Raw genomic sequence first — 143,753 nt, forward strand, 5'->3', positions numbered from 1 at the left:
CTGGAACTGAAGTTTGGATTGTGGACAGCCTGTGTGGACTGGAACTCGAGTTTGGATTGTGGACAACCTGTGTGGACTGGAACTGGAGTTTGGATTATGGACAGGATGTGTGGAGTGGAGGTTGGATTGTGGACAGGATGTGTGGACAGGAGTTTGGATTATGGACAGGATGTGTGGAGTGAAGTTTGGATTGTGGACAGGATGTGTGGACTGGAGTTTGGATTGTGGACAGCCTGTGTGGACTGGAACTGGAGTTTGGATTGTGGACAGGATGTGTGGAGTGGAGTTTGGATTGTGGACAGGATGTGTGGAGAGGAGTTTGTATTGTGGACAGGATTTGTGGAATGAATTTTGGATTGTGGACAGGATGTGTGAAATAGAGTTTGGACTGTGGACGGAATGCGCGGACGGGAGTTTGGATTGAGAACAGAATGTGTGGAGTGGAGTTTGGATTGTGGACAGGATGTGTGGAGTGGAGTTTGGATTGTGGACAGGATGTGTGGAGTGGAGTTTGTATTGTGGACAGGATTTGTGGAATGAATTTTGGATTGTGGAGAGGATGTTTGAAATAGAGTTTGGACTGTGGACGGGATGTGCGGACGGGAGTTTGGATTGAGAACAGAATGTGTGGAGTGGAGTTTGGATTGTGAACAGGACGTGTGGAGAGGAGTTTGGATTGTGGACAGCCTGTGTGGACTGGAACTGGAGTTTGGATTGTGGACAGGATGTGTGGACTGGAGTTTGGATTATGGACGGAATGTGTGGACTGGAGTTTGGATTGCTGACAGGATGTGTGGACTGGAGTTTGGATTGTGGACAGGATGTGTGGAGTGGAGTTTGGATTGTGGACGGGATGTGTGGAGTGGAGTTTGGATTGGGGACAGAATGTGTGGAGTGGAGTTTGGATTATGGACAGGATGTGTGGATTGGAGTTTGGAATGTGGACAGGATATGTGCAGTCGAGCTGGAGTTTGGATTGTGGAAAGAATGTGTGGAGTGCAGTTTAGATTGTGGACAGGATGTGTGGAGTCAAGCTGGAGTTTGGATTGTGGACAGGATTTGTGGACTGAAGTTTGGATTGTGGACAGGATGACTGGACTGGAGTTTGGAATGTGGACAGCCTGTGTGGACTGGAACAGGAGTTCGGATTGTGGACAGGATGTGTGGAGTGGGATTTAGATTGTGGACAGGATGTGTGGACAGGATGTGTGGAATGGATTTTGGACTGTGGACAGGATGTGTGGACTGGAGTTTGGATTGTGGACAGGTTGTGTGGACTGGAGTTTGGAATGTGGACAGCCTGTATGGACTGGAACTGGAGTTTGGATAGTGGACAGGATGCGTGGACAGCAGTTTGGATTATGGACAGGATGTGTGGAGTGGAGGTTGGATTGTGGACAGGATGTGTGGAATGGAGTTTGGATTGTGGACAGGATTGGTGGACTGGTGTTTGGATTGTGGACAGGATGTGTGGACTGGAGTTTGGATTGTGGACAGGATGTGTGGAGTGGAGTGTGGATTGTGGACAAGATGTGTGGACTGGAGTTTGGATTGTGGACAGAATGTGTGGACTGGAGTTTGGATTGTGGACAGCATGTGTGGACTGGAACTGGAGTTTGGATTATGGACAGGATGTGTGGAGTGGAATTGGATTATGGACAGGATGGATGGACTGCAGTTTGGATTGTGGGCAGGATTTGTTGAATGGAGTTTGGTTTGTGGACAGGATGTGTGTAATGGAGTTTGGACTGTGGACAGGATGTGTGGACTCGAGTTTGGATTGTGGACAGGATGTGTGGACTGGAGTTTGGATTGTGGACAGGATGTGTGGACTGTAACTGAAGTTTGGATTGTTGACATGATGTGTGGAGTGGAGGTTGTATTGTGGGCAGGATGTGTGGACTGGAAGACAAGTTTGGATTGCGGACATGATGTGTGAAGTGGAGTTTGGATTATGGACAAGCTGTTTGGAATGGAGTTTGGATTTTGGACAGGATTTGTGGAGTGGAGTTTGGCTTGCCGAAAGGATGTGTGGAATGGAGCTTGGACTGTGGACAGGATGTGTGGATTGGAGATTGGATTGTGGACAGCATGTGTGGACTGGAGTTTGGATTGTGGCAGGTTGTGTGGACTGGAGTTTGTACTGTGGACAGGATATCTGGACTGGAACTGAAGTTTGGATTGTGGACAGCCTGTGTGGACTGGAACTCGAGTTTGGATTGTGGACAGCCTGTGTGGACTGGAACTGGAGTTTGGATTGTGGACAGGATGTGTGGACAGGAGTTTGGATTATGGACAGGATGTGTGGAGTGAAGTTTGGATTCTGGGCAGGATGTGTGGAGTGGAGGTTGGATTGTGGACAGGATGTGTGGACTGGAGTTTGGATTGTGGACAGGATGTGTGGACTGTAACTGAAGTTTGGATTGTTGACATGATGTGTGGAGTGGAGGTTGTATTGTGGGCAGGATGTGTGGACTGGAACAGAAGTTTGGATTGCGGACATGATGTGTGAAGTGGAGTTTGGATTATGGACAAGCTGTTTGGAATGGAGTTTGGATTTTGGACAGGATTTGTGGAGTGGAGTTTGGCTTGCCGAAAGGATGTGTGGAATGGAGCTTGGACTGTGGACAGGATGTGTGGATTGGAGATTGGATTGTGGACAGCATGTGTGGACTGGAGTTTGGATTGTGGCAGGTTGTGTGGATTGGGGTTTGTACTGTGGACAGGATGTCTGGACTGGAACTGAAGTTTGTATTGTGGACAGCCTGTGTGGACTGGAACTGGAGTTTGGATTGTGGACAGGATGTGTGGAGTGGAGTTTGGATTGTGGACAGGATGTGTGGAGAGGAGTTTGTATTGTGGACAGGATTTGTGGAATGAATTTTGGATTGTGGACAGGATGTGTGAAATAGAGTTTGGACTGTGGACGGAATGCGCGGACGGGAGTTTGGATTGAGAACAGAATGTGTGGAGTGGAGTTTGGATTGTGGACAGGATGTGTGGAGTGGAGTTTGGATTGTGGACAGGATGTGTGGAGTGGAGTTTGTATTGTGGACAGGATTTGTGGAATGAATTTTGGATTGTGGAGAGGATGTTTGAAATAGAGTTTGGACTGTGGACGGGATGTGCGGACGGGAGTTTGGATTGAGAACAGAATGTGTGGAGTGGAGTTTGGATTGTGAACAGGACGTGTGGAGAGGAGTTTGGATTGTGGACAGCCTGTGTGGACTGGAACTGGAGTTTGGATTGTGGACAGGATGTGTGGACTGGAGTTTGGATTATGGACGGAATGTGTGGACTGGAGTTTGGATTGCTGACAGGATGTGTGGACTGGAGTTTGGATTGTGGACAGGATGTGTGGAGTGGAGTTTGGATTGTGGACGGGATGTGTGGAGTGGAGTTTGGATTGGGGACAGAATGTGTGGAGTGGAGTTTGGATTATGGACAGGATGTGTGGATTGGAGTTTGGAATGTGGACAGGATATGTGCAGTCGAGCTGGAGTTTGGATTGTGGAAAGAATGTGTGGAGTGCAGTTTAGATTGTGGACAGGATGTGTGGAGTCAAGCTGGAGTTTGGATTGTGGACAGGATTTGTGGACTGAAGTTTGGATTGTGGACAGGATGACTGGACTGGAGTTTGGAATGTGGACAGCCTGTGTGGACTGGAACAGGAGTTCGGATTGTGGACAGGATGTGTGGAGTGGGATTTAGATTGTGGACAGGATGTGTGGACAGGATGTGTGGAATGGATTTTGGACTGTGGACAGGATGTGTGGACTGGAGTTTGGATTGTGGACAGGATGTGTGGAGTGGAGGTTGGATTGTGGACAGGATGTGTGGAATGGAGTTTGGATTGTGGACAGGATTGGTGGACTGGTGTTTGGATTGTGGACAGGATGTGTGGACTGGAGTTTGGATTGTGGACAGGATGTGTGGAGTGGAGTGTGGATTGTGGACAAGATGTGTGGACTGGAGTTTGGATTGTGGACAGAATGTGTGGACTGGAGTTTGGATTGTGGACAGCATGTGTGGACTGGAACTGGAGTTTGGATTATGGACAGGATGTGTGGAGTGGAATTGGATTATGGACAGGATGGATGGACTGCAGTTTGGATTGTGGGCAGGATTTGTTGAATGGAGTTTGGTTTGTGGACAGGATGTGTGTAATGGAGTTTGGACTGTGGACAGGATGTGTGGACTCGAGTTTGGATTGTGGACAGGATGTGTGGACTGGAGTTTGGATTGTGGACAGGATGTGTGGACTGTAACTGAAGTTTGGATTGTTGACATGATGTGTGGAGTGGAGGTTGTATTGTGGGCAGGATGTGTGGACTGGAAGACAAGTTTGGATTGCGGACATGATGTGTGAAGTGGAGTTTGGATTATGGACAAGCTGTTTGGAATGGAGTTTGGATTTTGGACAGGATTTGTGGAGTGGAGTTTGGCTTGCCGAAAGGATGTGTGGAATGGAGCTTGGACTGTGGACAGGATGTGTGGATTGGAGATTGGATTGTGGACAGCATGTGTGGACTGGAGTTTGGATTGTGGCAGGTTGTGTGGACTGGAGTTTGTACTGTGGACAGGATATCTGGACTGGAACTGAAGTTTGGATTGTGGACAGCCTGTGTGGACTGGAACTCGAGTTTGGATTGTGGACAGCCTGTGTGGACTGGAACTGGAGTTTGGATTGTGGACAGGATGTGTGGACAGGAGTTTGGATTATGGACAGGATATGTGGAGTGAAGTTTGGATTCTGGGCAGGATGTGTGGAGTGGAGGTTGGATTGTGGACAGGATGTGTGGACTGGAGTTTGGATTGTGGACAGGATGTGTGGACTGTAACTGAAGTTTGGATTGTTGACATGATGTGTGGAGTGGAGGTTGTATTGTGGGCAGGATGTGTGGACTGGAACAGAAGTTTGGATTGCGGACATGATGTGTGAAGTGGAGTTTGGATTATGGACAAGCTGTTTGGAATGGAGTTTGGATTTTGGACAGGATTTGTGGAGTGGAGTTTGGCTTGCCGAAAGGATGTGTGGAATGGAGCTTGGACTGTGGACAGGATGTGTGGATTGGAGATTGGATTGTGGACAGCATGTGTGGACTGGAGTTTGGATTGTGGCAGGTTGTGTGGATTGGAGTTTGTACTGTGGACAGGATGTCTGGACTGGAACTGAAGTTTGGATTGTGGACAGCCTGTGTGGACTGGAACTCGAGTTTGGATTGTGGACAGCCTGTGTGGACTGGAACTGGAGTTTGGATTGTGGACAGGATGTGTGGACAGGAGTTTGGATTATGGACGGGATGTGTGGAGTGAAGTTTGGATTCTGGGCAGGATGTGTGGAGTGGAGGTTGGATTGTGGACAGGATGTGTGGAACGGAGTTTGGATTGTGGTCAGGATGTGTGGACTGGAGTTTGGATTGTGGACAGCCTGTGTGGACTGGAACTGGAGTTTGGATTGTGGACAGGATGTGTGGAGTGGAGTTTGTATTGTGGACAGGATTTGTGGAATGAATTTTGGACTGTGGAGAGGATGTGTGAAATAGAGTTTGGAATGTGGACGGGATGTGCGGACGGGAGTTTGGATTGAGAACAGAATGTGTGGAGTGGAGTTTGGATTGTGAACAGGACGGGTGGAGAGGAGTTTGGATTGTGGACAGCCTGTGTGGACTGGAACTGGAGTTTGGATTGTGGACAGGATGTGTGGAGTGGAGTTTGGATTGTGGACAGGATGTGTGGAGAGGAGTATGTATTCTGGACAGGATTTGTGGAGTGGAGTTTGGATTATGGACAAGCTGTTTGGAATGGAGTTTGGATTTTGGACAGGATTTGTGGAGTGGAGTTTGGCTTGCCGAAAGGATGTGTGGAATGGAGCTTGGACTGTGGACAGGATGTGTGGATTGGAGATTGGATTGTGGACAGCATGTGTGGACTGGAGTTTGGATTGTGGCAGGTTGTGTGGATTGGAGTTTGTACTGTGGACAGGATGTCTGGACTGGAACTGAAGTTTGGATTGTGGACAGCCTGTGTGGACTGGAACTCGAGTTTGGATTGTGGACAGCCTGTGTGGACTGGAACTGGAGTTTGGATTGTGGACAGGATGTGTGGACAGGAGTTTGGATTATGGACGGGATGTGTGGAGTGAAGTTTGGATTCTGGGCAGGATGTGTGGAGTGGAGGTTGGATTGTGGACAGGATGTGTGGAACGGAGTTTGGATTGTGGTCAGGATGTGTGGACTGGAGTTTGGATTGTGGACAGCCTGTGTGGACTGGAACTGGAGTTTGGATTGTGGACAGGATGTGTGGAGTGGAGTTTGTATTGTGGACAGGATTTGTGGAATGAATTTTGGACTGTGGAGAGGATGTGTGAAATAGAGTTTGGAATGTGGACGGGATGTGCGGACGGGAGTTTGGATTGAGAACAGAATGTGTGGAGTGGAGTTTGGATTGTGAACAGGACGGGTGGAGAGGAGTTTGGATTGTGGACAGCCTGTGTGGACTGGAACTGGAGTTTGGATTGTGGACAGGATGTGTGGAGTGGAGTTTGGATTGTGGACAGGATGTGTGGAGAGGAGTATGTATTCTGGACAGGATTTGTGGAGTGGAGTTTGGAGTGTGGACAGGACGTGTGGAGTGGAATTTGAATTGTGGACAGGATGTGTGGACTAGAGTTTAGATTTTGGACAGAATGTGTGGACTGGAACAGGAGTTTGGATTGTGGACAGGATGTGTGGACTGTAGTTTGGATTGTGGACCGGATGTGTGGAGTGAAGTTTGGATTGTGGACAGGATGTGTGGAGTGGAGTTTGGATTGTGCACAGGATGTGCGGAATGGAGTTTGGATTGTGGACAGGATGTGTGGAGTCAAGCTGGAGTTTGGATTGTGGACAGGATTTGTGAAGTGGAGTTTGCCTTGTGGACAGGATGTGTGGAATGGAGTTTGGATTGTGGACAGGATGTATGGACTGGAGTTTGGATTATGGACAGAATGTGTGGACTGGAGTTTGGATTGCTGACAGGATGTGTGGACTGGAGTTTGGATTGTGGACAGGATGTGTGGAGTGGAGTTTGGATTGTGGACGGGATGTGTGGAGTGGAGTTTTGATTGTGGACAGGATGTGTGGAGTGGAGTTTGGATTGGGGACAGGATGTGTGGAGTGGAGTTTGGTTTATGGACAGGATGTGTGGACTGGAGTTTGGAATGTGGACAGGATATGTGCAGTCGAGCTGGAGTTTGGATTGTGGAAAGAATGTGTGGAGTGCAGTTTAGATTGTGGACAGGCTGTGTGGAGTCAAGCTGGAGTTTGGATTGTGGACAGGATTTGTGGACTGAAGTTTGGATTGTGGACAGGATGTCTGGACTGGAGTTTGGAATGTGGACAGCCTGTGTGGACTGGAACAGGAGTTCGGATTGTGGACAGGATGTGTGGAGTGGGATTTAGATTCTGGACAGGATGTGTGGAATGGAGTTTGGACTGTGGTCAGGATGTGTGGACTGGAGTTTGGATTGTGGACAGGTTGTGTGGACTGGAGTTTGTAGTGTGGACAGGATGTCTGGACTGGAACTGAAGTTTGGATTGTGGACAGCCTGTGTGGACTGGAACTCGAGTTTGGATTGTGGACAGCCTGTGGGGACTGTCACTGGAGTTTGGATAGTGGACAGGATGTGTGGACAGCAGTTTGGATTATGGACAGGATGTGTGGAGTGAAGTTTGGATTCTGGGCAGGATGTGTGGTGTGGAGGTTGGATTGTGGACAGGATGTGTGGAATGGAGTTTGGATTGTGGACAGGATTTGTGGACTGGAGTTTGGATTGTGGACAGGATGTGTGGACTGGAGTTTGGATTGTGGACAGGATGTGTGGACTGGAGTTTGGATTGTGGACAGCCTGTGTGGACTGGAACTGGAGTTTGGATTGTGGACAGGATGTGTGGAGTGGAGTTTGTATTGTGGACAGGATTTGTGGAATGAATTTTGGATTGTGGACAGGATGTGTGAAATAGAGTTCGGACTGTGGACTGGATGTGCGGACGGGAGTTTGGATTGAGAACAGAATGTGTGGAGTGGAGTTTGGATTGTGAACAGGACGTGTGGAGAGGAGTTTGGATTGTGGACAGCCTGTGTGGACTGGAACTGGAGTTTGGATTGTGGACAGGTTGTTTGGAGTGGAGTTTGGATTGTGGACAGGATGTGTGGAGAGGAGTATGTATTTTGGACAAGATTTGTGGAGTGGAGTTTGTATTGTGGACAGGACGTGTGGAGTGGAATTTGAATTGTGGACAGGAAGTGTGGACTAGAGTTTAAATTGTGGACAGGATGTGTGGACTGGAACTGGAGTTTGGATTGTGGACAGGATGTGTGGACAGGGTTTTGGATTGTGGACCGGATGTGTGGAGTGAAGTTTGGATTGTGGACAGGATGTGTGGAGTGGAGTTTGGATTGTGCACAGGATGTGCGGAATGCAGTTTGGATTGTGGACAGGATGTGTGGAGTCAAGCTGGAGTTTGGATTGTGGACAGGATTTGTGAAGTGGAGTTTGCCTTGTGGACAGGATGTGTGGAATGGAGTTTGGATTGTGGACAGGATGTGTGGACTGGAGTTTGGATTATGGACAGAATGTGTGGACTGGAGTTTGGATTGCTGACAGGATGTGTGGACTGGAGTTTGGATTGTGGACAGGATGTGTGGAGTGGAGTTTGGATTGTGGACGGGATGTGAGGAGTGGAGTTTTGATTGTGGACAGGATGTGTGGAGTGGAGTTTGGATTGTGGACAGGATGTGTGGAGTGGAGTTTGGATTGTGGACAGGATGTGTGGAGTGGAGTTTGGATTGTGGACGGGATGTGAGGAGTGGAGTTTTGATTGTGGACAGGATGTGTGGAGTGGAGTTTGGATTGTGGACAGGATGTGTGGAGTGGAGTTTGGATTATGGATAGGATGTGTGGACTGGAGTTTGGAATGTGGACAGGATATGTGCAGTCGAGCTGGAGTTTGGATTGTGGAAAGGATGTGTGGAGTGCAGTTCAGATTGTGGACAGGATGTGTGGAGTCAAGCTGGAGTTTAGATTGTGGACAGGATTTGTGGACTGACGTTTGGATTGTGGACAGGATGTGTGGACTGGAGTTTGGAATGTGGATAGCCTGTGTGTACTGGAACTGGAGTTCGGATTGTGGACAGGATGTGTGGAGTGGGATTTAGATTGTGGACAGGATGTGTGCACAGGATGTGTGGAATTGAGCTTGAACTGTGGACAGGATGTGTGGACTGGAGTTTGGATTGTGGACAGGATGTGTGGAGTGGAGTGTGGACTGTGGACAAGATGTGTGGACTGGAGTTTGGATTGAGAACAGAATGTGTGGAGTGGAGTTTGGATTGTGAGCAGGACGTGTGGAGAGGAGTTTGGATTGTGGACAGCCTGTGTGGACTGGAACTGGAGTTTGGATTGTGGACAGGATGTTTGGAGTGGAGTTTGGATTGTGGACAGGATGTGTGGAGAGGAGTATGTATTTTGGACAAGATTTGTGGAGTGGAGTTTGGATTGTGGACAGGACGTGTGGAGTGGAATTTGAATTGTGGACAGGAAGTGTGGACTAGAGTTTAAATTGTGGACAGGATGTGTGGACTGGAACTGGAGTTTGGATTGTGGACAGGATGTGTGGACAGGGTTTTGGATTGTGGACCGGATGTGTGGAGTGAAGTTTGGATTGTGGACAGGATGTGTGGACTGGAATTTGGATTGTGGACAGCATGTGTGGACTGGAACTGGAGTTTGGATTATGGACAGGATGTGTGGAGTGGAATTGGATTATGGACAGGATGGATGGACTGCAGTTTGGATTGTGGGCAGGATTTGTTGAATGGAGTTTGGCTTGTGGACAGGATGTGTGTAATGGAGTTTGGACTGTGGACAGGATGTGTGGACTGGAGTTTGGATTGTGGACAGGATGTGTGGAGTAAAGCTGGAGTTTGGATTGTGGACAGGATGTGTGGAGTGGAGTTTGGATTGTGGACAGGATGTGTGGAATGGAGTTTGGACTGTGGACAGGATGTGTGGAGTAGTGTGTGGATTGTGGACAGGATGTGTGGACTGGAGTTTGGATTGTGGACTGGATATGTGGAGTGGAGTTTGGATTGAGGACAGGATGTGTGGAGTGGAGGTTGGATTCTGGACAGGATATGTCGAGTGGAGTTTGGATTGTGGACAGGATGTGTCGAGTGGAGTTGATTGTGCGCAGGATTTGTGGAGTGATGTTTGGATTGTGGACAGGATGTGTGGACTGGAACTGCAGTTTGGATTGTGGACAGGATGTGTGACCTGGAACTGGAGTTTGGAGTGTGGACAGGATGTGTGGACTGGAGTTTGGATTGTGGACAGGATGTGTGGAGTGGAATTTGGTTTGTGGAAACGATGTATGGAGTCGAGCTGGAGTTTTTGATTGTGGACAGGATTTGTGGAGTGGAGTTTGGACTGTGGACTGCATGTGCGGAATGTAGTTTGGATTGTGGACAGGATGTGTGGACTGAAGTTTAGATTGTGGACAGGATGTTTGGAGTGGAGTTTGGATTTTGGACAGGATGGGTGGAGTAAAGCTGGAGTTTGGATTGTGGACAGGATGAGCGGAATGGAGTTTGGACCGTGGACAGTATATGTGGAGTCGAGCTGGAGTTTGGAATGTGGACAGGATGTGTGGAGTGGAGTTTGGATTGTGGACAGGATGTGTGGAATGGAGTTTGGACTGTGGACAGGATGTGTGGAGTAGTGTGTGGATTGTGGACAGGATGTGTGGACTGGAGTTTGGATTGTTGTCAGGATATGTGGAGTGGAGTTTGGATTGTGGACAGGATGTGTGGAGTAGAGTTTGGATTGTGGACTGGATATGTGGAGTGGAGTTTGGATTGAGGACAGGATGTGTGGAGTGGAGTTTGGATTGTGGACAGGATATGTGGAGTGGAGTTTGGATTGTGGACAGGATGTGTCGAGTGGAGTTGATTGTGCACAGGATTTGTGGAGTGAAGTTTGGATTGTGGACAGGATGTGCGGAATGGGGTTTGGAATGTGGACAAGATAAGTGGAGTCAAGCTGGAGTTTGGATTGTGGACAGGATGTGTGGAGTGGTGTTTGGATTGTGGACAGGATGTGTGGAATGGAGTTTGGACTGTGGACAGGATGTGTGGAGTAGTGTGTGGATTGTGGACAGGATGTGTGGACTGGAGTTTGGATTGTTGTCAGCATATGTGGAGTGGAGTTTGGATTGTGGACAGGATGTGTGGAGTAGAGTTTGGATTGTGGACTGGATATGTGGAGTGGAGTTTGGATTGAGGACAGGATGTGTGGAGTGGAGTTTGGATTGTGGACAGGATATGTGGAGTGGAGTTTGGATTTTTTGACAGGATGTGTCGAGTGGAGTTGATCGTGCGCAGGATTTGTGGAGTGAAGTTTGGATTGTGGACAGGATGTGTGGACTGGAACTGCAGTTTGGATTGTGGACAGGATGTGTGACCTGGAACTGGAGTTTGGAGTGTGGACAGGATGTGTGGACTGGAGTTTGGATTGTGGACAGGATGTGTGGAGTGGAATTTGGTTTCTGAAACGATGTATGGAGTCGAGCTGGAGTGTTTGATTGTGGACAGGATTTGTGGAGTGGAGTTTGGACTGTGGACTGCATGTGCGGAATGTAGTTTGGATTGTGGACAGGATGTGTGGACTGAAGTTTAGATTGTGGACAGGATGTTTGGAGTGGAGTTTGGATTTTGGACAGGATGGGTGGAGTAAAGCTGGAGTTTGGATTGTGGACAGGACATGTGGAATGGAGTTTGGATTGTGGACAGGATGTGTGGAGTGAAGGTTGGATTGTGGACAGGATGTGTGGAGTAGAATTTAGATTGTGGACAGGATGTGTGGAGTAGAATTTAGATTGTGGACAGGATGTGTGGAGTGGAGTTTGGATTGTGGACAGGATGCGTGGAATGCAGTTTGGAATGTGGACAGGATGTGTGGAGTATTGTGTGGATTGTGGACAGGATGTGTGGACTGGAGTTTGGATTGTTGTCAGGATATGTGGAGTGGAGTTTGGATTGTGGACAGGATGTGTGGAGTAGAGTTGGATTGTGGAGTGGAGTTTGGATCGAGGACAGGATGTGTGGAGTGGAGTTTGGATTGTGTAGAGGATATGTGGAGTAGAGTTTGGATTGTGGACAGGATGTGTCGAGTGGAGTTGATTATGCACAGGATTTCTGGAGTGAAGTTTGGATTGTGGACAGGATGTGTGGAATGGAGTTTGGAATGTGGACAGGATTAGTGGAGTTGAGCTGGAGTTTAGATTGTGGACAGGATGTGTTGAGTGGAGTTTGGATTGTGGAGAGGACATGTGGAAAGGAGTTTGGATTGTGGACAGGATGTGTGGAGTGAAGTTTGGTTTGTGGACAGGATGTGTGGAGTGGAGTTTGGATTGTGGACAGGATGTGTGGAGTAAATCTGGAGTTTGAATTGTGGACAGGATGTGCGGAATGGAGTTTGGAATGTGGACAGGATAAGTGGAGTCGAGCTGGAGTTTGGATTGTTGACAGGATGTGTGGAATGGAGTTTGGACTGTGGACAGGATGTGTGGAGTAGTGTGTGGATTGTGGACAGGATGTGTGGACTGGAGTTTGGATTGTGGACTGGATATGTGGAGTGGAATTTGGATTGTGGACAGGATGTATGGAGTGGAGTTTGGATTGTGGACAGGATGTGTGGAGTGGAGTCTGGATTATGGGCAGGATGTGTGGACTGGAACTGAAGTTTGGATTGTGGACAGGATGTGTGGAGTGGAGTTTGGATTGTGGACAGGATGTGTGGAATGGAGTTTGGACTGTGGACAGGATGTGTGGAGTAGTGTGTGGATTGTGGACAGGATGTGTGGACTGGAGATTGGATTGTGGACTGGATGTGTCGACTGGAGCTTGTACTATGGACAAGATTTATGGAGTGAAGTTTGGATTGTGGACAGGATGTCTGGACTGTAACTGGAGTTTGGATTGTGGACAGGATGTGTGGACTGGAACTGGAGTTTGGATTGTCGACAGGATGTGTGGAGTAAAGCTAGAGTTTGGATTGTGGACAGGATGTGCGGAATGGAGTTTGGACTGTGGACAGTATATGTGGAGTCAAGCTGGAGTTTGGATTGTGGACATAACGTGTGGACTGGAGTTTGGATTGTGGACATAATGTGTGGACTGGAGTTTGGATTGTGGACAGGATGTGCGGAGTTGAGCTGCAGTTTGGATTGTGGACAGGATGTGTAGAATGGAGTTTGGACTGTGGACAGGATGTGTGTAGTAGAGTTTGGATTCTGGACAGGATGTGTGGAGTAGAATTTAGATTGTGGACAGGATATGTGAATTGGAGTTTGCATTGTGGACAGGATGTGTGGAGAGGAGTTTGGATTGTGTACAGAATGTGTGGAATGGAGTTTGGATTGTGGGCAGGATTCGTGGAGTGGAGTTTGGCCTGTGGACTGTGTGTGTGTAATGGACTTTGGATTGTGGACAGCATGTGTGGACTGGAGTTTGGATTCTGGACCGGATGTGTGGAGTAGAATTTAGATTGTGGACAGGATGTGTGGAGTGGAGTTTGGATTGTGGACAGGATGTGTGGAATGCAGTTTGGACTGTGGACAGGATGTGTGGAGTAGTGTGTGGATTGTGGACAGGATGTGTGGACTGGAGTTTGGATTGTTGTCAGCATATGTGGAGTGGAGTTTGGATTGTGGACAGGATGTGTGGAGTAGAGTTTGGATTGTGGACTGGATATGTGGAGTGGAGTTTGGATTGAGGACAGGATGTGTGGAGTGGAATTTGGTTTGTGGAAACGATGTATGGAGTCGAGCTGGAGTTTTTGATTGTGGACAGGATTTGTGGAGTGGAGTTTGGACTGTGGACTGCATGTGCGGAATGTAGTTTGGATTGTGGACAGGATGTGTGGACTGAAGTTTAGATTGTGGACAGGATGTTTGGAGTGGAGTTTGGATTTTGGACAGGATGGGTGGAGTAAAGCTGGAGTTTGGATTGTGGACAGGACATGTGGAATGGAGTTTGGATTGTGGACAGGATGTGTGGAGTGAAGGTTGGATTGTGGACAGGATGTGTGGAGTAGAATTTATATTGTGGACAGGATGTGTGGAGTAGAATTTAGATTGTGGACAGGATGTGTGGAGTGGAGTTTGGATTGTGGACAGGATGTGTGGAATGCAGTTTGGACTGTGGACAGGATGTGTGGAGTAGTGTGTGGATTGTGGACAGTATTTGTGGACTGGAGTTTGGATTGTTGTCAGCATATGTGGAGTGGAGTTTGGATTGTGGACAGGATGTGTGGAGTAGAGTTTGGATTGTGGACTGGATATGTGGAGTGGAGTTTGGATTGAGGACAGGATGTGTGGAGTGGAATTTGGTTTGTGGAAACGATGTATGGAGTCGAGGTGGAGTTTTTGATTGTGGACAGGATTTGTGGAGTGGAGTTTGGACTGTGGACTGCATGTGCGGAATGTAGTTTGGATTGTGGACAGGATGTGTGGACTGAAGTTTAGATTGTGGACAGGATGTTTGGAGTGGAGTTTGGATTTTGGACAGGATGGGTGGAGTAAAGCTGGAGTTTGGATTGTGGACAGGACATGTGGAATGGAGTTTGGATTGTGGACAGGATGTGTGGAGTGAAGGTTGGATTGTGGACAGGATGTGTGGAGTAGAATTTATATTGTGGACAGGATGTGTGGAGTAGAATTTAGATTGTGGACAGGATGTGTGGAGTGGAGTTTGGATTGTGGACAGGATGTGTGGAATGCAGTTTGGACTGTGGACAGGATGTGTGGAGTAGTGTGTGGATTGTGGACAGGATGTGTGGAGTGGAGTTTGGATTGTGGACAGGATGTGTGGACTGGAGTTTGGATTGTTGTCAGCATATGTGGAGTGGAGTTTGGATTGTGGACAGGATGTGTGGAGTAGAGTTTGGATTGTGGACTGGATATGTGGAGTGGAGTTTGGATTGAGGACAGGATGTGTGGAGTGGAGTTTGGATTGTGGACAGGATATGTGGAGTGGAGTTTGGATTGTGGACAGGATGTGTCGAGTGGAGTTGATCGTGCGCAGGATTTGTGGAGTGAAGTTTGGATTGTGGACAGGATGTGTGGACTGGAACTGCAGTTTGGATTGTGGACAGGATGTGTGACCTGGAACTGGAGTTTGGAATGTGGACAGGATAAGTGGAGTCGAGCTGGAGTTTGGATTGTGGACAGGATGTGTGGAGTGGAGTTTGGATTGTGGACAGGATGTGTGGAATGGAGTTTGGACTGTGGACAGGATGTGTGGAGTAGTGTGTGGATTGTGGACAGGATGTGTGGACTGGAGTTTGGATTGTTGTCAGCATATGTGGAGTGGAGTTTGGATTGTGGACAGGATGTGTGGAGTAGAGTTTGGATTGTGGACTGGATATGTGGAGTGGAGTTTGGATTGAGGACATGATGTGTGGAGTGGAGTTTGGATTGTGGACAGGATATGTGGAGTGGAGTTTGGATTGTGGACAGGATGTGTCGAGTGGAGTTGATCGTGCGCAGGATTTGTGGAGTGAAGTTTGGATTGTGGACAGGATGTGTGGACTGGAACTGCAGTTTGGATTGTGGACAGGATGTGTGACCTGGAACTGGAGTTTGGAGTGTGGACAGGATGTGTGGACTGGAGTTTGGAATGTGGACAGGATGTGTGGAGTGGAATTTGGTTTCTGAAACGATGTATGGAGTCGAGCTGGAGTGTTTGATTGTGGACAGGATTTGTGGAGTGGAGTTTGGACTGTGGACTGCATGTGCGGAATGTAGTTTGGATTGTGGACAGGATGTGTGGACTGAAGTTTAGATTGTGGACAGGATGTTTGGAGTGGAGTTTGGATTTTGGACAGGATGGGTGGAGTAAAGCTGGAGTTTGGATTGTGGACAGGACATGTGGAATGGAGTTTGGATTGTGGACAGGATGTGTGGAGTAGAATTTAGATTGTGGACAGGATGTGTGGAGTAGAATTTAGATTGTGGACAGGATGTGTGGAGTGGAGTTTGGATTGTGGACAGGATGCGTGGAATGCAGTTTGGACTGTGGACAGGATGTGTGGAGTAGTGTGTGGATTGTGGACAGGATGTGTGGACTGGAGTTTGGATTGTTGTCAGGATATGTGGAGTGGAGTTTGGATTGTGGACAGGATGTGTGGAGTAGAGTTGGATTGTGGACTGGATATGTGGAGTGGAGTTTGGATCGAGGACAGGATGTGTGGAGTGGAGTTTGGATTGTGTACAGGATATGTGGAGTAGAGTTTGGATTGTGGACAGGATGTGTCGAGTGGAGTTGATTATGCACAGGATTTCTGGAGTGAAGTTTGGATTGTGGACAGGATGTGTGGAATGGAGTTTGGAATGTGGACAGGATTAGTGGAGTTGAGCTGGAGTTTAGATTGTGGACAGGATGTGTTGAGTGGAGTTTGGATTGTGGAGAGGACATGTGGAAAGGAGTTTGGATTGTGGACAGGATGTGTGGAGTGAAGTTTGGTTTGTGGACAGGATGTGTGGAGTGGAGTTTGGATTGTGGACAGGATGTGTGGAGTAAATCTGGAGTTTGAATTGTGGACAGGATGTGCGGAATGGAGTTTGGAATGTGGACAGGATAAGTGGAGTCGAGCTGGAGTTTGGATTGTTGACAGGATGTGTGGAATGGAGTTTGGACTGTGGACAGGATGTGTGGAGTAGTGTGTGGATTGTGGACAGGATGTGTGGTCTGGAGTTTGGATTGTGGACTGGATATGTGGAGTGGAATTTGGATTGTGGACAGGATGTATGGAGTGGAGTTTGGATTGTGGACAGGATGTGTGGAGTGGAGTTTGGATTGTGGACAGGATGTGTCGAGTGGAGTTGATCGTGCGCAGGATTTGTGGAGTGAAGTTTGGATTGTGGACAGGATGTGTGGACTGGAACTGCAGTTTGGATTGTGGACAGGATGTGTGACCTGGAACTGGAGTTTGGAATGTGGACAGGATAAGTGGAGTCGAGCTGGAGTTTGGATTGTGGACAGGATGTGTGGAGTGGAGTTTGGATTGTGGACAGGATGTGTGGAATGGAGTTTGGACTGTGGACAGGATGTGTGGAGTAGTGTGTGGATTGTGGACAGGATGTGTGGACTGGAGTTTGGATTGTTGTCAGCATATGTGGAGTGGAGTTTGGATTGTGGACAGGATGTGTGGAGTAGAGTTTGGATTGTGGACTGGATATGTGGAGTGGAGTTTGGATTGAGGACATGATGTGTGGAGTGGAGTTTGGATTGTGGACAGGATATGTGGAGTGGAGTTTGGATTGTGGACAGGATGTGTCGAGTGGAGTTGATCGTGCGCAGGATTTGTGGAGTGAAGTTTGGATTGTGGACAGGATGTGTGGACTGGAACTGCAGTTTGGATTGTGGACAGGATGTGTGACCTGGAACTGGAGTTTGGAGTGTGGACAGGATGTGTGGACTGGAGTTTGGAATGTGGACAGGATGTGTGGAGTGGAATTTGGTTTCTGAAACGATGTATGGAGTCGAGCTGGAGTGTTTGATTGTGGACAGGATTTGTGGAGTGGAGTTTGGACTGTGGACTGCATGTGCGGAATGTAGTTTGGATTGTGGACAGGATGTGTGGACTGAAGTTTAGATTGTGGACAGGATGTTTGGAGTGGAGTTTGGATTTTGGACAGGATGGGTGGAGTAAAGCTGGAGTTTGGATTGTGGACAGGACATGTGGAATGGAGTTTGGATTGTGGACAGGATGTGTGGAGTAGAATTTAGATTGTGGACAGGATGTGTGGAGTAGAATTTAGATTGTGGACAGGATGTGTGGAGTGGAGTTTGGATTGTGGACCGGATGCGTGGAATGCAGTTTGGACTGTGGACAGGATGTGTGGAGTAGTGTGTGGATTGTGGACAGGATGTGTGGACTGGAGTTTGGATTGTTGTCAGGATATGTGGAGTGGAGTTTGGATTGTGGACAGGATGTGTGGAGTAGAGTTGGATTGTGGACTGGATATGTGGAGTGGAGTTTGGATCGAGGACAGGATGTGTGGAGTGGAGTTTGGATTGTGTACAGGATATGTGGAGTAGAGTTTGGATTGTGGACAGGATGTGTCGAGTGGAGTTGATTATGCACAGGATTTCTGGAGTGAAGTTTGGATTGTGGACAGGATGTATGGAATGGAGTTTGGAATGTGGACAGGATTAGTGGAGTTGAGCTGGAGTTTAGATTGTGGACAGGATGTGTTGAGTGGAGTTTGGATTGTGGAGAGGACATGTGGAAAGGAGTTTGGATTGTGGACAGGATGTGTGGAGTGAAGTTTGGTTTGTGGACAGGATGTGTGGAGTGGAGTTTGGATTGTGGACAGGATGTGTGGAGTAAATCTGGAGTTTGAATTGTGGACAGGATGTGCGGAATGGAGTTTGGAATGTGGACAGGATAAGTGGAGTCGAGCTGGAGTTTGGATTGTTGACAGGATGTGTGGAATGGAGTTTGGACTGTGGACAGGATGTGTGGAGTAGTGTGTGGATTGTGGACAGGATGTGTGGTCTGGAGTTTGGATTGTGGACTGGATATGTGGAGTGGAATTTGGATTGTGGACAGGATGTATGGAGTGGAGTTTGGATTGTGGACAGGATGTGTGGAGTGGAGTCTGGATTATGGGCAGGATGTGTGGACTGGAACTGAAGTTTGGATTGTGGACAGGATGTGTGGAGTGGAGTTTGGATTGTGGACAGGTTGTGTGGAATGGAGTTTGGACTGTGGACAGGATGTGTGGAGTAGTGTGTGGATTGTGGACAGGATGTGTGGACTGGAGATTGGATTGTGGACTGGATGTGTCGACTGGAGCTTGTACTATGGACAAGATTTATGGAGTGAAGTTTGGATTGTGGACAGGATGTCTGGACTGTAACTGGAGTTTGGATTGTGGACAGGATGTGTGGACTGGAACTGGAGTTTGGATTGTCGACAGGATGTGTGGAGTAAAGCTAGAGTTTGGATTGTGGACAGGATGTGCGGAATGGAGTTTGGACTGTGGACAGTATATGTGGAGTCGAGCTGGAGTTTGGATTGTGGACATAACGTGTGGACTGGAGTTTGGATTGTGGACATAATGTGTGGACTGGAGTTTGGATTGTGGACAGGATGTGCGGAGTTGAGCTGCAGTTTGGATTGTGGACAGGATGTGTAGAATGGAGTTTGGACTGTGGACAGGATGTGCGTAGTAGAGTTTGGATTCTGGACAGGATGTGTGGAGTAGAATTTAGATTGTGGACAGGATATGTGAATTGGAGTTTGCATTGTGGACAGGATGTGTGGAGAGGAGTTTGGATTGTGTACAGAATGTGTGGAATGGAGTTTGGATTGTGGGCAGGATTCGTGGAGTGGAGTTTGGCCTGTGGACTGTGTGTGTGTAATGGAGTTTGGATTGTGGACAGCATGTGTGGACTGGAGTTTGGATTCTGGACCGGATGTGTGGAGTAGAATTTAGATTGTGGACAGGATGTGTGGAGTGGAGTTTGGATTGTGGACAGGAGGTGTGGAATGCAGTTTGGACTGTGGACAGGATGTGTGGAGTAGTGTGTGGATTGTGGACAGGATGTGTGGACTGGAGTTTGGATTGTTGTCAGCATATGTGGAGTGGAGTTTGGATTGTGGACAGGATGTGTGGAGTAGAGTTTGGATTGTGGACTGGATATGTGGAGTGGAGTTTGGATTGAGGACAGGATGTGTGGAGTGGAATTTGGTTTGTGGAAACGATGTATGGAGTCGAGCTGGAGTTTTTGATTGTGGACAGGATTTGTGGAGTGGAGTTTGGACTGTGGACTGCATGTGCGGAATGTAGTTTGGATTGTGGACAGGATGTGTGGACTGAAGTTTAGATTGTGGACAGGATGTTTGGAGTGGAGTTTGGATTTTGGACAGGATGGGTGGAGTAAAGCTGGAGTTTGGATTGTGGACAGGACATGTGGAATGGAGTTTGGATTGTGGACAGGATGTGTGGAGTGAAGGTTGGATTGTGGACAGGATGTGTGGAGTAGAATTTAGATTGTGGACAGGATGTGTGGAGTAGAATTTAGATTGTGGACAGGATGTGTGGAGTGGAGTTTGGATTGTGGACAGGATGTGTGGAATGCAGTTTGGACTGTGGACAGGATGTGTGGAGTAGTGTGTGGATTGTGGACAGGATGTGTGGAGTGGAGTTTGGATTGTGGACAGGATGTGTGGAGTGGAGTTTGGATTGTGGACAGGATGTGTCGAGTGGAGTTGATTATGCACAGGATTTGTGGAGTGAAGTTTGGATTGTGGACAGGATGTGCGGAATGGAGTTTGGAATGTGGACAGGATAAGTGGAGTCGAGCTGGAGTTTGGATTGTGGACAGGATGTGTGGAGTGGAGTTTGGATTGTGGACAGGATGTGTGGAATGGAGTTTGGACTGTGGACAGGATGTGTGGAGTAGTGTGTGGATTGTGGACAGGATGTGTGGACTGGAGTTTGGATTGTGGACTGGATATGTGGAGTGGAGTTTGGATTGAGGACAGGATGTGTGGAGTGGAGGTTGGATTGTGGACAGGATATGTGGAGTGGAGTTTGGATTGTGGACAGGATGTGTCGAGTGGAGTTGATTGTGCGCAGGATTTGTGGAGTGATGTTTGGATTGTGGACAGGATGTGTGGACTGGAACTGCAGTTTGGATTGTGGACAGGTTGTGTGACCTGGAACTGGAGTTTGGAGTGTGGACAGGATGTGTGGACTGGAGTTTGGATTGTGGACAGGATGTGTGGAGTGGAATTTGGTTTGTGGAAACGATGTATGGAGTCGAGCTGGAGTTTTTGATTGTGGACAGGATTTGTGGAGTGGAGTTTGGACTGTGGACTGCATGTGCGGAATGTAGTTTGGATTGTGGACAGGATGTGTGGACTGAAGTTTAGATTGTGGACAGGATGTTTGGAGTGGAGTTTGGATTTTGGACAGGATGGGTGGAGTAAAGCTGGAGTTTGGATTGTGGACAGGATGAGCGGAATGGAGTTTGGACCGTGGACAGTATATGTGGAGTCGAGCTGGAGTTTGGATTGTGGACAGGATGTGTGGAGTGGAGTTTGGATTGTGGACAGGATGTGTGGAATGGAGTTTGGACTGTGGACAGGATGTGTGGAGTAGTGTGTGGATTGTGGACAGTATTTGTGGACTGGAGTTTGGATTGTTGTCAGGATATGTGGAGTGGAGTTTGGATTGTGGACAGGATGTGTGGAGTAGAGTTTGGATTGTGGACTGGATATGTGGAGTGGAGTTTGGATTGAGGACAGGATGTGTGGAGTGGAGTTTGGATTGTGGACAGGATATGTGGAGTGGAGTTTGGATTGTGGACAGGATGTGTCGAGTGGAGTTGATTGTGCACAGGATTTGTGGAGTGAAGTTTGGATTGTGGACAGGATGTGCGGAATGGGGTTTGGAATGTGGACAGGATTAGTGGAGTCGAGCTGGAGTTTAGATTGTGGACAGGATGTGTGGAGTGGAGTTTGGATTGTAGACAGGACATGTGGAATGGAGTTTGGGTTGTGCACAGGATGTGTGGAGTGAAGTTTGGGTTGTGGACAGGATGTGTGGAGTGAAGTTTGGATTGTGGACAGGATGTGTGGAGTGAAGTTTGGATTGTGGACAGGATGAGTGGAGTAAAGCTGGAGTTTGAATTGTGGACAGGATGTGCGGAATGGAGTTTGGAATGTGGACAGGATAAGTGGAGTCGAGCTGGAGTTTGGATTGTGGACAGGATGTGTGGAGTGGAGTTTGGATTGTGGACAGGATGTGTGGAGTGGAGTTTGGATTGTGGACAGGATGTGTGGAATGGATTTTGGACTGTGGACAGGATGTGTGGAGTAGTGTGTGGATTGTGGACAGGATGTGTGGACTGGAATTTGGATTGTTGTCAGCATATGTGGAGTGGAGTTTGGATTGTGGACAGGATGTGTGGAGTAGAGTTTGGATTGTGGGCTGGATATGTGGAGTAGAGTTTGGATTGAGTACAGGATGTGTGGAGTGGAGTTTGGATTGTGGACAGGATATGTGGAGTGGAGTTTGGATTGTGGACAGTATGTGTCGAGTGGAGTTGATTGTGCACAGGATTTCTGGATTGAAGTTTGGATTGTGGACAGGATGTGTGGACTGGAGATTGGATTGTGGACAGCATGTCTGGACTGGAACTGAAGTTTGGATTGTGGACAGGATGTTGGGACTGGAGTTTCTATTGTGGACAGGATGTCTGGACTGGAACTGAAGTTTGGATTGTCGACATGATGTGTGGAGTGGAGTTTGGATTGTGTACAGGTTGTGTGGAGTGGAGTTTAGCTTGTGCAAAGAACGTAATGGAATGGAGTTTTGACTGTGGACAGGATGTGTGGACTGGAGATTGGATTGTGGACAGGATTTGTGGAGTGAAGTTTGGACTGTGGACAGGATGTGTGGACTGGAATTGGAGTTTGGATTGTGGACAGGATTTGTGGACTGAAGTTTGGATTGTGGACAGGATGTGTGGAGTGGAATTTGGTTTGTGGAAACGATGTATGGAGTCGAGCTGGAGTTTGGATTGTGGACAGGATTTGTGGAGTGGAGTTTGGCCTGTGGACTGCATGTGCGGAATGTAGTTTGGATTGTGGACAGGATGTGTGGACTGGAGTTTGGATTGTGGACAGGATGTGTGGAGTGAAGTTTGGATTGTGGACAGGATGTGTGGACTGGAGTTTGGATTGAGCACATGATGTTTGGACTGGAATTTGGATTGTGGACAGGCTGTTTGGAATGGAGTTTGGATTGTGGACAGGAGTTGTGGAGTGGAGTTTGGCTTGAGGATAGGATGTTTGGAATGGAGTTTGGACTGTGGACGGGATGTGTGGACTGGAGATTGGATTGTGGACAGCATGTCTTGACTGGAACTGAAGTTTGGATTGTCGACATGATGTGTGGAGTGGAGTTTGGATTGTGGACAGGATGTCTGGACTGGAACTGAAGTTTGGATTGTGGACAGGATGTGGGGACTCGAGTTTGTATTGTGGACAGGATGTCTGGACTGGAACTGAAGTTTGGATTGTGGACAGGATGTGTGGACTGGAACTGGAGTTTGGATTGTGGACAGGATGTGTGATCTGGAACTGGAGTTTGGATTGTGGACGGGATTTGTGGACTGGAGTTTGGATTGTGGACAGGATGTGTGGAGTGGAATTTGGTTTGTGGAAACGATGTATGGAGTCGAGCTGGAGTTTGGATTGTGGACAGGATTTGTGGAGTGGAGTTTGGCCTGTGGACTGCATGTGCGGAATTTAGTTTGGATTGTGGACAGGATGTGTGGACTGGAGTTTGGATTGTGGACAGGATGTGTGGAGTGAAGTGTGGATTGTGGACAGGATGTGTGGAGTGGAATTTGGATTGTGGACAGGATGTGTGGAGTACAGCTATAGTTTGGATTGTGGACAGGATGTGCGGAATGGAGTTTGGAATGTGGACAGGATAAGTGGAGTCGAGCTGGAGTTTGGATTGTTGACAGGATGTGTGGAATGGAGTTTGGACTGTGGACAGGATGTGTGGAGTAGTGTGTGGATTGTGGACAGGATGTGTGGACTGGAGTTTGGATTGTGGACTGGATATGTGGAGTGGAATTTGGATTGTGGACAGGATGTATGGAGTGGAGTTTGGATTGTGGACAGGATGTGTGGAGTGGAGTCTGGATTATGGGCAGGATGTGTGGACTGGAACTGAAGTTTGGATTGTGGACAGGATGTGTGGAGTGGAGTTTGGATTGTGGACAGGATGTGTGGAATGGAGTTTGGACTGTGGACAGGATGTGTGGAGTAGTGTGTGGATTGTGGACAGGATGTGTGGACTGGAGATTGGATTGTGGACTGGATGTGTCGACTGGAGCTTGTACTATGGACAGGATTTATGGAGTGAAGTTTGGATTGTGGACAGGATGTCTGGACTGTAACTGGAGTTTGGATTGTGGACAGGATGTGTGGACTGGAACTGGAGTTTGGATTGTCGACAGGATGTGTGGAGTAAAGCTAGAGTTTGGATTGTGGACAGGATGTGCGGAATGGAGTTTGGACTGTGGACAGTATATGTGGAGTCGAGCTGGAGTTTGGATTGTGGACATAACGTGTGGACTGGAGTTTGGATTGTGGACATAATGTGTGGACTGGAGTTTGGATTGTGGACAGGATGTGCGGAGTTGAGCTGCAGTTTGGATTGTGTGCAGGATGTGTAGAATGGAGTTTGGACTGTGGACAGGATGTGTGTAGTAGAGTTTGGATTCTGGACAGGATGTGTGGAGTAGAATTTAGATTGTGGACAGGATATGTGAATTGGAGTTTGCATTGTGGACAGGATGTGTGGAGAGGAGTTTGGATTGTGTACAGAATGTGTGGAATGGAGTTTGGATTGTGGGCAGGATTCGTGGAGTGGAGTTTGGCCTGTGGACTGTGTGTGCGTAATGGAGTTTGGATTGTGGACAGCATGTGTGGACTGGAGTTTGGATTCTGGACCGGATGTGTGGAGTAGAATTTAGATTGTGGACAGGATGTGTGGAGTGGAGTTTGGATTGTGGACAGGATGTGTGGAATGCAGTTTGGACTGTGGACAGGATGTGTGGAGTAGTGTGTAGATTGTGGACAGGATGTGTGGACTGGAGTTTGGATTGTTGTCAGCATATGTGGAGTGGAGTTTGGATTGTGGACAGGATGTGTGGAGTAGAGTTTGGATTGTGGACTGGATATGTGGAGTGGAGTTTGAATTGAGGACAGGATGTGTGGAGTGGAGTTTGGATTGTGCACAGGATATGTGGAGTGGAGTTTGGATTGTGGACAGGATGTGTGGAGTGGAATTTGGTTTGTGGAAACGATGTATGGAGTCGAGCTGGAGTTTTTGATTGTGGACAGGATTTGTGGAGTGGAGTTTGGACTGTGGACTGCATGTGCGGAATGTAGTTTGGATTGTGGACAGGATGTGTGGACTGAAGTTTAGATTGTGGACAGGATGTTTGGAGTGGGGTTTGGATTTTGGACAGGATGGGTGGAGTAAAGCTGGAGTTTGGATTGTGGACAGGACATGTGGAATGGAGTTTGGATTGTGGACAGGATGTGTGGAGTGAAGGTTGGATTGTGGACAGGATGTGTGGAGTAGAATTTAGATTGTGGACAGGATGTGTGGAGTAGAATTTAGATTGTGGACAGGATGTGTGGAGTGGAGTTTGGATTGTGGACAGGATGTGTGGAATGCAGTTTGGACTGTGGACAGGATGTGTGGAGTAGTGTGTGGATTGTGGACAGGATGTGTGGAGTGGAGTTTGGATTGTGGACAGGATATGTGGAGTGGAGTTTGGATTGTGGACAGGATGTGTCGAGTGGAGTTGATTATGCACAGGATTTGTGGAGTGAAGTTTGGATTGTGGACAGGATGTGCGGAATGGAGTTTGGAATGTGGACAGGATAAGTGGAGTCGAGCTGGAGTTTGGATTGTGGACAGGATGTGTGGAGTGGAGTTTGGATTGTGGACAGGATGTGTGGAATGGAGTTTGGACTGTGGACAGGATGTGTGGAGTAGTGTGTGGATTGTGGACAGGATGTGTGGACTGGAGTTTGGATTGTGGACTGGATATGTGGAGTGGAGTTTGGATTGAGGACAGGATGTGTGGAGTGGAGGTTGGATTGTGGACAGGATATGTGGAGTGGAGTTTGGATTGTGGACAGGATGTGTCGAGTGGAGTTGATTGTGCGCAGGATTTGTGGAGTGATGTTTGGATTGTGGACAGGATGTGTGGACTGGAACTGCAGTTTGGATTGTGGACAGGATGTGTGACCTGGAACTGGAGTTTGGAGTGTGGACAGGATGTGTGGTCTGGAGTTTGGATTGTGGACAGGATGTGTGGAGTGGAATTTGGTTTGTGGAAACGATGTATGGAGTCGAGCTGGAGTTTTTGATTGTGGACAGGATTTGTGGAGTGGAGTTTGGACTGTGGACTGCATGTGCGGAATGTAGTTTGGATTGTGGACAGGATGTGTGGACTGAAGTTTAGATTGTGGACAGGATGTTTGGAGTGGAGTTTGGATTTTGGACAGGATGGGTGGAGTAAAGTTGGAGTTTGGATTGTGGACAGGATGAGCGGAATGGAGTTTGGACCGTGGACAGTATATGTGGAGTCGAGCTGGAGTTTGGATTGTGGACAGGATGTGTGGAGTGGAGTTTGGATTGTGGACAGGATGTGTGGAATGGAGTTTGGACTGTGGACAGGATGTGTGGAGTAGTGTGTGGATTGTGGACAGTATTTGTGGACTGGAGTTTGGATTGTTGTCAGGATATGTGGAGTGGAGTTTGGATTGTGGACAGGATGTGTGGAGTAGAGTTTGGATTGTGGACTGGATATGTGGAGTGGAGTTTGGATTGAGGACAGGATGTGTGGAGTGGAACTGAAGTTTGGATTGTGGACAGGATGTGGGGACTCGAGTTTGTATTGTGGACAGGATGTCTGGACTGGAACTGAAGTTTGGATTGTGGACAGGATGTGTGGACTGGAACTGGAGTTTGGATTGTGGACAGGATGTGTGATCTGGAACTGGAGTTTGGATTGTGGACGGGATTTGTGGACTGGAGTTTGGATTGTGGACAGGATGTGTGGAGTGGAATTTGGTTTGTGGAAACGATGTATGGAGTCGAGCTGGAGTTTGGATTGTGGACAGGATTTGTGGAGTGGAGTTTGGCCTGTGGACTGCATGTGCGGAATGTAGTTTGGATTGTGGACAGGATGTGTGGACTGGAGTTTGGATTGTGGACAGGATGTGTGGAGTGAAGTGTGGATTGTGGACAGGATGTGTGGAGTGGAATTTGGATTGTGGACAGGATGTGTGGAGTACAGCTATAGTTTGGATTGTGGACAGGATGTGCGGAATGGAGTTTGGAATGTGGACAGGATAAGTGGAGTCGAGCTGGAGTTTGGATTGTTGACAGGATGTGTGGAATGGAGTTTGGACTGTGGACAGGATGTGTGGAGTAGTGTGTGGATTGTGGACAGGATGTGTGGACTGGAGTTTGGATTGTGGACTGGATATGTGGAGTGGAATTTGGATTGTGGACAGGATGTATGGAGTGGAGTTTGGATTGTGGGCAGGATTCGTGGAGTGGAGTTTGGCCTGTGGACTGTGTGTGCGTAATGGAGTTTGGATTGTGGACAGCATGTGTGGACTGGAGTTTGGATTCTGGACCGGATGTGTGGAGTAGAATTTAGATTGTGGACAGGATGTGTGGAGTGGAGTTTGGATTGTGGACAGGATGTGTGGAATGCAGTTTGGACTGTGGACAGGATGTGTGGAGTAGTGTGTAGATTGTGGACAGGATGTGTGGACTGGAGTTTGGATTGTTGTCAGCATATGTGGAGTGGAGTTTGGATTGTGGACAGGATGTGTGGAGTAGAGTTTGGATTGTGGACTGGATATGTGGAGTGGAGTTTGGATTGAGGACAGGATGTGTGGAGTGGAGTTTGGATTGTGCACAGGATATGTGGAGTGGAGTTTGGATTGTGGACAGGATGTGTGGAGTGGAATTTGGTTTGTGGAAACGATGTATGGAGTCGAGCTGGAGTTTTTGATTGTGGACAGGATTTGTGGAGTGGAGTTTGGACTGTGGACTGCATGTGCGGAATGTAGTTTGGATTGTGGACAGGATGTGTGGACTGAAGTTTAGATTGTGGACAGGATGTTTGGAGTGGGGTTTGGATTTTGGACAGGATGGGTGGAGTAAAGCTGGAGTTTGGATTGTGGACAGGACATGTGGAATGGAGTTTGGATTGTGGACAGGATGTGTGGAGTGAAGGTTGGATTGTGGACAGGATGTGTGGAGTAGAATTTAGATTGTGGACAGGATGTGTGGAGTAGAATTTAGATTGTGGACAGGATGTGTGGAGTGGAGTTTGGATTGTGGACAGGATGTGTGGAATGCAGTTTGGACTGTGGACAGGATGTGTGGAGTAGTGTGTGGATTGTGGACAGGATGTGTGGACTGGAGTTTGGATTGTGGACAGGATATGTGGAGTGGAGTTTGGATTGTGGACAGGATGTGTCGAGTGGAGTTGATTATGCACAGGATTTGTGGAGTGAAGTTTGGATTGTGGACAGGATGTGCGGAATGGAGTTTGGAATGTGGACAGGATAAGTGGAGTCGAGCTGGAGTTTGGATTGTGGACAGGATGTGTGGAGTGGAGTTTGGATTGTGGACAGGATGTGTGGAATGGAGTTTGGACTGTGGACAGGATGTGTGGAGTAGTGTGTGGATTGTGGACAGGATGTGTGGACTGGAGTTTGGATTGTGGACTGGATATGTGGAGTGGAGTTTGGATTGAGGACAGGATGTGTGGAGTGGAGGTTGGATTGTGGACAGGATATGTGGAGTGGAGTTTGGATTGTGGACAGGATGTGTCGAGTGGAGTTGATTGTGCGCAGGATTTGTGGAGTGATGTTTGGATTGTGGACAGGATGTGTGGACTGGAACTGCAGTTTGGATTGTGGACAGGATGTGTGACCTGGAACTGGAGTTTGGAGTGTGGACAGGATGTGTGGTCTGGAGTTTGGATTGTGGACAGGATGTGTGGAGTGGAATTTGGTTTGTGGAAACGATGTATGGAGTCGAGCTGGAGTTTTTGATTGTGGACAGGATTTGTGGAGTGGAGTTTGGACTGTGGACTGCATGTGCGGAATGTAGTTTGGATTGTGGACAGGATGTGTGGACTGAAGTTTAGATTGTGGACAGGATGTTTGGAGTGGAGTTTGGATTTTGGACAGGATGGGTGGAGTAAAGTTGGAGTTTGGATTGTGGACAGGATGAGCGGAATGGAGTTTGGACCGTGGACAGTATATGTGGAGTCGAGCTGGAGTTTGGATTGTGGACAGGATGTGTGGAGTGGAGTTTGGATTGTGGACAGGATGTGTGGAATGGAGTTTGGACTGTGGACAGGATGTGTGGAGTAGTGTGTGGATTGTGGACAGTATTTGTGGACTGGAGTTTGGATTGTTGTCAGGATATGTGGAGTGGAGTTTGGATTGTGGACAGGATGTGTGGAGTAGAGTTTGGATTGTGGACTGGATATGTGGAGTGGAGTTTGGATTGAGGACAGGATGTGTGGAGTGGAGTTTGGATTGTGGACAGGATATGTGGAGTGGAGTTTGGATTGTGGACAGGATGTGTCGAGTGGAGTTGATTGTGCACAGGATTTGTGGAGTGAAGTTTGGATTGTGGACAGGATGTGCGAAATGGGGTTTGGAATGTGGACAGGATTAGTGGAGTCGAGCTGGAGTTTAGATTGTGGACAGGATGTGTGGAGTGGAGTTTGGATTGTGGACAGGACATGTGGAATGGAGTTTGGGTTGTGCACAGGATGTGTGGAGTGTAGTTTGGGTTGTGGACAGGATGTGTGGAGTGAAGTTTGGATTGTGGACAGGATGTGTGGAGTGAAGTTTGGATTGTGGACAGGATGAGTGGAGTAAAGCTGGAGTTTGAATTGTGGACAGGATGTGTGGAGTGGAGTTTGGATTGTGGACAGGATGTGTGGAGTGGAGTTTGGATTGTGGACAGGATGTGTGGAATGGATTTTGGACTGTGGACAGGATGTGTGGAGTAGTGTGTGGATTGTGGACAGGATGTGTGGACTGGAATTTGGATTGTTGTCAGCATATGTGGAGTGGAGTTTGGATTGTGGACAGGATGTGTGGAGTAGAGTTTGGATTGTGGGCTGGATATGTGGAGTAGAGTTTGGATTGAGTACAGGATGTGTGGAGTGGAGTTTGGATTGTGGACAGGATATGTGGAGTGGAGTTTGGATTGTGGACAGTATGTGTCGAGTGGAGTTGATTGTGCACAGGATTTCTGGAGTGAAGTTTGGATTGTGGACAGGATGTGTGGACTGGAGATTGGATTGTGGACAGCATGTCTGGACTGGAACTGAAGTTTGGATTGTCGACATGATGTGTGGAGTGGAGTTTGGATTGTGTACAGGTTGTGTGGAGTGGAGTTTAGCTTGTGCAAAGGACGTAATGGAATGGAGTTTGGACTGTGGACAGGATGTGTGGACTGGAGATTGGATTGTGGACAGGATTTGTGGAGTGAAGTTTGGACTGTGGACAGGATGTGTGGACTGGAATTGGAGTTTGGATTGTGGACAGGATTTGTGGACTGAAGTTTGGATTGTGGACAGGATGTGTGGAGTGGAATTTGGTTTGTGGAAACGATGTATGGAGTCGAGCTGGAGTTTGGATTGTGGACAGGATTTGTGGAGTGGAGTTTGGCCTGTGGACTGCATGTGCGGAATGTAGTTTGGATTGTGGACAGGATGTGTGGACTGGAGTTTGGATTGTGGACAGGATGTGTGGAGTGAAGTTTGGATTGTGGACAGGATGTGTGGACTGGAGTTTGGATTGAGCACATGATGTTTGGACTGGAATTTGGATTGTGGACTGGCTGTTTGGAATGGAGTTTGGATTGTGGACAGGAGTTGTGGAGTGGAGTTTGGCTTGAGGATAGGATGTTTGGACTGGAGATTGGATTGTGGACAGCATGTCTTGACTGGAACTGAAGTTTGGATTGTGGACAGGATGTTGGGACTGGAGTTTCTATTGTGGACAGGATGTCTGGACTGGAACTGAAGTTTGGATTGTCGACATGATGTGTGGAGTGGAGTTTGGATTGTGGACAGGATGTCTGGACTGGAACTGAAGTTTGGATTGTGGACAGGATGTGGGGACTCGAGTTTGTATTGTGGACAGGATGTCTGGACTGGAACTGCAGTTTGGATTGTGGACAGGATGTGTGGACTGGAACTGGAGTTTGGATTGTGGACAGGATGTGTGATCTGGAACTGGAGTTTGGATTGTGGACGGGATTTGTGGACTGGAGTTTGGATTGTGGACAGGATGTGTGGAGTGGAATTTGGTTTGTGGAAACGATGTATGGAGTCGAGCTGGAGTTTGGATTGTGGACAGGATTTGTGGAGTGGAGTTTGGCCTGTGGACTGCATGTGCGGAATGTAGTTTGGATTGTGGACAGGATGTGTGGACTGGAGTTTGGATTGTGGACAGGATGTGTGGAGTGAAGTGTGGATTGTGGACAGGATGTGTGGAGTGGAATTTGGATTGTGGACAGGATGTGTGGAGTAAAGCTATAGTTTGGATTGTGGACAGGATGTGCGGAATGGAGTTTGGACTGTGGACAGTATATGTGGAATCGAGCTGGAGTTTGGATTGTGGACAGGATGTGTGGAGTGAAGTTTGGATTGTGGACAGGATGTGCGGAGTTAAACTGCAGTTTGGATTGTGGACAGGATGTGTGGAATGGAGTTTGGACTGTGGACAGGATGCGTGTAGTAGAGTTTGGATTGTGGACAGGATGTGTGGACTGAAGTTTGGATTGTGGACAGGATATGTGGAGTGGAGTTTGGATTGTGGACAGGATGTGTGGAATGGATTTTGGACTGTGGACAGGATGTGTGGAGTAGTGTGTGGATTGTGGACAGGATGTGTGGACTGGAATTTGGATTGTTGTCAGCATATGTGGAGTGGAGTTTGGATTGTGGACAGGATGTGTGGAATGGAGTCTGGACTCTGGACAGGATGTGTGGAGTGGAGTTTGGATTGTGGACAGTACGCTTGCAATGGAGTTTGGATTGTGCACAGTATGTGTGGACTGGAGTTTGGATTGTGGACAGGATGTGTGGACTTGAGTTTCGATTGTGGACAGGATGTGTGGATTGGAGTTTGGATTGTGGACAGGACGTGTGGAGTGGAGTTTGCCTTGTGGACAGGATGTGTGGAATGGAGTCTGGACTCTGGACAGGATGTGTGGAGTGGAGTTTGGATTGTGGACAGTACGTTTGCAATGGAGTTTGGATTGTGCACAGTGTGTGTGGACTGGAGTTTGGATTGTGGACAGGATGTGTGGACTGGAGATTGGATTATGGATAGGATGTGTGGACTGGAGTTTGGACTGTGGACAGGATGTGTGGAATGCTGTTGGATTGTGAACAGTATGTGTGGAATGGAGTTGGAATGCGGACAGGATGTGTGGAGTGGAGTTGGAATTGTGTACAGTATGCGTGTAGTGGACTTTGGCTTGTGGACAGGATGTGTGGACTGGAGTTTGGATTGTGGACGGGATGTGTGGAGTGGAGTTTGGATTGTAGACTGGATGTGCGGAGTTGAGCTGCAGTTTGGATTGTGGACTGGATGTGTGGAGTGGAGTTTGGATTATGGACAGGATATGTGAAGTGGAGTTTGGATTGAGGACAGGATGTGTGGAGTGGAGTTTGGCTTGTGGACAGGCTGTTTGGAATGGAGTTTGGATTGTGGAGAGGATGTGTGGAGAGGAGTTTGGATTGTGGACAGAACGTGTGGAATGGAGTTTGGATTGTGGGCAGGATTTGTGGAATGGAATTTGGACTGTGGACAGGATGTGTGGAGTGGAGTTTGCCTTGTGGACAGGCTGTGTGGAGTGGAGTTTGCCTTGTGGACAGGATGTGTGGAGTGGAGTTTGGATTGTGGACAGTACGTTTGGAATGGAGATGGAGTTTGGATTGTGGTCAGGATATACATGACAGACGTGCAGGGTAACTGTATCTCAGCATGTTATGACACACTGAACCACACAATTCAGACCAACATAGAAGTTCTAATTAGTAATTAATTCCTGTATAGAAATGCAATTCTAGCATTACGGTACTAGTTTTTTTCTGATTTCTGTGTCTCAGCGTACCACCCCTTCTACAGAATAACGTCCCTGTGTCTATCAATTGCTGTAAAGTAGTGTGGTATATGCTCAGACCATGAAAGGCTGAGCTTAAATGCAGCAATTTTTTTTCTTATATCTGAATTCACCAAGTTTAAACTCAAACAATTTTCACAGGTGAAATTTATGATATTCGATTATGCTTTACTGATGTGCTTTACAGGCAAGGAGGATTCATATTTAACAGTACAACACAGGATAAACTGAGTTAAACATTGATAGAGTCTGACAACCCCGGGGACTACATGAATTTTGTTTTCTTGTAGGATTAACATGAGGGTTCTATCTGATGCACATCTTTCACGAAGATGAAAGATTGGATAGCCTTTGCTAATTCTCTGTATCTTATCGTGTTGAAGTAGGGAGCCTGGGCTTTTGGTGCCATCATTATTACATTAGACAGGGCCCAAGTGATGAATGTTCCCTTCTCGAACTTAATCATGCCACAATAATATAAAATCCTTTTAATTATAATCAGGAGCATTGAACCAAAGTAAAAAAACGAAGACAAGAGAGTGCATTAGAAAGGTGAGTCTCGCCGTGGAGGTAAACCCTCTCCATATCCTGGAATTCCTCGTCTTCCAGTACAACATGAAGTAACAGCCCAGCAGCAAGCATACACATGACAGCAACAGGGTAATGAACATCCCATAAAAATGGTGAGCAAGCACAGCACAGTTTGGAACAATTAGGAAAATATAGTCCAGCTGACACATTCCCAGCTTGCAAAATGGAGACTGTTGTGTAGCTAACATTAGTACGGTGATGGTAAACTGCGGCAAAGTAACCAAGATCCATATGAAGATCACCAGTTTGATCGTCCTGGAGGGAGGGAGCAGTATGATATAATGCAGAGGCCAGTTGATAGCTAAGTAGGTGTCTATTACCATGGCTATGATTGTCATAATCCCACCACAACATGAAGACGCTAGAGTGAAAAGCAACAACTCACAAACCACCTTGGGTAAGCTCAGATGGAAAGCGTTACAAAGCTGGACGCAGAAGTTTATCACCATGTAAATCAAGTCATTGAGCAAAGTGTTGCTAAGCAGCAGGTATCTGGATTCTTGGCGGAGGCTGCTTTTGGTGAAAATGGTCAGTAAGGTTAGTGGGCTGGCTAGCAAAGATGCAAAGAAGCAGATTCCTCCTGGGATGATGATAAGCCCGCTCTGACCCCATAACAAAGCTTCAGCCCATCGTAGGTTAATTTCAGCAATGGTACTGGAGGTGAATGTGGAGGTTGGGATCTCTATTGATGACTCATTGGAGTAGAAAATAAAAGTACACTCGGCACCAAGTGAAGCTATCTTGCTGCATTTAGTGAAGATTCACAAACCATTTATCTTTATAATCCTCTGGTAAGAGGGGAAGTGATCTCAAACAGTTAGAATCTCTTCTTTTCCTTCCTGAATTTCATTCAGTTCCAGTATTCTTCCTAGATAGTTTTAACCCACTGGAAGGAATTAATTGAGAACCAAATCCTTTAGCAGTCAGAGCAAATCACAGGGAACACTGCAGCCCCTATCCTCCTATATGCGTCCAAAATCCAGATCTCTCACTTCCTGAGCACTCGCGCTTTGACCTCTCAATAAAACAGCACGGTCCCCCACCTCTACATCAGGGTTAATTAGCTCTGGAGCAGCATTCATCTCTGCCTCCCTCTGAGACTTCAGAGCAAATGTTAGCTCTTGAAATCAGCCACAACTGAATCCTTTCCCTTCAGGTGTGTGGTGGTGAACAGATGGAACAGTCAAAGTCAAATCACTGGATTACTGCTAATGCAAACATTCCACTTTCCCTAATGGGCTACTTAGGGCAGCAGGAGAAGCCTGACAACAACAAGTTATCCGTTCGGATAACAATGATTTATTACCTGTTAGCTTATCTGACCCTTTTTCTCAGAATGACTAAAATATCCTTTGTAGCCTTTCTTTCACACCTTCTAGATTTGAGGCAATTGACCGAACGAAGAGAGGAGTTTCATTTACAAATTTAACCCTGACTGCAATAGACAACCGAGGTTGAGAGACTACTAATATAATGAGTTAGTTAGCAGCTGTGCAAAGAGAAACAGATTTACATCACTGGCCCACTACTCTTTGGGACTTTTTTTTTCCATCGACGTTACCTGACCCACAGAATGTTTCCGGCATTTTCTTTTTTTTGTGTGTCGGATTTCTAGCATCTGCAGTTTTGTTTTGTCATAATTTCATCAGTTTAGCTTTCAAGTATTAAATATCTGTACATGACATTCTCCATTTACCGCTTTAGTTGGTGTATTTGCCAGGTCACTGTAGGATCTGTAGGGTCACGCTCAGGCAAAGAAACAGATCTTGAATTTCCATTCAAAACAGCCCAAGTATTTATCTACCAAAATCAATCAGCTCAATTTTCAATTGACTAACATCATAGTCACTGGTGATATGGGCCCAAAATTTCCTTTTGCACATGTTTCTCAGTCAATATAACTTTTCTGTGTGTCAGCCTGAAACACCAGTGTCTCTTTTTTGGAAATACTAACCTTTTTTATATCAAAATAAAAACTATTCATAAAAGTATTTATAAGAATAAATGGTGCAATGCCTTTTCATTCTTAGATTGCCGGTCAATGTTTTAAGTAGTGTTTAATACCAATAGGATTGTTGCCACTCATATGGCTCCTTGGGGAGGTTCGCCACAGTAACTGAGGTGCTTCCTCACCCAACCTGTCCAGTACTAGAAGGACCCTATATTGCGGTCCTTCCCCGCTGAGTTCTTGCAATGACTGCACCAAGCTTCTGTGCATCCCTCAGTACGTACCCCTGCAGCTTGGAATGTGCCAACTAGCAGCGTTCCTCTATGGACCTCTTGACGTGTTGGCAATCCAACAGATTTTGGGCCGACCGAAGGGCGTCTTTCTCTGAGTTGATGATCTGCCAGCATTACTTGATGGCCATCTGTGTGTCCGTCCCTGAGTACAGCCTGTAGATCAGAGTCCTCTGTCATGTTACCCGTAACACAGGCCCTCACATCTTTCTCTGCAGGTGTGGTGTTGGAGCAAGAGCGGCCGCAGGGGATTTTTGGGTCGAGCAGGAGCTCTGCCAGACACCTTACATATGCGGTGTTATTGGGCTGGAAGCAACCTTACTCTTGTATTTTCAGAAGTAGCATTTCATCAAATAAAGCCAATCTTTCACCCCAGTGGTAAAACTGAGTCTCTGTAGCATAGTCTTTATAGATAAGATTGGGTTTAAATTTTAAAAATATCCCACACCGATTTGCAATTCAGTGAGGAGCTAGAGAGATTGGACATCAGTGGGATTCTGCGTTGCCTTGCATCTTCCTTATGTTCATGTTGGGGCCTTAATTACAGCCATAAGTACCTCCCCACCAATCAGGCAGAATTAGAGAGAGCACTAGTTTGAGAAAAAGGAAGGAATTTGCAGTAGATTCCAGAATGCGGTGGTCAACATCTTTTTTTTGGGGGAGGAAATGTATTTTGGACTGCTGATGTTGGGATCAAAGTAATTGCTGACAAGTATTAGCTACATATATTAATAAATAGAAGGAGGAGAAGATGGTTGCGCGACGGCAGCGTGTGCGGCCTCTTTGGTGATGAATATCTGTTACCTGTCAAGTAGGGTACCGTGCACAATTCTGATTTGATGGAGACAGACGTGAAGGTACAGAGGAACATCTGGAAAACTTCTGAAATGCCCGCTTTGCTGCCGCTGCTGCTGTATGGTAACCAGAATCTCCGGAGCAGAAGGCCCCGAATCCTCAGCTTTGCTTGTTTCAGCGGCTGGGGCTAGGTCAAAGGCGCTCGGCAGAGGATGGGGCTCGGGAGGCTATACCGGAGGGGTTGGTCGGACGGATAGGCTCAGTGTCGGCTGTGGTCGGCTGCTTCCAAGGCATCGGCAAGTAGACGGTGCCTGGAGGTTTATGGCAGGGAGTTTCTCCCTTTTGCCGCCTGCTATCAGGGACTCAGGAATCGATCGACTCAGGGACTTCTGAGACTTTATTTACCGTGCCCATGGTTTGTTCTTCATCAAATTATGGTATTGCTTTGCACTGCTGTAACTATATGTTATAATTATGCGGTTCTGTCAGTGTTAGTCTTTGGTTTGTCCTGTTTTCTGTGATATCACTCCGGAGAAATATTGTATCATTTCTTAATGTATGTATGACAATAAAAGAGGACTGAGTGTTCTCATAATCTAAATACTATGGTGCCTCATGGGTTAAAAGGGCGGCACACTAACGTAGTGGTTAGCTACATAGTGGTTTACAGTACAACTGGCGCTGGTTCGGTTCCCACCACTGCCTGTCGGGAGTTTGTACATTCTCCCCATGACCGTGTGGGTTTCCTCTGGGTTCTCCAGTTTCCTCCCACGGTCCAAAGACGTATCAGTTGGTTGGTTCATCGGTCTTTGTAGATTGTCCTGTGATTAGGCTAGGATTAAATCGGGGGGTTACTGGGTGGTGTGGCTTGAAAGGCCAGAAGGGCCTATTCCGTGCTGTATCTCAATAAATAAATAAGTAAAATGATATTGTTTTAATTCAGCTTTCATCGTTCATTTTTTGGGAGCTAGTCAATGCCAAGGCAGAGGAGGGAAGCAGATGTCTTGCTTGAAGGGTATTAGTGAACCAGATAGATTCTTTTTAATGACAATCGAATAGTCTGTGGTCATTATTACTAACTTTGGTTGTTATTCCAAATCACCACTGGATCCAAATTCCACCATTACCATGGCAGGATTTGAATTCAGATCTGGTGACAGAGTCCAGTAACTTAAACTCATTGCCGCCGTCGCTATTCTGAGATTGCGTTGCTACAGTAATTACTTCCGCTTCTGAAGGGGGCACTTTATAAACAAAGTTACCATTGCTTACTAAACTGAGCTTATGGTCACCTACCTCATCTAGAAACAGTAGTCAGTAAATCACTTGTGGGAGCTTATTCTCTGTCATGAAACTGTATCAACTTACCTGCAATTAAAATTTTCCTCTCAGAGGTAATGTAGCTACTCTTGTACACAATTTGTGCCTACATTAGTCACCTGCAGTTTATGTAACAGAGATAAGCCATCCAGCCTATCATCTGTGCAGCTGATTCCCTGTTGATGGGCATCAAAAAAGCTGGATGTTATTTTTCTCGGCTGCATGAATCGTTCTCTTCCTCACAATTTAGCCTTGTTCAATATTTTGGTGATAACACCTCACCTCTCAGGTACCAAGCTTGGGCCCAAAACATCGACGGTTTGTGCCCTTCCATAGACGCTGCCCCTCTTGCTCAGTTCCGCCTGCATCTTGAAGGTGTAGCTCAAGATTTCTGGCATCTGCCGATTCTCCAGTGTCACTAATGGAGGACTCTAGCTGGGTTCCAACCTGCGCTAGTGTAAATCCTTCTACCTTCTCAAGTCAGCTCTCTGAAGTTGAAAGTTCATTGGCCTATGAACTCTCTATTTGCACCTATCAACCAGCTTTCAGTGATGCATGTGTGCACGGACCTCATGATCTCTTTGCCCTTCAGCCACCTCTCTTACCATTCAGGCCTGGTCTTTTTCTCTCGGGTAAAGTAGGATTACCGCAACCCTCCCCAGATTTTCCACAAACTTTCCCAGTCAGTTATTGTATCTGTCTAACTTCTTTCCAACTAGGCTACTTTCAACAAATTTGGAAATACAATCAATGTTATTCATAAAAAGATTGTGTGTGTGGGGGTAGGGTATAGGATAGATTGTCAGAGATTTTCCTCGGGTGCGGTAGTTTATAACTAAAGGTCATAGATTTAATATCAGAGGAGAAGCATTTCAAGGACCTCTGACGACAAGCTTCTCACGTAGGCAGCAGTGGTCGTGTGCAACAAGTCACCAAAGCTACTGGTAGAGGCTGATACAATGATAGCACTCCACTGGCATTTTGACAGGTACTTGCATGGGAAAGAACTGGAGCAACATGGGCAAATACAGGAAAATGGAATTAGTGTGGATAGGCATTGTGGTTGGCACAGATGAATTGGGTCAAAGGGCCTATTTCCCCACAATGTAACTTTATGATTTTATGAACCTCTCAGATGCACAGAGCCTTCTGACCGACTACTTGCAGAAACTCCAGTAATTAGTGTATCTTTCAAATAGTTAAACCACGTCAGTTAATTTATAAACTATTGATTATCTATTCACTGCTGATTATACTTTATACTTAATTGTCACCAAACAATTGATACTAGAACATACAATCATCACAGCAATATTTGATTCTGTGCTTCCTGCTCCCTGGATTACAAATATTAAATATTAAAAATATTAAAAATAGTAAAAATTAGTGAATATTAAAAATTCAGGTCGAGATGTTTTGGAGGGTACGGCCCAGATCCAGGTCAGGATCCGTTCAGTAGTCCTATCACAGTTGGAAAGATGTCACAAAGGTGGGGCATTGGGAGCAAGGGTGGACCCAAATGCAAGACACGTCTTGTGAGGTTACTTAGATTTAGTTTATTGTTTGATATCAGGAGAGCAAGGCAGGAGCAGGAAATAGCAAACTGGACAAGGACTCAGGACTACGACTAGGCTGGGACTAGGGGTCTGGGCTAGGACTCGGAATAGGATCCCAGAACTAGAGGAGACATGAAGAGGCTAGGGTATGGACTCCGAGCCCGAGACTGGGCAAGGACCCAGTACCTGGGTCTTGCCTCGGGCTCGGACCCCAGAACCAGGCATGGACATGACATGGGCTAGGGAGAGGAGGAACATGGGAACACAGAGCCTCGGTCTCAGGAGAGCAGGTACATGGAACCATAGACACATACACAGAACAAAGAGCCGGGACCCCTCCTTGGGTACAGGACATAGGGCCAGGACTCATGACCCTCCGCGGGGCAACGGCAAGACAGCCTGACTTACCCTAAGGAGGCGAGGACAAGACAAGCCAAGACATGACTCTCCGCGGGGCAACAGCAAGACGGCCAGACTTACCCCACGGAGGTGAGGACAGGACAAGACCAACACGAACGCACACCAGACAGCACCTATCTAGCTCCGGCGATAGAACTAGACCGAAGTGCAGGCAGGGGCTGCAGACGAGGGCTAGAGACGAGAGGGGCAGAGAAGGGATTCAGACAAGGGGGTAGGACAGGAATCACAGACTGCCAGGGTCAGGACTTGACTCAGAACTGGGAAGCCGCCAGGGTCAGGACTTGACATGGTGCTAGAATGCCGCCAGGGCCAGGACTTGACTTGGTGCCTCCGGGTAGTGGCATGCTCTTGACTCGGCCCGGGAACAGTAGACAGCAGTTCTTGATTCCCTCCGGCGGATTAACTGACGGACCCATCTCAGTGAGGAAACTTTGCAGGCTCGCTTTGGTGAGGTAACTGGACAGGGTTGCTCCAGTGAGGAAAAGGCGAATTACCGGCACTCGCTTCAGCAGAGACTAGACGTGCTCCGGCCAGATAACATCGGCACACAGTACCTTAGATGACCTTGCAGACGCTCCTGCACCGAACGGCTGAAAGCCGGAGACTATAAACTATCGGTTCTGTCGAGTGTTAATTGCCTCTAATCACCAAAGTCGAGGGACATGGGAAAACAGGGAATCAACGGTCCGGATCATAACGTAAACAAGGTATATTTAAAGGGACCCCGATCCGGACCATGACAGAAGAAGCTGTTCCCAAATCTGGCCATATGAGTCTTCAAGCTCCTAAGCCTTCTCTCGGAGGGAAGAGGGATGAAAAGTGTGTTGACCAGCACTCATTCTTCTGAGTGCTCTGTCACTGAGTCCATGGTAAGTTTTTGGTAACTTCCCTGTGATGGGTATTAGAAAGTAAACAAATAAAACTACAGATGAAAGAAAAAGAAAAACAAATACTGGAAGAACTCATCCCATTGTTGTTTGTCATCTATATCAATGGTTTGATTAAGAATGTACAAGGCATGGTCAGTAAGTTTGCAGATGACACTAAAATAGGTGGTACAGTGAACAGAGAAGAAGATTATCAAAAATTACTTATTTATTGAGATACGGCACAGGGTATGCCCTTCCAGTCCTTCGAGCCTCACTGCCCAGCAATTCCCGATTTCACCCTAGCCCCAGGACAATTTACAATGACCAATTAACCTTCCAACTAGTTGGTCTTTGGACTGTGGGAGGAAACTGGAGCACCCGGAGGAAACTCATGCAATCACTGGGAGAACATACAGCCTCCTTACAGGCAGCAACAGGAATTGAAGCCGGGTCACTGGTACTGTAAAACGTTGTGCTAACCACTACACTACCTTGTTATAGGGCGATCTGGATCAGTTGAATAAGTGGGCCAAGGATTGGCAAATGGAGTTTAGCTTGGAGAAGTATGAGGTACTGCAGTTTGGAAAGTCCAGGAACAACTTTCACAGTGAACAACAGGACCTAGAAAGTGTTGTAGAAAAGAGAGACCCTATATCTTAGAGTACAAGTACATGGTTCACTGAATGTGGAGTCACAGGGAGACAGGATAAAGAAAGCTTTTGGTGTGTTGGCTTTCATAAGTCAGGAATATGAGTATAACAGTTGGTGTGGAGGTCATGGTGGGGATGTACAAGACTCTAGTGAGGTTGCATTTGGAGTATTGTGTTCAGTTTTAGTCTCCATGCTAAAGAAAGGATGTTATTAAACTGGAAAGGGCGCAGAAAAGATTGACAAGACTGCTGCCAAAACTTGAGGAACTGAGTCATAAGGAGAGGTCGGACTGGCTCAGGCTCAATTCCTTGGAGTGTAGGAGACCTGAGAGGTGATTTTATAGAGATGTAGAAAACCATAGGCAGGATAAGTACGTTCGGTCTTTTTCCCAGGGTTGGAGTATCAGGAACTAGAGGACACAGGTTCAAAGTGATAGGGGAAGGATTTAAGAGGAACTTGAGGGGAAACTTTTTTTACACAAAGAGTGGTATCTACGTGGAATCAGCTGTCAGAGAAAGGTACAATAACAACTTTTAAAAGACAGTTGGACAAGTACATGGATAGGAAAGGTTTAGAAGATAATGGGCCAAGTGCTAGTAGATGGGAATAGACTGAATGGAGCATCTTGGTCAGCATGACCAATGGGCCAAAAGGCCTGTTTCTGTGCTGTATGACCCTATGACTTATTACTCAAGCAGCACCTGTGGAAAGAGGAACCAGATCAAAGACCTTTCATCAGAACGGATACAGTACTCAATATACCAGTTTGCACTGACTTCATTTCTTATTTCCTCCCTTCTTATCTAACGCTGCAGCATTTGCAATAGTCAAATCCAATGCTGCAACTCCCAAGTTAGGGCTTGGAAAAAATTGACCAATGCATCTGCATTATCTTCTAGTAAATAGATCAAATAACTTCTGGAAAATGAGTGTAAGAATTTCTGGAGAGGGTGATAATTGAGAGACCAGGGAGAATGTCTTGTGGTGGGGTGCTGAGTAAGTAGTCAAGATAGCAATTACTTTAAAAACTGGCAGGTGGGGACAGAAATGAAGAAGAAACATTAAGATATACTTACTTCAGTGGAGAGACCAGAATAAAGGAGAGGTTACACAAAATTGTTAAAGTCACTCTTAAGTCTTGAGAGCTTCAATGTACTCAGACAAAAAGTGAGGCGCTGTTCCATGACCTTCTGTTGGACGTTGTTGGAGTAATGTGTAAGGTCAAAGTTAGAGTGGCCAGGATGGGAATAGGGCAGAGAATTAAAGCAGCAAGCGATGGGCAGTTTAGGATTATCTATGTGGTCTGAATGATATTCTGCAACATGGTCATCCATCCATGTTGTTTTTTTCTTATTAGAGTTTTTAGTCCAAACCATTAGATTGGAAGAAGTGCAAATGTACTTGGAAGGTCTGTTTGGGTTACACTAAATTGGAAGAAGTGCAGTAGACTCCTCGAGGGTGAGGTACATTTCTCTGAAAGGTTTGTGATGAATGTACTCCTTTGATGTTAACAAGAGGATGATGATACGTGGTATCATTGTGAAGTACTCCCTTTTTACCATTCAGGAAAGGGGATGTACTTATCATGGCTCCCTGGCCTGCTGTCCCCTCTCCACCAACATTGTCTATTTTACATCAACTTCCCATGCAAACGCGGGGAATGCAACCCCTCTTCCCATCCTGCCATCCAGAATATTGCACGGATTGATGATGGACATGCTCTTTATCATCAGATTTGGTTTTGGGGAGGGAATTAGGACTTGGATCCAATAACTCAACATGGGCATCAGTAGTGCCATCCAAATTAATGGAGGAGAAACAGAGGGCTTCCCCATCACCTGGAGTCAGGCTTGCTGCCCAGTCTCTTGTGCCTTGTCCCTGTATTGTATCAAGCCTTTTACCAAATCCAGCAGAAAGGACATAGGTAATGATGCCAGGCATTCGGGACATTCAGGACAAGGCCTCAGTGAACATGAGTGACGTCAGTGTCTTCTGTTTGGACCCACAACCTGTCAATGCCTTGCAGATGCATTGTTAAAGGAGGAAGCAAGACATGCCCTGACACATTGTAAGATAATATATTAAACTGATGCTACAATGAATGCAGAAAGTAATGCTCCAAATGAATTTGCTGTATATATTATGAATGAAGTGTATTTTTGATATAAAAAGGTGTAATGTTAAATGCATCTCATCATCCATCAATTAAATATTTCCCTCCAGTGTCCCCTGCTTTTGAAGTGCTTTGAGCTCCTGTACCCAGTTTTCCACACCAGGAAATTGCTGCAGCTCTTGGCGTTAAATGGTCATCTTTTGAGATTGCTTACAGAAGGTGTTTCTGAAATTACAAAACTGTAATTGAAAATTGATTGTTCAAGTTCATATCCTGTCCATTATGAATATGTCCTAAACCAAATAACGTACATACAGAGGCTGGTCTGAGAAAACAGAACATGTTCACTTGAATTGGTCATGCACAGTATGTGTGAACTGAAGCGTCAAATCAAATAGTTAGTCAAAGGTAATAATGGACAGGGATACAAAAGCAGTAAGTTGAACTGAGGTTCTGCTGAAATCTCATCTCATTTGAAAGTGAAGCCTAGTGCAGTACTCACAACATTTCTGTGAGGATTGTGGTCAATGTTATTCATATGAAGAAGGTAGTGTTTTGTACCCAGATGGAATGCGACTGAGTGGCACTGCGAAAAATCTGAATCTCTGCTTTTTTCAGCTTCTACGAACTGACTTTTAAGCACGTTGCTTGGGAAACTAACCGAGAAATGTTTCAAAATTAGGTTGGTGCCTCATGCAGAATGTGCATGGTTTCTGCAATTTTCTTTGGAAGTATTTACTTTTTTTTGGTGTTCAAGGAACTTACAGGTGTAACTGATATCTGGCAGTTGGCATACCTGCAGAAAATATTCAGGTAAAGACTTGGCTACAGTCAGAACTTTAAAATAAGTGAAAGACGCTGAAAACCATTGGAATTCTGGATACAAGCAAGCACAAATCTTTGGAACTGTGAACTTACATTAATCTGCACAAAATGAATATATCTAAATGTGAAAATTGTGATGCTTCCAATGTGATGTCTCTTCTGGCGGAAGAAGTGGCTACAGTGCAGTACTCCATAAATGTGTCCCACACTGCAGAACTCCGTGCCTTACGTAACCTGGCCCAGAAATCATTTCTTACTATGTCTCAGCAGGGAATGAATGGTTTGGACATTCTTCTTGTAATCTGTCTTTTTGCCTCACTGCTGGCCACTCCCTTGGTCCTGACGGCCATCTTTTCAAACAGCAGTCTTCGTCGGGAGACCAGGTACCTTCTGCTTGCCAACACTATGACGAATGATTTAATCTATTCAATACTGAACACCTTTGTTGCTATCCTTAATACAGTGAGAGCTGCAATGCCCAAAGTAGTTTGTGAATTTATCTTGTTCCTGTTAACTGTGGCATATTCGAATGGAATTCTAACAATCACTGCTATGGTGGTGGACACTTATGTGGCCATTGGCTGGCCTCTTCACTATCCGCTACTTTTATCCCGTTCTAGAGCAATCAAGATCATTGCTTGCATATGAGTTATCTCTGTCAGCCTTTCTTCTATCTTGCTCATAATAATGCTGTGGACACAGGACGATCCATTTTCCTTGTTCACAGTGTGTGTGGCACCCTTGGTGCTTTTGTCTTCTCCATTTGGAACATTTTTGTTAAAATGTTCATTTGGCATTGTATTTCTTTATTTTCTAACATGCATAGTACTAATATCAAGTTTCTATATATTGTTATACTGCAAAACAAAGACATTGGGGATATGGGTGAACAACTCAAGGGTAAAACAGACCTATCTCATCCATTCAATGCTGTTACTTCTTTATTTCTCTCCTCTGGCTGTGCTGGTAGTCGGGGTAGTGATTTATGGAATGCACCCAGCTGAGACCCAGGAAGCAATCTGGATCATTGTGTCAGTAAATGATATTCTGATGTTACCAAAGGCCGTGAGCCCCTATGTTTACGGGCTGAGATATCGAGAGATTACAAACATAATCCAATCATTCTTCACTCTGAAGTCAAAAACTCAAGTAAGGCCACTGTGAAGTAATTTGAGCAGAAAGGTTTGTAGCTGCGATGCACTTGGTTTTTCCTTTGTCCTCCTTATGTTACCCTGATCAGGGTTTTGCACAAGTAATGCCCACTCTGCATTGTATAATGCACAGTACTTGGACCATGGCAGAGGCTGTCTGACGGATGCCCTAGAATCTAGAGTAGAGACAGGCTAGTCAGCTCGCCAGGTTTATCATCGTGGCACCCACACCTCAAAAGTGTCTAAGTTATTATTGTGCAATTAAATCTTCAAATATTTAAAATTAAAAACACAATCGTTACATTGCCCAATCAGTACTTCTGATTTCTGACAGCTTCTCTTTTGAGTTGTAGTCCCTTTAAGTTAAAGGTCTACGGCAGATAGTTTTGAAAATCAGATTGCGATGGACAGCTATCGCCCACACTGGAGTCCATTCATTACAACAGGAACAGCCTGTTGTGAAGTATCAGTATCTGAGCAGGGAGGCGCAACTTTCAACATTCACCTGCATGTTTTGGTGGTTGAATCTCTGTAACTAGATGCTGAAGAGACTCATTGTGTTGGGGAGCTGCTTGGTGTTTCTGAAGCGTTTGCAAAGTTTTGGGTGAGGAACAGCCATTGTTTATTTTTATATGGGATGACATTCACATTGGGGAAGGTGAGTGTTTTTCAGAGGAGCTTAAACCTTAGATATGCAATGAATGAAAGAGCATTTCCTTTAGGGGTGAAAAGTTAAGTCTGTGTCTCCCCAGTAGAAATAAAGTCTGCATCCCAAATTGCAGCCACTTATCCTGGGGTCTTATAATGGCAGCCAAATTGTCTGTTTGAATCGGGAGACATTATTGTTGAATGCAAATCAATACTCCTACTATGTATGTACTAAGTGGACTGTGATCCATTGAAACAGACTCAGTGAAAACCTCTTAGAATCACAGGAGATACTCACTATGGTAAATGGAGCATACCTCTACAGGAATAAAGTGTACAGCATTAACTCAGGCTCTGTGTCCCCAAGATTATGCTCGCCTAACATGCTTAGACTATGGGGAACATGTTTGCAATAGAATATTATTAAAGCCCAGCCTGCAAAATAGATTTAAAACCAAATGCTGAGAATAAAATCTTGAGCAGCTTAGATAGCATCGGTGGGAAAAGAAACTACTAATATTTCAAGTCCAGGAGTTTTCATTAAAACTGTTGAATTCACTGTCACTTTCCTCCTGTGATGGCAGTGTTGAAGAAGTTATACTCTGTTCTCCAGCAGTAGTTCCGATTTCCTGTTTTTGTTTTTATTTCAGATTTTCAACACTTGGAGCTAGAGTGATCTCCATTTATTGCAAATTCGACTCCTGACAAGAAGGCAAAAGGGCGGGGGGGGGTGTGGGTGGGTGCAGATGCTGGAACAGATTCTTAGCAGGACTGTGCAAGACTATAGCAGATAACCTTCCTGTTATCTCTTTGTCTCTCTTTCTCTCATTGATTTTGTTCGAGAACTTTGTTTTCCTGTCTTGAGATTTTTAGTCCAATTCCATGCTCTTCTTATGTTTGTGGCTTTGTTTCCTGTTGTTGGGAGTAAACTCTCTGCAATGCTCATCAAAATGACAACTATATGCTCAGGGAAAGCCTGCCTCAGTCCATTCCTTCAGCAAGGAATGTGCAGTTAGAATCAGAATCAGGTTTAATATCACTGGCAAAAGTCGTGAAATTTTTTGCACTGCGGCAGTAATACATTGCAATACATAATAATAAAAAGCTATAAATTACAGTGGTGTGTATATTTGTGTATATATAAATATGATGGTGCTGGCTGAGTTTGCAACTTTCTGCAGCTCTTTCTGATCCTGTGCAGTCTGCCATAAATTACAGACTGCACCTGCTCCTCTTCCCAACAGAATTTTGAAAATAGAAACAAAACAATAAAAATGATTCACAATTGTTCATAGTATTCTATTTTTCCCTATCAAGGTTTCTTTGTTGTGCGAATGGTTAGTCATCAAACATTCCGTTCTTAATCAGTATGTGTCCGCGTGGTAGGCAAACAATTGTAGTCATCAGGCTATCATGAGTGTGATTTTTGTAATATGAAGCAAGAAGTGCCCAGAACAAACTTTAACAACTTGCGTGAAGTTTAAAACAGAACTGTAATTCATTCCAGGTTATTTCCTGGGTGATTTATGAGCAAAGTCATTGAAAGCTACAGGGTAGTATTTACAGATAAAGAACAGCTTGAGGATGAACTGTGGGCACGAATGATCATGTGTACAATGTCAAACAGAAGTATTTATGAATAGATATAATCAATTATGTGAAATATATGTAAGGTAGAGAAAACAGAGATCATTTGTACAACAGTTTAAAGTTTTTTACATATCTTTAATTTCAGAGAATGTCTTATTGTTTATTATTTGTAGTGTTTGTACACATTATTTTATATGTTGTATGATTTTTTTAATAAATGTTTCAGAAGAACTCTGGGCTGTGGTGATCTGTGAGCCTTGACTAGGATTTTTTTTTAACTTGGATAAATTCAGGTTGAACCCAGTGGACAGGTATGAAACCACCTACAGTACGGAGCACGATCTGGAACTCAGTAAATCTGAATGGTTGCTCATCAGAATCAGGTTTATTATCACTGCCATGTGTCGCGAAATCTGTTAGCTTAGCAGCAGCAGTTCAATGTAATATATAATATAGAAGAAGAAAAAGAATAAAATAATAATAATAAATAAGTAAATCAATTACAGTATATGTGTATTGAATAGATTAAAATCATGCAAAAAAACACAAATAATATATATTAAAATAGTGAGGTAGTGTTCACGGGTTCAATATCTATTTAGGAATTGGATGGCGGAGGGGAAGAAGCTGTTCTTGAATCACTGAGTGTGTGCCTTCAGGCTTCTGTATCTCCTGCCTGATGGTAACAGTGAGAAAAGGGCATGCCCTGGGTGCTGGGGGTCCTTAATAATGGATGCTGCCTTTCTGAGACACCGCTCCTTGAAGATGTCTTGGGTACTTTGTAGGCTACTGCCCAAGATGGAGCTGACTAGATTTACAACCTTCTGCAGCTTCTTTCGGTCCTGCGCAGTAGCCCCCCCCCCCCCCCCCCCATACCAGACAGTGATGCAGAATGCTCTCCACGGTACATCTATAAAAGTTGTTGAATGTTTTTGTTACCATACCAAATCTCTTCAAACTCCTAATGAAGTATAGACGCTGTCTTGCCTTCTTTAAAACTGCATTGATATGTTGGGACCAGAGATCTTGACACCCAGGAACATGAAACTGCTCACTCTCTCCACCTCTGATCCCTCTATGTGGATTGGTACGTGTTCCTTCGTCTTGCCCTTCCTGAAGTCCACAATCAGCTCTTTCATCTTACTGACATTGAGTGCCAGGTTGTTGCTGCAACACCACTCCACCAGTTGGCATATCTCACTCCTGTACACCCTCTCGTCTCCATCTGAGATTCTACCAACAATCATCAGCAAATTTATAGATGGAATTTGAGCTATGCCTAGTCACACATTCATGGGTATATAGAGAGTAGAGCAGTGGGCTAAGCACACACCCCTGAGGTGCACCAGTGTTGATTGTCAGTGAGGAGGAGATATTATCATTAATCCACACAGATTGTGGTCTTCCGGTTAGGAAGTTGAGGATCCAATTGCAGAGGGAGGTGCAGAGGGAGGTACAGAGGCCCGGTTTCTGTAACTTCTCCATCAGGATTGTGGGAATGATGGTATTAAATGCTGAGCTATAGTCGGTGAACAGCATCCTGACGCAGGTGTTTGTGTTGTCCAGGTGGTCTAAGGCTGCGTGAAGGCCGCATTGAACTCATTCTGAGCTATAGACTTTTGACAAGTGGAGCCCACTGCCTGGATTCCCCACTTGGAATCCCCGTTCCCCCGCATTTACCTGAATCAGATCTGAAAGTTTGAACGTGCAGGCTGAAGGCATCCCGAACATGTCCTGTGGTGCCAGAAGTTCGTGTCGAGTTCAATTACAGAATGCACTGACAAAGTTTCAGGCTCTGATCTGTCACCAGCTTTGCGATTTCGTCTCTGTATACACAGTATATGAAGATCAAAGCACATTGGAGCACTGTGCTTAATTATTTCAATTGCTTTAAGAACATAAGACATAGGAGCAGTATATGGCCATTTTGCCCATTGAGTCTGCTCTGCTATCATGGCAGATTTATTATCCCTCTCAACCCCATTCTCCTGCCTTCTCCCCGTAACCTTCGACATCCTAACAAATCAAGAACCTATCAATCTCCCATTTAAGTATACCCAAATGACTTGGCCTCCAGAGCCCTCTGTGACAAGAATTACTCAATTTTATCACCCCCTGTCTTACGAAATTCCTCCTCACCTCTGTTCCAAATGGACACCCCTCTATTCTGAGGCTGGTATTGGAGTCCTCCACTATAGAAAACATCCTCTCCACATCCACTCCATCTAGGCCTTTCAATATTCAATAGGTTTCAATGAGATTCCCTCTCATTCTTCTAAACTCCAGCAAATTCAGGCCCAGAACCATCAGGCACTCCTCATACATTAACCCTTTCATTCCTGGAATCATTCTTGTGAACTTCCTCTAGACTCTCTCCAATGCCAACATAATACTCCATGTGGTCTGACCAATGCCTTATAAGGCTTCAGCATTATATCCTCGCTGTAATGTTCTAGTCTTAAACCATGGATACTCATAGATGGTGGATTACACAATCTTACTAAAAAATAATTGGTGATGAATTCATTTTCAGTAATTAATAAATAAAAGGCACTAGGCAACACAGGGCATCATGATTGTGTAGTGGTTAGCTAAATTAATGACTGAAATCCATTTAACAACTTAAACTACAAAGGATTCAAGTTTTTAATGTTTCTTTCCAGAGCTATTAAGTTGCTTTGTAATTCTTTCTTGCTAAATAGTTAATGAAGAATCCAGTTCCTAGTCGTGTATGAAAATGATTTATTGGTTACAAATAGGTCATCTGTATTCTGATGCAAAAACAAATAAATAATTGAATATAATGAAAATTATTTAGCATTTCAATTGCAAAGCATTGACAGACACTGTCACACAACTAAATGGGCAGTAAACATTAAACAGGTTATTTGAAGTATCAGCTTGAAAAATCAGCTTTAACAGATACTGAGCATAACCACCCAGTAATAACCAAAAATGTGGCTATAGTTTGGGTAAACTGATTTAATATCAATTCCTTAAATTACAGACTCAAAGCTTTTAAGAACCAATTCATGAATGTGTGTGTGTGTGTCCATGTGTAAGATAGAGAGAGATGCACATATGTAAACAAAAGAGACATCTGCATCTGTGAGCGAGAGACTAACTGTGTGTGAGAGAGCTATGTGCAAGCGTCAATGAGAGGATTCCTCTGTCTCTTATATTTTGGTAATGGTTAAAAAAAATCCAAGAGGACCACCACTTGTCGTGGTTTGGGGGTTTTTGTGCCTCAATGAACCAGAAAGCTATGTGTTGGCTGGAGTCAGGGCTTTACGTTTTGGCTCTTGGTAGAGTTGCCCATGCCAACAAGGTCAAAGGGTAGAGGGCAGACTAAAAGTGGTCCACCCATCCTCTGGGTTTGGGGGTTCAGCTCAGGCTAACAACACTGACAGGTGAAACAAAATTGTTATGGAAACTATACGAAGAATCCTTCTGCATATGAGTGCAATGGTGTTCCTGAGTCTCCACCAGGGACTTGCATGACTGACAGTAGTAAAAACCGAAAGAAAGCTACTGACTCGATGAACACTGCCAGACATGGAGGACTGTCATTGCTGCCCTAAACACCAGCGGCATTACAGGCAGTAAGTAACGGGAAAGAAAAGGCAATCACCTAAACGAGTGAAGTGTGGAAGAACCTTAGCGTTCTAGTGCATGAATCACAAAAACGTCGCCGGCAGGTCCAACAAATAGTTAAGAAGGCATTTTGGCCTTTATTGCCAATGGACTGGAGTTTACGAACAGGGAGGTTTTGTTACAGTTGAATATGGTGTTGGTAAGCCTGCACCTGGAATACTATGCACATCTCTGGCCCTCTTAAATAAAAAAGGACATAGTAACATTGGAGGCATTTTTCAAAGGAGATTCACCAGACTAATTCCCGGGATGAAAAGGTGTTCATATCATGAGACAGTTTCAGCCTTTATTCCTGGGAGTTTAAGAAATGATGATGATCTTATTGAAGCACACATGATTCTAAGCAGGCTAGACAGGTAGCTGTTGGGTTGATTCCACGAGTGGGACAGATACAAACAAGATATCATACTGACAAAATAAGGGAATGGTCATATAAAATTGAGGTGCATAAAAATTTCATCTTTTAGGGAAAAGTGAATTTTTGGAATCATCTACCACAGACAATGCCATGTCATAAAATATTTGAAATATCATGCAACTGAGGGTCAAGGGATAGTAGAGGAATTGAGGCCAGCATACTCAGCCATAGTAATATTGAATGATGGGGCAGGGGTTGAAGAGTCGTGTGGCCTACTACTGCACCTATTTTCCTGTGTCTTTCTTGTGAATGAGAGAGCAAGATGTTCATGTGTATGTGCGTGTGTGTGTGTGTGTGTGTGTGTGTGTGTGTGTGTGTGTGAGAGAGAGAGAGAGAGAGAGAGAGAGAGAGAGAGAGAGAGAGAGAGAGAGGTGCAAGTATAAGTGGGAGAGAAATCCAAGTGTGAGGGATACATATGTATGAAAGAGGTGCGCATGTATGAAACTGATGTGAATATGTGAAAGACACATGCGACAGCAAGAGAAATGTGCATGAGTTAGTGAGAGGGAAAGCTGTGCAAGTGAACGAGGCGAGCACATGTGTGTGAGAGTGTGTTTCAGTTGTGCTATGTTTCATAACTCCCAAACTTTAAATTAATAGAAAGCAAAACACGGACCAGGATAATTTGTGTGTTTTAGTTTCGTTTTTACGAGAGGCGATTGATAAGTTTGTGGCCTTAAGGTAGGAGGAGTCAATTTTAGAAAACCTAGCACATTTATTTTTCAATATAGTCCCCTCCTACATATACGCACTTAGTCTAACGGTCATGGAGCATACGGATTCCTTCTTTGTTGAAGCTGGTGTCTCGGACCTCCAGAAAGTGGGCCACAGCAGGGGTGATTGATAAGTTTGTGGCCTAAGGTAGAAGGAGATAAGTTATACAGCTCTCGTTACATGCACGTGCAGTTCAACTCTTTGAGTGATTATGCAGAAAGTTTGAAGTTAATAACTCACCTGCTTCTACCTTAGGCCATGAACTTATCAATCATCCCTGCTGTGGGCACTTTCTGGCGGTCCAAGACGCCAACTTCTACAAAGACCGCTCCACGACCGCTGGACGAAGTGTGTAAATGTAGGAGGGGACTATGTTGAAAAATAAATGTGTTAGGTTTCCTAAAATTGACTGCTTCTACCTTAGGCGACGAACCTATTAATCATCCCTCGTACTTTAAGCAAGGCACACATGTATGACATGGTGGTGTGATGATGTATGCTATTTTTACATATAACACACAATGATTTATTTAAATAAACAAAGAATGCTTAATCAAACAATATGTTTACAATATTACTCAAATATTAAATACACAACACTCCTCCCTGCTTAGCTATAAACTCCAACTCAATAGAGAATATAGAACATAAAACATAGAATAGTACAGAACATTACAGGCCCTTTGGCCCACAATGTTGTGCTGACCTTCAAACCCTGCCTCCCATATAACCTCCCACCTTAAATTCCTCCATATACCTGTCTAGTAGTCTCTTAAACTTACTAGTGTATCTGCCTCCACCACTGACTCAGGCAGTGCATTCCACGCACCAACCACTCTCTGAGTTAAAAACCTTCCTCTAATATCCCCCTTGAACTTCCCACCCCTTACTTTAAAGCCATGTCCTCTTGTATTGAGCAGTGGTACCCTGGGGAAGAGGTGTTTGCTATCCACTCTATCTATTCCTCTTATTATCTTGTACACCTCTATCATGTCTCCTCTCATCCTCCTTCTCTCCAAAGAGTAAAGCCCTAGCTCCCTTAATCTCTGATCAGAATTCATACTCTCTAAACTAGGCAGCATCCTGGTAAGTCTCCTCTGTACCCTTTCCAATGCTTCTACATCCTTCCTATGGTGAGGCAACCAGAACTGGACACAGTACTCCAAGTGTGGTCTAACCAGAGTTTTATAGAGCTGCATAATTACATCGGGACTCTTAAACTCTATCCCTCGACTTATGAAAGCTAACACCCCATAAGCTTTCTTAACTACCCTATCTACCTGTGAGGCAACTGAACTATCTACCTGTGAGGCATCTACCTGTGAGAATGCATCTCAACTTATATAAATATATACTGTATTATACAACTCTATAAAGACATCCACAGCATAGTAAATTTTAAATTGCCCCATTCAGGCCTAAAGATTTCAGCTCTGTGGAAGATTTCTTACTCTTGTGGCATAATGTCTTTCCTGACAAGGGAGGTCACTTTGTTGGGCAGATGAGAGTTGTGGCTGTGAAACAATCTCAGGTTCTGGGGCCTCCTCCGTGGTGTTTGTAGGAGATGATTATAGAAATGCAGGAAGCGGTTTTGACAGTTCTGGATACCTTTCTTCTGGATGTGTTGCCATCCCCAAGGGTGCATGACAAGCTTCACTGGATGATATAGATCATAATGTGTGAGTACAGTGTCTGACATCACCATTTCTTTTACCTTTTCGAAAATCACCTCACACTGCTTTGTCCATTGCCATTTCTTCCTGATCTGTAGTAATGAGTTCAAGATGTGGAACACAGTAGCCTGGTTTGGCAGGAACCTGTTATAGTGATTGACAAATCCTAAAAAGGACTGCAACTGTGCCATGTCCTTTGGCATTGAGGGTATCCATCACTGCTTGAATTTTCTCAGCGCACTTGTTTAATCCTTGTGCATCACAATAGGTGATGAGGTGATGCTTGGTCTAAAGAATTCACACTTGTTGCATGATGCTCTGAGTGCATAATCTTTTTTACACTGTCTTGAAATTTTGGAGATGTTCCTTGTCATCCTCACTAGTAATAACAATGTCATCCAGGTAACACTATGAGCCTGGGCAGCCTTGCAGTACTTGGTCCATTGCTTTCTGCCAGAATACAGGTGCAGATGCTACTCCAAAAATAAGCTTATTATAGTGATAAAGTCCTTTGTGAGTGTTTATGGTGAGAAAAACTTTCCATCTCCATCTGTAGTTAAGCCTCAGCTAGGTCCACTTTGCTGAAGTGTTTCCCTGCAGAAAGGTTTGCAAAGATAGCCTCTATCCCGGGCAGAGGGTATTGATTTCCTTTCAGTACTGGGTTAATGGTGACCTTAAAATCACCAGACATCCTGTCAGACCCATTCTTCTTGGCTACTGCCCATGGGCTCGACTCAACTTAGAAAAGAAATCCTTCAGCCTCCATGTGATCCAGCTCACTGGCTACTTCATTAAGGATTGTATAAGGAACCTGTTGGGCTTCACAAAACTTGGGTGCAACATTTTCATTTAGCACTATTTTACCCTTAATATGTTTGAGTTTTCCAATGTCATCCCTGAACACTACTGTGACATCATCCAGTACCTTTCTTAATTCGCTTCTAGTTGACTCTATTACAGGGAATGAGGCATGTAAGTAGTACGTGGATCTTCAATTAAGCTGCAGTTGTGTCAGCCAATTAAGCCCCCACAATACTGGCCCTCCTATTTTGACCACATATAAGCCCAAATTGGCTTGTTGGTTGTTGTATCTCACTGTTGCAAATGTCATTCCCACAGGAAGTAACTTTTCTCCAGCTCTTAGTTGGACATCTGCAGGCTTCAGTCCAGTATCTTTGAAATGCGCTCAAACCCATTTTGTAGAACGACTGTAACAACCAAGCCGGAGTCCAATTCCATCTTAATTAGTTTGTTGTTCACTTCTGGTGTAAGCCATGTTGTTAGTCTACTGTTAGTTTTCACATTGTAAATCCCATGGCTAATCAATCCTGTGCCATTCACTTCATTGTCAGATTTTACAACATCTGATGCAGATTAGTGCTTTTTTTAAAGCTGCAATTTGACTTTTTATCCTTTTCTTTTCCCTGTGCAGTTCATTTATTTTTGTCTGCCCAACATGCTCTTTGTATGTTTCTTACTTTGCTGCATTTTCTGCAAGTTTCGCCTTTAAACCTGCACGAATCTGCTGTAAGCGAACCCCTGCCACAACAGTAAAATAATCTGTTTGGCCAGGGTGTTTTCTGTTTAGATATAGCAATTTTGTTCACGCTCACTTTCATTCCTGACTTCAACTCAATTGCATCTCTCTCTGCTGTTTCCTTTGATATAGCTATTTTAACTGCTCTTTTAAATTTAAGTTGCACTTCAGTTAGGAGGCAGTTTAAATGTTTTGTTGTAAAATTCCACAAACTAAATGATATCTCAGTGCATCGTTAAGCCCACTACTGAACTGACAATGCTCACTCGACAACTTCTTCAATTCAGTCATGTAAACTGAAAGGAACTCCCCTTCCTTTTGATTCTGCTTATGAAGCCTAAAGCAATTAACAATGGGTTCGTTCTAAATATTCCTGCATTACTTTCACAGCGAAGCTAATTTTGGCTGATTTACTTCTGGTAAGATGGTGGTGCATGCAAACGCAGTGGCCTCTCAGGAGCCAACCAATGGTGCTTTGTTCTCTGTAAAACTTGTTTTTTACAAACCAAAGACTATTCTACTCCAAGAGCTTCAGGCACTGCAGGGCTAATCCATCAGTGAGCTGCTCGTTGATGCTCTTTTAAAAAAAAATTATCATTATTATCACCCGGTACTCACTGTTTATGAACTTGTGAATTCTTCCATTTTCTGCCTTTTTTTTTAAAACTCTAATTTCTCACTGCGCTTCAACGGGTAGGTAGTCGTCTCGGGTTCATTTCAAACTTCCTCATCACCATTGTTATCGTTTGTAACTCCAAAATATTAAACTAATTGAAAACAAAACACGGAGCCAGGATAACTCATGTACGTTACTTCCGCTTTTACTTTAAGCCATATGCGCATGTATCACGCAATGATGTATGCCATCCACACATTTTTACATATAACCCATAATTAATTATTTAAATGAACAAGAATGCTTAATCAAACAATATATTTACAATAATACTCAGATATTAAATACACAAGTTATGCATGTGTGGATATGTGAGAAAGAGAGATATACATGTATGTGATATGTACTAGTGAAGGATAGGTGAATAATGTTTTGTGTTCTGGAAACCTTGTCCTCATATTAATTACTTTCCTGTCATGTATGCAAGTTGCATCAGTGTTGAGTTGTGAACATCCTTCCAGCAAAGTTAATTGTTTTGTCCACTGGTTCCAAATAAATTTACCTTACACTACTGTGTTATCTGAGCTTGTTTCCCTCTAAGATTACTTGCAGTTAGATGACTCTTAGACTGTACCACTGACTGGTTAGTTCCTAAATTAGCCTCTAACCTCTGTCCTTAAAAAAGCTAGAAATTGTACCTCATTACATTTGCAAATCAACTAATTAACAGAAGAATAAATTAAATAAAGAAATCTTCTTCAAAACAGGAGGTGGAACCATTTTTGAGCAACCCACATCCTGGATAGATTCACCCATTTTGTGTCATTTATCCACAATAAGACAGTAATGAAACATTGTTTTTCCAGTTTGGATGATTACTAGTACTTTTAAGGATAGAGGCTAGAAACTGATTTGTGGTTTAAATTGTTATTTGGACATTCTATGAGTGTTATTTAATTGCAAATAATCCAAGAGGAAAACTATCTCAAATACCAACACTGTGTAAAGTGCATTCATTTGGAATCAGAGTGCAAATAAAACAGGTAACATTGCTGGAAAGAAGTTCATAAATCATCTATGGAGCTAAGTTTTGTGCCAGGAAATGAAAGACATTAGTGTGTGGCACACAAAAGCTATATGGAATCATTATTCATTCATGAATTACTAAGAGGTTCATCACTTTAGTTCAGCCAACAATAATGAAGTAGGGATCCTAAATGCAAGCCATTGGCAGTTTTCCTATGGTTGAAAGTTTCGTTTGAATGAATCAAGTATCAGTAGATTTGTTTGAATGAATCAAGTATCCTGATGGTGCTGATCAGTGGGGCTTATACGCCTAATATGTCTCAGCAATGGTAAAGTTTGGATTGACTTTGTCACCTCTCGGTACCGCAGTGCATAAACATATGGGGAAACTGCTCTGGGTAACATCATAAGGAAATTTGTCATTGACATATTGATCCAGAGTACTGTCACATAGGAAATCAGGTCCATTTCTTGGAGTGCACCCCCTGCCACTAAACCAAGCAAGGGGATGAAGTAAAAGAATAGCAGCATTGACTGAATAAGGTAAGTCTGCCTTGCCCTGGAGTTGCCAGTCCATATTCCTGACGTCTTAGTTTTGCAGTATAACATGACATAGCTACTGGAAATCAGTACTAAACATATTAGAAAGTAAATTACTGTAAAACTGTAATACATTTTTAAGATAGGTAATCGAAGGAAAGAAAACATGAATGTTAAAGGAAAAATACAAATCGATAACGTGGACAATGGATTCTGTTGAGTTCCTAGTGTTATTATAAAAATGACAGATGGAGCTGCGGCAGAAACAATACAAATACAGATAATGATTTTCAGGGCCCTGGATCGAGGTAAAAGTGAGGGATAACGAAGGGGCCAGCTAACAGCCACATAAGTGTCCACCACCATTGCAGTAACTGTCAGAATGCCATTACAATAAGACACTGTTAACACATACAATAGTGTTTGGCAAACAACTTTAGGCATCCCGACACCTGCAGCATTAAGGATGTCGATGAAGGTGTTCAGTACTGAATAAATTAGATCATTAACCAAAGTGTTGGCAAGCAGCAGGTACCTGGTTTCCTGATAAAGGTTGTTGTTTGAAAAGATGGCAATCAAGACAAGAGGTGCAGCCAACAATGAGGCAATAAGGCAAATTATCAGAGGAATCATCAAAATATGTGTTTTGGAGTGTCCCAAAGCATTCACCCATGCTTGGATGTCTTCGTGCTGAAGAAAATCCACAGAATGGGATGCATTTGCAGGGAACTGCACAGTAACGAGTTCTTCAGCTAGAAGAGACATCTCATTGTGGTCGGCACGATGATTGCAATTATATAAATTCATTACATACCACTTGAAATCAACTCATGACCACAAATTAGTGTTTGCTTTCATCCAGTACAGCAATGGCCTTCAACTTGATTTGCTCATTTTGATCAAAATCCCTTCAGGCTTACTGCAGATAATACTTGTACTCATGTGATCCTGTATATTCTTGAAACGTAAAGAAGAAAAATCCTCCTCTTCAAATGTAAAAGGAACCATTCTTCACGCAATTCCTATATGCAGCTCGGAGCTGGTGCAGTATGTGCTTCCTTATTTTCATAAACATATTCATACAAATAAATCTTGCAGAGGCTGAAACCAAGATCCAGACAAATGGAATTTTATCTTCATTTGATTAAAAAAAATTCTCTACCAAAAATGATGTTCAAATGGAATTGGTTTAGTGCCCTAAAAATCAGCACAGCACCAAATCTGTGGCTTGTAGCAGAGCAGAGACACACTGCCACTTCATTTGCCAGGAGACAGGTTGTTGATTTGACACTCATTGGACACACTGTTTGATTTGACACTCATTGGACACGTTTTATCTGATCAATGCCAGCGAACAGAAGGATTTCATTAATTAAAACAGATTCTAAATGAGTAACAGCTCCATCTCGCAGCTAACACTAAACCACATTTGTCACTTCTCATGCTCCAATGACTGAATTTGTTTTTAATAGCAATATCATTATTGGTTTTGTACAGAAAATCCTATAAGTAACCTGTTATGACAATGCGACATTGGTACTGCAGTCATCTGAATAAACTTACCCAAGTAGATCACCTTGCAGTTTTTGACCTATTACATTGCCCAACTATTGATCGACACATCTCATTCCTGTAAGTGGCCACCCCGAGCACGCTTTCCATCCGTGCCGGGTTGAGTGTCGAGCTAGCCACCCAGCCTCGTAAAAAATACAAGGATCGAGTCAGGAACGTTCATAATGTGACCCAATTAATCCTGACACCATGTGCCAGACAAGAAAAAAAAAATTCCTGTAAGTGTTAAGTTTGCCTCACGGGCTCAGGAAGGGAATGTTGGGAGAACACACACCAGACCTTTTTGAGCGGTAGGTGGTTGAGATGAGCAACCTCTAGATCCCGAGCACCATCAACTCAGATGATCTCAAAGATGAGAAAATCTTCAGATGCTGGAAATCCGAAGCAACACACACAAAATGCTGGAGGAACTCAGCAGGCCAGGCAGCATCTATGGAAAAGAGTAAACAGTCGATGTTTCAGGCTGAGGCCCTTCCTCAGGACTGCCTGTTGTATTCCTCTAGCATTTTGTGTGTGTTGCTTTGTCTCAGATGATCTATTTTGGGCCCAACACATTGATGAGGGTGGCATGCCAGCAGCTCTTCTTTGTCATAAGTCTGAGGAGATTTAGTATGTCACCAGAAGACCCTTGAATATTTCTAGATACATTCAGTGGGCACTTTATTAGGTATCTCTTAATATTGTGATCTTCTGCTGCTGTAGCCCATCCATTTCAAGTTTCAGCATGTTGTGCATTAGGTGTTGCAACTGAACATAACATTTAGTGCTGTCCTTCTGCACATCACTGTTGTAATGCATGATTATTTGAGTTACTGTCACTTTGGACACAGTATTTAGTTACACACAGCACACATAACTACGGTAAACTTCAATACAGACACAAAATAGTATTAGCACCAGTCCTCGAGTTGGATGGCATGAAGATTGATGGTGCACAGTATTTGTGGCAATTATACGTTTTTGCACAGTTCTGCTGCTACAAAACAAATTTCACCTCAACTAAGTCAGCGACAATAAATTTGATTCTGATTGCCAATAACTTATTCTTATGATGTCCCTGGAGTTCACTGATAACCTACTTTCAATCTGATGGTGTGGGTTCTGAGGTGGCTAACGAAGCCACCAATGACAACTCCTGACACTTCTGCAGACAGGGCATCTGGTGTTAGAAAGTGTAGGTGGCTCGCGAGGAGATACATTTCATTTACTGCTTTTGCAAGTCTGATGCATGGTTTTAGTTCTCAACACCATCCAGGATACTTCTTCCCCACTTGGAATTTGCTTGTTATTGACACATGTACTGATGTATAGTGAAAAAATTGTTTTGCATGTCACCCCTACAAATCATTTCATCATATCAGTACACTGAAGTCATACATGGAAAAGCAACAAGAGCTTGCAGAATAAAGTGTTAGTTACAGAGAATGTGCAGTGCAGGTGGACAATAAGGTAGATAGTGGGGTCAAGACTCGATCTCATCATGCTAGGGACCACTTTAGCAGTGGGATAAAGCTGACCTGCGCCTGGTGGTACATGCTTTAAGGACAATATTTTCCTCTGTCTCGCTGGTAATCTTTTCCCATTTTGAGCTCAGAATGGAGGGTCAGCTATGCTAATGATGTGAATTGTTTAGTATTCAGTCCAACTAAGACCTTTTGGGTTAGGGTCTAATCTGTCATTTAACCGTTTTTTATGCTTGCTCACAGTTATATAATCCCGTATTTGTAATTTCAGTGAATTTTTAGTAATTTACACTATCTTCCTTATTGCAGCCTGTGTCATGCCATAAATAGAACTGTTTCATAGGGTGATCTTATAAAGGAATTTCCTTCCATGTCTAGCTTGAACTAGTTTTCAGTATTATGAAAGACCACAAGGAAGATTGTTTACTAGAGGGAGCTGGTTAGAGTTAGTTACCTGTTGCTGTGTTACTCACTCACAGTACCTTACTGTTATTGCTTTCCTTTCAGCATCTAATAATCAGCTGCCACTGCATGATTTGCACCTCATTCTTGCCTTCTGGACAATATTATCTCTAGATCCAACAAGAGAAAATCTGCAGATGCTGGAGATCCGAGCACCCCACACATAATACTGGAGGAACTCAGCAGGCCAGGCACCATCTATGGGAAAAAGTATAGTTGACTTTTCAGGCTGAAACCCTTCAGCAGGGCTGGAGAAAAAAGCTGAGGAGTAGATTTAAAAGGTGGGGGGGGGGTGCGGGAGAGAGAGAAACACTGGGAGTGGGGGGGATGAAGCAAAGAGCTGGGCAGTTGATTGGTGACAGAGACAGGCCATGGAAAGACAGAATATAAGGTGTTGTTCCTCCAACCTAAGTCTGCAGGTGATGGGGCAAATTTGCAGCCATTGGAGTGAGTTGCAGTGCAATCAAAGCAAAAAGTACCAAATACTGGTCTTAAGGTGTTATACTTAAATGCACGCAGCATAAGGAATAAGGTGGATGATCTTGTCGTACAGCTACTGATTGGCAGGTATGATATTGTGGGATAGGCAGGTAGGCAGAGGGGGAGGCGTGGCTTTATTGGTAAGAAATGATATTAAATTATTAGAAAGAGATGACATAGGATCAGAAGCTGTAGAAACTTTATGGGTTGAGCTAAGAAATCGCAGGGGTAAAAGGATCCTGAAGGCAGTTATTTATAGGCCTCCAAACAGCTGCAGTGATGTGGACTACAAATTACAACAGGAAATAGAAAAGTCTTGTCAGAAGGGCAGTGTTATGATAATTGTGGGGGATTTTAACATGCGAGTTGATTGGGAAAATCAGGTCAGCACTGGGTCTCAAGAGAAAATTTGTAGAATGACTGTGAGATGGCTTTTTAGAACAGCTTGTTGTTGAGCCCACTAGGGGATCGGCTGTACTGGATTGGGTATTGTGTAATGAACCAGGGGTGATTAGAGAGGTTGAGGTGAAGGAACCCTTAGGAGGCAGTGATCATAACATGATTGAGTTCACTGTGAAATTTGAGAAAGAGAAGCCGAAATCCGATGTGTCAGTATTTCAGTGCAGTAAAGGAAATTACAGTGGCATGAGAGAGGAACTGGCCAAAGTTGACTGGAAAGGGATGTTAGCGGGAAGAATGGCAGAGCAGCAGTGGCTGGAGTTTATGCGAGAAGTGAGGAAGGTGCAATACAGATATATTCCAAAAAAGAAGAAATTTTCGAATGGAAAAAGGCTGCAGCTGTGGCTGACAAGAGAAGTCAAAGCTAAAGTTACAGCAAAGGAGAGGGCATACAAGGAAGCAAAAATTAGTGGGAAGACAGAGGATTGGGAAGTTTTTAAAAGCTTACAAAAGGAAACTAAGAAGGTCATTAAGAGGGAAAAGATTAACTATGAAAAGAAACTAGCAAATAATATCAAAGAGGATACTAAAAGCTTTTTCAAGTATATAAAGAGTAAAGGACAGATGAGACTAGATATAGGACCTATAGAAAATGATGCTGGAGAAATTGTAATGGGAGATAAGGAGATGGCGGAGGAACTGAACGAGCATTTTGCATCAGTCTTCACTGAGGAAGACATCAGCAGTATACCGGACACTCAAGGGTGTCAGGGAAGAGAAGTGTGCGCAGTCACAATTACGACAAAGAAAGTACCAAGGAAGCTGAATAGTCTAAGGGTAGATAAATCTCCCGGACCATATGGAATACACCCTCGTGTTCTGAAGGAAGTAGCTGTGGAGATTGCGGAGGCATTAGCAATGATCTTTCAAAAGTCAATAGATTCTGGCATGGTTCTGGAGGACTGGAAGATTGAAAATGTCACTCCGCTATTTAAGAAGGGGCAAGGAAGCAAAAAGGAAATTATAGACCAGTTAGCTTGGCATCGGTGGTTGGGAAGTTGTTGGAGTCGATCGTCAAGGATGAGGTTACGGAGTGCCTGGAGGCATATGACAAGATGGGCAGAACTCAGCATGGTTTCCTTAAAGGGAGATCCTGCCTGACAAACCTATTGCAATTTTTTGAGGAAATTACAAGTAGGCTAGACAAGGGAGCTGCAGTGGATGTTGTATATTTGGATTTTCAGAAGGCCTTTGACAAGGTGCCATACATGAGGCTGCTTAACAAGGTGAGAGCCCATGGAATTACGGGAAAGCTATATATGTGGATAGAGCGTTGGCCGATTGGCAGGAAACAGAGAGTGGGAATAAAGGGATCCTATTCTGGTTGGCTGCCGGTTACCAGTGGTGTTCCACAGGGGTCCGTGTTGGGGCCGCTTCTTTTTTCGTTGTACATCAACAATTTTGATTTTGGAATAGATGGCTTTGTGGCTAAGTTTGCTGATGATACAAAGGTAGGTTGAGGGGCCGGTAGTGCCGAGGATACAGAGAGTCTGCAGAGAGACTGGGATAGATTGGGAGAATGGGCAAAGAAGAGGCAAATGAAACACAATGTTGGCAAGAGTATGGTTATGCACTTTGGCAGAAGAAATAAATGGGCAGACTCTTATTTAAATGGGGAGAGAATTCAAAGTTCTGAAATGCAACGGGACTTGGGAGTCCTCGTACAGGATACCCTTAAGGTTAACCTCCAGGTTGAGTCGGTGGTAAAGAAGGCAAATGCAATGTTGGCATTCACTTTTAGAGGAATAGAGTGTAGGAGCAGGGATGTTATGTTGAGGTTCTATAAGGCACTGGTGAGACCTCACTTGGAGTACTGTGGAGTTTTGGGCTCCTTATTTAAGAAAGGATGTGCTGATGTTGGAGAGGGTTCAGAGAAGATTCACTAGAATGATTCTGGGAATGAGAGGGTTAACATATGAGGAACGTTTCCCTGCTCTTGGACTGTATTCTTTGGAGTTTAGAAGAATGTTGAAAGGCATGGACAGAGTGGATGTGTAAAATTGTTTCCCATGGTGGGGGAGTCTAGTACGAGAGGGCACGACTTAAGAATTGAAGTGCGCCCATTCAGAATAGAGATGTGAAGAAATTTTTTTAGCCAGAGGGTGGTGAATCTATGGAATTTGTTGCCATGGGCGGCATTGGAAGCCAAGTCATTGGGTGTACTTAAGGCAGAGATTGATAGGTATCTGAGTAGTCAGGGCATCAAAGGTTATGGTGAGAAGGCAGGGGAGTGGGACTAAATGGGAATGGATCAGCTCATGATAAAATGGCGCAGCAGACTCAATGGGCTGAATGGCTGACTTCTGCTCCTTTGTCTTATAGTCTCATCATCTCAATGGAGGAGGCCATGGATGGGTATATCATAATGAGAATGGTTAAGTGGAATTAAAATGGGTGGCTACTCGGCGATCACATTTGTTCTGGCAGACGGAGCGTAGATGCTCGGCAAAGCAGTCTCCCAATCTACATCGGGTCTCACCGACGTACAGGATGCCACATGGGGAGCACCAGACACAATAAATGACCCTAACAGACTGACAGGTGAAGTGTTGCCTCACCTGAAAGGACAGTTTAGGACCCTGAATGGTAGTGAGGGAGGAAGTGTAGCACTTGTTCTGCTTACAAGGGCCAGGAGGGAGATCAGTGGGGAGGGACAAATGACAAAGGAGTCACGTAGGGAGCAATCCCTGAGGAAAGCAGAAAGTGTGAGGGGTGGGGTGGAGGGAAAGATGTGTTTGGTGGTGGGATCCCATTGGAGGTGACGGAAGTTTCGGAGAATTGTGTGCTGGACTCGGAGGCTGGTAGGGTGGTAGATGATAACAAGAGGAACCCTATCCCTGGTAGGGTGGCAGGAAGATGGGGCAAGAGCATACGTGTGTGAAATGAAAGAGATGCAGTTGAGGACAGTATTGATGGTGGAGAAAGTTTGAAAAAGGAGGACATCTACTTCGTTCTAGAATGAAAAGCCTCATCTTGATCCTGATCATCATCCAGATCCAACAAGCCTTGTTGCAGCAGATGTTAATGCGAGAGAAGAACAAGGTCGATTCACTTGTCCTTCCAGTGAATTTGGAAAACTTAGTCAAGAACACATTGGTGCTAACATTCCAGTGCTTTAGGATGCCGGCTGCATGTGGTCCCAGTCTCAGAATTTTAAATGAGAACAGGGATCGATTTCTGACAGCACATCATCTTCACACTTGTTAAGCTGTTCTGACTCCAACTTGTATACAAGTCCTCTTAAATGTTTGTGCTGTTTCCAATGATCTGTATGGACGGCATGTATAACAAAGTAGCTGCTACAATAATACATGAATTAACCAACCTCAAGAAACTGCAGTGACACAAAGTACAAAATTTAAAATACAATCATAATGCAAAATATTCACATAAAATCCATTTCTACCACCAAACAATAATAGAATAACTATAATTTTGATGGCTTCAAAGGAAAACAAATTAATATTAATTTTGAATGACCTGCAGAATGGGAACTTCCCTCTCATCCTTATTCAACCCAAACCCCCTAAATCCCACAACTCTCTTCTCCTACGCTCCCAACTGCTCTTCCCCATGACCCTCCAAACCCCTTCCCCTATGACCCTCCAAACCCCCTCTTCCCCATGACCCTCCAAACCCCCTCTTCCCCATGACCCTTCAACACCTCTCTTCCCCAAGACCTTCCAACCCCCCTCTCCCCATGACCTTCCAACCCCCCTCTTCCATGACCCTCCAAACCCCCTCTTCCTCTATGCTCCGAAACCCTCTCTTCCCCTATGACCCTCCAACCTCCCTCTTCCCCTATGATCCTCCAAACCCCCTCTTCCCTATGACCCTCCAACACCTCTCATCCCCTGACCTTCCAACCCCCCTCTCCCCATGACCCTCCAAACCCCCTCTTCCTCTATGCTCCCAAACTCTCTCTTCCTCTATGACCCTCCAACCTCCCTCTTCCCCTATGACCCTCCAACCCCCTCTTCCCCTATGACCCTCCAACCTCCTCTTCCCCTATGACCCTCCAACCCCCCTCTTCCCCATGACCCTCCAACACCCCTCTTCCCCCATGACCCTCCAAACCCCCTCTTCCTCTATGCTCCCAAACCCTCTCTTCCCCTATGGCCCTCCATCCCCCCTTACCCTATGACCCTCCAACCTCCTCTTCCCCTATGACCCTCCAACCCCCCTCTTCCCCATGACCCTCCAACACCCCTCTTCCCCCATGACCCTCCAAACCCCCTCTTCCTCTATGCTCCCAAACCCTCTCTTCCCCTATGGCCCTCCATCCCCCCTTACCCTATGACCCTCCAACGCCCCTCTTTCCCTACGACCCTCAAGCCACCCTCTTCACCCAGTGCCCCCAAACCCCCCTTTCCCTTACGCTCCCCAACGCCCTTATTCCCCAAACGCCACCCCCTCCCCCCCCCTCCCCCCCTCCCCCCCTCCCCCCCTCCCCCCCTCTCCCCCCCTCCCCCCCCTCTCCCCCCCTCCCCCCTCCCCCCCCCCTCTCCCCCCCTCCCCCCCTCCCCCCCCCTCTCCCCCCCTCCCCCCCCCTCTCCCCCCCCTCCCCCCCCCTCTCCCCCCCTCTCCCCCTCTCCCCCCCTCCCCCCCCCTCTCCCCCCCTCCCCCCCCCTCTCCCCCCCTCCTCTCCCCCCCTCCCCCCCCCTCTCCCCCCCTCCCCCCCCCTCTCCCCCCCTCCCCCCCCTCCCCTCCCCCCCTCCCCCCCCTCCCCCCCCCTCCCCCCCCCCTCCCCCCCTCTCCCCCCCTCCCCCCCCTCTCCCCCCCTCTCCCCCTCTCCCCCCCTCCCCCCCAATCGCGGCTTCACAGCACGCGCACGCGCACACACACAAACGCGTCTCCGCCTTTATGAACATGGTCTCTCGGCCCTGTCCTCACCGGAAATCACTTGACGTGCCGGAAGTGAACACCAACAAGCATGGCGTCTGTGTGCTGTGCGGCGGCTGTTTCCCGGCTCCTGAGGGCGGGGAGTGCCCGGGGCAGCAGGTATGAGGGCGACCTGGGAAGGCCAGGATTTCACTGGAGTGCGGGTGGCAGAGATCCAGTGTAACAGAAGCAGAATCGGGCAGCGTTGTACAAGTTTCTGCGGCCGATATGCCGTCCCGGTGTCCCCATCGCACTCCTTCCCCGCTCACTCTTCAATTTCCGGAGCCCACACCTTCTCTCCCAGCACCCTTCCCAAACGCATACCTTGCCCATATCCCCATCTCACCTTCCTCCAACCCGCTAAAGCCCGCACTCCTTACAACCCATATCCACCTACCAACGCCACCTCCACCTGTCTGCTATACTTCCAGCACCTAGATCCCCACCCAGCCATTCAGTACCAACCTCCTCCATCTTCTACTTTCTAGGCTGCTTTTCTCCCCTCTTCCTCCTTTGCCCAGTGCTTCTTGCTCTGCTTTCCTTCACCCCCTTTCTATTCTGCATTTTTTTTTATCCCCATCACAACATTTTGGAATGAAGAATCCAAGAAGTCACAATCTCAAAAGGGACGCAAGAACAGGGAGGTCTTTGGTGTTTCTGTTTAATTCGTTGTAATTGGTAGGAAAACAGCAGGGAAACCCTTTAATTGTTCAAGTTTGTAATACCATTCATCTAGATCAGGGGTTGCCAACCTGGAGCCCACGGACTTCTTTAATGGTAGGGGTCCATGGCATAAAAAAAGGTTGTGAACCCCTGATCTAGATTGTGGCTGACCCACCTCATCCTCATTGTCCTCTCCCTTAAATTCCCCTAAAATCCAGAAATCTGTTGACCTCTTTTATTGATTTGAACTTGATGCCTGAGACCCATGGACATCCAGAGTAGAGAATTTAAAATATTCACTTCCTCAATAGGAAGATCCTCCTTTCCGGTCCATGCTAAGTGCCCTGCTCTCGATTCTAAGAGTGTGATCCATGAGTCTAAATGATCTACTTATCTGTTCTGTGCACCAAAATAAGTGAATGACTTCATGCTTTTCCATATTATGCTGCCCCTGACATTTCTTCCATACTTAATGTGATTATACCACAATTAGTGTTTTTTCATCCTACCTTCCCAACTAACCAGAATTATCAGACAACTTATTTGGTACCCCTGGTTAAGTCATTGACGTAGATTGTAAACAGTCGAGCTTGAGGACTGATCTGTGTTGCAGTCCATGAGTCCGAGCCCATGAATCCAAGAACAATGTTTTTTCACGCTCTGATTTTGTCAGATAACTAATTCATAATCCATGTAATACTATAAAATACTTATGATGACACCATTTGTAGTATGGGTGGCTCACTGCACTAGCAACTTGGGTTCAATCCTGGACTCTGACGTTTAGTGTAGGATTGGGATTACCATGCTTGTCAGTCTGGGCTGAAGGGTCCATTTCTCTGTAGTTTGACTATTGACCCCCAGATCTGCATTCTTTAACTTTATTAACCAACATCACCCATGGGACTTTTGAACTCCAAATGGATCACATCGACTGGTTCTCCTTTGTATCTATTCTATGAGTCACATTCTTAAAGAACTAAATATTATTAAATATTATTTTTTGTTTCATAAGTCCATTCTGACTCTAATGGTGTTCTAAATGCCATCCCTTCCACTGAAGTTAGGCTAACACGTAATTAGTTCCATGCATTGTCCCTCATCTCTTTTTAAATATTAGGGCTACATTTGCTATCTTTGAGGTCATAAAAACAGTTCCAGAATCTGGAATTTTGGTAGATCATAGCCAAAATGCTCACAACAGCCACATCCTTTAAGCTGTTGAGATATTGATCATTAAGTTATTGGGCTTATCTGCTTTTAGACTCACTAACTTTTGCATTCTTTTCTAATGCATATTCCCTTGATATTCTGGCATTTTGGGCAAGTATTTTTATTTAATTAATTCCTCTCTGCTTTCCTTATTCTCCTTTATAAAATCACTGTCTAGAAGAGATCGATGTTAGTTCTTTCCCTGTTTTATGTCTAACAGAGCTCTAGTATTTAATAGCATGTATATCTTCCCTGTGAATCGCACATGGTCGACATTTCCTCTGGGCTTGTGCCTAATGTTTTGCAGCAAATCATGTACATCATAACTTCCAATGCATTTTTCAAATCATCAAGATTCAATTCACTTCAAACCTTCGATTAAATTGCTCAAGCTCTGTAAAATTTAATCACTATGAACATGCTTCCTAATGGCCCTTTTAGGGTGATTGTCAATTTCTCATTGCACAAAATGAGATTCAAAATAGCTTTTCCTCTTCAATATTGACTCAGAAATATACTTTTGTGACATGTTTCATGAATTCATTCCCCACCTTATTACCTCAATTTGACTTGTCCAATGTATGTAGTTTGATGTTTTCTGATTACTTTACTACATCGTGTTCCTTTCACCTGATTTATATCATATTCAATATAACAAACATTATTGGCAACATATTCATCTCTTTAGTATTCTTTGCCATTCCCTTTGTAATTAAATCATACTCTTTAACTTCTATTTGTGCCATTAAGAAAGCAGTTAGGGGGGAAAAAAACAAGATCTTGCTGAGGCACAGTGACAACTCGCGGATGCCTCCTCTTATTTACCCCTCGATCGTGACCCCACTAAGGAGCACCAGGCCATTGTCTCCCACACCATCACCGACTTTATCCGCTCAGGGGACCTCCCATCCACTGCTACCAACCTTATAGTTCCCACACCTCGCACTTTCTGTTTCTACCTCCTACCCAAGATCCACAAACCTGCCTGTCCTGGCGGACCTATTGTCTCAGCTTGCTCCTGCCCCACCGAACTCGTTTCTGCATACCTCGACACGGTTTTATCCCCCCTTGTTCAATCCCTTCCTACCTATGTTCGTGACACTTCTCACGCTCTTAAACTTTTCGATGATTTTAAGTTCCCTGGCCCCCACCGCTTTATTTTCACCATGAATGTCCAGTCCCTATATACTTCTATCCCCCATCAGGAAGGTCTCAAAGCTCTCCGCTTCTTTTTGGATTCCAGACCTAATCAGTTCCCCTCTACCACCCCTCTGCTCCGTCTAGCGGAATTAGTCCTTACTCTTAATAATTTCTCCTTTGGCTCCTCCCACTTCCTCCAAACTAAAGGTGTAGCTATGGGCACCCGTATGGGTCCTAGCTATGCCTGCCTTTTTGTTGGCTTTGTGGAACAATCTATGTTCCGTGCCTATTCTGGTATCTGTCCCCCACTTTTCCTTCGCTACATCGACGACTGCATTGGCGCTGCTTCCTGCACGCATGCTGAGCTCATTGACTTCATTAACTTTGCCTCCAACTTTCACCCTGCCCTCAAGTTTACCTGGTCCATTTCCGACACCTCCCTCCCCTTTCTAGATCTTTCTGTCTCTATTTCTGGAGACAGCTTATCCACTGATGTCTACTATAAGCCTAGTGACTCTCATAGCTATCTGGACGATTCCTCTTCTCACCCTGTCTCTTGCAAAAATGTCATCCCCTTCTCGCAATTCCTCCGTCTCCGCCGCATCTGCTCTCAGGATGAGGCTTTTCATTCCAGGACGAGGGAGGTGTCCTCCTTTTTTAAAGAAAGGGGCTTTTCTTCCTCCACCATGAACTCTGCTCTCAAACGCATCTCCCCCATTTCACGTACATCTGCTCTCACTCCATCCTCCTGCCACCCCACTAGGAATAGGGTTCCCCTGGCCCTCACCTACCACCCCACCAGCTTCCGGGTCCAACATATTCTCCGTAACTTCCGCCACCTCCAACGGGATCCCACCAGTAAGCACATCTTTCCCTCCCCCTCCCTCTGCTTTCCGCAGGGATCGCTCCCTATGCGACTCCCTTGTCCATTTGTCCCCGCCCCCCCCATCTCCCTCCTGGCACTTATCCTTGTAAGCGGAACAAGTGCTACACATGCCCTTACACTTCCTCCCTTACCACCGTTCGGGGCCCCAGACAGTCCTTCCAGGTGAGGCAACACTTCACCTGTGAATCGGCTGGGGTGATATACAGCGTCCAGTCCTCCCGATGTGGCCTTCTATACATTGGCGAGACCCGACGCAGACTGGGAGACCGCTTTGCTGAACACCTACGCTCTGTCCGCCGGAGAAAGCAGGATCTCCCAGTGGCCACACATTTTAATTCCACATTCCATTCCCATTTTGACATGTCTATCCACGGCCTCCTCCACTGTAAAGATGAAGCCACACTCAGGTTGGAGGAACAACACCTTATATTCCATCTGGGTAGCCTCCAACCTGATGGCATGAACATCGACTTCTCTCACTTCCGCTAATGCCCCACCTCCCCCTCGTACCCCATCTGTTACTTATTTTTATACATACATTCTTTCTCTCACTCTCCTTTTTCTCCCTCTGTCCCTCTGACTATACCCCTTGCCCATCCTCTAGGTTCCCCCCCCCCCACCCCGTCTTACTCCCTGGGCCTCCTGTCCCATGATCCTCTCATATCCCTTTTGCCTATCACCTGTCCAGCTCTTGGCTCCATCCCTCCCCCTCCTGTCTTCTATCATTTTGGATCTTCATCTCCCCCTCCCACTTTCAAATCTCTTACTAACTCTTCCTTCAGTTACTCCTGATGAAGGGTCTCGGCCTGAAACGTCGACTGTACCTCTTCCTGGAGGTGCTGCCTGGCCTGCTGCGTTCACCAGCAACTTTGATGTGTGTTGCTTGAATTTCCAGCATCTGCAGAATTCCTGTTGTTTAAGATCTTGCCCTGTAGAGTACAACAGCAGGGAAGTCACTACAAGCTTTATGAAACAGTGGTTTGATAACAACTAGAATACTGTGTCTGGGAACTGTTCATTAGGAAAGATAGGCTCATACACAACAGAAAGAGGCTCTATTAATGCAGCATGTCCATGCTACTTGCTGTACCTACTTTAAATTTTATTTACCCATCTTAGGCTGTAGTCTTCTATGCTTTGTTGAGTTAGGTTCTTGTCTAGATGCTTTTTCATGTCGTGAAAGTATCTGCAATATACCTCTTCAAGCTATGCTGTTTCTGCTCAACTCTCTCTGAGCTATCACTTTAAACCTCTTGCCTCACCCTCCCACCATGGAATCCATCTACCCTATCACTCCGATTCATACTTTAAATAACTCTTTCAGGTCACCAGTCTCCTCTCCTCAAGGGGAAACAAACCCATTCATCTCAATCTCTCCTTATAACTGTAATGCTCCAATTCATGCAATATCCTGTTGAATTTGCTCCACCACAGTCATATCTTTCCTGTTGTATGGTGACTAGAACTGTACATAATATTTCATATGTGGCCTAACCACATTTTATGGGTCTGAAACATGACATTCTAGCTCTTATATTCCATGTCATGAGTACCAATATGCCTTCTTCACTACCTTATTCATCTGCATTGTAAATTCCAATGATCTTTGGGTGTATCCCAAAGTCTCTCTGCTCGTCAACACTTCATAGGGTTTGTCACCTGTCTCAGCTTACCATAGAGGACCTTGTTAAAGGTCCATTTAGTAATGTATACAACATCTACTACACTTCCTCATTAATATGCTTAGTTGCCTTCTCAAAGAATTCTATCAGATTTGAGTGACCGTATTTCCCATGAACAAGGCCATCCTGACTATCCTTAATCAACCCCAGTCTTTCCTGGTAAAGATAAATTCAGTACATTGGAATTTTTTTTCAATAATTTCTGTGCTACTGAAAAGTCTAGCATGTAGTTTCCAGACATCCTTGCTTCCCTTTTTGATTAAAAGAACAATATGTGCTAAAGTCCAGTCATACAGTACTTTGCAGCTAATGAAAATGCAGAAGTACCTGTTAAGGTCCCAGTAGCCTCCTTTACCTCCCTCAGCAGCCTGGGCTACATTTCATCAGGCTCTGGGGACTTGCCCACCTTCATGTGTCCCAACACATCTAGCACTTCATCCTTCCTAATGCTGACATGCTGCTGAACATCACTATTGTTTTTTCTAAACTCTCATTGTATCATGACTTTCTGGCTGAATGCAGAGAGAAGTATTTATCTGGGACAGCCCTTTATCCTTTGGCTTCACACTCAGATTTCCCCTATAATCCCAAAGGGGCCTGGTCTTTTTCAGATTACTTTTAAGAATACCTTGGAATTCACTTAATCCTGTCTTTTCATGACCTCTTTTTGCCCGCTAATTTACTTTCTAACACCCTCTATCTTCATAGTTATGCCATTTGCCATTGCTTATACCACAATTTTCAGGCCAAGACCCTTCATTAGTAATGGAAAGGTCCTTTCCATTCCTGAACCCAAAACATCAACTGTTTATTCCCCCTGCCTGACTTGCAGAGTTCGTTAAGCATCTTGTGTATGTTGCCTATCTATTGGATGCTGTTTTACTCAGAATCAGCTGCTCCTAATTTATCAGGTCCTGCTTAAGTTATTGAAATCACTTTCCCCCAATGAAAGCCTCTAATTTGCAGACCATACTTATCACTCACCATAACAGCCTGAAACTTACAGAATTACAAATTCTGTTCCTGAAATACTCATCACTGACTCTTACGCCACTTGCCAGGCTGTTGGCCTATCTTCCTCCCTCTGTTAGGGGGGTCTGGCAGGGGGACTATAATATAACCCCACTAAAGAGATAGCCACTTCATTATTTATGTCTCTTTGGCAGAGCCTTCCAAGTCCTCCTTCCTGTCTACTACAGTGATGTTTTCTGTAAGCGATCGTATGATGCATCACAGGCTCCTTGTATTAAAACCAGTGCGCTTATGTTTTATCACACACCCATCTGCTCTTGGGAAAATAATTCCAATGTATTTGGGCTGGAGATTCTGGTGATTTCTCTGTGCCAATGGAAAACAATTGCAAGGAAATCTAACAGGTATTTAAGGTCATGTAGCTAGAGCAAAACTTTACATTGCAGGGGATCAAGAACTAGAGGATGTAGAATGAAGGTGACTGGCAAAAGAACCAACCCCAACATGAGGAAAATTTTTTTACAGCGAGTGTTCAGGGTCTGCAGTTCACTGCCAGGGATTGTTGTGGAGGCAGATTCAGTTAGGCATTCAGAGGGGAGTTGGATAAGTATCCGAAAGGGAATTATTTACAATGGAGTTAGTTCTATCGAATTGTTACTAGAACCCTTAAACACCTTTCAATGCTGTAAATATTATAATTTATTCAGAGATCCCTTTAACCAATTTAACTCTTCGCCAGTTTACAAGTCTGTAATTTTATACACTTCAGTTAAATCTATGGTCATTTGGGCCACTGATGAACTGATTACTCGGGCTCTGATTTGGGGTCCACTAACAAAGTGCTTCTTTGCATCCAGTTCCTCCTCCACAACTGCTGTTGACTTGAGCCATTGCTGTTTATCTTTTCACTGTCTGGCCTCTCTGAGCAGAGCTGAAGATTTATTTTCCATCCATATTCACTGCCATCCAATTGATATATAATAATTTATTTTCATTAGTGTGTCAAAGATTTGTAATTTATTTGTGCAGTATAATAGTTGTGAGTATTTACATGATCTGGAGGCTCGCTGGTTTTAAATGGTTTAAAATGGTTTCGATTAGTAAATGTTGTCATGTTCAGTTACTAATGTCAGTAAGTAACTGAGATTAGCCTGGCCGTTTGTACCCTGTATGTCAATTTAATCTGGCAGCATTTCCCTCATTGCAGCACTTGGTGCCACCAGTAATGCAGCCCTGACACAATGTGTGGTGAGCTTTATCAAGTGCTGCGTTTCTCAAGAGTTCTGATCTTTATCTTTCAGGTTAATTTTTTATACTGTATCTAGACGTGGGTTTAGAAAAGCACCAAAGAAAAATGAACCTCGGAAAGTGGAACCAGAGAAAACGGCTCAGAAAGATTTATCTTCGAATGTGAACCAGAAGAGCAAAAGCAGCCTGACCCCAATGCTGGAAGAGCCATTCCCATCTAAATCAGCATTGTCATTCAGGCGACTCATCAAACCCTTCGTGTTTACTGTAGGGGTAAGTTGACATTGCTTGAACATAAATTCGTACCACTTCTGAAATAGTTGAGATATGCTGAGATATTCTTTCATGGGTACTGGCTACCTCTCGGTTTTGTTTGAGTTCCTCTGGGTTAACATCAACAGGCCATAAATTGACTATAGATTCTGTCTTTCCCACTGTACTTGTGTAGACTCACTCTACAGAAGTCACGATAAGGAATGCTGATTGGTTTAAGTTTTAGACATGGAGGTTAACTGTTCCACACAATCAGGAAAGCTCACCAACGTCTGTACTTTCTGAGGAGAGCTGGACTATGCACACCTATACTCACGACCTTCTGCAGATGTGCATTAGAGAGCATTCTAACAAGCTACATCACTATGGTACGGAAGCTGCTCTTCAGCGGAGAGGAAGGCTCTAAAATGGGTAGTCAAAACTGCCCAGTTCACCAGCAGCACCAGCCTACTCACCATCAAGGACATACTGTGTGTGTACAGAAAGGTGCTGGAAAGGGCCCAGTTTCACCATGGAGGATCCCACCCTTCATGGACTGTTTCTCCCACTCCCATCAGGGAGGAGGCTATATAGCATCTGCAGCAGTTCCACCAGACTAAGAAACAGTTACTTTCCTCAGGCAGTAAAGGCTGATCAACATCTCTAGCCACATCCCCACCACCGCTGCTTTTATCATTTCTTGTCAGCCGCCTTATGTACAAATACTTCTGTGCCTAGCATCACTTTATGGACATACAATCAATTTATGTATCAAACCTATCTTGTGCATTTATATATATCTTGTTATTGTGTTCTTTATCTTACTGTGTTTTTTTGTGTGTGCTGCATTGTATCCAGAGTAACAATTAGTTTTTTTTTCTCCTTTACACTTGTGTACTGGAAATGACATTAAACAATCATGAATCTTCAGGATTGTTGATCAGGCAATGAACACAGTGAACTGGCTTTAAAATTTTGTTTGCCACATTAGCACTATGTTTTTGATTTCAATTTCTCACTGTCTTTTATTTTCTGTTCCACAATTCTGTTGCCTCTTTATCATTTGTAATCTGGTATGGTGCATTCCATGGTCTCATTATTTTTAGCTGCAATTTTATTCTCATACAGTGTCATGTTATTTATGTATTTCATTACAGAAGGAGATAATCTATCTTTTCAGATCTATGCTAACTCCCAACAGAACAGAGACCCAGTCGCTTCCACTGTTCACCCTGTTATACCCTCATAGCCCTATCATATAGCCATCAACTATTGAGTATTGTGTGCAGTTTTGGTCCCCTAATCTGAGGAAAGACATCCTTGCCATAGAGGGAGTACAGAGAAGGTTCACCAGATTGATTCCTGGGATGGCAGGACTTTCATGTGAAGAAAGACTGAATGAACTGGGCTTGTACTCGTTGGAGTTTAGAAGATTGTGGGCGGATCTGATTGAGACGTATAAGATCCTAAAGGGATTGGACAGGCTAGATGCAGGAAGATTGTTCCCGATGTTGGGGAAGTCCAGGACGAGGGGTCACAGTTTGAGGATAGAGGGGAAGCCTTTTAGGACCGAGATTAGGAAAAACTTCTTCACACAGAGAGTGGTGAATCTGTGGAATTCTCTGCCACAGGAAACAGTTGAGGCCAGTTCATTGGCTATATTTAAGAGGGAGTTAGATATAGCCCTTGTGGCTACGGGGGTCAGGGGGTATGGAGGGAAGGCTGGGGCGGTGTTCTGAGTTGGATGATCAGCCATGATCATAATAAATGGCGGTGCAGGCTCGAAGGGCCGAATGGCCTACTCCTGCACCTATTTTCTATGTTTCTATGTTTCTAATTCCTCTGTGGTTCTTTTATATTTTACCTACATTAAGGGATAATTCACAATAGTTAATTAACCTATCACAATGTCTGGGAAGAATGAGGATACTAGAACACTCAGAGGGAACCCAGTGCAAACTCCACATAGATTTCACTTTAATTCTTTTTCATCTATATTACTCTTTTTTTAAATAGTAGTGTAATGTTTTCTACCCTGCAATCTGCAGGGAGCATTTAGGATCTGTGGAATTTTGAAAGATGATCAAATCGTCTGCTATCATCAGTCACTTCTTCCAAAATTCTGCAATGTAGATCCAGTCCTTAGGATTTATCATTTTGTGGACAGTATTTCTATTATTTCCCTGGACGTACCTTCTCTATTTTGCATAGCCATTAGCCAGAAGAGTCCCAGGAATCAGTGGGGAGTCAGTCTTTGTATATTCATGGGCCTTTCCTTCTGTCTTCTTGGTAATCTCTTCTCATTTAAAGGTTCAGAATACAGTGCTTATTTTGGAAGTCATTGTGAATGAGATGACTTGCCTAATATATCCAATTGTGTAACTGCAAAGTTGTGAGAAAAAGACTGGACAAAAGTACTGGGGCAATTACACATTCTAAGGAGGAGGAGAAGATGGCGGCACGACAGCAGCGCGCGCGGCCACTTTGGTGGTGATGTCCATTATCCGTCAAGTAGGGGACCGTGCACAATTCTGATTTGATGGAGACAGACGTGAGAGTACAGAGGAACATCTGGAAAATTTCTGAAATGCCCGCTTCACTGCCACTGCTACTGTGTGGTAACCAGAATCTCCGGAGCAGAAGGTCCCGAAATCCTCGGCTTTGCGTGTTTCAGCGGCCGGGGCGAGGTCGAAGGCGCTCGGCAGAGGATGGCGCTTGGGAGGCTGTATCGGAGAGACTGGTTGGAAGCTCGGAGTTTCTAGACAGATGGACTCAGTGTCAGCTGTGGTTGGCTGCTTCCAAGGTATCAGCAAGTTGACGGTGCCTGGAGATTTATGGCAGGGAGTTTCTCCCTTTTGCCGCCTGCTATCGGGGACTCGGGAGTCGATCGACTCGGGGACTTTTGAGAGTTTATTTACCGTGCCCATGGTTTGTTCTTCATCAAATTATGGTATTGCTTTGCACTGCTGTAACTATATGTTATAATTATGTGGTTCTGTCAGTGTTAGTCTTTGGTTTGTCCTGTTTTCTGTGATATCACTCTGGAGAAACATTGTATCATTTCTTAATGCATGTATGCATTTCTAAATGACAATAAAGGAGGACTGAGTGTTCTCATAATCTAATTTGATATTGGTTTGTTCTGAGGCAGACTGTTATAGATGCCTTAGTATAGTGGTTTGCATGCCATCATGGTGATGTGTTTCTATTGGCATCCAAACATGAAGACTTTTGGTTGGGTTGAGTTGTTTTCCGATCTTGCCAATCCATTTGCAAATGTTTCATTGCTATATGAGGAGACATCACAATTGAACAGCACACTGAAGATGTCTCTTCATATGGCAACAAAAAATTTGCAAACAGATTGCCAAGATCAGAGATCAATTCAACCCAACCATCAACCACCCAAGCTACGCATTTTCTTAGTTGTTTCCATGAAGACTTTTTTCAACCTCTTGAATCTACATGGCCTCTTAGTTGAGCAATTTAGTCATCTCGTTTGCTAGCTATTTCTCATGTGTCTGTTGACCTTCTGTTTGGAAACATTGGTCAATTCTGTTCAAATAGCCCTACAGTTAATGAGTTCTGAATTGTAGCTACTCTCTTTTAAATAAGTTTTTTCTCCTTTTAGACCTCTTGCATTTTTGTTCAAAATTTTGAATTTGTTTTTGCTGGTCATTGAATTGCTGTCAGTGTAGACCTTGCTGATCTTTGACGTATATAAAGGCCGGCAGCACTGTTGATTGATAGATTAACCTTTGATTAACTTTTGATTAATCACTGTTGATTAATCTTTTTTTGGTTAAAAGGCAGAAAGCAAAGCTCAAAGTGAATTTTAATATCAAAGTACATGTATGTCTCCATATACAACTCTGAGCTTCATTTTCTTGTGGGCATACTCAACAAATCTATAGTGTAGTAACTATAACAGAATCAATGAAATACTACCCAACTAGGGTGTTCAACCAGAGTGCAGAAGACAACGAACTATGCAAATATAAATAAATACCAGTAACTAATGAGAACACCAGACAGAGAGTCCTTGAATGTGAGTCCTTTGGTTGTGGAACATTTCAGTGTGGAGCAAGTGAAGTTATCCCCTTTTGTTCAGGAGTCTGATGATTGAGGCTGGTGGTGTGAGTCCTGAGGCTCCTGTACCTTCTTCCTGATGGCAACAGTGAGAAGAGAGCATGACCTGGGTGGGAATCCCTGATGATGGATGCTGCTTTCCTATGACAGCATTTCAGGTAGATGTGCTCAGTGGTTAGGAAGGCTTACCCATGATGGTCTGGACCAAATCCACTACCTTTTATAGGATTTTCCATTCAAGGGCATTGGTGTTTTCATACCGGGCTGTGATACAGCCAGTCAATGTACTGTCCAATACATGTCTAAGGTTCTGAGAATTCCTATATTGGTGTTCCCTAAGGGCCAGTGCTTTTTTGAAATTTATTATTTCCCTGGATTTGGGTATGCAGGTTTAAGGTTACTGATTTGTAGATTAGATTAGATTTGTAGATGTATTGAGCACTGTTTGGTTTTGCTAGGCTACTGCTGTGCATGTAACTGCAAGAAAGTGCAGAGAGTTGTGGGCTCATCTTAGCACATCATGGAAACCATTCTTTCCTCTAAAGACTCTTTCTTGCTACCTTGGTAAAGTAGCCAACGTAATCAAAAACCACACCACCCCAGATATTCTCTGTTCTCTCTTATTCCATTGCACAGAAGATATTAAAGCCCGAAAGCACCTACCACTAGGCTCAAGGACAACTTCTACCTGAAAGTTATAGGGGTACTGAATTGTTCCTTAATACAAGATGGGACTCTTGACTCAACAATCCACCTTATGATCTTGCAGCTTATTGGTCAACTTGCACTGAACTTTCTCTGTAGTTATTGCACTTTATTCTACAGTTTGTATTCATTTACCACAATGCACTGTAATGATATGATTTGTATGAACAGTATGCAATACAAGCTTTTCGATGTATCTTGGTGCATGTGACTATAATGAGGGAGGAGAAGATGGCAGTGTGACGCAGCGTGCGCAGCTCTCTGGTGAAATGATATCGTATCTGCTAAATAGGGGTCGTGGACAATTCTGATTTGATGAAGACAGACGTGAGAAGCAGAGGAACATCTGGAGAAATTTCTGAAATGCCTTGTTTCGCTGCCGTTGTTACTGTGCGATCGAGAATCTCCGGAGAGAAGGCCCCAAAATTCCCGGCTGTCTGCTGCTGGCGACCGAGGCTGAGGCCGAAACGTTCGGATAGAGATGATGCTCGGTACTCGGTGTCGGAGGGCTGATCAGAGCTCAAAGTTTTCGGACGACTCAGAGTTGGACTGTGTTTGGGCATGGCAGAGTTTTCTTCCTTCTCCCGTCTGTATGAGATGTGTGTCTGTGTGTCTGAGAAACTTTGAACTTTTTTACTGTGCCATGGACTGTTCTTCATCAGGTTATGGTATTGTTTCACTGTTGTAACAATATGTTATAATTATGTGGTTTTTGTCAGTTTTTCAGTCTTGATCTGTCCTGTGTTTCTGTAATAACACACCGGAGGAATATTGTACCATTTCTTAATGCATGCATTACTAAATGACAAGAAAAGAGGACTGCGTGTCCTCATAATCTAATCTAATAATCTAATCTAAACCAATTGAAATTACAATTTGTAGTACCATCACTTTCAAAGATTATGCACACATGCACGGACCCCCCCCCCCCCCACCCGGTCTGTAGATTCTGTAGAGATTTGCAAGTCTATTATCTTTTCCTCTTGACTAGTTTCACGTACATGAATCTTTGTCTTCCACATGGTGGGTTGCCCAGTAGATTATATAATTTCATGGAGGTTGTAAACATTACACCAAATAGGAGTGAAGACTTACTTAATTGTGAGTAATGCTATATTCAAGACTCTATTTTCAGGCAGAAACTGAGCACTAGTTTATGTAGTTCACAGGGACCACATTTGGTGTGGCAGCCATTTGGCAGTATGAAACACTCAAATCCAGAGTTCAAAGTTACTTCAATGACCTGCGATTGGATTGGTTAGAAAAACATCAACCACCTAAAGCCGGAGACATCAGGAAGCAGGTAAATGATTCTTGAAATGTTTACTGCATGCAGTTTTATTTTGTTTTCAGTTTGTTTCAAATTATTAGATAATAATTAATGTTATTTATTTCCTGGATACAGTTCCTATAAAATGTAGCCTCCCCCCACACCCTTTGGAAGTTTTCATGTTTTATTTTATAACATTGAATCCCAATGGATTTAATTTGGCTTTTTTGACACTGATCAACAGAAAACAGGTCTGTACAAAATGATCTAAATTAATTACAGATATAAAACACAATAATTGATTGCATAAGTATTCACCCCCTTCAAGTCAGTATTTAGCAGATGTGCCTTTGGCAGCGATTACAGCCTTGAGTCTGTGTGGATCGGTCTCTAATCAGCTTTGCACATCTGGGCACTGCAATTTTTCTCCATTCTTTACAAAACTGCTCAAACTCTGGCAGATTGAATGGGGATCGTGAATGAATAGCCCTTTTCAAGTCCAGCCACAAATTCTCAATTAGATTGAGGTCTGGACTCTGACTTGGCCACTCCAGAACATTAACTTTGTTTTTGAGCCATTCTTGTGTAGCTTTGGCTTTATGCATGAGGTCATTGTCTTGCTGGAGAAGAGATCTCCCGAGTTGTCGTTGTCTTGCAGACTGCATCAGGTTTTCCTGCAGGATTTTCCTCTATTTTGCTGTATTTATTTTACCCTCTACCTTCACAATCCTTCTAGGGTCCCCTGCAGTGAAGCATCCCCACAGCATAATGCAGCCACCACTATGCTTCACAGTAGGGATGGTGTGATTTTAATGTATGGTGTTTCGCTTATACCAAAAATAGCATTTAGTCCAAAGGCCAAAAAGCTCAGTTTTGGTTTCATCAGACCATAGAACCTCTTCCAACTGACTTCAGATTCCCACGTGCCTTCTGGCAATCTAGTGGAGATTTCATGTGAGTTTTTTTAAACAGTGGTTTTCTCTGCCTCTCTCCTATAAAGCTGTGACTGGTGAAGCACCCAGACGACAGTTGTTGGATGTGTGGTCTCTCTCACCTCAACCAATGAAGCTTGTAACTCCTCCAGAGTTGTCATGGTCTCTTGGTGGGCTCCCTGACTAGTCCCCTTCTTACACAGTCACTCAGTTTTTGAGGACAGCCTGCTCTAGCAGATGTACAGCTGTGACATATTATTTCCATTTCTTGATGATTGACTTAACTATATTTCAAGGGATATTCATTGACTTTGAAGATTTTCTTATATCCATCTCCTGACTTGTGCTTTTTGCAGAGTTGCTTGGAGTGTTCATTTGTGTTCATGGTGTAGTTTTTGCCAGGGTACTGACTCACCAGCAGTTGAACCTTCCAGATACAGGTTTACCTTTACTACAGTCAATTGAAACGTCTTGACTGCACACAGGTGATCGCTATTTAACTAATTATGTGACTTTTAAAACCAGTTGGCTGCACCAGTGATGATTTGGTGTGTCATATTAAAGGGGGTGAATACTTATGCAATCAATTATTCTTTTATATTTGTAATTCATTTAGATCACTTTGTAAAGATCTGTTTTTACTTTGACATGAGTCTTTTTCTGTCGATCAGTGTCAAAAAGTCAAATTAAATCCACTGCGGTTCAGTGTTGTAAAACAATAAAACATGGAAACTTCTGGTGGGGGGGGGGGGGTGGTTAATACTTTTTATAGGCACTGTATGACTGTATGTTCAAAGAGTTGGGGAGCTTCACATAGTTCTATTAATGTCTTAAGTCTATGTATTTTAATAAGCTTGCCTGGGATATCTGTGAGCACATGAAGGCTTACTTTATTAACTAGATCTTGAATAACATACCAGTCCTGGAATGGTTGGAATGGTTCCTGATGACTTACTTTAAGGAAGGAAATCTAATATTCCTCTGCAATCTGCTCATTATGCAACTCCAGACTTGTACCTCCATGGTGCCATGTACATGCACTGTCAAACTGCCAGAAAAGCCACTTGGTTTATGAATTGTTAGAGGTGAGGCTCTAGTAGCAATGTTCATGTCCCATGAATTTAAACAAAAATGGTAACAACTTTTTTTTTGTAATCCCTAATGTTCTAAGGCACTTCTTTAGCAAAATTATCAAGCAAATCTGATGATAGGCCATGTAAAGAGATTTTGGGGCAAATTGAAGTCAAATCTTAGAAGCATCTTAAACCAAGAAAAGGTTATGGATAGATTTACGGAAGAAATGCTACAAGTTGGGTCCTTACTATTGATGGAACAGTCATCCATAGTGAACACTACAGCAGGAAAAAGCCTTCTGTCTCCCCAAGTTTGTTCTTCCATTTAACCACCTCAATTCCATGTTCCTGCCCCAGTATCATTTTCCTTTGATTACCTAGATGCTAAAGCATTGTCAATCTCAACCTTGACTGAACTCAATGACAAAACATCTGCAGCTTTGAGAGTTAGACAGAGGTGCACAACTCACTATGTAACCTCAGTGATAAATGTCCAGCCTGTTTTCCTGAGATTGGCTTAAGAGTCTAAAACTACAGGGCACAAAGGGTGTAACGTATTAGTGTTATATCTGTCGTCCTTCAGACTCCTCTGTTTTAAACTCCAGAGTTTTTCTATTTCAGTTGGCATGTGTTTTTCCAAATTGACTGCCTATACCAGGGGTCCCCAACCTTTCTCGCACTGTGGACTGGTTTCATATTGACAATATTCTTGCAGACCGGCCGAGCGGGGAGGTGTTGCCAACGGACAAGAGTAGCAGTTAAATACGCTGGGTTTACCCCAAGAAAGACTACAATGACCATGAAGCCTTGCACAGGCACCAACGCGCATGCGTAACTTGCGCATGCGTGTACAACTTTTTTCCACAAATCATTTTTGGCGATTCTTTTCGGACGGTGGGGGGGGGTGGGTGTTAATCACGACCGGAATACAGATGATAACTAGCTAATGCATTCAATTTCGTTTCTAAAAGGGTTTATTTAACGAATTTAATATTAAACACACAGCGCATATTTTCCTCGCATGAGTATAGTGATAAGTCAATTATCAGGGGAGCTTGAAGTAAATGTTGAACGAACTTCCAGTAGAAGTGGTAGAAGCAGGTTCGATATTATCATTTAACGAAAAATTGGATAGGTACATGGACGGGAAAGGAATGGAGGGTTATGGGCTGAGTGCAGGTCGGTGGGACTAGGTGAGAGTAGCGTTAAGCATGGACTAGAAGGGCAGAGATGGCCTGTTTCCATGCTGTAATTGTTATATAGTTATATAAGTCAATGGCATCATAACATTTTAAGTATCGTTTGGATATTAAACACGCAGCACATATTTTCCCCGTATGAACATATAAAATCATTGCAACACACCAATATCGCTGAAACAGTCGGAGCCCTGGGCTTGTTTTCCTGCAACAAGACGGTCCTATCGAGGGGTGATGGGAGACAGCGAGACTCGAAGGGGGTTCCTTATGTCCAGTCTATTCTGCAATTTAGTTTTCATTGCATTCATTGCAGAGATACGTTGGAAATGGAAGCAACGTTTTCAGTGCTTCCGTGGCTATCTCAGGATATTCAGCCTTGACTTTGATCCGGAATGCCGACAGAGATGTTATGTCAAACATACTTTTCAGCCCACTGTCATTTGCAAGCCCGAGGAGTTGATCTTCCCGCGCTGAAATGGATGACATGCGTGTAATGACCTCGCATGCGTAATGGCTCAACAGTGGGCGTGACAGGGAATGAGGAAAGGTGCAGCTGACTCCTATCGCCAAATCACATCGTTTCCTTGCGGCCCGGTAGCGCATGCTTTGCGGCCCAGTACCGGTCCGTGGCCCAGTGATTGGGGACCACTGGCCTATACTAATTCAATGAACCTGCATATAGACTTTAAGCTTTATATGCAAAATTTTCTGAACAATTATTAGTTTTTCAGTTGAGAAAAATCTTCATTTAACTATATTTCATACCAAAGTGAGTAACTTGCCATTTTCTTACATTACTACTCCATTGGCACCTTCTTGTCCAATGGTACCTAATTAGCCCCAGCTTTATATGGTCAGCAAACTTTGATATAGTATGTTTAAGCTCATTTAAATCGTTAATATTGTTTCTAAATAACGGATATCAAAACACTGATCCTTGCGGTATGCCACTAATTACAGTCGACACATTTGAAAATGTTCCCATAATTATACATTGTTTTTTTCTGGTCATCAGTGCGTAATAAAATGCTGCTCCGAACCCCACAAGCTCCTGTCTCATTTATCAACTTTGGTCAAATGTTTTTATGAAAATCCAAAATCACAGAAGTACGGCTTAGAAACAGGCCCTTTGGTTCAACTGGCCCACAGCAACCAGGGTGCCCAGCTAAGCTGGTCCCATTTGCCTGCATTTTACCGGCATCCCTCTTTAAACCTTTCCTATTCATGCACTTATCCAAATGTCTTTTAAATTACACCTAACTATGTTCTCTGACAGCTTGTTCTATGTATGCACCAGTGTCTGTATGACAAAGTTGTCTCTTGGGTCCTTTTAAATCTTTCACCTCTCACCTTAAACCCATGTCCCCTAGTTTTAGTTCCCTTTCCTCAGGTTAAAGACTGTGTGTGTTCACACTATCTGTCTCCCTAATAATTTTATACAAGAATCTTTTAAGGAATAAAGTTCTAGCTTGTCCATCCTGTCTCTATAGCTCAGGCACTCGTGTCTTGGCAACCTTCTGATAAACTCTCGTAAATCTGAGCATACTACATTGTGTCATTCCAATCAGTCAGTTCACTTCCTGTCAAGCCTCTTCGTTTGCAAGTGTAGATGCTGGTATGAGGTGAGGGATCAAGATTTTTTCTAATCTTAATAGTTCTCCAGCAAGTATTCTTTACTGGTTGATTATTTTAGACTCATTATTCTTATTAACCTGTTAATTCCCAGCTGGAATGCTTTTCTGCTATTTGCAATAAGACATACAAGATATGTGTAATATCTCAGCAATTTTGTTATTCTCATCACATTATTTCCTGTTTCAGTACACAACTACCATTCATTGTGTGTTTACAACTTGCTGGTTTAGTTTCCAACTTGTCAATTTTCATATTCAGTTATTTACTTTTTATCACTGTTTTTGTCATCCATTATTTTTAAATGACCCTGAATCCTTGGTTTTCCTGCTTGACACCACTGTGTAAGCATCCTTGAATCTATAATGTTACCCTTAACTTTTTAATAAGTCACCAATAACAAACTTTTCCTGTGGAAAGTTTGTCTCAATGGAAAGCAACTTTAAGAATTTTCAAATACGACTTCAGACTTTTTAGAGGGATACAGCACAGTAACAAACCTGTGCCGCCCCATTACACCCAAGTGACCAGTTAACCTACTAACCTGTACACCTTTGGAATGTGGGAGGACACCGGAGCATCTGGAGAAAACACATGCAGTCACGGTGGGGAGTACAAACTCCATGTGTCCAGCATCCAGAATTGAACCTGGGCTACTGATAGTGTTACACTAACCACAATGCCACTATACTGCCCGCTTTGTGTTGCATCTCTCATTTATTAATTAACTATTACCTTTTCATCTTGGCCATTATTTACTTCCTATGTATGTAAATGATTTAAAATTGAAAGACTTGTCAAGAGTATATGAGTATCATTATCAGTCAAAAGATGACTACTTTCATATTGCAATCTTTCACTATGAGAATGTTAATTAATCCTGAATTATTATACAAGAAGGGGTCTAAGATAGCTAACTCACAGGTTAGTGACTTGAAATGTTGAATGTGTTCTATACATGTCTACTAGTGTATTCTACTGGTCTGATTTGTCTAGGTGTGAAAATTAACCTGGTAGAACAGTACAGTACAGGGGCTGGCTCATTGGATTTAGACTAATCCCATCTGGCTGCATGTGCCCTATATTCCTCAGTTCCATGCCTGTTCATGTGCCACTCTAAATACTACTTCTGCTTTCACCACTTCCCTGATAGCACATTCCAAGAACCTACCAAGTGTTATCTCTTTCAAACTGCCCACCCATCTTAAAACTATGACTTCTAGTGTTTAACATTTCTACCGTGTGAAATAATACTGACAGTCTACTCTGTCTATGCTTCTGTCAGGCCAGTCCTCATCTTCCATTGCTTTAGAGAAAGCATTTGAAACTTTTCCAACCTCGCCTGAAAGCTAATATCCTTTGACAAAGACATGCATGTACTACATTTACTATAGTACTATTATTATTTTTTTGGTTGATGCCTACTCCTTTGTAGGAAAGATGTAAACAGTGGCCACCACTGTTATCTGTCTTGTTTTTCACCCCTTCCTAACCTGATTCTTTATGAACCTCCACAACTTAAATCGCAACTGACTACTGTCATTTTATCATCCTTTAATTTCAGCTCTTTTCTTCATCTCACCCTATCCATTTTCTCTGCCTTTTCAAAATGTCTTGAACCTTTTACTTTACTTTATTGTCGCCAAACAATTGATACTAGAGCGTACAATCATTTGATTCTGTGCTTCGCGCTCCCTGGAGTACAAATCGATAGTAAATAGTAAAAATTTAAATTATAAATCATAAATAGAAAATAGAGAAGGGAAAGTAAGGTAGTGCAAAAAAAACCGAGAGGCAGATCCGGATATTTGGAGGGTACAGCCCAGATCCGGGTCAGGATCCGTTCAGCAGTCTTATCACAGTTAGAAAGAAGTTGTTCCCAAATCTGGCCGTACGAGTCTTCAAGCTCCTGAGCCTTCTCCCGGAGGGAAGAGGGACAAAAAGTGTGTTGGCTGGATGGGTCGTGTCCTTGATTATCCTGGCAGCACTGCTTCGACAGCGTGCAGTGTAAAGTGAGTCCAAGGACGGAAGATTGATTTGTGTGATGTGCTGCGCCGTGTTCACAATCTTCTGCAGCTTCTTCTGGTCTTGGACAGGACAACTTCCATACCAGGTTGTGATGCACCCTAGAAGAATGCTTTCTACAGTGCATCTATAAAAATTAGTGAGGGTTTTAGGGGACAGGGCAAATTTCTTTAGCTTTCTCAGGAAGTAAAGGTGCTGGTGGGCCTTCTTGGCAATGGACTGTGCTTGGTTGGACCAAGTCAGGTCATTTGTGATATTGGGCACAGTGTAAGCTCACTCGCAACCATGAAACTCCTTTTAATTTATTGAGAGGACAGCATGGAATAAGCCAGCCCAACACTTTTAGCCATGTCGCCAAGCAATCCCCTGATTTGATCCTAGCCTAATCGCAGGACAATTTTACAATGACCAATTAACCTACCAACCGGTACGTCTTTGAGCTGTAGGAGGAAACCAGAGCACCCGGAGGAAACTTGCTTGGTCACGGGGAGAATGTGCTAACTGCTTCCAGGCAGTGTCAGGAATTGGACCTGCGTTGCCTGTATTGTAAAATGACGTGCTAACCACTACACAACTGCGCTGCCCCAATCTTATGTTCTCTGTATTTTCTCCACCAAGGGAAGGAAACTTCTTAACCATTTACATATTGCCTTTTACCATTTTTACCTGTTTGGACTTTTTTTTTGCTGAAGCATTATTTTTAAATTGCCTCTTCTGATGTAATGTGCTAATCCCTAACTTGCACATAACAACTAATTGCATTTTGAACTACCAGTGGTATAGAATCAAAATTTGCAAATACTAAAATTGGAGATGTGATTGATTCTCTTGATGTGAAAGGGAATTACAGAGGGACATGGGACAAAGTGGGCCTGATGTCAGATGGAATACAATGTAGGTAACATATTTTGGAAATGAAAATGGGAATAATTATATTCCAACATAACAATGCTGTCAAATGTGAGTCATTATTTTAGTGGCATATTTCATTAGAGATTTCACATTTAGAAGTTAAGATATAAATAGATCACTGTGATGCTACAGCATAGCGGTATTAGATGTAATGAAATCAGAAAAACTCAGTAAGTCGGCAGAAAGAGAAACAGTTAACAAAGATGCTTCATCAAAGCTCACTGATCCCTTAACTATTGATCATTCCACAGATACTGCATGACCTGCTGAGTGTTTCCAGCTTTTCTGTTTTTATTCCAGACAGTATTTGCAGACTGTTCGATTTTTTTTGTGAAGTGAAGGATATAAGCTGGTTGTGTGTTCTGTATGCTTTTAGCTGGAGGAGGGTGATAAAGAGGAGAGTGATTTGTTTACAAAATATTTAACATGATTTAAAAAAACTCAGGAATTAAAGAAAATATTGTTGAGGAAAATAAAATGTTTCTAGAATTATCTTGTATTTTCTTTGGATTTGTGCTCGTAGTTACCTTATTTATGTACAGAGTAAATAAGGATGTTCCAGTATTAAAGGAATGTCAAGAGTATGTACAATATGTTTTAATGAACAAGTTAGAGGAAAAGGTTGTGAGATTTGATAGGAGCGGTAGTTAAAGGTGGAAAGAGCTTTGGAAGAGTTGGGTCTAATGGGATAAGGTTTGATGAAAGAATTATGGTCAGTGAGCTCTGGGATACAAATACTGAGAGTTTTGATTTGAAGACTTAGTTTGTAAGTTGTATGGCCTTTGAGAAAAGTTGCAATAGTGGTGGTGAGCTTTGGAGAAGTTGAGTTGCTAGTAAAGTTGAGCAGGTTAGAGTATTGCAGAATGAGAACTTTGAGAAAGTTGGTGCACAACAACAGTAAACACTTGGAGGTTGTTTGCTACAAAAAAGCTCTGAGTGAGGGGAAAGGGATTTGAAGAATGAGATTGGGTGTAAGATAAACAAGCTTTTCCAGGTGAATATGCTGTCAGAGGGATGGGAATAATGAATCTTGTATGCTCATTTATTTCAGAAGCAATTCTTGCTGTGTTTCAGGTGAACCGGTGGTGGAACAGTCTTACCGAGGGGCAACGGGCTGTCACAGGTTTGTGTTAAATGCAGTGAACACACATGGGAAGGCTGAGAAAGTGTTAAATATTGAGAAGGTAGTTTTTCTACCACAGGACAGCTGTCCACTTTAGCACTAGAATAAAGATGCCAAAACATGCTTTAAACGTTTTCCTTCCTCTGTATAAGCTGAAAAGCTTGAACATATAGACATTAAGAAAGAGGATGTGCTGGAGCTTCTGGAGAGCATCAAGTTGGATAAGCCACTGGGACCGGACCAGATATACCCCAGGCTACTGTGGGAGGTGAGGGCAGAGATTGCTGTTTGGTAATGATCTTTGTATCATCGAGGACAGGAGAGGTTCCAGTGGATTAGAGGGTTGCAGATGTTGTTCCCTTATTCAAGAAAGGGAGTAGAGATAGCCCAGGAAATTGTAGATCAGTGAGTGTTACTTCAGTGGTTAGTAAGTTCATGGAGAAGATCCTGAGAGGCAGGATTTATGAACATTTAGAGAGGCATAATATGATTAGGAGTAGTCAGCATGGCTTTGTCAAAGGCAGGCCGTGCCTTACAAGCCTGATTGAATTTTTTGAGGATGTGACTAAACATATTGAAGGTAGAGCAATAGATGTAGTGTATATGGATTTTAGCAAGGCATTTGATAAGGTACCCCATGCAAGGCTTATTGAGAAAGTAGGGAGGCATGGGATCCAAGGGGACTTTGCTTTGTGGATCCAGACTTGGCTTGCCCATAGAAGGCAAAGAGTGGTTGTAAACAGGTCATATTCTGCATGGAGGTTGGTGACCAGTGGTGTGCCTCAGGGATCTGTTCTGGGGTCCCTTGTCTTCCTGATTTTTATAAATGACCTGGATGAGGAAGTGGAGGGATGGGTTAGTAAATTTGCTGATGATACAAAGGTTGGGGGTGTTGTGGATAGTGTGGAGGGCTGTCAGAGGTTACAGCGGGACATTGATAGGATGCAAAACTGGGCTGAGAAGTGGCAGATGGAGTTCAACCCAGATAAGTGTGAGGTGGTTCATTTTGGTAGGTCAAATATGATGGCAGAATATAGTATTAATGGTAAGACTTTTGACAGTGTGGAGGATCAGAGAGATCTTGAGGTCCAAGTCCATAGGACACGCAAAGCTGCTGTGCAGGTTGACTATGGTAAGAAGGCATACAGTGCATTGGCCTTCATCGACCGTGGGATTGAGTTTAAGAGCCGAGAGATAATGTTACAGCTGTATGGAACCCTGGTCAGACCCCGCTTGGAGTACTGTGCTCAGTTTTGGTCACCTCACTACAGGAAGATTGTGGAAACTAGAAAGGGTGTAGAGGAGATTTACAAGGATGTTGCCTGGATTGGGGAGCATGCCTTATGAAAATAAGTGGCAGAGGATGAGAGGTGACCTGATAGAGGTGTATAAGATGATAAGAGGTATTGATCGTGTGGATAGTCAGAGGCTTTTCCCCAGGGCTGAAATGGCTAACACGAGAGGGCACAGTTTTAAGGTCTTTGGAAGTAGGTTCAAAGGGGATGTTGGGTTAAGTTTTTTATGTAGAGAGTGCTGAGTGTGTGGAATGGGCTGCCGGAGACTGTGGTGGAGGCGGATACAATCGGCTCTTTTAAGAGGCTCCTGGATAGGTACATGGAGCTCAGAAAAATAGAGGGCTATGGGTAGCCCTAGGTAATTTCTAAAGTAAGTACATGTTCGGCACAGCTTTGTGGGCCGAAGGGCCTATATTGTGCTGTAGGTTTTCTTTGTTTCTGTATATCATACAACAGCACCATTTTGAGATTTTTTTCTAATTTGTTTAGAATTCCATTCAAGCATGATAATATCCCTTTAATTCAAGGACTTTGCAGGTAAAGTATAAGATTGCTCTAAAAAGATGTTCCTAAGTCTGTAATCCTGACATTTTACATAGAAACACCGAATCAAAGAAATCTACAGCACATTATAGGCCCTTGGAACCACAATGTTGTGCCGACCATGCAACCTGCTCTAAAAGCTGCCTAGAATTTCCCTAACGCATAGCCCTCTATTTTTCTAAGCCCCATGTACCTATCTAAGAGTCTCGTCAAAAACCCTATTGGATCCGCCTCTACCACCGTCGCTGGCAGTGTATTCCATGCACCTACCACTGTGTGTGGAAAAAATTGCCTCTGACCTCCCCTTTGTACCTACTTCCAAGCACCTTAAAACTATGCCCCCACACATTAGCCATTTCAACCCTGGGAAAAAGCCTCTGGCTATCCACATGATCAATGCCTCATCATCTTATACACCTTTATCAAGTCACCTCTCATCCTCTATTGTTCCAAAGGAAAAAAGACCAAGTTCACTCAACCTATTCTCTTAAGGCATGCTCTCCAATTCAGGTAACATCCTTGTAAATCTCCTCTGCACTCTCTTTTTGCAATATGATGAGATTTGGTTGTTGTAGCAAGGTATCTGCAACATTTGTCATTGCTACCACAAGATGGCGCGGTACGACAGTAAACGGCAGATGTACTGTATCTCAATAGGCCTGAATTCATCCTGTGAAGCTCCAATTTTGGCCTTCTCTGCATGAGCAGATGAGAAGTATTAGAATATCTGTTTCTTCATTTTTTGGGGCAGGGAGAGGGTACAACAACATTGCAATTCTTGCTGTGATTCCCAGCCATTATTTTAGAGAGTTTGTACAGAGAACTTGTGACAGGTAGGATTGAAATCTTCATTGATTTAAGTAGGAATTATAGAAATGAACATTGGAAGGCAAAGGGGATTTTAGGTAAAGTTTATTAGGAATTAGGGCCAATGCCTCTTGAATTATGCCATTTGAGACCTTGTTGCTTGACTTGAACATGCAGAGAAGCAATGAACTCAGTCGTAATTCTGGGATCCTGGACCATAGGAAACATTTGGGGATAATTTTAATTTGGGTGATATTTTATCTATCAGGTGACATTTTGGACATCTTTCATAGTGCCATAAAGCTGCACAACCCCCTTGGCCTACCATGTCCATGCTGACCTTTTGGCTCAACTACACTTATCCCATTTCTCTATGCCTTGCCTATTTAAGTACCTGTCTAAAAGCCTCTTAAACATAGTAATTATCTGATTCACCACTTCATCAGGCAGAATATTGCAAATATCAACCACTCTCTGTAGGAAAAAGACCTCATGATTCCTTTAAATCTCCTACTACCTACCTCTGACCTTAAACCTATGTTTTTTTGTTTTTGATACCCCTACCGTGAGGGAAAAGGATTCTAGATATCAACTGTATCTATACCCCTCATAATTTCATCTGATTATCAGCCTCCCTATCAATCCACCTTTTGGTTGCCTTCACTTAAAGAAAACAAGCACAGCCTCTTCAATCTTTCCTCATAACTAAAATCCTCCTTTCCAGAAAATATCTGGGGTGAATCTCCTCTGCACTATCTCCAGCACAATCACATACTTCCTATATGGTAATAAGAATTGCACAAACTATTCCAAGTGTAGCCTAACTGGTTTGTGTGCTCCTGGTGCATGAGAGTGAGGTTTCCAATAATTACCTGAAAGCATCTTTTCCATTTAAAGTGGTCATGGGCCAGAAGTTTCCAGGAGCCAGTGGGGATGTTGCATTACTTCCAGGAAGTTTCGAATACATCCTTGAACCACTTTCTTTCCACTTACTAATCTTTTCCCTTGGTTGATCTCAAAATAGGGTGTCTGGTTGAGGAGATTTTCTGGTGGTAGTATGTAAACTATGTAGTCTGCCTACCATAGACTACTGTTTGCACTCGGTAGGTTATGTTGGATAGGTCGAGGAAGGTTGGACTGAGAGAGGATGCTGACAGTTCTCTAATCCTTCCAGTAATATTTTTCCAATCTCTTGGGAAGTCTGCTGTAGGTCTCAGAAGTATGTAGGAGGGCAGGGTCACTGCTCCCCAAGACTATTAGCTGTGTGCTTGGTCTGAGAATTTGATCTTCCAATTCTTTTGCTGAATCTACCAAGAACTTGTGGGCACAGAAGATGATGGCAAACTTAATCACCAATCTGAGAGGTGGTTTCTTTGATATAGGAAATGGTTCACACTTTCACTGTCCTGCTATGAATCCTTATTGTTGGACTGGAGTGAGATGCAACAGGGACTGGTTGCAGATATTGGTTGTAAAACCTTTCCTCTCGCATGCTCTGGCAAAACACAGCATTATAAATAACAAAGTTTCTCTCCCCGTGAGCTGTGTCTTTTATGCTCCCTTTGACCTACAGAACATAGAGGCACTTGTAATAACTTCCACAGCCCCTGACGACCCTGTGATCTTGGTCTCTGTGGCTGACGTGACAGCATCCTTCAGGAGCGTGAGCACTTCGAAAGCCTCTGGCCCAGATGGTGTACCTTGCCAGCTACTGAAGACTTGTGCTAATCAATTGGTTGGAGTGTTTACTGGCATGTTCAAACTCTCCCTCAGCAGTCTGAGGTACCCACCTGCTTCAAGCAGGCTTCAATCATACCAGTGTCTAAGAAAAGCTTGGTAACCTATGTCAATGACTATTGTTCAGTAGCATTTATATCCACTGTGATGAAGTGCTTTGAAAGGTTGATTATGAAGCGTATCAACTCCTGCCTAAGGAGTGATGTGGACCCACTGCTATTTGCCTGCCATATCAACAAGTCCACAACAAATGCTATTTGTTCAGCTCTTCACTCAGCTCTGCAACATCTGGATGATGAAGGTGCATACATCAGGATGTTCTTCATTGACTACAGCTCAGCATTCAACACTTCCATCTCTTTTGAACGAATCACTAAACTCTTAGACCTAGTCTTCGATACCTCTATGCAATTGGATCCTCTATTTCCTCACTTGTAGATCGCTGTCAGTACGGACTGGCAGCATCTGCTTCACAATCACTATCAGCATTGGTGCACCACAAGACAATGTGCCTAGCCCCCTGCTCTCCTTGCTTCATTACCTGTTATTGTGTGCCTAAGCACAACTGCACTGCCATATTTAAGTTTGCTGATGTCACTATTGTTGGCAGAATCAAAGGTGGTGACGACTCGGGATATAGAAGGGAAATTAAAAATCTGGTTGAATAACAACAGCTCTCTCAATGTCAGCAAGATCAAAGAGCTGATTTTTGACTCCAGGAGCAAGAAGTCAGAAGTCATGAGCCAGTCCTCATTAGGGGATTGGAGGTGGAGAGGGTCAGTAACTTTAAATTCCTTGGTGTCATCATATCAGAGGATCTGTCCTGGGACCAGCATGCAAGTGCCATCACAAAAGAAGGCATTATAGCACCTCTACTTTCTTAGAAGTTTGTGTAGATCCAGCATGATTTTATGGAGAGTATCCTGATTGTTTGCATCACAGCCTGGTATGGATCACCAATGCCCGGGAATGGGAAAGTTCTACAAAAAATGGTAGATAGAGCTAAGTCCATCGGAAGCAAAGCCCTCCACGTTATTGAGCACATTTACAGGCGTACTGCTACAAGAAAGTACCATCCAACATCCAGGCCATGCTATTACCATCAAGCTCTTGAACCGCCATGGGTAACTTCACACACATCAACCCTGAACTGACTCTACAACCTGTAGTCTCACTTTCAAAGACTCGATAACTGGCATTTTCAGTATGATTTACCTACTTATTTGCATGATTTGGCTTTCTTTTTGTACATTGGATGTTTGCCAGTCTATTATTCTATAGTTTTTTCCCCATAAATTCTATTGTATTTCTTTATTTTCCTGTAAATGCCTATAAGAAAATGAATCCCAAGGTTTGGCGTTTGCCTCTGCACATGCGCAGATTGTAAGCATTATCAGTGTAGCCCACCTCCTGAGGGCAGGGTGTCCTTGATTCTGGCGAGTAATTTCCATAGTTTGAATAATTTATCATCATTTCTGATGATTTGCTCCAGTTCAACAGAAAGTATACTGGAAGTGAGGCGCAACATAATTGAGTGAAGTGTTGGTGGACTGACGCCATCCTGTTTAACACTGGTTTTGAATAAGATACAGTGTTCAGAGTAAGTTTGTTATCAGTATAATATAGGTCACCTGCGATTTGTTTGCTTGTGGGCATGCTCAGTACATCTAAGAAGCATGACCAAATCAGTGAAAGGCCGTACGTAACAGAACAGACAAACAACCAATGTGCAAAAGACAACAAACTGCAAATACAAAAGGGGAAAAAGGTAATAACATTAATAAATGAATATGCAATAAATATTGAGAACATGAAATGAAGAGTCCTTGAAAGTGAGTCCATAAGTTGTGGGAACAATTTAGTGATGGGGTGAGTGAAGTTGAGTAACGTTAGCTAGTTCAAGATGGTTGAGAGGTTTTAACTGTTCTCGAAGCTGATGGTGTGGGTCTTGAGGTTCCTGTACCACCTTCCTGATGGCAGCAGTAAGAAGAGACCATGGCCTGGATGATGGTGGTCCTCGACGATGGGTGCTGCTTTCCTGTGACAGTGCTCCGTGTACACGTGCTCAGTGGTGGGGAGGGCTTTACTTGAATGGTTTAATGTCTGGGACTCACCAGACAATTTGTGTAACTTTGTTCTTAGAGTCATAAAGTCATAGAGTACTGCAGCACAGAAACAGACCCTTCAGCCCATCTAGTCCATGCCAACCTGATCTTCTACCTAGTCTTAACTACCTACACTGGGACCATAGCCCTCCAAATCCTTCCCATCCATGTATATACTTACCCAAATTTCTCTTAAATGTTACAATTGAATCCTCATCTACAACTGGTACCATATTTGCACCACCCTGTGAGTGATGAAATTGTGGTTATTTGTTCTGTCTTAACCAAATTGGCAACTGCTTACTAGTGAATCCTTATCGTAGAGCTTTAGCTACCCCAGTTAATTTAATGCTGATTGAACAGGGGCTCTTAGTTAGTGAAGCCACTGAGAACAGGAATACCTAAGTCACAATCCAGAAATGCCATTGGTAGTAAATTTAAAATTAGCGAGTATTTTCTCCTTTGTAAGGCCAGAAGGAATCCAACAAAGATACATCTGTATTTATAATGGAATATAGATGTATTTAAATTGAGGCTTAATGCTTTCCTTGAGCACCCTAAACTGCAGGCTACTCTTGAAGTGACCAATGTTAAATTTAGTTGTGGCAGGTTTCACAGCAGTAAATAGTTTAAAATGTTGGAAATACATAGACTAGGTCATTATACACCTGTAGAGAGCATAGTCATGCTGGTAATCCTTCAGCTGTGAGGTGTCAAATGTAATCATTCACAGTCATAGAATTATATCGCACAGAAACAGGCTGTTTGACCGAACTCATTTCTGCCAACAAAGGGGTTTTCCTAAGTTAGTCCCATTTCCTTGCATTTGGTCCATATCCATCCTGTCCAAATATATTTTTTAAATATTGCAATTGTACCAGCTTCTACCACTTACTCTGGCCACTCATTACATATACACTCTGCAGTCTGGAAGAAAAAATTTGCCTCTCAGGTTCCCCCATATATCTTTCTCCTCTCACCTTAAAGCTGTACTCTAGTTTTAGACTTTCCTACCCTGGGAAAAAGGCCATCTAACTCATCTGTGCCCTTCATGATCTTATAGACCTCTACAAGATTACCCCTTCAGCTTTCACTCCCAGATGACATCAATGCATTTTATGCTTGCTTTGACCAGAAAAACATGGAGGTATCTTCATTAGCTCCCACAGCTCCCAATGAGCCTGTGATTTTAGTCTCTGGGGGCCAATGTGAGAGTATCCTTCAGGAGGGTGAATTCATGGGAAGCATCTGGCCCAGACAGGGTACCTGACCAAGTACTAAAGACCTGTGCTGATCAACTGGCTGGATTATTCACCAATATCCTTACTGTTGCTTTGACAGTCTGTGGTACTCACCTGCTTCAAAATTTGAAGCATATCAGCTCCTGCCTGAGAAGCGACTTGGATCCGCTGCAATTTGCGTACCATCACAACAGGCATTTCGTTGGCTGTTCAGTCAAAGGTGGTGAATAATCAGCCTATAGGAGGGAAATTGAAAATCCGGCTGAGTGTTGATACATCAGCAACTTCTCACTCAATGTCAGCAAGACCAAGGAGATGATTATTGACTTCGGAAGAAAACCAGACCTCATTGGGGATCAGAGACGGAGTGGGTCGGCAACTTTAAATTGTTTAGTGTTATCATTTCAGGTAATCTCTCCTGGGTCTAGTACGTAAGTGCCAGTTCGAAGAAAGCACAGCAGCGCCTCTGCTTCCTTAGAAGTTTATGGAGATTTGGCATGTTATCTAAAACTTTGACAAACTTCTATGAACGTGTGGTAGTATATTAATAGGTTGTATCACAGCCTGGTATGGAAACATCAATGTCCTTGTATGGAAAAACCTACAAAAAGTAGTGGATATGGCCCAGTGAATCACAGGTAAAGCCCTCCCCACCCTTGAGCACATCTACACGGAGCGCTGTTGTAGGAAAGCAGCATCAGTCATGAAGAACCCCCACTCACCATCCAGGCCATGCTCTCTTTTTTGCTGCTGCCATTAGGAAGAAGGTGCAGGAACCTCAAGACTGTACTGTCGTGTTCGGAAACAGTTATTATCTCCTCAACCATTGGGGATAACTTCACTCAACCCATCACTGAACTATTCCCACAACCTATGGACTCACTTTCAAGGACTCTATCTTGTGTTCTTGATATTTATTGCTTATTTATTATTTCATTTTTTCCCTTTCTTTTTGCATTTGCACAGTTTTTTTTTTACACATGGTTGTTCATATTCACACTTATTCATTGATTCTATTGTGTTTCTTGTAATTACTGTGGTTGCCCGTAAGAATATGAATCTCGGTTGTACGTTTGTGATGACACATATATACTTTTACTTTGAAGTTTGAACTATTAGGGGAACACGTTGGATTTTGTGATCATAATTCCAGTAGTTTCAAGATAATGATGGAGAATAGAATTGGCCTTTGGATTGAGGTTCTAAATTGGAGAAAGGCCAATTTTGATGACATCAGAAGGGGTATGGCAGGTGTAGATTGGGGTAGATTGTTTTCTGGCAAAGTGAGACCTTCAGAAGTGAAATATTGAGAGTACGGAGTTTATACTGTATGTTCCTATTAGGATACAAGGCAAGGCCAATAGGTTTAGGGAACCTCAGTTTGCGAGGGGCATTGAGGCCTTGGAGTAGAAGAAGTAGAAAGTACGTAGCAGGTATAGGCAGCAAGGAACAAATGAGGGCTTGAGAAGTATAAGAAATGCAAGAAAAGACTTAAAGGGGATATCAGAAGATCTAAAAGAAGACAAGAAGTTGTTCAGGCAGATGAGGTGACAGGCTTCTACAGATATATTAAAAGCAAAAGGATGGCAAGGAACAAAATTGGTGCACTTGCAGATCAACGTGGTCATGTATGTATGGAGCCTAAAGAGATGCGGGAGATCTTAAATAGATTTTTTGCATCTGTATTTACTTGGAAGACTGATAAGGAGTCTAGAACTGAGGCAAAGTAACACTGAGGTCCAGATTACGCAAGAGGAAGAGCTTTCTGTTAAGGCAGATTACGGTGGATGAGTCCCCAGGGCCTGACAAGGTGTCCCCTTGGCCTTGTGAGAGGTTAGTACAGAATCTACAGGGACCCTGATAGAGGTACTTAAAACATCCTTGACCATGGGTGTGGTGCCGGAGGAATGGAGGATAACTAATGTTCTGTTGTTGATGAAAAAGCTGGGGAATTATCTTCAAATGAGTCTGACATCTGTAGTGGGTAAATTATTGGAAGGTATTCTAGGGGACAGGATATGTAAATATTTGGATAGATAGGGTTTCATTAGGAATAATCAAATGGCTTTGTGCATGATGGAGTGTGTCTATGCATTTTTATGGAGTTTTTCGATGAAGTTACCAGGAAAGTTGAGTGAAGGAAGGGCAGTGGACATTGTTTACATGGACTTTAGCAAGGCCTTTGACAAAGTCTCGCGTGGATGTCTGGTCCAAAAGGTTCAGTCACTTGGCATTCAGGATGAAGTAATAAATTGGACTTAACATAGATTTAGCAGGAGAAGCCAGAGAGTGGTAGTGGGTGGTTGCTTCTCTGACTGAAGACCTGTGACCCTTGATGTTTGCACCAATCAGTGCTGTTTGTCATCTGTTATTGGTATGGTTGATAATGTGGTAAACTGCATCAGCAAGTTTGGGGATTTAGAGGACAGCAAGGAATGCTGTCAAAGGCTTACAGCAGGATCTGGATTAGCTGAATAAATGGCAGATGGAATTTAATGCAAACAAATATGAGGTTTTGCAGTTTGGATTGACAAACAAGAGTAAACAATGCATACAGTGAACTAAGGGCACAGGGCACTAAGGAATCCGGTAGAGCAGAGAGCTCTGGGAATGCAGATTCATAAATCCTTGAAAGTGGCACCATGAGTAGGTAGAGTCATAAAGAGACCTTTTGCACATTGACCTTCATAAATCAAGGTATTGAGTACAGGAGATGAAGTATATTGTTGAAGTTTTTTTAAGACATTGGTGACTCCATATTTGGAGTCTTGTGTGTAGTTTTGGTCACCTACCTACTGGAAAGATGTCAAAAAGATTAAAACAGTGCAGAGAAAGGATGTTTTGAACTTGAGGACCTGAGTTATGGGGAAAGGTTGAAAGGGTTTGGACTTTATTCCTTGGAGTGTAGGAGAATGGGTGGAGATCTGGTAGAGGTCTACAAGATTATGAGGGGTGTAGATAGGATAAATGCAAGTGGGGGTTTTTCCACTGAGATTGGGTGAGACTAGAAAGAATTAGAGATCATGGGTTAAGGTGACAGGCGAAAGAGTTAAGGGGAACCTGAGAGAAACTTCTTCACTTAGAGGGTGGTGTGAGTGTGGAATGAGCTGCCAGCGGAAGTAGTGGATGTAGGTTTGATTGCAACATTTAAGACAAGTTTGGATAAATACATTTATGCGAGGGGTATGGTGGGTTATGGTCTAGGTGTGGGTCAATGGGACTAGGCAGAATAACAGTTTGGCATGGACTAAATGGGTGAAGGGCCTTTTTTTTTGTTGTACTGCTCTATGACTATGATTCTATATAGTCTTTCTTTATAACGGAAGTTTTCTGTTCATGGAACCATCCTTGTGAATCTTTTCTCCGCTCTCTCTAGTTTAATCACATCCTTCTTATTGTATGGTGACCAGAACTGTGTACAATATTCCAAATAGTTTCTTACCTATATCTTGTACATGATGTTTGATCTTTTGTACTCAGTTCCCTGTCTGAATCAAGTGTGTCATTTGTCTTCTTCACTACCCTGTCTTATCTGTATCACCACTTTCAGGGAGCTATGCATTTGTATTGTGTATTCATTGTGTTCTGGTCCTATCATTGTGGTTCTAACAATCCTGCATACCAGTCCAGTCACTGGCATTCATTTCCTGTTGTGAATATGCTGTTCAGTCACCCTGACATTTTGTTCTTTTTGCTGTCTTTTGTAAATTTATTGCTGTGGAACTAATTGAGCTTGTCCTTTGGCTTCACAGGTTGATTGCTTTGTTCCTGAATACCTGGCCATCCTTTGAGCTGATTTGTGGATTTAATCACTAACCATCCCTGGCATTGCAATGTTTCCTGTTATGCCTGCTCAGTTTGGATGTGCATGTGATAATAGTGTTAAGAAATATGACGTTGCAAAATTCGTTAAACAGTGCTGTGGAACCTTGCTGTGGTGCCGCTCCCGTAATTGGACAGATACGCCTGGTATAGTGTGTATGTGCCAAATGTACAACAAATTTTCCAATTGAGCCCTAGAATGGGGAAAAAAAAGAACTCCCATCTACCAGATACTTTATAGATCTGCTGTTACCTTAGTCCTATTTGTTTGTACTTTAGTGTGCTTCTTGTCTGATGTACTTTTATTGAATGTCAAGTGAAGGTTGTAAACTTTTCAAAACAGAGCCCTAAGTTCCTGAAAAGTACAAATTTCCTCATATTTTTGGAAAATTTTAAAACCAGAACCAAAACTCAGATTCTGTGTACAGTTTGTTATACTCGTCAACTAATTCATTTCAGAGTATTAAAAGATTCCGTTCTTTTGCAGGGATTATAGCGGTCAATGCATTAGTGTTTTGTCTGTGGAGAATTCCCTCAATGCAGTGGACTATGGTCAGGTACTTCACCTCAAATCCTGCTTCCAGTAAGTTTGACAAATCACCTTTGGGGTTTTTGATACAATCCATATGGATTAATCAGCATTTTTTCTGTACTTTACAAGCATCCTTCTTGTATCCCTTGCATGTCTTAGAATTCTCCTCGTACCTTTTAAAATAAGCATTTCAGTCATATATTACATCGTACCTAAATATTTATGTCAAATTTTGACGAAGAGATCCAGCTTTAACTGTGGAGTTACTATCTCTTAGACCTTGGCTGTATGTTCCAAATGAAATAAATCTGAAGCAATTTTAAGCAGCTTCTCACTCAGTGATGGTTAATTATGACATTTTCACTTGAAGAACCATGTATTGTACCCTTGCTATACCTAATCTAGTGACATTTGATGGAACCAGAGCTGTGTGAGCTTTACTTTGGATTTGAACTAGGGCTGGGTAAAGAGCCTTATAGTGTATATAACGTATGTTTAACTGTCCTGGGAGTATTTGAGGGGAGATTAAAGTGAGCTTTGTTGTCTAACCTATTTATTCTAAATTATTTATCCTGTTCCTTTATCGGAATTGGGAGTGTGTTGAGGGAAGTTAATTATGCTCTCTTAAAGGAAGTACTTGATAGGTAGCTGTGGAAACATTTTACTCTTTTCTACAGCTGATTTGGGAGGCCTGAATACAAATCCATAGAATTTGGTGTTCTGTTAATATATGTAAACTTGCATTTAAAATGGTAGAATTCAATCACAGTGCTGTATGTCCTTTACAGCCTAGCATGTGGCATTTTCACACACCAAGTTTAGGTATCTGTTCCAGATTCCATTGCTTTTCTTTCCATTTAGAGGAATTCATCTAATTTATTTGTGTACATTCATATCAATTTCCAAGAAGAGAAAGAATAATGGTGACTATCACAGAAAAGCAAATTTAAAAAGTTATAGTTTCACAATTCTGAACAATAATTCAAAGTTAATAAAGTAACTGTTTTAAAGAAGTTCCATGGTCGTATTAAGACAACAGTTTAAACATTTCACACATTTGAGTAGGCAAGCCCTCACTTTGTTTAGTGGCTCTCTGAATTGTGCACAATAGGCCGTTCAGGTATCAACTTGGTGCTGGCTATTTTGAAGAATAATCCATTTAATCTTGTTCTACTCCTGTATTTCCCTATGATTTTGTTTTTTTCCAAATGCTTATGCCACTACCTATAGAAGGTCGCCATACTTTCTAAGGCTAGTACTTCACACTGATTGCACAATTTTGTACCACCCAACTCCCCTTTAACTCTTACTGATTATCTTAAATTTGCAGATCTTGATTAATTACGTCGCAGCTAATGGAAAGTTATTATATCTACAGTATATAGAGCTCACAATTTTACACAGATCTCTTCTAACTTTCTATCTCTAACTTCCTATGGGTTTTCTATTCTTTTAAAAAAAACACATCACATCTTTATCTGTCCAGTATAGAGTCTCTCATTCATGGAACCATTGTAATGAAAATTTTCTCCAAAACTTTAGTGTACTTGGTAAAATATAGCTCAAAAAGTTGAATTCAGTAATTCAGCTGGATTTGAACTGCATTTTACATTATTAGTGCAGTGGAACTTTGTGAATTATCTTGGTCCTGCCTGAAGACCAAACTCTCAAATCGCCTATTTACTATCTGGTTAACATGAACTTCCACCACCTTCAGGTATTTGTAGATAAACATCTCTAGGTTCCTCTCCCTTTGCTTAGTCTTTAAAATTAAAACATCTAACATGTTTTATCTCTGATTCTTTCCATGTAATTACATAACCTGAGTCCTTTTTATATTTAACTCCTTCTACCATTATGCCAGTCATTGCACTGACCTCTAGGCGGTTAGATGATTTGTGGATGGATATACATTACACATGATTACAAATTGTGGAGTTTTATTTCTTGCTTTCAGAGTCGCTGTGCCTACCTATGGTCCTGTCCGTGTTCAGTCACTACTCGTTCTTCCACATGGCAGCAAACATGTATGTGTTATGGAGTTTCTCCTCTAGCATTGTATCACTTCTTGGACAGGAGCAATTCATGGCAGTTTACCTGTCAGCAGGTAATGTACTTCTAATCAGTAGAAAAAGCTTTTTATTATACTCCATCTTTATTATTTATATTTTTGAGTATCATCATTTGGCCTTGTGTAAAAATAAATAAATAAATAAATCTATTGGATGAGGTGATAAATTTTATTCACACTGTTAGATTAGATAGGAAGGTGAAAGAATATGTACAACAATATGTACAGATAATATTGAAAGAGACCAAAGCTGCTTTTTTGGGAAGGTAACATACTAGAAGAGCTTCCCAGGGATGAGAGCTGGGTCCTTGCTTTGGATTAATAACAGAATTGTATTTTGTACAGTATAAAAGGTAGAATCAGACTTTGACACACATCAGGAGCTTGAAGGCATGTTAATCAATCTAAAGGCTCTGGAGGTGGAGCTAACAGGTGAAATGAAGCAGATGGGAGGGATAAAAGGTTATTTATATATATATATATATATAAAAAAAAGAACATAGAAAACCTACAGCACAATACAGGCCCTTTGGCCCACAAAGCTGTGCTGAACATGTCCTTACCTTAGAAGTTACCTGGGAAACCCATAGCCCTCTATTTTTCTAAGCTCTATGTACCTATCCAGGAGTCTCTTAAAAGACCCTATTATATCTCCTCCACCACCGTTGCCAGCAGCCCATTCCACACACCACTCTCTGCATAAAAAAAACTTACCCCTGATATCTCCTCTGTACCTGCTTCCAAGCACCTTAAAAATGTGCCTTCTCGTTCTAGCCATCTCAGCCCTGGGAAAAAGCCTCTGACTATCCACACGATCAATGTCTCTCATCATTTTGTACACCTATCAGGTCACCTCTCATCCTCCGCCACTCCAAGGAGAAAAGGCCAAGTTCACTCAACCTGTTCTCATAAGGCATCCTCCCCAATCCAGGCAATATCCTTGTAAATCTCCTCTGCACCCTTTCTGTGGTTTCCACGTCCTTCCTATAGTGAGGTGACCAGAACTGAGCACAGTACTCCAAGTGGGGTCTGACCAGGGTCCTATATAGCTGCAACATTTAAAAAAAATATTATAGTTATTTAGAATTACATAGTGGCTGATCCTTGAAAGGAAACTAATGACATTCAAGTCAATGACTGGTAAACAATTGGGATTAATAATATGGTTTGGCTTCACTATTGCTGTCCTACCTGGGATTGAAGGTACTAGTACAATAAAGATTTTTGGCCTATATCTCATCTCCTTATTATTTATTCCCTCAATTAGAGGTAGGGCTCAGTTAAAATCAGCTTCTGCCTGGTATGTTTCCTTAGTCCAGTCTGATCCAATTTTCTTTTCCTTTCTTATTTAACTGACATCCTCTGTGCATTAACTACTTCATAATTTTGTCTTTTTTGCCTTTCTAGGGGTTATTTCTACATTTACTAGCTATTTATATAAAACGACCACTGGCCGTTTGGGAGCATCACTTGGAGCTGTGAGTGTCCTATTAATTTTTATTAATTAAGCTATTTGTTGTCCGTCAAGATATTTGTGCAATTTGACCCTGAAAAATAGAACCTTTTGCCTCTGCAGTTTTCCTTGACAAACTAGTCCGAGAAAAAGACACAGCTCTCATAAAAGTAACTCCTCATGTGTCCTGCTGGTTACTTTAATCATTTAGTTTTTCAGTCCCTTCCATTATTTATCTATCTTTCAAAGTAATTAGACTTGACTGGTTCTTTACTTATTAATCCAATTACATTAACTATGTTATTCTTTCCTTCCCCTCAGTTTAACATCTCTAATGTTCCAGTTCCACGAAGCTGTAACCCATTGTCACTGGTACACTTATTAAACTTGCGAATTTTGTTTGCACCAGCTTCATGTGAGATTTCAAATGTGTGCTGTCCTCCAGATACAGTAATGCCCAGCGGTCTCCTTGGTGTCAGTAAATATTCCAAAGATTCAGACTCTTTTCTTCTGTACTCTGAATTTTGTTGTTCTTAGATAATGGCGTTAAATTTTCTAGTAGGTGAGTCACCACAGAGAATGATCGACCTATCTGCTTAATTCATTTATTATTGAGCAGATTTCCCAGCAAGTATTTTCATGTCAGGATGTCCTGCTCATTGTTATAAGGGTGCTGCGTAAATCTTACCATTGGCTGGTACCAGAATACATCCCCCCTACAGAAATACAGTGAATGTTTTTGACAGTGTCTTAGCCAAGCTCCCTTGCTTAGCTGTCAAATCTTATAAGAGGAATGTTATAGGATGTTTTTGACATTCAAAGACTTTGAAAATAAATCATTTAATATGAAATTGATGTTGAGGGAAATAAAATTTATTTTTGTAAAAAGTAAAATTTAATCATATCACCTAAGTTAATCAAAACAAATTAGCTTAAAATCATCTCTGTCTCTCTAAGCCATTCTTCTTTATACAAATGAATAGTTTCACATGCTGATCAGCAGTACAGTGTGGTTTGGGAAATAATGAACACTGTAACCTTGACCTATTTTGATGAGGTGATTTTGATCAATCCAGCAGTCAACAATTCAAGTTGTGTGTGGTTGGCATTATCTTGCAGTAAAGTATCTTGGACTTCCATTCTCTCAAATCATTCGTCCATTTATCAGCTCCATACACTTTTAGGAGTTGGGAGGATTGCGCCCCTCCAGTCCCATGTATTTAATCTCAAATAAATCGGCTGTTGACAAACAGATCAAATAAAATTTCTTTGGCTGTGTGGTGCAGAGTATATTGACTGTTTGCATCATGGCCTGGTATGGAAACCCCAACACCCTTGTTTAGAAAGGCCTAAAAAAAGTCGCGGAAAGGAAGCTATCAGTCCTTTCATTATTGATCCAGGATTTATCAAGATAATGGTTGATTTCCTATCTTAGTGACATTTTCAGAAATGTCAGTCCCATAAAGTCTTTTTAAAAATAGGAACTATTGATCTCCCTTTTGATAAAACACAGTGACAGAGCCTGCACAGGCGGTTCTGGAAAAGAATCCCTATGAGTAAAGCTTTTGCTGAAGGGCATGGCCATACACCCAGTCTGTATTCTTCTGCTGCTAGATAATCTTCATTGCTAGTATTGCTTATTATGCTGTCTCATCATTAACAATGTGGATCAAATGTTTTTTTTTGTCTTCTCCTTTCTCCAGTCTGGTGCAATAATGGCTGTACTTGCTGCAGTCTGCTCCAAAATGCCCGAAGCAAAACTCGCCATCATCCTACTGCCAATGTTCACCTTCACAGCCAGCAGTGTAAGTGTTAGCTGTAGTCTAGTTGCAGTGTACTTTCTGTTTGGCATTTTATTCATATTGATTGCTTCCTATACACTTGAGTATAAGGGAATTATGTGATTGACTTGAGGAATGTGAATGAAACTGGAAGGAGCATTCATGGCCTAGTGGCGGAGGTTAGATCAGAGCTATACCAGATGGGATTAAAGGTTTTCTTTCTCTGAAGGACATAATTGAAGCTGTGGCATAGTTATAGTAATCTGGCAGATATTTCTATTTTAATTATTCACTATCTTGACATAGCAATTCAAAATCAAGTTATTCATCACAAACCATTACAATTTGACGGGTATATCATGCAGCATATCTATACAGTAAACATAATTTTATGTATTGTAGCAGTATAAGGCACAGTAGAGCCTCTACTTCCTTAGAAGTTCGCAAAGATATGGCATAACAGCTAATACTTAGAATAACTTTTATAGATGTGTAGTTGAGAGTTTGACTGGTTGCATCACAGCGTGGTATGGAAACATCAATGCCCTTGAATAGAGACTCCTACAAAAAGTAGTGGATTCGGCCCACAGGTAAATCTCTCCTCTCCATTGAGCATATCTATGTGGAGTGCTGTTGCAAGAAAGCAGCATCCATCATCAGGGACCCCAACATCCAGGCCATGCTCTTTTCTTGCTGCCATCATCAGGAAGAAGATACAGGAGTCTCAGGACCTACACTGCCATGTTCAGGAACAGTTATTGCCCCTCAACCATCAGACTCTTAAACCAAAGGGGGTGACTTCACTCCACTTCACTTGTGCCATCACTGAAATGTTCCCACAGCCTGTGGACTCACTGTCAAAGGCTCTTCATCTCATTTTCTCAATATTTACTTCATATGATTTTTTAATTTTCTTTCGCTTTTGTAATTGCACAGTTTGTTGTCTTATGCACATTGGTTGTTTGTCTTTTAATCAGCCCCTGATAATGTGCTGCTGACGTTGCACTTTTTATTCGGCTGTAAAAAGATGTGCTAAAAGGGTTAACTTGACTCATCACTGATTTTGCAAACATAAATTCTGTTTAATAACAAAATCACATCTTGTGCAGTTACAACTATGGACAGTTGTGGTAACATTTTGTAGGTACGTTTTCAACTGTTTTCAACTTTTTTCCCCCTGTTGCAGGCTCTGAAAGCTATCATTGCCATGGATACAGCAGGCTTAATTCTGGGATGGAGATTTTTTGACCATGCAGCTCACTTGGGTGGTGCACTTTTTGGAATGTAAGTCACACAAATGGTTTTATTTTAATTTGTTTTAAATCCACTTGGCAGATTCCTTCCTGTCATGATGATATCAGCAAAATACACTCTTTTGTCATGTGTCCAGAAAATAATGCTTGTAAAAAGAAAACTTATTGGTTTGCCAATCTGCAACATAATAGACTAACCTAGTAAAGGTAATCGGTGTTAGTGAATCTTTAATCAATTAGAAATTACTTCTGGAATGCTGCAACTATTCCACCAGTGGTCAGAGAAAAGATGCTAACCAAAGGAAGGATGAGGAATGAATGCAAGAACAAGAACTGGGAGAATTATAGAAACAAAACTAAAAAAAAAAAGACATTGGTGGTTGTGCAATTGATTCAGGATATCGTTGGTAATGTAGAGTGAGAAATATTTTAAAATAAGTATATTTAGCCTACAGAGAATTTGTGTATCAAAGAAATGTTTAATCTGCACTGTTGATAGTTTAAGTGGCAGAATTTGGAAGTAGTTGATGGAAATGAGGAGGGAAAAAGGGTTAGCAACCCTCTCAATGGGTTGTATACCAATTTGGCTTGTTAGCTAACTTTGCTAACAGCCATGTGACTCAGTGGTGAGAAGGTCACCTTTCATAAGCAACATGCATCTAGCTTTGATGGTTTGGGGTTCAACCAAACAGGAAAGTTGGAATGTCCAATTAAGGAACATTGATTGTAGTGAATGCTGTGTAAATACTGCTTCATGCAAAGGTATCATTCACCAGAAAATTAACAGATCGTACACTGGCATAAAATTACAAAGGAAATGTATTTATTAAATTTTCAATGCTAACAGTTACAGAAAAAGAAAAGAAAAATAAAAGGCCCATTACAGTTAAACTAGTCCAATGTGCACATAAACATTGGAGCTCATCTCTGGACTAGTCGGGTGTATTGCTTTACTCCCATGCTGAAACCATGGTCTGCACCAGCCACAGTTTGAACTTGCCTCAAAGACCATCTTCTGAGCTGGGTCTCTCAGGAGTATTGACACTTCCCCCTTGGAGCTATTTATCTGCACAAAACATCTCCTACAATGGGGTGTCTCCTTCAAACAGCATTCTGTGGCATCTTCTCTTGTACCCCGCTCAGCAGCTCCTGCCCAAAAGACTCCAAACCAAACCACTGTCCTTCAGAAATCTGATCCTGCTCAGCTCTCCTGAATCTTCCACTGGGCAGAAAGTTACAATTAGCTGACACAACATTCCTAAGTTGGACAACATGGCTCCCTATCTTTAGTCAAAGCCAAAACGCTCTTAACAGCAGGACATACTGCTTTTACAGAAAACTGCTAAAATAAAAAACCTCTGAGCATAGTGGTAGAAATCTTAACCAAGGCATTATATGTAAAATTGGGTTCTTGAAGGTTGATATGCACTCAATGGGACAAAGTGTAGTACCTCTCTGAGTTGGTTGCAGTTAGAATTTAGATTTGTCAAAATATTCATGGAGTATAAAATGCCACCTCAAACAGGTCAATCTGTTATTGTGAAATACAGTAATTAGTTTTGTCTTTCACATTTGGAAGGACATACTGCTCTTGAAGAAATTGCAACTCGGTCACTCTGTTGATAACTGCACCCTTGAACGCATTTAGCAGAGATGCAGTATAGGATGAATACAAAGCATATTTTCCTCTATATGTCTTTGCCCAGTCACACACAAGCTCTCTGTACTGCAAATGTGGAATTTTACTACTTCCCACAACTGCAAGAGAGACGTTGTCAGTTTAATGCTGAATTAGAACTGGTTTTTGTAAGGTGGCAAGGCAACTGGGATCTAAATGGAAGTCCTGGGTTCATCCATGTCAGGTTGGATTTTGAACTGCAGTAACACAATTCAGCTACCCTACCATCTGAGAAGAACCCCTATATCCCCTACACCAGCATTGATGCATTTTATAATGTAGTGTTTCATTTGCTACTCAATGGGAAGATGTTACATCATTAACTCCCATTATAGTCAGTTTGCTTTCAAATCATTATCAACAAAAAATTACGATTGAAATTACTATGATAAATGCGACAAGATATAATATTCCAAAGAAAAATAAAATATTTCTTAACAAAACATAACATTTGTAAAATATATTTCTCATGTTTAAAAGTATAACCAATGTGGTTTAATTGCATGTCTTTGTACATCCCCTCAAGTGGATGCTGAAATCAATCAGTAAATGAAATTAATCTGTTTAAAAAAGGTATTTAAAATAATAAACAGATGCTGCAGCTGCTGAAATCTAGAGTAGCACACACAAAATGAGGAATTCGGTAGGTCAGGCTGTGTCCATGGAAAGCAATAAACAGTCAACAATTTGGGCCGAGACCCTTCACTGGGACTGTTTATTCCTTTCCATTGATGTTGCTGAGTTCCTCCAGCAATTTGCATGGACTTAAAGAACCTGGCCTTAAAAGGTTTATTTAAAATTAAATCTATTTGACTTGCTTAAAACTCAGAAGTACTTCTGGGTAGCTGAAGAAATCTTAATTCCTGAAGACAGAATAAAACGATGCAGGATAGATGTTTTTCAACTTAGTAAAAGTGTTTGAATTGAGTAATGTGTTTGAAGTGGCATTCTCATTTGTATAATAGGTACTTGCTTCATTAAAATTGACTTTTTCTTCCAGTTGGTACATCTTTCATGGCTACGAGCTGATATGGAAGAACAGAGAGCCTCTGGTGAAGGTGTGGCATAACCTAAGGACTAAGGGTCCTGGGAGTGGAGGAAATGGCCCCTCCTAGGGAAGAAGCTGCATTTTTAAAATATGATTCTTGAATGGATTGAGAAGAACACTGGACAGAAATGAAAACTGGGAGGAAGAATTTACAGCAAGATCTGAACTCAGCTGCAAACTGCTGCAAATTTTAACTGATATTGAACTAAATACAGAACTGCACAGTGAGAAATAAACACATGTATTTTGAAGAAGCAGTCTTGGGCAGACATTTACCAACCTCAAAATTTTAAACCTAAATTTTTAAGCTGTTTGAAACAGATTCATTATTAGTCATAATGCAGATAGTCTCTGTTAAGATTTATGCCATAATGGTAAGTTGTGTAAACTCATCCACTTTTCACCCCTCTTCTGTCAAGTGGATGAATTACTAAAAAAAAATCATGTCAGGCAAATGTATCCGTTGTGTTTAAAATCTGTTATCATGGGATAGTCTTAAAAATGTACGCAGTCCAGTAATGGTTTGCCTAATACTGAGCACGTATTTTCAGAGTTACTCAAACCTGAAACTACTGCCATGACTTGCAGCAAGCTCAAAGTACGTGCAGTGGAGATTATTAGCAGGGCCATGACCTCTCTGTACTGTTTTTCCAGCCAGGTGCTATCGCTTGCTGTTAGACCATTGGCTGGCACAATTCTCTGGAGCCAAAAGGGAATGTTTTTAGTCACTGGTGTACTTTGTACTTTGAACTTTAATTCATAATCTCAAAATTTAACTGCGATGAAACCAAGTTGTTCACTTCAGTCAAGTCCTGAGAAGATATTATGTGAGAATTATGGCTTATAGTTTGCCATCACATTACATAGAGGTTTCAGCTTTCTGATATACTGCTCAGTAAATGGGCTTCTCCCTGCCAAAGCCCAGCCATGCTGCCTAGATGACAGTACAAGTCAAAAACACCTACCTAATTTTTTTTGGGTCATAAAGCTTTGGTGAATTGTATGTATTACTCAATGACAAGTGTGCATCATCAGGAAACTTTACAGTCATTGCTGTTTTATTTGGCATATCTTGTGCCTGAAAAGAAAGCAAAAAAAAGTGTTTTTTTTTTTTTGCTTCCTTTTCAGGCACAAGATAAAAAAGTTTAGACGAAGGGTCTCGGCCTGAAACGTTGACTGTGCTTCTTCCTATGGATGCTGTCTGGCCTGCTGCGTCCACCAGCATTTTGTGTGTGTGTGGTTTGTACAGCCTCAACATATTTTCCCAACTCTTGTTGCAGTGCCATAGCCTATAGAGGCGAGCATAATTGCCGCCTTCTCTACACTTTGCACCTCTATCACTACTTTCAGTGAGCTGTGTGTTCTTGTCACTTCATTGAATTTACACAATATATTTCCACTAGTTGCATCTGAGGTTACTGTATGCACTGCATGTTTACACAGGTTGTTTGGAGGGCAAGGACACATCCAATCTAAAGTAGTCAAAATAAAAACTGCAGCATTTGTCTTTAATGTTTTAAGTAAGAAGAATGGAATTGGGAACTGAATGGAATAGAATGAAAATTTAGATACAGCGACAGGATAATTACCTTATCTAAGCATGTACTCAGAGGACACACTGGAGGGATCCACAGAGACAGTTTGGGTGGAGTGATGAAATAAGTAAGAAAGATGCAGTAATGCTGAAGGGATTATACTACAGCCCACTTCCCCAATAGCCAATGAGGTGAAGGAACAGATATGTAGACAGATCATAGAAAAGTGCAGAAACAGTTTTGACTGAAATGTTGTCAGTAAAAGAGGCTTGGATAGGCCAGGATTTCTTCAGTACATCCAAGAGGGGTTCTTGTAACAGTCTGTGGAGAGTCCAAGCGGAGGAGATGACATACTGGGTCCGGTTTTGGGAAATGAGCCAGACCAGGTGATAAAGCTGATAGACAAAACATTTTGGAAATGGTGACCACAATGCTTTGTGCTTTAAGACAGTTATGAGTAAGGATAAAATCAGATCTTGCGAGAAGTTACAAAATTGGGGGAGGGCAAATTTTGGTAGCATCAGACGGGCTAAGGGGCAATGATTAGGAGTAGCTGCTGTCAGACTAGTCCACGTCTGAAATATGGGTCCAGCTGATCAGAGTTTAGAATCGACAAGGTCCAGTGAGTAAGGATAAGGTTGGTAAGGTAAGTGAACCTTGGGTGACCCAAGAGGTTTTTAATTTAGTCAGGAAGAATAAGGAAGCATACACAAGGTTAGAAAGCTAAAATCAGACTGGGCCCTTGTAGAGTATAAAGGTAGCAGGAAAGTGCTCAGGCAGGTGATTAGGAAAGCCAATATTGACCATGCATGACCTTGATGAGTAGGATCATGAAGAATACCAAGGCATTTTATACTTGTATTAAGAAAAAGAGGATAACTAGGGTGAGGGTAGGTTCATTCAAGGATAAAGGAGGGAATTTGTGCATGCAGTCAGCAAATGGCTGAGGTACTGAATGAGTACTACTTGTCAGTGTTTACCAAGTAGAGGAGAAGGATTTGGAGAATAGTGAAGGCAGAGTGGGCCTTTTGAGATGGAGTTGGAGAATAGTGCTTTGTCTTCTGGAATGTGTTAGGTGGATATGTCCCCAGAACCTGATGGGATATATCCCAGGATATTTAAAGATGCAAGTGAGGAGATTGCTGGAGCTTTGCAAAAGATCTTTGTGTCATTGCAAGTAACGTACAAGGTCTCAAAACTGGAGAATAGTAAATAATGTTTTTTTTCAAGAAGGGTAATTGTAGTCAAGTGGCCTTGCATAAGTGGTAGGGAAGCTGTTGGAGAGAATACTGAGCAATAAGATTTCTACACATTTATCAAGTTGTAGCTTTTTACAGAGTAGGTCATGCCTTATAATTTTGATCAAAGTTTTTCAGGAGATAATCAAGGATTTTGATAAGAGTAAGATGGTTGATGTTATCTACATGGACTTTACTAAGGCATTTGATAAGGTACCCCATTGTCAGCTGATTGAAAAGATAAAGATGTGTGGAATGTTTTGATTCTGAACTGGCTTGCCCATTGAAAACAAAGTGTAGAGCTGTTATTCTGGCTGGAAGTCCTTGACCTGTGGTGTTCTACAAGGATCACTGCTGGGACCCCTGTTTGTGATATATATTTGTGATGCAGATGAAAATGTAAGTAGGGTAGATTAGCAAACTTGTGAATGGGACCAAACTCAGTGGAGTTGTAGACGGGGTAAAGGACTTTCAAAGAATATAAAATGATATAGATCAGTTACAAAAATGGGCAGAGAGGTGGCAGATGGAGTTTAATCCAGGCAAATGTGAGATGTTTTTTGGGAGGTCAAATGAAAGGAAAAATGATACAGTAAATGGTAGGCCCCAACTTGCTTTGAAATATTGAGAGATCATGGGATCCAGGTCCATAGTTCATTGTTAGTGGCTAGATAAGGGGATAAAGAAGGCTTGCCTTCATTGGTAGGAATATTGACTATAATGGTAAGCAAGTCATGCTGCAGCTATAGCAAACTTTAGACCACGGGTGAAATATTGTGTGTGATTCTGGTAGTCCCATTACAGGAAGGATGTGAATACTGTAGAGGTGATGCCAAAAAGGTTTACCAAGATGCTGCCTTGATTAGATGGTATGACCTATAATGAAAACTTTGACAAACTTCTGGTTGTCCTCTTTAGGATGTTGAAAGGCTGAGGGGAGACTTGATAGATACTCTTAAAATTATGTGGCTTGGATGGGGACTTTGAGATAGGGTCAACAGACAGAATCTTTTCCTTAAAGTAGGGATGTTAAACATCAGAAGTCTTGCTTTTGAGGTTGGGGGAAGTTTTTTTTTAAAATACTGAGTGGTAGGTGTCTACAATTGGTCAGTAGGGGTATTAGTGGAAGCAGGCACTTTGAGGTTAAGGCATTTATAGACACATGAATATGGGTGATATCCTGGAGGAGGACGTTTAATATAAATTGGCCTCATGATAGGCGTCCAAAATCCACAGGAACTGAAAGTGAAATGGGAAAACAGCAGATATGCAAGACTGCACTTCTCTTAAATGTATTTTTGTTCTTACTCCAATTCTCTCCCCTTCTGCTGATTCTAGCTGGGTTTAGCACTGCAATCACACATCAAGAAACAAGTAGGCCTTGTGACTCCATAAACATGCTCTACCAGTCAATGAATTCATGGACCCTCTGGTGTCTCTCCCACCTTTGTTTTCCTTTATCCCTCTGGCCCCTTAATCACTTTTCTTTCCAGCCTCACCTTCATAACCTACCCATCACCGACATCTTCCTTCCTTTTGTTCCCCACCTCCTTCCCTTTGCTCCATAGTGTACTGTCTTCTCAGATTCCATTTTGTTTAGTCCTTTGCCTCTTCCACCTATCACCTCCCAGTTTCTCTCATAATTCCCACTTCTCACCCAACCCCTCCTACCTACCTTCCCCCTCACCTAGCTTCACCCATTATCTATTAGCTCATGCTCTTGCCCTTTTATTTTGGCTTCTGCTTTCTTTCATGCCCTGAAGATGAGTCTCACCCAGCAACGTCAGCTCCATAGATGCTGTCTGACCCATTGAGTTCCTCCAGCATTTGTGTGTGTTGCTCTAGAATTTGTAATTCCCATTGACATTGTGGTTCCCGCAGTTTATGCTCTAGCTGGAGAAGTTTGGCTCTTAAAATGATGCTGGTTGTTGTGTGCCTTTCTCACAAAGAAACAATTGGCAAGAGGCAAGAATCAGTTGATATTTAGATAGCACTTTATTATGTCCTGCGGCTCTCTGCTTACTACATTGCATATGATAAACACAACAGATTCTACAGATGTGAAAAGGTTCCTCCAACGTTTTGTGTGTATGTGACCTATCACCTTCTAGCTTGTCCTGCTTCCCTTCTCCACCCCCCCCAACATTTTTATTCTGGTGCCTCCCCCCGCCCCCCCCCCCCACCTTCCTTTTCAGTCCTGAAGAAGCATCTTGGTCCAAAATATTGACTGTTTATTCATTTCCATGACACTGCCAGACCTGCTGAGTTCCTCCAGCAATTTGTGTGTGACTTTGCATACAACACAGTTCAATAAAGAGTACACAAATGATTAAACAGATTTTTGATCTGAGGGAGGAACTGGGAGAACTTTTCAAAGGTTGTGCCATTAGATACTTTGCATCCACTGGAATAGGCTGCCATATTCTCGGTTTAATGTTCTGAATCACTGTACATCCAATTTTGCTGGATTCAAGTCCCAGTCAATATTATATGAAGAAGAATACAGTACTATTTGAACCCAAAAGCATCTGATCGGTTGCTAGTGTGCTTGCTTGTCACTGGGACATGGCAAGGACCTGGTGCAGTGAATACAATCTATTAATGAAGAAGGCTGAGATTAGCGGCATTTGAGTAGGTTTTCTCCATCACAGAGATCCCATGGAGCTGCTTTGTTTGCACCCTGTGTTCCCGTATAAAAGAAATTTCATGAGATTTTAGTAAAGTTGTATTGCCATGTGTAATTTATATTGATATGGCATTATGAAACGATGATTTCTTGTTTTTTTTAAAAAAGAAAGTGATCATTTGACCACTTCTCAGTCCAATCCGTTACCTCATCAAGGTCAGTTGAAGTTCGCAGTACAGATTAAATGCAATAACATTAGACAGTTTTAAATGAAAATTCTTAGCTTGATTATCTGTAAATATGAAACAAAGTAGATAGCTAGTTGCTGCAGAAAGAAGCAGAAGACAGACAAACATTCTATTGTACTTGACTGAGAATTTCAATTAAAGTGGGATTAAATTGTCATTCCCAATGTATGACTCAATTATTTTTTTTTATTTAGTTTATGGTTAACACAGTACACCTTTTGCCAGCGACCTCCACATGAAATGGGTCACTGCTGATTTTTACTTGTTACATAGTGAAAGTTCGGTGCATTGATGTATGCTGACTCATAAAGAAACCCCATTTCCATGACAGCCATTTATTCCTGTAACCTATCTTCCCACCTATTACCATCCTTTTGATTCTCCCACCAACCGCATACACTAGGGGTGGTAGCAGACATCTTTGGGATCAAGTCTTAGAGCTCAGTCCCTATCAGCCCTCTATATCTATGCGAACTGTCAGGTACCCATCTATTCTGATCCCATTTATTGCCATGTGATTCGTACTTGCTTATGCCTTGGCAATTAAAATGATTGTTTAAATATTTAGAGCATAGAAAACCAACAGCACAATACAGGCCCTTCAGTCCACAAAGCTGTGTCAAACATGTCCCTACCTTTGAAATTACCTCAGAAAACACATAGCCCTCTATTTTTCTAAGCTCCATGTACCTATCCAGGAATCTCTTAAAAGACCCTATTATATCTCCTCCACCACCGTTGCCGGCAGCCCATTCCACGCACTCATGACTCTCTGCATAAAAAAATATACCCCTGACATCTCCTCTATACCTACTTCCAAGCACCTTAAAAATGTGCCCTCTCATGCTAGCCATCTCAGCCCTGGGAAAAAGCCTCCGACTATCCACACGATCAATGTCCCTCATCATTTTGTACACCTCTATCAGGTCACCTCTCATCCTCTGCTGCCCTAAGGAGAAAAGGCCAAGTTCCCTCAAGCTTTTCTCATAAGGCATGCTCCTCAATCCAGGCAACATCCTTTCTATGGTTTCTACATCGTTCCTGTAGTGAGGTGACCAGAACTGAGCACAGTACTGCAAATGGGGTCTGACCAGGGTCCTATCTAGCTGCAACATTACCTCTTGGCTCTTAAACTGAATCCCACGATTGATGAGGGCCAGTGCACTGTATGCCTTCTTAACCACAGAGTCAAACTGCAGAGCAGCTTTGAGTGTTCTATGGACTCTGACCGCAAGATCCCTCTGATCCTCCACAATGCCAAGAGTCTTACCTAATACTATATTCTGACAACATATTTAACCTACCAAAATGAACCACCTCACACTTATCTGGGTTGAACTCCATCTGCCACTTCTCAGCCCAGTTTCACATCCAATCAATGTCCCGCTGTAACCTCTGACAATCCTCCACACTATCGACAACACCCCCAACCTTTGTGTCATTGGCAAATTTACTAACCCATCCCTCCACTTATTCATCCAAGTCATTTATAAAAATTCATGAAGAATAGGGGTCCCAGAACAGATCCCTGAGGCACACCACTGGTCACTGACCTCTATGCAGAATATGACCCGTCGACATCCACACTTTGCCTTTTGTGGGCAAGCCAATTCTGGATCCACAAAGCAATGTCCCCTTGGATTCCATGCCTCCTTACTTTCTCAATAAGCCTTGCATGGGGTACTTTATCAAATGCCTTCCTGAAATCTATAGACACTACATCTACTGCTCTACTTTCATCAATGTGTTTAGTCACATCCTTAAAAAATTCAATCAGGCTCATAAGGTATGACCTGCCTTTGACAAAGCCATGCTGACTATTCCTAATCATATTATGCCTCCCCAAGGGAGAGCCAGTGGATGTAGTGTACCTGGACTTTCAGAAAGCCTTTGATAAAGTCCCACATAGGAGATTAGTGAGCAAAGTTAGGGCACATGGTACTGGGAGCAAAGTACTGACATGGACTGAAAATTGGCTGGCTGACAGAAAATAAAGAGTAGCAATTCACGGGTCTCTTTTGGAATGGCAGGCGATGACCAGTGGGGTTCTGTAGGGTTCAGTGCTGGGACCGCAGCTGTTTACAATATATATTAATGATTTAGCTGAGGGAATTAAAGTAACATTAGAAAATTTGCTGATGACACAAAGCTGGGTGGCAGTGTGAAATGTGAGGAGGATGTTATGAGAATGCAGGGTGACTTGGACAGGCTGGGTGAGTGGGCAGATGCATGGCAGATGCAGTTTAATGTGGATAAATGTGTGGTTATCCACTTTTGTGGTAAGAACAGGAAGGCAGATTATTATCTAAATGGAGTCAAGTTAGGAAAAGGGGAAGTACCACGAGATCTAGGTGTTCTTGTACATCAGTCACTGAAAACAAGTATGCAAGTACAGCAGGCAGTAAAGAAAGCTAATGGCATACTGGCCTTCATAACAAGTGGAATTGAGTATAAGAGCAAAGACTTCCTTCTGCAGCTGTACAGGGCCCTGGTGAGACGACACCTGGAGTACTGTGTGCAGTTTTGGTCTCCAAATTTGAGGAAGGACATTCTTGCTATTGAGGGAGTGCAGCGTAGGTTCACAAGGTTAATTCCTGGGATGGCGGGACTGTCATATATCAAAAGATTGGAGTGACTGGGCTTGTATACTCTGGAATTTAGAAGGCTGAGAGGGGATCTTATTGAAACATATAAGATTATTAATGGATTGGACATACTGGAGGCAGGAAGCATGTTCCCGCTGATGGGTGAGTCTAGAACCAAAGGCCACAGTTTAAGAATAAGGGGTAAGCCATTTAGAACAGAGTTGAGAGAAAACTTTTTCACTCAGAGAGTGGTGGATATATGGAATGCTCTGCCCCAGAAGGCTGTGGAGGCTAAGTCTCTGGATGCTTTCAAGAAAGAGTTAGATAGAGCTCTTAAAGATAGCGGAATCAAAGGTTATGGAGATAAGGCAGGATCTGGATACTGATTGTGGATGATCAGCCATGATCACAGTGAATGGCGGTGTTGGCTCAAAGGGCCGAATGGCCTACTCCTGCACCTATTGCCTAGTGTCTATTGTCTATTGTCAAATGTTCGTAAGTCATGCCTCTTCTCTATCAACTTACCAACCACTGAAGTAAGACTCACTGGTCTATAATTTCCTGGGCTATCTCTACTCCCTTTCTTGAATAAAGGAACAACATCCACAACCCTCCAATCCTCCGGAACCTCTCCCATCCCCATTGATGATGCAAAGATCATTGCCAGAGGCTCAGCAATCTCCTTCCTCGCCTCCCACAGTAGCCTGGGGTACATCACATCCGGTCCCAGCGACTTATCCAAATTGATGCTTTCTAAAAGCTCCAGCACATCCTCTTTCTTAATATCTATGTTCTCAAGCTGTTCAGCCCACTGTAAGCCATCCCTACAATCACCAAGGTCCTTTTCTGTGTGGTGAATATTGAAGCAAAGCATTCATTAAGTACTTCTGTTGTCTCCTCTGGTTCCATCCACACTTTTCCACTGTTACACTTGATTGGTCCTATTCTTTCACGTCTTTCCTCTTGCTCTTCACATACTTGTAGAATGCCTTGGGGTTTTCCTTAATCCTCTCCACCAAGGCCTTCTCATGGCCCCTTCTGGCTCTCCTGATTTCATTCTTAAGTTCCTTCCTGCTAGCCTTATAATCTTTTAGATCTCTATCATTACCTAGTTTTTTTGAATCTTTCTCTTCTTTTCTTCTTGACCAGATTTACAATTGTCTTTGTACACCACTGTTCCTATACCCTACCACCCTTTCCCTGTCTCATTGGAACATACCTATGCAGAACTCCACACAAATATCCCCTGAACATTTGCCACATTTCTTCTGTACATTTCCCTGAGAATATTTGTTTCCAGTCTATGCATCCAAGTTCCTGCCTGATAGTCTCATATTTCCCCTTACTCCAATTAAACACTTTCCTAACTTATTTGTTCCTATCCCTCTCCAATGCTATAGTAAAGCGGAGAAAATTGTGATCACTATCTCCAAAATGCTCTCCCTCTGAGAGATCTGACACCTGACCAGGTTCATTTCCCAATATCAGATCAAGTACAGGCTGTCCTCTTGTAAGCTTATCTACATATTGTTTCAAAAAACCTTTCCATACACACCTAACAAACTCCATCTCACCTAAACCCCTTGCTCTAGGGAGATGCCAATCAATATTTGGTAAATTAAAATCTCCCACCACAACAAACCTGTTATTATTACACTTTTCCAGAATCTGTCTCCCTATCTGCTCCTCGATGTCCCTGTTACTATTGGGTGGTCTATAATAAACACCCAGTAGAGTTATTGCCCCTTCCTGCTCCGGTTCCAGAGACTCCATAGACAATCCCTCAATGGCTTCCTCCTTTTCTGCAGCCATGACACTCTCTCTGATCAACAGTGCCACACCCCACCTCTTTTGCCTCCCTTCCTGTCCTTTCTGAAACATCTAAAGCCTGACACTCGAAGTAACCATTCCTGCCCCTGAGCTATCAAAGTCTCTGTAATGGCCAAAATATCATAGCTCCATCATAACATTTCTAAAATGTTATCAGCGTGTCTGCTCAGACATAGCTCTCCAGGTTACAGCCAGCCTCTGGGTGAAAGTATTTTCCCTTAGTTCTCCCCTGACCTTACTCCTCACCTTGAACCTGTGCCCTCTGGTTTTAGATGTCTCCATTATGGGAGAAGCATTTTCTCTACCCACCTTATCTTTGAACCTTATTATTTATTATACCTGTATCAGGTCTTTCCACAGCCTCCTCCAGTCCAAAGAAAACAAACTCGGCTTATATAGCCTCTCTTTGTAATTAAAATGCAACAATCTGGTAAACCTCTTCTACAACCTCTCCAGTGTAAGCATGTCCTTCACATAGAGTCAAAGAAAATGGTCCTTCGGCCCATCTAGTCCATACCGAACAATTTAAACTGCCTATTTCCATAGACCATACCCCTCCATACCCTTACCATCCATGTACCTATCCCAACTTGCCTTAAACATTGAAATCAAGCTTGCATGCACCACTTGTGCTCGCAGCTCATTCCACACTCTCACGGCTCTCTGAGTGAAGAAATTTCCCCTCATGTTCCCCTTAAACTATTCACCCTTCCCCCTTAACCTCTGGTTGTAGTCAGACCCAACCTCAGTGGAAAAAGCCTGTCTGCATTTACCCTATCTATAGCCCTCATAATTTTGTATACCTTTATCAAATCTCCTCTCAATATTCTACATTCTAAGCAATAAATTCCTGACCTATTCAATCTTTCCTCTTAACTCAAGTCCTCCTCGGTACATTATTACCATCTTTCTTGTAGGTAGGTGAACCAAACTGCGCCCAATACTCCCAATGAAGCCTCACCAATGTCTTATACAACTTCAATGTAACATCCCATCTCCTGTGCTCAGTATTTTGATTCATGAAGGCCAATGTGCCAAAAGCTTTCTTCAGAATCCTGTCAACTTGATACACCACTTTCAATGAATTATGGACATGTGTGGTGACCACAACTGCACACGACACTCCACTTTGTGATCTAACCATAGTTTCTTACAGTTATATCATGATCCCCATGCCCTGGCTAACGAAGGGACCAGCATACTGCACACCTTCATCACCTCATTTACTTTGCTGCGACCTTTAGGGATCAATGTCAGCAGAAACTCACACAGACAGTCACGGGAGAGACATGTAACATTTAAAGGGGAGATCAGAATTAAACTTGGGTCAGAGGAACTATGAGAACTATGAGAACACAGCACTATCTGCAGCCACTGTGCCTCTTCAAAACATTAACCCTAACAGCAACAGTTGCTCGGGTATTTGCTCATGGTTGGAATATACTGAGAACCAGTATATACAGAATATACTGAGAACTGAGCGACATGAATATAGTCCGTCACCGGATGTAGGCTGATGTGGGCAGCATGTTAAATAGGGAAGAATTGTGTTTTCTCCATCACAGAAATAATGGAACTGTTTTGTTTTATTGTGCTCCCTACAATGGTCAAATATATTTCCTCATTACACAAGCCCTGTGATTGCACAGTGTTACTGTATGAAATAAGTTTTGTAAGATTTCAGTGAATTGCTGCATAGTCATAGTGTATCATTTATATTGATACATTGTAACATAAATATGCCACTATGTTCCAATGTCAATTTCCTGTAAATAACTCTTTTATTTGATCATTCTGATAGTTTGACTGCACCTCAATCCAAACATTTACCTAATCAAGGCTATTTGGAGTTTGCAATACAAGATTAAATGCAAAACTTTTCAAGGTAACATAAAAAAAATCCTAGTTTGACCATTTGTAAATATAAAACAAGATTAGTCCCCAGGTTGCATGTCTCCAGACACCACTTTATGGATCATTTTAATCTATTAATAGATAAATTACTAACCAAGTTAAATAACTTCTAATCACTTTTCAGACTCCTGTGATTTTGTTTTTGTTTCTTTACTTTGACTCCCTACCTAATCCCTTACCTTAACGTATTTATAAACCCAAGCAAGAAAATGTTTTAATATTTTCCAGATGTTTACTGCAGTGGAGATAGATGAAGAAATTTCTCAATGAAAATAAAGGAAATCAACCTTTGTTTTGTCTGTAGTTTTCTGTGGGATAGATTTGTATATCCAATGTAACCAGTCCTCTGGATAATGTACAGCTGTTACCTTCAATCCAAAAGCTACTTAAATCTTCTTCATCCTTGGGTTGCCTATCTCATATAGCTAGAGTGCCTGAGCCTTTTCCACTGTACTGTATTTGTCAATGTGGAGCAAAGAGTAAGTTTGTAAATCTGACAGGAACATAAGATGTTGGGAATGGCGGGAGTGGAATGCTGCGGGAGGGGTGGGCAACAGATGGCAGAGGAGTGCCGGGGAGTTGGAATGGAGGGCCGGGTGGGGGGGTGGGGGGTGGGTGCAGACACACTCAGCCCAGACACATCAGGCAAAATCATTTGCTTCTAAACAATCGATCTATTGATCATTACAGAATGGTTGTCCAGTGCTTCCCATTTCCCAACCATGATTCCCCTCTCCCTTGCCCGTTTTCCACTCCCAGTCCACAATAGAGACCCATATCAGAATCATGTTCATAATCACTCATTAGGACAACTGCTCTGATCCAGAGAGCTCTATATGAGGTCATTCTTACCCTCAGCCATTATACTCTATAATGAGTCAATCCATAGCCAGGGAAGTGATGACCCCCTCCTGTTAGACTGTTTGAGATAACTTATTTTTTATTCTTTCTTACTTCTCTTCTAATATTTGTATATCTGTGAACTTGTAATGCTACTGTGACATTGTAATTTCCTTTGGGATCAATAAAGTATCTATCTACGTCAAGAAATTTGTGTTTTTTTGGTAGCAGTTCAGTGCAGTACATAATACTATGCAAAGTCTTAGGCACACTAGCTACATGTATGTGCCCTAAGATTTTTGCACAGTACTGTACTGTTGATACTGCAATGAACAGTTGCTTGCATGGATATGGCTAAATTATCTTCTGATATGGAATTTAAATCGATTGAAATTTTAGCAGGATCTTTCTCACAAAATGGCCTTCTCCAAAGTGGTGCAAGTAACTACACTGGTACCAGAGAAATTGCTGAAAATCACCTGCCATTAGCCGGAGGTATGGTAGCAAAGTGGTTAAGTTGCAATGGATAAGAGATATGAATCTGAATCCCAGCAAAGCAATTCAACTAATTCAAAGAATTTGAATTGAATTGATTTTATTTCTTACAGCCTTCACAAACATGAGGAGTAAAAATCTTTGCGTTATGCCTCCGTACAAATGTGCAATGTGCAATTTATAGTAATTTGTAATAAATAGTATGCACAACAGGATATTCAATATAACATAGAAATACAATTGTGTCAGCATGAATTAATCAGTCTGATGGTCTGGTAGAAGAAGCTGTCCTGGAGCCTGTTGGTCCTGGCTTTTATGCACCTGCCTCTGTAAATGTCCTGAATAGTGGGAAGTTCACATCTACAGATGCGCTGGGCTGTCTGTACCACTCTCTGCAGAGTCCTGCGATTGAGCGAAGTACAGTTCCCATACCAGGCAGTGACGTAGCCAATCAGGATGCCCTGTAGAAAGTCTTTAGGATTAGGGGACTCATACCAGACTTCTGCAACCGTTTGAGGTGAAAGAGGCGTTGTTGTGCCTTTTTCACCACACAGCCGGTATGTACAGACCTCGTGAAATCCTCTGTGATGTGTATGCTGAGGAACCTTAAACTGTTCACCTTCTCAACCCCAGATCCATTGATATCAATAGGGATGAACCTGTCTCCATTCCTCCTGTAGTCCACAACCAGCTCCTTTGTTTTTGCAACATTGAGGGAGAGGTTGTCTTCTTGACACCATTGTGTCAATGTCAGTGTCAAGACGTTGACACCACTAAGTTGGAATCAAAACTTAGTCTCAGTAAATTGATCATGAATAAAGCAAATAGATAGGTAAAAAATTATTTATTTTATTTCAAGATACAGCACAGTAAGAGGCCCTTCTGGCCCAGTGAGTCTGTGCTGCCAAATTACACCCACGTGACAAATTAACCCACTAACCTGTACATCCTTGGAATGTGGGAGGAAACTGGAGCACTCGGAGAAAACCCACATGGTCACAGGGAGAATGTGCAAAATGCTTACAGATTGTGGCAGGAATTGAACCCAGGTTACCAGTGCTGTCATAGCGTAATGCTAACCACTACGCTACCGTGCTGCCCTAGGGAATTCAGGGAATTGTTAACCAGTCTGGCTGAGAAGTAACTCAATTCGTTGACTCTTAATGACCTCTGAAAATAGTTTGAAAGCCATGATTCAAGTAATGTATCAAAAATGCTGATCTTGAGATTAATATTTAGTGAAAAGCAAAGGAAGTCTACCTATTCTAAGGAAGACCAAACTATAAGGAAATAGAGTCATTAGGCAGTCAGTTTCAGGAAGGTCACACAGCTGAATCTGTACTCCTAAGTTGTAACACAATGTGTCATCAAATGTGCATTTCATTTTGGTGTCGTGATAAAGAATGTCCCCTACATCGCTTAACTTCAAGTGAAGCAAAATCTGATCAGTTTCCAGATTCCTGTAACAGGGTTTTTTTTTGTTGGTAAGATGGGATAATGGATAGAGACCACAATGTCTTAAGGAATTATGTTGATGGCTATTACAGAACACAGAGTATCTCCGGAAGGTTAGCTGGAATAGTGGCTATCAGAGAGCATGGTTTCTTCTCAGGATGTTAGGCAGAATGATGCATATTACAGTGTCTGGCGTTCCTCCAACAAACCCTCCCCAACCCATTCTAAGAGGTTAGATGTGCTGACTTCTGGATCAACAATGATCCTCTCATGAAGACATAGGTATGAGAATATCTGGTGCTCGCACAGGTGGTAGGGTGAATTGAATGACATCTGTGTGACTCTTTGCTAGAGTTTTTCAGTAAATGCTCATTAGCTGGACAATTCCCACTGTGCAACGAGTGGCTATAAGATGGGTCTGGCAGGAAGGGTTGGAGAAAATTCTAAAAGGTTCTATGGCTATATTAAAAGTGTGGCTACTGAGAGAGTAAGACCCTTTAGAGATTAGCAGGGCCGTCTATGTCTTGAGCCACCAGAGATGGGTGGCATTTTAATTAATATTTTTCCTTTGTGTTTATTGAGGAGAAAATCATGGTTGCTCAGGAGATAAGGAAAACAACTGGAGATGTTTTGGAGAACATTCCTAGTACCAGAGAGGAGATATTTCCAGAGTTACAGTGTACTAGGTTGAATAAGTACTCAGAGAAAGTTGTAGAGGTCCTGGTCGAGATATTTCCTTCATTGCTAACCACTGCTGATGTTCTTGAACACTGAAAAGTTTCTAAATTTGTTCCATTGTTTGAAAAGGTTAATGAAGAAGAAGAAGAAGAAGAAGAATATCTTTACTGTCATTGTTGTGGAGCAATGAAACACAGTTTAGCAGCTCAACGTTTTGCAGCATGACAAAGAATATATACATAAAATAAACTCTAAAACCTCAAGAGTGCAGTCCAAAATTAATAATATATGGATGGGGGGTGGGGTAGGACTATTGCACACCTGCCATTCCTGGAAGTGTGATGCATTTAGCTGCCGCCATCTTAGGAGGGGGACAAGAGAAGGGAAGGGGGTGTTATACATTTCACTGCTTGTGGGTAGAAGCTGTTAAGGAGTTTCTTTATTTTCATCCTTAATGCTCTGTATCTCTTCCCAGAAGGTAGAGGGGAAAACAGGTGATGTCCAGGATGAGTGGGATCCTTTGAAATACAATCCAGTCTTTTAAAGACAATCCAGTGAATTATAGGCTGGTCAGTCTGAAAGCAGAAGTGGAGAAGTTACTGGAGAGAATTTTGAGGAGGAGGATCTACCAGTATTTGGATAAACATTGAGTAATTAGGAGGAGTCAGCATGGTTTTGTGCATGGGATGTCGTGTTTGATGACATAACTGAAGAGGTAACTGAAAAGGTAGATGAGAGTAGGACGGTGAATGTTTGGATTTCAACAAAACCTTTGACAAGGTCCTTCATGCTAGGTTGGCCTGGAAGATTAGACCCAATGGATTTCAAATTCAGAATTGTCTGGGAGGTAGAAAATAGAGGATCATGGATGAAGATTGATTCTCAGAATGGTGACCAGTAGTGTTCTGCAGGGGTTGGTGTTAAGAACCTTGTCATTTGTATAAATTATACAGATGCAAATGCACAAGGTTTGATCTTTATGTTTGCAGATGAGACAAATTAAAAGGGGTTGTTCATAGTGAAGAAGGCTATTGTAGGTTACAGGGGGATCCTGATCACTTTGGGAAGTGGGCCAAGGAGTGGAAAATGGATTTCAGTACAGGTAAGTGTCAGGTGATGCATTTTGTAAAGTTAGACCAGTGTAGGACTGGTCTCTGTATTGGGAGTGTCATTGACCAGAGTTACTTAGGAGTACAGGTTCATATTGAAAGTGGCATCACAGACAGGGTGGTGAAAAAGCCATTCAGCATTATGTTGCAATTAGTATAAATCATTGGTGAGGCCACGCTTGGGGTTCTGTGTACAGTTCTTGTCACCCTGTTATAGGGAAGATATTGTTAAACTGGAAAGAGTGCAAAAATGATTTACAAGGATATTGCCGGGATGAGAGGGCCCGAGTTATAGGGAGAGATTTGCCAGGCTAGGTGTCTATTCTTTGGAACCTTGGAGGATGAGAAGTGACTTTATAGAAATGCTTAAATAATGAGAGAATTAGACAAGATGGATGGAAACAGTTTTTCCCAGGGTAGGGGAGACCAAAACTAGGGGCATTAATTTAGGTTGAGAGGATGCAGACTTAAAAGAGACCCAAGGGGAAACTTTTCCATGTAGAGGGTGGTGAGTAGCTGCCAGAAGAGGTGGTTGAGGCAGGTACAATGTTATCATTCAAGAAGCACTTGGACAGGTGCATAGTGGGGTGGGGCTCAAAGAAGTATGGGCAGAATGCAGGAAATTGTAACGAGCTGGATGTGTGTCATGGACTCGTTGAGCCCAAGGGCCCGTAAACCTGTTGTATTGCTCTGTGATTCTAATGCTGATTTACTTCAACTGCAATGTAGAGTTATTTTATTTCCTGCATTTTTAAAGTAGACCGCAAGCCCTTTCTACTTAAAAGTCAAAACTCTGTGACCGAAGCTATTCATTCAGTTGAGTAATGAATAGCAAGGTGTGACTTTCTTGTACCTGGATATGAGGTCAATTGAGGTATCCTCTACTTGGAACAGATAAGAAATGGCACCAAGCTAGCTGAGATTTTCCCGTAGAATGCTCAAGAATAACATGCCACTGAAAAGTGAACAATTGCTGAGCATCATCTGGTAATTGAATAATTTCAAAGACTTTCTGTGCATGGACATTAGCTTCATGTGGTATTGACAAAGAACCAAACAGCAATCAGTCCCTTAAACTCACGACCATCCTGCTAGGAGCTTTGAAAAACCGACACTATATTGCAAAGTATATAATTAAAGAATGAAAATCTTTAAAATGTTAAATGTGAAACTAATGATATGGGTTTTAAAATTTAATCTGCAGGTAAAATGAACAAATACAAAATGCTGGAGGAATTCAGCAGGTCAGGCAGCATCTATGGAGATGAATAAACAGCCGACATTTCAGGCTGAGACCCTTCTTCAGGACTGAAAAGGAAGTGGGTAGGGGGTGACACCAGAATAAAAAGGTGGGGTGGGGGAGAGGAATGAGGCTAGCTGGAAGGTGATATGTGAAGCCAGGTGGGTTGGAAAGACAAAGGGCTTGAGAAGAAGGAATCTGATAGGAGAAGAGAGTGGATCATAGGAGCGGGAAGGAGAAGGGGACCTGAGGTGGAGTGATACGCAGGTGAGGAAAGGTAAGAGGCTAGAGTAGGAAATAGAAAAAGAGGGGAGGGATGGGGAAATTATTTTTACCAGGAGAAATTAATATTCTTGCAATCAGATTGGAGGCTACCCAGATGTAATATAAGATATTGTTCTGGCATCTTCCCCCTTCCTTTTCAGTCTTGAAGAAGGGTCGCAGCCTGAAATGTCGACTGCTTATTCATTTCCATAGGTGCTGCCTGATCTGCCGATTCCCACAGCAGTTTGTATGAGTTGCTTTGGATTTCCAGTATCTGCAGACTTTCTTGTGTTTATAATGAACAATCAGTCATCTTTATGAGACTTAAATAAAACAAAAACTTAAAGAGCTAAATGTTGAAGGGGACAAAATCAGAAATGCAATTCCATAGAAATCCAAAGGAACGTACCAATTGTTGCAAAGGAATGCAACAAGTGCCTAAGAAGATTAATGTGGGCTGCCTTAATGACTATTGCCTGGTAGCACTCATCGACAGTGATGAAATGCTTTGAGAGGTTGGTCATGACTAGACTGAACTCCTGCCTCAGCAAGGACCTGGACCCATTGCAATTTGCCTATCGCCACAGTAGGTCAATGGCAGACACAATCTCAATGGCTTTTCACATGGCTTTAGACCACCTGGACAACACAAACACCTATGTCAGGATGCTGTTCGTCAACTATAGTTCAGCATGTAATACTATCTTTCCCACAATCCTGATTGAAAAGTTGCAGAACCTGGGCCTCTGTACCTCCCTCTGCAATTAGATACTTGACTTCCTAACCAGAAGACCACAATCTGTGTGGATTGGTGATAACATATCCTCCTTGCTGACGATCAACACTGGTGCATCTCAGGGGTATGTGCTTAGCCCACTGCTCTACTCTCTATATACACGTGTGGCTAGGCATAAATCAAATGCCATCTATAAATTTGCTGACAATACAACCATTGTTGGTAGAATCTCAGGTGGTTACAAGAGGGCATACAAGAGTGAGATATGCCAACTAGTGGAATGGTGCCGCAGCAACAACCTGGCACTCAATATCAGTAAGACCAAAGAGCTGATTGTGGACTTCAGGAAGGGTAAGACGAAGGAACACATACCAATCGTCATAAAGGGATCAGAAGTGGAGAGAGTGAGCAGCTTCAAGTTCCTGGGTGTCAAGATCTCTGTGGATCTAACCTGGTCCCAACATATGATGTCGTTATAAAGAAGGCAAGACAGCAGCTATACCTTATTAGGAGTTTGAAGAGGTTTGGCATGTCAACAAATACACTCAAAAACTTCTATAGATGTACCGTGGAGAGCATGCAGACAGGCTGTGTCACTGTCTGGTATTGGGGGAGAGGCTACAGCACAGGACTGAAAGAAGCTGCAGAGGGTTGTAAATTTAGTCAGCTGGCATCTTGGGTACTAGCCTACCAAGTACCCAGGACATCTTTAGGGAGCAGTGTCTCAGAAAGGCAGTGTCCATTATTAAGGACCTCCAGCACCCAGGGCATGCCCTTTTCTCACTGTTAGCATCAGGTAGGAGGTACAGAAGCCTGAAGACACACACTCAACGATTCAGGAACAGCTCCTTCCCCTCTGCCATCCGATCCCTAAGTGGACATTGAATCTTTGGATGGTACCTCACTTTTTTTTTAATATACAGTATTTCTGTTTTTAACCTTTTTTAAAAATCTATTCAACATATGTAATTGATTTACTTGTGTATTTTTTTTCTCTGTTAGACTATGTATTATGTATTGAACTGCTGCTGTTAAGTTAACAAATTGCACGTCACATGTGGTGATAATTAACCTGATTCTGATTCTGATTTTACTTTAAATTATATATTTACTGATTAAGTACTTAAACACTTTACAACTGATTTTTTTTTAAAACACTAAAATAAAGGTAAGGGAGGTTTGCATGTAGGGGCTGGAGGGGTAATGAGTAATCATAAAATCACTGGATGTGTCAAGATACAAGTGTATGCTTTTATTTGTAACAGTCCAATGGGATCATCACATAGTCCAGTGTTAACTGAAATAGTTACTGTCCCAGATCCATTGCCCTCTGACTTCAGACAGTCAGCACTTTCCATTCCCGGTTACAGAGCACTGAAATCCATCCATCTCCTCACGCTTTCCAAGTCATTCTTCTAGTTCTAACTGGCACTCTTTTCTATTTTAATTTAAATTGCCACTCCTATAATTCAAACTCAAAATCATCAGATGTCCACCAATTCCAAAATCACCCAATCGCCTTTCCCTTTAAGTCTGTTTCCAGTGATGCCCCTCTTCTCCGTAGCACCACTACCAACTTCTGTCTCTTTCACTTCCTCCGTTAATCCATCCATTCCTGGTCTCCTGTATTCTTCCTTCTGGTTTGTTTCTACTTGCCCTTCTTACAGCATTTCTTTGTCATCCAATTCTCTGCCTGTTCCCCAACAGCCTCTACAGAATCTCCTTTATTGTCCATGTTTTACTTTTTTGTGTCCTATTCTGGTAGCCTAATTTTACGATGGATGTGGAAGCTTTAGAGAGGGAATAAAGGAGATCTACAGGATGCTGCCTGGATTAGAGAGCATATTTTATGAGGAGAGGTTGAACGAGGTAGGACTTCTCTCTTTGGAGTGAAGGAGGTGACTTGACAGAGCTGCATACAATGATAAGACCGGCTGGTGGCATAGTGGATAGTGGCATCATGCTGGACTTCTGGGCGAGAGGTCCTAAGTTCGAATCCAGCCGGCTCCTGTGCACGCTCTCCATCCGTGGGTTGAATGTCGAGCTAACAACTCAAACTTGTAAAAAAAAACCTGGAGAGGGATGGGCTCCACCAGGTTTCAGATGCCCAAGACACGCCGTACCAAAAAAGCTTGTCATGACAGCGCCCCGATGACTCCACCAGGAGTTAAGGGCACGCGCGCGTGCGCGCGCGCACACACACACACACACACACACACACACACAATGATAAGAGGAATAGATAGAGTGGATGGCTAGTGCTTTTTTCCAAGGTGGAAATGATTACATGAGAGGGCGTGATTTTAAGGTGACTGGTGATAGGGGCGATGTCAGAGATGGGTTTTATACACAGAGAATGGAGGGGTGTGGGGCAGATATATTAGGGATATTTAAGAAGCTTTTAGATATGCACATGGATGAAAGGAAAATGGAAGGCTATGCAGAAGGGAAGTGTTAGATTCATCTTGGAGCAGGTTCAAAGGTCGGCATGCCATCACGGGCCAAAGTGCTGTGCTGTTTCATGTACCTTGTTCTTGTCCTCTCATTCCTTTTCAGTGGTTTTATTCCCCTTGCCTTGGTCCATGTAGTCCATGTAGTGAATTTAACTTCAAAACGTTGTTGAGAAACATAAAGCCTTACATTTTGGTACAAATAATGAGGGGAAGCAAATATAAATTGTAAGGAATAATTCTAAAAAAGAAAGAAGTACAAATAAATCTGTATAGTTTGTTGAAAGTGGATGGTGGGCTGGGAGACTGATCTGATGATAAGTTGTGAGATGGATGCAAAGAGGCTTCAAGGCAATTCAGAGAAGTTGAGGCAGCAGGCAAATAGCATCAATAAATGAGAAGTTATCCACTTCTGTAAGAAAAATAGAAAGTAAAGTGAATTTAAAAGATAATAAAATGGAAAATACTGATATATAAAGGGAGTATATCATGTACACCAAAAACCAAAAGCAGGCAGTAAAGAAATGGTATACGGCCAGTTTGCAAGAGGTTTTGGGAGTATAGGAGTAAAGGTGTCTTTCTAGAGGAACTTCGTGAAACCATGTATACTTTGTTCAGTTTTCACCTTTTTTAAGTACAACTGGGGTGATGGGATCACTGAGGGGAAATAAGGTTAATCAGACCTGTATTCATTTTACTTTTGAAAAATGCGAGGAGATCTCAAAGGCTTGTTTTTCTGCTGCTGTTATGTTGCTTGTTGTGTTCTGTGTTGTTCTGCCAAGCATTTTGCGCATGCTATATTAGAACCGGTCTGTGTGGGACACCTGCAGACTACCCTCAGTTCATCCCTTGGTGTGCTCGTTGTTAATACAAATGACACATTTCACTATATGTTTCAATGTACGTGTGACAAACAAATCTTAATCTGAATCTACCAGAAAATTATTATTCCCTTTTTCACTATTCAAGATGTATTGTCAGAGAAGGATTGTTTGGCCTTGAACAGACTGCAAACAGGTATTTGATGGCTTGTTCCCATAACTGTGCTGAACATTGCAATTGCTCCTTTTCAGTATTCAGTGATGTCATGTATATGTTATTACTGCTCAGATTTGCCAGAAGATGAATTAAAAAACAAATTAAAACAACTTTCTGACTTGGCACTGGAGAAATGACAGCCTAAAGTCCGTTGTCCATGCCATCTCTGAACTACTTCGGGATGTCCTTGCTACTTAAAGTGAAAATTTCAGTACAGCCAACTTGGGTTTATTGTTAAAGTATGGGAAATAAAATTGCTTTTGACTAATTGTTCTTTAAGGATGTTGAAAGTAGTGAATGAATGGCTTTAGTTTTGTTTTGGTTAGCATAGCAACAGGTTAGCCTTTCCTCCCTGTGTATACATTATTACTAAATTGTACTTTGTTTATAGTCAGCCTATTTTGATTAAAGTTTCAACTGAAAAAGTAAGGGAAAATGATCTCGCAACACACCACGGTAGCGTAGCAGTTAGCACGCTATTACAGCTCAGGGCGTTGGAATTTGGAGCTCAATTCCAGTGTCCTCTGTAAGGAGTTTGTACATCCTCCCAGTGGAATGCATGGATCCCATTCGAATACTCTGGTTTCCTCCCACAGGCCAAAGACACACCCGTTGGTAGGTTAATTGGCCATTGTAAGTTGTCCCATGATTGGGCTAGTGAGATGCTGGCAGTGCAACTCAAAGGGCCGGAAGGATCTGTATCTCTAAATAAAAAATAAATATGGAATACGGAGGAACATCTGGAAAACTTCTGAAATGCCTGCTTCCCTGCCACTGCTACTGTGTGGTAACTGGAATCTCCGGAGCAGAAGGCCCCGAAATCCTCGGCTTTGTGTGTTTCAGCGGCCGGGGAGAGGTCGGAGACACTCGGGAGGCTGTATTGGAGAGGCTGGTCGGAAGCTCGAAGTTTTCGGATGGATGGACTCAGTGTCGGCTGTGGTCAGCTGCTTCCAAGGCATCAGCAAGTTGACGGTGCCTGGAGGTTTATGGCAGGGAGTTTCTCCCTTTTGCTGCCTGCTATCGGGGACCCGGGGACTTTTGAGACTTTATTTACCATGCCCATGGTTTGTTCTTCATCAAATTATGGTATTGCTTTGCACTGCTGTAACTATATGTTATAATTATGTGGTTCTGTCAGTGTTAGTCTTTGGTTTGTCCTGTTTTCTGTGATATCACTCTGGAGAAACGTTGTATCATTTCTTAGTGCATGCATGCATTTCTAACTGACAATAAAAGAGGACTGAGTGTTCTCATAATCTAAAAAAAAAACCATTTCATTTACGTAACTATAGTCTAACCTAAGAATTTACGGCTATTTTGCTCTCCACTAGATTCCTCAAAGATCTTTTAACCAGACATTGATGATTGTAATTGAAGAAACATCAGTCAAGACACTTAGAAAACATCTACCATCCACTCAATGGTCTGAAGGAGTCTTTGAAGTCTGAAGTTGCAGATGGTGTCTGGCTTTGATTATTAGAGGACTGTAATTATATAACTGCTTTTGACTAAAATTTTTGTATTGGTTTCAAATGTCTTTGGTTTAGTATCAGTGCTCTTACTTTGATTAGCTAATCAAGATCCTACCTCTGCTGTAATATTGTGGGATGATTTCTGGGGCAGTGCTACACTTTGGAATCATTGATGGCATTTGGCTTTTAGATCAGACAAGTTGACACAAAAAATGCTGTAGGACTTTTTGAAGAAGAGCACAAGAGCTGTCCTTCAAATACAAAATAAATCATCACTATCTGATGAGAATGATACAGGCCCTACCAAGACCAAATCTGTTGTGATTTATATCATTACTATTAGTGATACTTTTGTATATAAGTTCATTGTTATATCTTTACATTACAATATAAGAAAAAGGGATAGTCAGTCTTTCCTTTCAGGCCTGTTCTGCCACTTATTAAGATCATAACCTCCTATCTTGGTGTCTTTTTAAAGCACCATCACCATATCCCTTGAGTTCCTTAACATCCACAAATCAATCGATTTCTGTTTTTCTCAATTTCCCAACAGCTCTATGGGGTAGAGAATTTCAAAGGTTCTTCAACCAATGGGGTGAAGAAGTTTCTCCTTATTTCAAAATAACCTATCCATTTTAAAACTCTGCCCTCACGTCCTAGTGTCCTGAGCCAGCTATTTAAGTTTTTTAAAGCTTTGATGGGATTTGCTTTCATTTTCTAAATTCCACTCAATCTCTTCTCATACAGCTGCATACCATCCACAGAACCAGTCTACTAAATCTTCAGTGCACCTCTTTGGCAAGTACATTTTCTTTCTCAACTAAAAAGACCAAAACTGTATACGGTACTCCAAGCATCATGTCACCAAGACCCTCTATCAGGATTAATATCACTGGCATATGTCGTGTAATTTGTTGTCTTGGCGGCAGCAGCATAATAGACAAAAAAAATCTGTGAATTACAGTAAGTATATATTCTGTCTATATTAAATAGTTAAATAAGTAGTGTAAAAATAAAAATTAAAAAAAAAGCAGTGAGGTAGCGTTTATGGGTTCAATGTCCATTCAGAAATCTGATGGCAGAGGGGAAGAAGCTGTCCCTGAATCGTTGAGTGTGTGCTTTCAGGTTCCTGTACCTCCTCCATGATGGTAGCATTGAGAACAGAGGATGTCCTGGGTGATGGGGGTCCTTAATGATGGATACCACCTTTGTGAGGCATCGCTCCTTGAAGGTGTCCTGGATATTATGGAGGCTAATGCCCACGATAGAGGTGACTAAGCTTACAACTCTCTGCAGCTTACTCTGATCCTGTGCAGTAGCCACCCCCTCACTCAAACCAGACAGTGAAACAGCCAGTTAGAATGCTCTCTGCGGTACATCTGTAGAAACTTGCCAGTGTCTTTGATGACATACCAAATCTCCTCAAACCCCTAATGGAATTTAGCTGTTGTTATGCCTTCTTTGTAACTGCATCGATACGTTAGGCCCAGGATAAATCCTCAGCGATGTTGACACCAGGGATCTTGAAATTGCTACTCATTTCACTTCTGATCCCTTTAATGAGGACTCGTGTGTGTTCCCTCCTCTTACCATTCCTGAAGTCCACCATCAGTTCTTCGGTCTTATTGACATTAAGTACAAGGTTTTTGCAGGTAAAATGGCAGAGATGTTGTATGCTTAAGGGAAACCATAAGAACTCCTTTATTGTCTTCCAAATACAAAATATAAAATACAGTAAAAAACTTCACATAATTAAGTCATCACGTCAGACCAGCCTCTTAAGGTGAACCCCAACTCAACGTTGGTGGTTGTGAATTATGTATATGTTTCTACCCCTACAATACCCCACAGAGGCCCCCTGAAGCTCACTAAAACTAGCACTGTGAGCCTGTCCGAAGATCAGATGAGCTGCCTGGCTCGGATCCAATGTTCAGCAAGGGCCTCTGGCTCATCCATTGGTGTGCTGACATGCTGATGGTCATGTTGTGATGCCACGGCATGGTAGTGGAATCCTCCTGATCTTTATTGGCTGGTTTAAGGTGCTCTACTGAAATACATTCAGGTTTCCCCCTCCTATCTATGATAAAAGCCTTTTCTCTCCGTTCCAAAACACAGAATGGGCCATCATAAGGAGGTCTAATGTGCTGTTGGTGTGTATCATGGTGGAGGAAAACAAACGAGGTGGAAGGGAGGTCAACAGGAACCCAAGGGTGCTGTATGCCATGATGGGAGGTAGGAAAAGGTGCAAATGAATTGGGTTTACTGAGGAGGGCGGAATGCTGTCCACAGGCCGACCAGGTGGTCGTGGTACCAGGAATAAAATCACCTGGCATTTGTAATGGTTGCCTGTATGCCAACTCAGTCATGGATGACTGCAGGTGCTCTTTTGGAGCTGTCCTGAGCCCCTGCAGGACCCACAGGAGACCATCATGTCAACACTCATCTTTCAGGGAAGCCCTCAGAGCAGCTTTTAAGGAGCAGTGAAACCACTCACATAGGCCATTGGAGTGTGGGTGATACGCTGTGGTGTGATATAGCTTAACACTGAGGTTCTGGGCTATCGCAGCCCTTAGGTCTGATGTGAATTGGGGACCACGGTCAGAGGAAATATCAGATGGGGTGCCAAACTGAGCAACACCTGCGGCCATCATCGATGCAAGATAGACGACCTCTGGCCACATGGTGATGTAGTCCACCATGGTAAAGGGTGCATGAGACCGCCGGGGGGGAGGGGGTGGAGAAGAGAATCGAACAGGTCCACGTTGACATGGTCAAACTGTCACTCAGGGACCTCAAAAGTGCCAATGGCACCTGAACATGACAGTTAATTTTTGCCGCCAGGCACTCAGCACAGCTGCACTCCAATCACGCATGTCCTTACTAAGGCTGTGCCGCACAAACTTCGGTGCAGCCAGTTTCTGTAAGGCCTTCCAGCCTGCACGCAAGAGGCCGAGAACAGTTTGCAGGCACTATGGAGTGAGGGAGACCGCCTGAGACATCGAACAGGAGAGAAACTGCAGCTTTCCCGAACTCAATGTCAGCCAACCGCAGACCCGTGACTGCTGTTCGGTAACATCCCCCTATGTGTATGGCCTCAACCGTTGACCATAAGAGGCAATCAGCCATGGCGTTCTTTCTCCCCTTGATGTGTCGTTTGTCAGTTGTGAACTTGGATATGTAGGCCAGGTGGTGTTGCTGCCATGCAGACCAAGGGTCTGATATTTTGGCCATTGTGTGTATCCCTTAGGTTTAACTTAATAAACCCATTCTGTAACTTATTTTAGTTTTCACCATTGTTCCTTGTCTTTCTTTTGTCAGGATCAAGGATAGATTTTACCTTTTTGTTAGCTTCACTGCCCACCCCACCCCCCAGGATTGTGTTGCTCTTAGTTTATTCTTTTGGTATCAATTAGAACCCTTACGCATAGAAACTTATTTTTGTTTTCCCATCGTATATGTTCTTAACATACTCAGTGAGTGTGCTTATTGAATGAAAGTTACACATAATTAATAGTATATAAATTTCTACAGCTATCCTCTGATAGCTCACCTGTTAAAAACAGCATGGTGGTGATAACAATCTAGTTGCACCTTCTTTGGACACTTGATCACAGGGAGAATTATTGTTGTCAGTTTGAAAAACTTGTACACAAAGAAATCAGATTATTATTATGAGGCTCTTGGTCTTTCAAATGTGTTAACAATCACTGTTTACTAGTCTTTATGATTTCAAATTAGTTACTGTGCCTCCGCCAAGACTATAGTAATTTCGTTGATAATCCAGGTGAATGGGTCAGTTTTCATGGGGATACACCGCACAGCATAAAGCAATCGTAAATTATTTTGTTCAGATCATCAGGGCAGAAAGCTAAATATGTTTCAGGATGCCACTACCACATCCGCATTAGAACATGAGTCGAGGTATTAATCATACATTCTGCCTAGTTTTATAGTGGCATCTGATCTTCTGAAGAAATATTAATAGTCAGAGACTTCAAATCCCTGGCTATTAATATGGTGAAAGAGCTGATTGTGGACTTCAGGAAGGGTAAGATGAAGGAACACGGACCAGTCTTCATAGAGGGATCAGAAGTGGAGAGAGTGAGCAGTTTCTGGGTGTCAAGATCTCTGCGGATCTAACCTGGTCCCAACATATCAATGTAGTTATAAAGAAGGTAAGACAGTGGCTATATTTCATTAGGAGTTTGAAGAGATTTGGCATGTCAACAAATACACTCAAAAACTTCTATAGTTGTATTGTGGAGAACGTGCAGACAGACTGCAGCAATGTTTGATATGGGGCGGGGGGTAGAGCTACTGCACAGGACTGAAAGAAGCTGCAGAGGGTTGTAAATCTAGTCAGCTCCATCTTGGATACTAGCCTACAAAGTACCCAGGGCATCTTCAGAGAGCTGTGTCTCAGAAAGGCAGCATCCATTACTAAGGACCTCCAGCACCCAGGACATGCCCTTTTCTCACTGTTACCATCAGGAACACCCAGCGATTCAGGAACAGCTTCTTCCCCTCTGCCATCTGATTTCTAAATGGACATTGAACCCTTGGACACTCCCTCACTTCTTTTAGTATACAGTATTTGTTTTTTTGTACTTTTTTTTGATCTATTCAATATATGTATACTGTAATTGATTTACTTGTTTATTATTACATTTTTTCTCTTCTAGATTATGTATTGCAATGAACTGCTGCTGCTAAGTTAACAAATTTCACGTCACATGCCGGTGATAATAAACCTGATTCTGAAATCCCTACTAGTGAATACTGACTACCGAAAATTAGTCTTTGAGGATGCACAGCAGTATAATTCCATCCCAGTGAACCCTGACCATAGGAAGATGTGCTCTGACCGTTCATACTCTGATTAGAAAGTAAGAGTTATGTCACATTTTCAATATATCTGAATTATTTTAATATACTACCAATGATATATGAAGAACGATTTAACATCAAAATTGTCCCAGTAGTATATTTTTACTGAAAGGCACAGGATTATATGACAAATCTTGACTGCTCCAATAGATGGTACATTTATCATCTGCTAAGTGAAGCAAAATTGGAGAGATTTTGCTGGGCCTATGTTGCAGAATTTAGAACTGTGGTCAATGACAGAAAGGTGAAAACACTAAAAGAATTTATCATATTTGTTCTAAATAAACTTTCTTCCTTCAAATCCATAACAATCATTAAGAATATTCATTTTAAGCGTCTTTGACAGCTGCAATTATGTGTCAATGAGATAATATGCTGCAAAAATCACTGTACATTCTTAAGAAATCTTGAATGTGCTATGCTTTTCAAACGGGCATATCATGTGGGACTGCCAAAGCAATGGCTTGCCACTAAAGATTACAACTGGCTATATGTCTCCAAGTCTGATTTAGCTGGACAAATCCTCAGAAGACTTGACATTTCTAAGACAGGAACATTCAAATACAAATGGATTAAATAAATTTGAAGTCAAGGGGGCGAGTTGAGGCATACATCTTCTTACCTAGAGCATGAATCTCTGGAAAATCCTGCAAATAAGGAGCACTCAATTTAAGTTCCCACTGTCACCCTTAACTCCAGTATTGAAGCAGTCAGTTGCCTAGCAACCACTGACACCAGCTACCAATATGTCCACATTAGTATACACAGAGAAGTACAAGTTGTTGTCATTTGTGGTATTGTTACCAAACTGACAAGATTTGTCAACATTTTCTCATAAATAAAAATCAAACTATTTCCTTCTGAACAAGTCAGTTTTTCTCCTTTGAGAGAAAAAAAATGAATTCACCATGTTTTATTTGAATTTCAGCCTTTATTAATAAACATGTTTAGACTGAAACCACGATAAATACTTTGAGGAATTTTAAATTGTGGTTTATCAAGAAATAATATTTCAGTCACACAGCTGTTGTAAACTCAGTTATGAAAATAATCTCTTCTGAACCATTTTTTGGGATCAATGATGCAAAAAAAATCTAAAAACACAAATATTGTCAAATACCAGCAAAGTTCAAAAATGAAAGCCCTAATGTATCCTGCTGAAGTCCAGTACTCTTCCAGATTTACTTTTATGTTTCTCAGTGTTGTAAAAATCTGTATGTACATATTTCGAGTAGGTTGATTTTTCTCAGAACTGCCAACAGCTCTTTACTCCATAGTTACCATGTTAATATTCTTCAGTATTCTCAAATCAAAACAGCCTCCTTCTAGTGCAAAGTAGCCACATAAAAATCTGCCAACCTCTTTATAAGGGCTCCTAGCTCTTAGGGAGTCTCAGAGAAATTCTCTGTACAGGATACAGTTTTCATATATGGAATTTCACAAAAGTTTAAGTATATTTATAGCTAACAGGTTATTTGATTATTCTAGCAGTCATATGAATTTTCTGTACTAATATCCAAGTACAAGACATGCAGGTGGCCCTCACATTTATCTCAGAATTTATTGAAATTCTACCAATTTGCTTCTTCCAAAATCCTTTACTAATTCAATGCCACTTTCATCCAAATAGTTTCACTGACTGCATACTTACAGGTCTTTTAGACGGTATAGTGATATCTGACAACTCTGGTCAGCAATGAGCATTGTTTCAGAACCCTTTATATCCACAGCTGAAATCCAATTCACTTTTTCTCCATGATCAACACTGAGCTTCAGCAAAACATCATTACTTTTATTTTTTTGGCTGCCTTTTGCACCACTGGCTGTTCCTTTACATTTACGTACTTTCTTAGTAGTGAAGCCAACTTTTGATTTTTGCCTCAATGATTTTGAAGGTCGTTTGTCATCTGTCAAGACTTGTTCTCCAAGGTCCCACAACAGGACTTTAGCATCATTCCCTCCAGAAATCAACCAATAAGGATGGGATGCAGAGTTCAGAAAATGGACCTGAGAAACACCCAAACTATGACCGCGGAATCCATTTTCTAACTCAAATCTTGTTCCTGTTACTCTGAACAAACGTATTTTGCCATCTTCAGCCCCACAGGCAAATATATTACCACAACTGGCAACTGATGTGAAATGAGCCAATGGTGGATTAAAAAGTTGGCACCCAGCTATCTGCTCATTTTTTTCTTCCTCTTGTGCCAGATCCTGAAGGTTCACAGTCCAGATGGGTTGAGATTTCTGCAAGTTCCACAGGATAACCTTCCCAGAGAAAACAAAATCAACTCAAAATGGTTGAAATGCAGATTTTCAATAGGTTTCAATAAGTACATTTAGTACAATAAGTACATTCAGAGAAATGTATACAATACATCCTGAAATTCTTTTTCTTTGCTTCATAACTTATCGAGCAGAAAGGACTTTCAACACAATATGTTGGTTAACACTTACCCATTATTCTCATAAACTGAATATTCATCTTTTTCCCCCTCTAACTACAAGTGTATGAGCAATGCAGGACATTTTTATGTCTGGATTATCTTCTTAGATGTTATCAAGTAGCACAGTTAATAGATTACTGGATGAATCACTTTCCGGTGGCAATTTGGAATTTCCCATCGTAGGTTCAGATTTTGCAATTGTGTAATACCCTATACAGAGACATGGGAAAAGCCAGATATGATTCCTAAACCTTGTCATATCTAGAAATACAGGTTATAAAATCTGCTTAGGTTCAATACTTCTTTTTCAGTATTTGGCTCACACCCGGCCATTTAAGGCAGTTCCTAGGGAGCATTTATGTCTGGAATTCAATGAAGAAAATGGAATTTAAAAAGATTCCAATGTCCAATGCACAGAGTCTAAAATTAGTTTAGTAACAAAGTGGTGGAATCTTATAGTACCAAGTCTCCCAGGTTTAAGGTTCATTAAAGAAATATTATACAGATATATTGGACTGTGAGATATGCAGCCTGTCTGATTAATTTAAACGGTTTATATCATGTGCAATGCTCAAATCAAGATTGTGATGGAATACTCTTCCTTTGCCTTGATGAGTGCAGCTTCAATATTGCAGATCACTTGATAGGAACCTCATCCAAAATTTACCACCTAAAAGGGTAAGGGGAGAAAATGTACAGGAATACCACCAATTAGAAGTTGTCTTCTATGCCACACGCTATCCTGACTTGGAAATACATATCCATTCTTTTAATGTCGCCGGTCAAAATCCTGAAACTTCCTACTCTACAGCATTGTGGGTAGAACCAAGTGTCAAGGTGTGTAGTTATTCAAGAAAGCAGTTCACCACCACCTTTCAAGTCCAACAGCATGGAATAAGTTTTGAAGTTTGTTCTTAAGTAGATTTACTACATGTGATTACCTTAAAATATTCAGAAAGAAGTTCTAATAAAACATTTAATAGTTATGATCAGTAATCATCTTTTTTACTCAATATTTTTGTAAATCAGAAGCAGTTTATGATGTAAAAAATAGCAACTAGAACATACAGATTTAAGGTAATTGACAAAAGATCAGAAATTACATAGTAATTTTTAAACCACTGCTTACAAAGATTGTGCAATCAGATTCAACCAGAACTTTCAAAAATGATATTGACACACACAT

The 143,753-nt window shown here is 42.9% G+C and overlaps 4 protein-coding genes across 7 annotated transcripts in view; 2 read left to right on the plus strand and 2 right to left on the minus strand.

Moving 5' to 3' along the window:
• Nucleotides 1–44,365: 44,365 nt before the first annotated feature.
• On the plus strand, nt 44,366–45,379 carry LOC140197041 (probable G-protein coupled receptor 148). Its single transcript, XM_072256972.1, is given in 1 exon segment — nt 44,366–45,379. A coding segment is annotated over 1 exon segment (1,014 nt).
• A 12,133-nt stretch (nt 45,380–57,512) lies between these two features.
• LOC140197042 (probable G-protein coupled receptor 148) lies at nt 57,513–58,589 on the minus strand. The gene has a single exon (XM_072256973.1). The coding sequence runs from the start codon at nt 58,587–58,589 to the stop codon at nt 57,513–57,515; it is 1,077 nt and encodes a 358-aa protein (XP_072113074.1).
• Nucleotides 58,590–67,112: 8,523 nt separating this feature from the next.
• parlb (presenilin associated, rhomboid-like b) lies at nt 67,113–117,278 on the plus strand. Its single transcript, XM_072255699.1, has 10 exons — nt 67,113–67,219; nt 74,956–75,175; nt 81,111–81,251; nt 90,066–90,114; nt 102,152–102,247; nt 104,154–104,303; nt 105,675–105,745; nt 107,424–107,525; nt 108,688–108,785; nt 111,433–117,278. Exons 1-10 carry the CDS (start codon nt 67,152–67,154, stop codon nt 111,545–111,547), a joined length of 1,110 nt encoding a protein of 369 aa, XP_072111800.1. The 5' UTR covers nt 67,113–67,151; the 3' UTR covers nt 111,548–117,278.
• A 23,753-nt stretch (nt 117,279–141,031) lies between these two features.
• The window catches only part of wdr53 (WD repeat domain 53), a 9,668-nt gene continuing 6,946 nt past the window's right edge, over nt 141,032–143,753 (minus strand). For 3 of the 4 annotated variants that reach the window (XM_072255700.1, XM_072255701.1, XM_072255702.1), the window contains exon 3: nt 141,032–142,388. In XM_072255700.1, the coding sequence (XP_072111801.1) occupies nt 141,768–142,388 (621 nt within the window). In that variant the 3' untranslated portion in view covers nt 141,032–141,767. Of the gene's footprint in view, nt 142,389–142,577; nt 143,493–143,753 lie in introns of those variants that run through there. The other variant, XR_011885713.1, reaches the window with a different exon arrangement.

Source organism: Mobula birostris, chromosome 4 (assembly GCF_030028105.1).
Source record: "Mobula birostris isolate sMobBir1 chromosome 4, sMobBir1.hap1, whole genome shotgun sequence".
NCBI lineage: Eukaryota > Metazoa > Chordata > Chondrichthyes > Myliobatiformes > Myliobatidae > Mobula > Mobula birostris.

Excerpts from the sequence above, each read along its gene's own strand:
- LOC140197042 (XM_072256973.1), bottom strand. The coding sequence starts at position 58,589 with ATGAATTTATATAATTGCAATCATCGTGCCGACCACAATGAGATGTCT.
- parlb (XM_072255699.1), top strand. The coding sequence starts at position 67,152 with ATGGCGTCTGTGTGCTGTGCGGCGGCTGTTTCCCGGCTCCTGAGGGCG. Across the intron at positions 75,176-81,110 it reads CCTTCGTGTTTACTGTAGGG|TTCACAGGGACCACATTTGG; the intron begins GTAAGTTGACAT and ends TAGTTTATGTAG. Across the intron at positions 104,304-105,674 it reads GGCAGTTTACCTGTCAGCAG|GGGTTATTTCTACATTTACT; the intron begins GTAATGTACTTC and ends TTGCCTTTCTAG.